The sequence below is a fragment of the Podarcis liolepis genome (genome assembly GCF_965112155.1).
Source record: "Podarcis liolepis genome assembly, chromosome: 1".
Lineage (NCBI taxonomy): Eukaryota > Metazoa > Chordata > Lepidosauria > Squamata > Lacertidae > Podarcis > Podarcis liolepis.
Window position 1 is genome coordinate 52859887 of NC_139554.1, and position 126869 is coordinate 52986755.

Consider the following 126869-nt stretch of genomic DNA (forward strand, 5'->3'; position numbering starts at 1 on the left):
ATTTCATCACTCATTCAATTCTTCTATGCCAGAGGTTGGACAGGCTTCATAGAGAGTTGTGGGCTGCAGGAAATTCCACTAAATCCACGAGAAACCCTTCTGGACCCACTAGTTTCTGGATACAGATTTTCCTCATACTATCTCTGCAGAGATTTGGAATGCCAACAAGCCTCCAGCCTATCTGTCCCAAACTCTCCCATCAAGATGTCATATCTTCCTGTCTACTACAAACGCCAAACTTTAAGCATATGAGATAGCCACATTAGTCTGTAAAGCAGCAAACAGCCTTGTAGGAGAGGCTCATTGGAGATTAACCTCTTAGCTTTTAAGGTGCCATTAAATTCTTCCTTGTTCCACATACCCATTGAATATGGTTTGCTATCATGCAGGAGAGTCCTTGAAATGGCTTCTTAATGCACCATTTCCAGAAAGTGTCACTGTTGCTTGGTACAAACTTCCCAGTGGCATTCCTATTACATGAATGAAAGAGCAAGGGAGGAGAGGGAGATAATTGTTCCAATTATGCCATAGATTCCTGCTAAGCTACTTGGTCTGTAGTCCGGTACTAACACGAGACAGTGGTCCATCGCTTTAATCTTATTCCTTCAAACCCCACCAGATTGATTTGCACGGCAACAGACAGAATCCTGAGCCAGCCAAGAGTCACCTGGAAGCAATCTCTCTTAAACCCAGCTCCTTAAAAGCTATAGTCATTCACTTTGATAGTCCCAAATTGCATCTCTTAAGATTTTTTTCCCAGAAGACCAGCAAATGGTAAATTGACCCCTGCTAGCCTAACAAAAGGAGACGCGGTGCCTCTCAGGCTATCAAAATGATATTATTCAGTCGCAGAACTTCAGCTTAGAGAAGTCAGCTCCGAAAGGTGATCTGGAGAAGTATAACGAACTTCACACAAAATAAACGTGATGGGTTTTGCTGCGCTTTGCTTTTGCTCTCTTTGATGCTCAAGAAACAGCAATTTTGTTCCCCCCCCCCCAAAAAAAAGATCCCAGGAAACTGTAATTTTGTTCAAAAAAAGTTCCCAAATTTATGACTGGAGTAAATTTGGCATATCACAGAAATGCATATTTACTGAATTTGTGTTTTTAACTAAACACAGAAGAGTGCTTATAGATGCAAATATTAGTGTAAGAGGCATCCCCTATGATGCCTTCAGTGCAGCAGAGAAACCCCTACATGGTTCATGGCAGATAGGAAAGGGCAGAAGTAGCTGTGGGGTGGCATGGGGTGGGGGTGGAGTCACTACACTAGTTTCCTAGCAGGTTGGTCTCTGCTGCTTCTTGGGAAGGACAGGAGAGGAGAGGAGCCAGGCAGCAGGGAGGTCAGTGTTGTGCAAATTGTGAGAGGTGACAATTGCAGCTGTTTTGAGCTCTATCCTAAAGATGAGCAGGCAACAGTAAGACTGACTGTAGTAGTCTCGGGTATGGTACATGTTTTGATTTAGGAGTAGTTGAATTCAAATCTCTGAAGTTTGCTCATGGTGCTATTAATAAGATTAAACTTATCAGAACTGATAGGCTTACTATGGTGTCAGTGGTCAGTATTGTTCAGCACTTGATGAGGCCCACAACCTGGCTAAGAGCCCAGAAAGACCAGAACTCCTGAAATTGCTTCTGGATAGTAGGGGCTCAGTCTGCTGTTTGACTACCTGCTTGAGTACCTCCCTTCACTACTATCACCTCTTTGGTCCTTTCCCTCAGTGGGACTCAACCACTCTTAGTGCTGATGGTTGCTGCTGCTGTTCCTGTTCCTCCTCATTGGTTCTAATGTGTATCATTCCTTTCTACCGTTGTTGAGATTTAGACCATTGAGTCAAAAATGTTAAACTGTCATTCAAAAATGTTGTTTCAGTTAATTGCACACTGAAATGAAGAATGCCTGTATGTATATTTTTGAAGGGTTTAACACTGGAAAATTCCATTGTGGTATACTAAAGCTAGAAGAGAGATTTCTTAGCTTCTAGCTGGGTTAACGATTAACTGTTGATGTTCTCTGCTCTTTCATGTGAGTGTTTAACCTTTGATCATATGAGTAAGGTATTCAGTTGCAAATCTCCATTTTGAAGGGTTTTTGTTCCTAAGCACAGTCAGAGAAGGATGTGCTAATGAAGTCTCTTCATGAATGCAGGCTGGAATGCCAGCTAATGGAGAGGCCTTTGAATCTAGGCATGTTTGGAGTTCTATAATATTCCTAAGAAAATGCTGAGCCTATGCTTTGACAAACACATGTCTTATGGAACTATTTGGATGCATCGTTGATTGTTTTTGTACCTGTTTTGAAGAAGTCCTGGTTAGTATAGCTTTGAATAATATTTATAGGTCTGGACAATTTTTATTCCAAAAGGAGTCAGTTTTTATGCATCCAATTGCTTCGAGCTGCACAATATTAATATCTGCAATAGTGTCAACTCTAAAGCAAATCTTGTGCATTAAAACCAAGTAAATAGATGGATCACACAGTTTCCAGTACAAATTGCCATCACCTCAGATCTGGTGGGAACCACAACAACAATGACAGTGAGTTGAGTTGAGTTGAGTTGAGTTGAGCTGAACTGCGAGCTTAAGCTCAGAGATCGAAAACAGTGATGAGAGATGAAATGTACATCTGAAGACTGGTAGTGAAAAGTGCTCACAAGCTCTCACTTGTGAAGCATGACACTTGTGGGTGTGTGGGTGTGTGGGTGTGTGGGTGTGTGTGTGTGAGAGAGAGAGAGAGAGAGAGCGCTTTGATGAAGCTCACTCTTTTGCTCACTTTTAACAAACTTCAGCACCCTGCCTACTCTCCACATTTGAAAATCTCAAGGCTAGCCAACTTCCTTTAGCCAATGAATTTTTAAGGAGAACATTTACCAAGGCATGTTAGTAAATATTCACACCAAAACTCAGGATAACATTATTTCTGACATTTACCCCTACATTTCAAGAATCACCAAATCTCTCCAACAAATAATCCAGCATTCATTTACATTCTGCTCTGTGTTTACTTGGAAACTGAAACACTAGTTCATCTTCTTAACGATTTGTGAGCTTCCTGTAATTTTAGAATACTGCTTGTCCCCAAAGAGTGGCACTTATACATTAAATTGGGCAAGATGTGCTGCTGATTCCCTGGCAGGGGGTGGGGTGGGGGTGAGAACATACCTCCCCACTGCTAAAATATTTTCTAGGAAATAACTTCAATGGAACTTTCTTCTAAGTATGCCTGTGGAGTATTGCAGCTGAAGTTATTGTACACTACTGTGATGTAAATCACAAACATTTTGACAAGCTCGATCACCCACTAAATGGATCAGGTAATTGTCCTGGGGCTAGATGGTGGAGGAATGGGCACCAGCATTTTTCTGTGTGCACCAGATTTAACAAAATGACCTGATAGAGCTGATTAAAGACTATCCAAGGGCATAAGAAAGAAAGCAGGGAGGGGGCAGATGTACTGGAGTAGCTGTGTTTCAGAGAAAAAACTAGGAGGGCACTGATCCAGGAATTAATGGTTACATCTCTCCCCAGATTTCAAATTTGCTGATTTCTTTGCAGTTCTTATGGCCCTTAGTCATTTCCTGTACAACACAGAATAAAGTAGCACAATATACACAAATTGGAGAAGGTCCCAAGCTGCATATTTCTGTTCCATATCCAAACGCCAAAGGGACGCGGGTGGCGCTGTGGGTAAAACCTCAGTGCCTAGGACTTGCCGATCGCATGGTCGGCGGTTCGAATCCCCACGGTGGGGTGAGCTCCCGTCTTTCGGTCCCAGCTCCTACCCACCTAGCAGTTCGAAAGCACCCTTAAAGTGCAAGTAGATAAATAGGTACCGCTGTATAGCGGGAAGGTAAACGGAGTTTCCGTGTGCTGCTCTGGCGCAGGCTCGCCAGAGCAGCGATGTCACACTGGCCACGTGACCCGGAAGTGTCTGCGGACGGCGCCGGCTCCTGGCCTCTAGAGTGAGATGAGCGCACAACCCTAGAGTCTGTCAAGACTGGCCCATACGGGCAGGGGTACCTTTACCTTTTTTATCCAAATGCCACATGATTCAGATTCATGTTTGGCTAAGGTCAGTTCCTCTTACAGAGACACTTGATTTCTTCAACTGGATTTGAGCAAAGGAAATGTGGCTTGTTATTTGTTACACCCCCAAGCCAAAACCCAGTCCCAGTGAATCTCCCCACTCTCTTTGTTCCTGGTTGTTGTAAATTTCACAAGCTCCATTTTGTCATTATGACCGCTAATTACATCACTCCAGTGCAAAGAGCACAAGTTCTGTGTTGCTGTTATATCTAATTGCTGCAATAAAATTTAGTACTGTTACTGTGTTTTTTTCATACGCATAACTTGTCCACAGGCACGTTTTGGTAATTAAATCAATATAAGCTCTAAAATACTAAAGCAGAATTTAATTCAAGGAACATGATCAACATCCTTTATCAAACAATTATTTCATTAGCATAGAGAACCAAAATGATATCCCCTTATCTAAGGGTTAGGATAGTACTTGATGGATAGCTGTAAAATAACTGAATTTTGGTGTCTTCTACCATGGCTGGATTGTATTTATGTGAGATAAGTCCTGTGATTAATGATCTGACCAGGAATTGTGGGGGAGTTGGGTTCATTTGTACTACAGCAGTGATCAGCAGATGGTATCCTTTCAAAGGGGAAGCACCATAACTTAGTGGTAAATAATCTGCTTTCCAGACAGAAGGTCTCAGGTTCAACCCCTTGCATCTCCAGGTACACCTAGGACAGACTCCTGTCTGAAGATCTGCCAAATACTGAGCTAGATGGACCAATGGTCAGATTCAGTAAGAGGAAATGTACTACACTGCTGATGAAAAAGCTACCATCAGAAAAAGCACCCCTCTGATGAGAAATCAAGATAACAAACTTTTTTTTAATAAAAGAATGGAAATGGTTTATTGAATATTTAACAGATAAACTGTAAACAGATAAGAACATTGGCAGGATTATCATAATAACCTGCAGTTTCATAAGAGTATATATTTAAGTAGATGAATAAATGAACAAATTAAGTTAATTTGGATATGCAGAAGATATTAAAAATAAATTAAAGGAACTGCAGAAAGAGGGGGAAGGAAGTTTTGAAATGTTAAAATGACTGTAAAATTATTGAAATGTATAAACCTGAACATCATAAATACAATTTTAAAACAAGAAAAAGAAAAGGCATCCCTCTGTCCTTTGCTGGTTGGATAGCTAGTACCATGGGAGATTTATGGCCATATTTCTTGCAGGTGTGAGATCTTTCCTAGATAGGTTTAATCCATTACCCCTAGCTTTTCTGAATGCTGATCACACAGGACTATCAAATGCCTCTCCATGAAACATGAGGCCTCTGCACTGTGCTGTAAATTGGGTTCTACCAGCAGGTCCTCGGCCTCTGGTAAGCAATGTGAGGTAGAGAAGCTGTGGGTGGGGGCCCGACTTTCAGAATAAACCACTGCAGTATAATCAGTAGCGTTTGGATCTGAAATCACAATATTTTTGCCTTGTGTGACTGGCCCTGGGCTAGTGGTCCAGGAAATAGTCCAGTTAACTCAAATCATGCCAATCATAGTGGAAGGGGTTCGCCCATCTTCAAAAGCGACAGGCCTCAGGAGAGAGTCTGGCACTCACTTGGCTACGTGTGAAGCAACAGAGGAGACTGAGCCCCAAGTGAGTACAGTGGTGCTTCAGGTTACAGACGCTTTAGGTTACAGACTCCGCTAACCCAGAAATATTACCTCGGGTTAAGAACTTTGCTTCAGGATGAGAACAGAAATCGTGCTCCGGCGGAGCGGCAGCAGCGGAAGGCCCCATTAGCTAAAGTGGTACCTCAGGTTAAGAACAGTTTCAGGTTAAGAATGAACCTCCGGAACAAATTAAGTTCTTAACCCGAGGTATCACTGTATCTGTGAGGTGTCTGTGTGTTTCTTCTATCGGCAAATGTGAGTCGCTTGCAACATTGTATCTTTTAACATTTCCTTAAAAAGCTAATTGAGTTGATTTCCTCTGTCTAGCTTGGGGGTGATTACTTAGTTAATCTACAATGTGTACTGCTCCAGAATCTTTAAAAAAGGAAACAAACAAAAAGTCCTAGCAATGATAAAGGCTGCTATACACACTGCCCTCTTTTTATACCAGATGGAATAAGTTCCAAGTACTGAAATCTGTATGTGCATTATTTCTTAGAAGCGGCTTGGTATCAGATAAATGAACAAAGAATTGCTATAAACTCAACAAATCAGTGACATCTGGTGCATTCCCAAAAGCTCCAGAAACCTATTCCTCCATTTGACTTTAAAAAAACACAAAAACAACTACTTGGTTTTTACTTTAATATATGTCAGTTCAAACCTCCACTCTTCCCCTAAGCTCCACATTCAGTTTGCCTTCCCAAATAGCTTTGTCTACCCAGGCCGTGCCTGTCCCACACTGTAGCTCCTTCTGCCTTTGGTATCTGTGAGGAAGATTTGTAAATAAGCATAAATTAAAACATGTAACAAGGAATGTGTATCACTCTGTTATTTGCATGTTTGATTCATGCTCAGAGAGTTGCCAAAAGTATCAGTGCGGAAAAAATGCTTAATTGGGTATGAATGAAACCTCAGAAAAAAGGAAATGCACCAGTCCATAGTTTGCTTACAAATCTTTAATCAGCACTTGATCCCTGCTCTAGATCAGGGAATAGCGTACAACCCCTAATAATGGACCAAGAGAGCTGAGGAAAGTCTCTGCAAGGGTTAACAACCAGCTACCTTCAGCATCCCATGGATAAGTCAGTTCTTCAGTCTATTGCCTATAAGTGTCCTTCTAATGTAGATCATGTTTGGCCTCAAAGCTGATCATGGCTATTGTTGTTTTCAGAAGTTACCCTCAGTCAGTACAGAGGGACTTCCTCCCCACTGTCTTAAACCCAACTGATTCCCAGCATTCGTATGATGAGAGTGAAACATGTGGTCTGTACTAGCAGTCACTTCTCAGGAAAGAGATATTGGGATTATGGTGGGTAGCTCAGTGAAAATGTTGGCCCAGAGTGGGGCAGCTGTGGGGAAAAGGTGAATTTCATGTTAGAGATCATGAGAAAAGGGACTAAAAATAAAATTGTCAATATCATAATGCTGCTGTGCGAATATATGATGGGCCCACACTTGGAATACTGTGCACAGTTCTGATCTCAACAAGGATACTGTGTCCAGTTCTCTCACATCTATCTATCTACTATCTATCTATCTAATATAAATCTATATAATATAATTTTTTTAATTAAATTTTATGTTTTACAATTTAGAATACTCATTTAAACATCCTTCAAATATCAATGACTTCCCTTCTTCTCTTTCCAATCTTCTCTAAACATATGTTCTTCTTGTTCTCTTATTCTATATGTTAAGTCTGCAAGCTGTGCATATTCCATCAGCTTAAGTTGCCATTCTTCTTTAGTTGGGACCTTGCTCGTTTTCCAGATACTGCGTCCAGTTTTGGGTACCACAACTTAAGAAGAATATTGACTTGACAAGCTGGAATGTGTGCAGAGGAGGGCAACCAAGATGATCAAGGGTCTGGAAAACAAGCCCTATGAGGAACAGTTGAGAGAATTGCATATGTTTAGCTTGGATAAGAGGAGCTATGAGAGCGATCTTCAATTATCTAAAGGGTTATCACATGGAAGATGGAGCAAGCTTGTTTTCTCCCACTCCAAAGGGTAGGACCTGAACCAAAGACTTCAAGTTACAAGAAAGGAGATTCTGACTAAACACCAGGAAAAACAGCAAGAACTGTTCAACGGTGGAACAGACTCACAGGAGAAGTGGTGGCTTCTCCTTCCTTGGGGTTTTTAAGCAGAGGTTGGATGGCCATCTGTCATGGATGATCTAGTTAAGATTCCTGCATTGCAAAGGCTTGGATTAGATGACCCTTTGGTCCCTTCTGTGATTCCGCGATTGCATAATAGTACAGAAAAGAGCAACCAAAATGATCAAGGGCTGGAGCAACTCCCCTATGATGAAAAATTACATTTGGGACTTTTTAGTTTAGGGGGGAATGGCAAGTAACGGGGCGGGGGAGACATCATAGAGGTGTATAAAATTAAGCATAGCACAGAATGGCTAGAGCAAAGTTCTTCCTTGTCCCTCATAATACTGGGAACGCGGCTATCCAATGAAACTGAATATTGGAAGATTCAGGACAGATAAAAGGAAGTCCTTATGTACACAGCACATAGCTGAACTATGGGAATTTGCTAATGCAGGATGTAATGATGGGCACCAACTTGGATGGCTTTAAAAGGAGAGATTGGACAAATTCATTAGGGATAAGGCTATGAATAGTACTCAGATCCCAAAACATCATTTTTTGGGCCCAGTGCAACCCAGTACACAGACCAACTCCCACACACACACTGTGAATCCTATTGAATACACATAGTTTCATGAGTCATGAAAGGAAAGTTTCTATTTTAATTCTGTACCTCTTCTACATTTCTGAACTTAGACCATTGCCTACACAGGGGCTTTGTACCGTACTCCGAAACACCTCCCTTTTCGCTATTTTTGCTTAACATAACATCCAGCCAGAATAAGAGGTTCACAAAGCTTGCTGGCAATTCTGTAACTTGTTTTGGTCCTAATTAAGGTATTATTCTGTTGATGTTTTATTCTAGTGTTCCAATGCAGCTGCAAACATTTTGTAAATAAACCGATTCACTTTGAAGCTTTCTTTTTCTCTCTCTCCCTTTTCATGGCAAAATCATAAATTATTTCCCAAAAGTAAATTTCTCATGCACAGTCACACTGGATGGACAAAGGTGGCTTAGCTGTTCTTAATACTATAGACTGCAGTTTTTGATGAGTGCTAATTTGCCGAATCTGCTTTCAGCTTCTAACAGAGTCACCAGTAGTATGCAAAAAAAATCCATGGGGTTATGCATACTTTCACTGAAAATTAGTTGCAGTTGGTAGGCTTTAAGTTGTTGTTTTTGTTGTTGCTTGTGTAAATCTCATTTTGTAAGGTCAGTGGGGATAGTTCACGTTCATTTCCAAAGGAGACTTAAAGGTTTTTTTTTACTGATCTGATACTTTCACAAGGAAACTTCTCTGTGAATTAGATATGTAGGAGTCTTGCCCAGTTTCTCAGGCTCTAGTATCATATTTTCATACTGAGCAGGATGTAAAATAAATGTGATTGGTTGCTTTGATCTACAATTCCACCTCATTTTTCCTCTCATAGTAAAGGGGTGGCAGCCAAGTGCCCTCCCCCTCCCCAATCTGCAGACCCAACTAATACATATCCCCATACACACCAAGCTTGCAGACAATTGGTTGGCCACTATGGTTAACAGGATGATGGTCCAATACATCTTATGAATGGGAAGCCCACATGGATAGGCCCTTCTTTTGAGAGGTCATGACTCACACTCAGTGTGTGAACAGGGTGGGGCCCAGGGATGCGTGACATCAAGGGTGCAGCCAGGAGGTGCAGTTCTGCACTTATGTATGAAGGGCACCTTGTGAAAAGAGCTCACATTATTCCTACAAGGGAGGGAAAAACTGAAGCTGAAACAAAGTGCCACCTAAGCAATCCATGGCAGATTGAGGCTGGGAACCAGACCTCTGGACTATGTTGCATTACCTGCCGTTCCATCCTTTCTTTTAACCCTCACCAAAGCAAAGAGCGAATTGAGACAAATCCAAGGGAGAGAATTCGATTGGACCCTGTGCTGCTTACTTCTGAGTAAGCATGCACAGGATGCTTCTGCCAGACTCACATGGATGCATGTTTTCCAATGGCAACAGGGCAAATGTAAGTCAGATGTGGGCCCCCAGCCTTTTCAAGGTGACACAAACGAGTTAATTTTCATTGTATCCTGGGGCTAATTGGAAACAGCCCGCATCCCTTGTAAAACATTAAGTCGGAGGGCAAGTGATAATTGTTCACCTGCTGCATGGAGCTGTAAGAGCCTGCACTAACTAGCAGAAGAGAGGAGGGGGTGTCATATCCCTGATCCTATCGCAGCTGGACTTTCTGTGCCTGCCGCTTTCTCAGAACGTTACACTGCCGAGCATCAACAACAATTCATCAAGGGGAAGTGATTGAACTTCACTTGAATTCTAGAACTAGTCTTCCCTCCCTAGGAAGAAGCAGGAAAGAACGATGAAGGTCGCTTTGTGTTTATTATAATCTTAAGTCTTTGTGGGATGTATAGAGAGCACCCATATTAAAAATAATGAAATGCCTCCTAAGGTGGGCCAGGTCTTCTGCTTTACAGAGGACATTCCTCTATTTGAATGGCTTTATTTGAAGGTGTCCTGCTAACAAAATGAATTTCAATAGGGACAAATGTAAGGTTCTGCACTTAGGCAGGAAGAACCAGATGCACAGATATAGGATGGGGGACACCTGACTTACTAGTGGTACATGTGAAAAGGATCTAGGGGTCTTGATGGACCACAAGCTTAACACGAGTCAACAGTGTGATGCAGCAGCAAAAAAAGCTAATGCTATTCTAGGCTGCATCAAGAGAAGTACAGTGTCCAGATGAAGGGAAGTAATAGTACCACTCTAGTCAGTCACTCTTAGTCAGGCCATACTTGGAATACTGTGTCCAGTTCTGGGCACCACAATTGAAGAATGATGTTGACAAGCTGGAACATGTGCAGAGGAGGGCAACCAAGATGATCAAGGGTCTGAAAACGAAGCCTGATGGGGAGCGCTTGAAGGAGCTGGGTATGTTTAGACATTTCCTGCTTTCTCTGCATTCCTTGATATCTCTGGAGGGTGGGGGCAACCCCAAGAGGTTGTGAATCCTGACATAAGGTAGGATGAAACATCAGTTGCAGCAACAAAATTGATAGCACATTTGCAAAGCTAAGCAGGGTCTGACATGGTTTCAAATTGGATGGGGGACCACGTGTTGAGTTTCCTGCATTGTAGAGGGTTGGACTAGATAACCCTTGGTGTCCCTTCCAACTCTACAATTCTATGATTCAGAGTAAGCTTCTTCCCTCTGATGAGACAAAACAGAACTACTGATTTCCTGTAGCATTAAGAAAATGGCAGCTGCTGTCAGGGCGGCCACATTAGAGTGGCTGAGCTGGTGAGGGATCACAAACGGAGCCTGACAGAAGAACTGAAGCAAAGCAGCCCTTGACACTGGAGAACTCATTGGGGAGATTCTGGTGCAATCAGGGAAGTTCATCCATTGCGGGCGGCACACTGTTAAATAGTCACATTCCATCCCTGAGGCAAGCGCATTCTGTCCACATCTTCCCCTCCTCCAAATTCTTCGTTAAACCTTCGTTGTTTCCAATCTACCTGATGCTGTAATCCTCAGCTATTGCTGGTATTCACTGGTATTCTGCCAAGGCCAAAAACGTTGCCAGCATTCAACAAGATGTCTGCCAGGGAGCTGCAGCTCATCTGAAGGGAAATCATATAGAAAAAATACATCTAGTGGGTTGTTTCTATAATTACAGCAGAGCACGGGTAGGGGGTAGACTTTTTCTTTTATTTTGTAATTACAGCGGAATGTCACTCAGCTGCAAATCCATGCAGGGGTACAAAGGGAGAATTCTTACCTCTGCCTCTCACCCCCCGTTTTATACAACATACGTATTAACAGCAGAAATCCCTTTGCTTAAAATACAATGAAGTAACATCAAAGGGGAGGGTTCCAGCTACCCCAGGAGTCTGTCCCTGAGAATCACATTCAGCCAAGGGATGGAAGAGGATTTTGTTTGATACACATTTTTAAAAATCTACTTCACACCGACTGGGCGAATGCATGGATTGGAACATAATTATATTTCAGATTCTGCACTTTTCCAAAAACAAATCTCACACTTGATGGGTATGTGGCTGCAGGAAAGAGGCTGTGAGAAAAATCATGGGAGAGGTGTTTCTAGGACTAAGGTGAAACTGTGAAGCTCCCTTCTTAGTTCTGCTATTGGATGCTGCATGCTGCTTAAGTAATCTTGCCCTATTTATAGTATTGAAATGTGTGGGGGTGTTGTTGTTGTTTGCATGTTATTATATTTTCTATTATTTTGCCATGTTCGCATGAAATTGTTTTTGCAGTGTTTGATTTTGAAATGCATTCCAGTTTCTTTGTTGAAAGCCAATTTGAGTGTGGTTTTTTTTGGGGGGGGGGTGGAAAACCAGCATACAAATAAAATGAATGAATGAAATAAAAACAGGAGGTAGTACCTGTTCGTTGTACTGAGAAGACTGCTAAAGTTTTTTGAGAAGAATTAAAAAGGAGAAACTAACTGCAACAACTGCTCTTAAAATCTGATGCTATTTTGCAACTTAACTGGATTTTTGCTTAATCATTGGACCTTACTTAAACCCACTGCCACTGTACAGACACAGCACTTCAGATTTCAGTTTTGCATGTGCTCATTCATAAGTCAATCCTGTTTTCATATCAATCTGAGATTTATAAAAAAAACTGTACAAAATACATATTTAAATCCATATTTTATCTCTATGTGTTTTTATCAAATATGTAATTTTTCACCTATTATGGTACTTTTTATTAGGAAAGAACTGCATTGTAACATTTGGGAAAGTGCAGAATCTGAAATATAATTATGTTCCAATCCATGCATTCGTCCAGTAGGTGTGAAGTAGATTTTTAAAAATGTGGATCAAACAAAATCCTCTCCCATCCCTTGGCTGAATGTGATTCTCAGGGACAGACGCATATGTTTTCCTGCTTCCTTTCATCACAATACCACCTTGGGTGTGTTGGCTGTGCTGGCGGAGGACAGTGCAAAGGTCAAGATGGGCAGATAGGGTGGCCTTACGGCTCAGGATGACCCCCGTTGGCTGAACGGATGAAGCAGCTGGAGATTCTTTTTTGTAACCTTTGTGCCCTGCAGCAAACTGGTCTGTGGGCACAAAGCTCTCTATTTCTGTCAGGAAGAGTGACCCTTACTCACTTGCCTTTTTGCTCTCATTTGTTGCAGTTCCTTTCTTTTATCAGATTAACTATAATGAGCAGAATCAAAATCACATGGAGAGGGAAGGAAACACTCCAAACTCTGGACACTGACTTTCAGTAAAGATGAGAGACGTTTATGAAACAAAATGGAACGATTTATTTATTCTTTTTTTCAGAGTTGGGCAAAGCACACACATGTGCAAGGGTCTGACTGGAGGCTAGGGAGGACATGTGGCTGCCAGCAATCCATCTCTCTTTCCACATGTCTCCCTGGTAACATCTAGTAAAATATCATGATACCATCACCATCAGCTCTGCAAAGCTGCAGCCCATGAATTGGACTGTGGGTGAGAATTCTGAATAGGATAATGTCACATCACACATTTTGTTTCCTAGATGCTGCTTGGGAGGTGTGCGGGGAGACTATAGGTCATCAGGAGCACTACATGCCCCTATAAGGTAAAGGTAAAGGTACCCCTGCCCGTACTGGCCAGTCTTGACAGACTCTAGGGTTGTGCGCTCATCTCACTCTATAGGCCGGGAGCCAGCGCTGTCCGCAGACACTTCCGGGTCACGTGGCCAGCGTGACGAAGCTGCTCTGGCGAGCCAGAGCAGCACACGGAAACGCCGTTTACCTTCCCGCTAGTAAGCGGACCCTATTTATCTACTTGCACCCGGGGGTGCTTTCGAACTGCTAGGTTGGCAGGCGCTGGGACCGAGCAATGGGAGCGCACCCTGCCGCGGGGATTTGAACCGCCGACCATGCGATCGGCAAGTGCTAGGCGCTGAGGTTTTACCCACAGCACCACCCGCGTCCCTACATGCCCCTATAAGTGAGTTGAAATATTGCATATGCGTCACAGGTGTCCTTTGTTTTCATTTCTGTTTGCTCGGTATTCCTATCTGCATTACAAAAAAAATTCTCACACTTGATGGGTATGTGTGGGCATGTGGTTCTGTGGATGGGGGGGGGTCCCACACAGATCCCAATTCTAGAGTGTAGCTGGATGGATCAATGTGCATGTGTTCACCCATATGCCCTTTCCATCTGTTTCTGGATTAATATGCCATTATTAAATATCCAAATTTAAATACTTGTTTTAGGATATAGTTTCCCTTAAAAACTGCATTTTAACTGATACATTTTTTATTTTGTTTGCTATATTGATTTAACCAAGAACTGTGTACAACATTCAAAGAAATGTGGAACACCATGGAGAGCTGCATTCCTATCCATCAGTTTGTCTGAGTGGTACAGATTCAAGACAGTTGACTGCCAACTCCGTGCTTCCCCTGCCCATCCTAGTCCTGGCAAGTGGCAATACTACTGCCACCAGAAGGGCAGCTCAGTGGCAGCAGTACCACCTCATTCACTGCAACAGACTTAGGGAGTAAAGACAATGACCTCTCTCTCTCTCTCTCCCTCCCTCCCTGCCTCTCTAGGGAGTGCTGGGCAGGATTTGACTAAGTTGTTGTTGTATGGAATGAAGTCTGCTCACACAACAGGACTCCCTCTCTTCCTAAATCAGCTTTGGTGAGTTGAAGGAAAGCCCAGAAAAGATTTGTGGGGGCTATGGGGAGTCACATGGGGAGACCTCATTCAATGTACATGTACCCCACTATACTGAATTCCACAATTGTCTCTCTGTGTGTGCATCTGAATGTGGTGCATGCACTGTGTGTTGTAAATGTCAGTTTTGTAATTATGTGAAATTTTGTTCTTAAAGAAATCAATACAGTGCTCCCCACGGACTACTAACCTGTCAGAACCAGTCATGAGGACTGAAGAATAAGTGAGAACTAAAGGATAAACCAGGACTACAGGACAACTAAGGATACAGAAACACACCAGAGCTCAGGAAGCCCTTGTTGCTCAAGACCCCTTGTACTACTTTCTGTCCAGCAGCTAGCCTTGGTAGACAGGGCAGTCCAAAGCCTGAGGGTACTTCAAGGAGAAGTTGCTACCTGCGGTTTCAGTGGATCACCACATGGGGCAGCTGTGGGCAGATACTGGCAGCTCCTGTGACCAAGTAGCTGGAGTGAATGAGAGCCCATCATGTGTGTTACTTCAGGGTAGAAAGGGAGCAACATAATTGTGGGATAATCCTTATTGGTGTGGGAAACCCAACAAGATCAGGAAGAATAATTAACCACAGCTCATCAGCTTCAACCACGGTGATACGTTGCTCTGTTTATATACCTCGTGCCTGTAGAATCAGGTCTATTGGCCAGGCTGGCTGGGTCCTGATATGATTTTCCATCCCATTGCTTATGGTAGTAAACACATGTGCAAATGTCTTTGCATTTAAGACATATTTGCAGATCTTCATGCGCAGCCCATAAAATGTGGCATGGTGCAGGGTGGGGAGATAAGCTTTCTGCAGTATTCTCAGAAACTTCTGTCTAATGTCTGGTTGCAGATATACTTGGCAATATGAGTGTAATGGGGAAGTGTATCAGAAAGGCCCTTACTCCCCTTTCCAACTATGGACACCCTGTCATATTAATTGCATCCATACCCTACGAGGCTGATCTCAGAGATGTTCACAGGTGCATCCTTTCTAAGAGCACACAGTGGAGGCACTCTAAAGAAATCAGGACCAGATGTGGAGTGGCAGGCGCTTCCTCCACAGGAAATGTGCCCTCAGGTACAGCCCAGGCAAGGGAAGCCCAGGACTGTTTAGAAAAGGATGAGCCAAGATGCCTGTGTCATGTATACCTTTCTTGGTTATCACTCTTCCCCATTGCTCTTCCGCACTCTGCTTCTGCATTCCTTCAGTTTAGCCTTCTCAAAGCCTTTGCTATTCAGATCACTTTCTTTCCTTGGTAAGATAATGCAATTCCCTCATTGGTGTGATCAACCTACTTCATATCTGCCCCATTTTTGTCCCTTATGTGTCAAGGTATCTTGGTGGTGGTAACAGTCACTAGCACAGTGGTGTAAAGGTAAAGGGACCCCTGACCACTCTGGGGTTGCGGCACTCATCTCGCTTTATTGGCCAAGGGAGCCAGCATACAGCTTCGAGGTCATGTGGCCAGCATGACTAAGCCGCTTCTGGCGAACCAGAGCAGCGCACGGAAACGCCATTTACCTTCCCGCTGGAGCGGTACCTATTTATCTACTTGCACTTTGATGTGCTTTCGAACTGCTAGGTTGGCAGGAGCTGGGACCGAGCAATGGGAGCTCACCCTGTCACGGGGATTTGAACTGCCGACCTTCTGATCGGCAAGTCCTAGGCTCTGTGGTTTAACCCACAGTGGCATCCACGTCCCGAGCACAGTGGTGTAGGTGAGACTAAATGCCTTTCCTGGCATCCCAGTGCCGTGTGGCTGCCAGTTACTGATGGAGGGGGCAGACAAGGCTCCACTGAGACACTCACACCATTCCAAGCTCCCTGCTGCCTTGCCCCCATCTCTCCTGGTAACTAGCAGTGACACACACAGCACTGAGAAGCCAGGGGAGCAATGCAGCCCCACCCACTCCACCATGCCAGCTACTGCTTTGTGACAGCTTTGGTAGGTGGAATAGGGCAGTGAAGATGTTTCTGCTGCTTAGATTTTGTATTTCTCCACTGCTTGATTTTGGACCCTGGGCAGAGGAGAAAGATCAAGCTTTAGAAAACTTTCTTCTTTTCTGGGCCCATGCAAGTTTTTCTTGAAGCTCAAGGGAGAGAGCTGTGTTCTTGTTTTGCATTTGTTCAACGGCTAAAGTTTATGCATTTTAGCTAAGGAGAAATGGGGATTTTGGTGCAGTTTAGAAACTGCCTGCACAGTCAGTTTTGGGGTTTGGGAAACCCATTCTTTCAAAATAAGTTCCCGGTATCCTAGCACGCTGCAGGGAAGCTAGAACGCTAGTGCTAGAATGGGGAACTGCATGTGCTTCAAGTGATGCCCTAAGGCAGGAGTAGCCAATACGGTGCCCTCATGGGCGTAGCCAGGATTTTTGTTTAGGAGGGCACTCAAGATGTGGCTGGACTCCAGTTCCCACCATCTCTTATGCCAACTGGGCCTGAAGGGAGTTGGAAGCCAACAACACATGAAGGGCGCCACATTTGTTACCCCTATATTAAAGGAGAGGCAGAAGCCCCAAGAGGGCAGCTAAACACATCTCTTGAGAAGGATATGGGAGAAGCAGAATGAGAAACTGGGCATGCGTAGAAGCGATGTGTCAGCATGAGCCAGACTTTCCTCAGAGAGGCGCATATAGCAAACAGGCTGCTAGAAGTGTAAGCATAGGCAGCACTGGGGAGCCACATACACAAAATTGTTCACCGCACATACGGAAAAGTTTGCAGACATTTTCCCCCCAAGTTCATCCAGATCCAAAGAAAATGAATGCACATCTTCAAAGGATCATCAGGTGAGGAGGAGAGCCTTTACACTGGCATGCAGAGACCAGAAGAAGTTACAATTTCCTTAGAAACAAAGGGAAGGGAAGACCAATTCGATGATGGCGTACAGGTAGATGTGGCCTGTGGTTCAAAAACTCAAGAGTAAGCCTAGCAGGAATGTAAGCAGAAGTTACAGAGTGATCAAACTGATGGTTAAACAGCAAAGTCTGCAGTGCCTTAGAAATATGGTATATTCACACATATTTACATCTTAATCCTTCAATGGAGGGAGTGCACAACATTATACCCAAAGAGTATCGTGCTCCTCTTATAGCTTCAGCAGGCTTGGGTCCAACACAACAGCCAGTTGTGGCCCCTGGTTTCTGAGTGCAGCAGCTCCCATCTACTTCCTCCTTTTTCCCAGCAGCCTTTGCAGAAAACAATTCCTCTATTTCCACTTCTAGCATCCCCCCTGTCACCCTGGCAACCTCCATTTCAAAAGCTTCCTCCTTTTTTCTGTGGTTACATCATGCCCTCTGTAATTAGTGCTTTTTTTTCTAAAAAAAATATATGTTTAGGGGTACTCTCATTTTGGCATGCTACCAGCATGAGTTTGACCAAACTGGGGGAGGCAGTGGAAGGTAGGAGTGCCTGGCATGCTCTGGTCCATGGGGTCACGAAGAGTTGGGCACGACTAAACAACAACATTTTGACTCAAGAAAATCACCATTTTATAGTTCAAATTGGGAAAAATAAATACAGTAAATGAACAAAAGTACAAAAATTCACAAAATGTTTAGGGGTATGCGTTCACACCCCCCCCCCCCGAAAAAGCACTGCCTGTAATACTGGTGGCCTCTCCCTTTCTTGTCTGATGCTGAATGTCTCACCTTTTGTCAGGGTAATGACTTTGCTATCACTTGCCTTGTTCTTGGATGGTATCTAAGTTCAGCTTGACTTCAAACCCCACATTTACTGATTTCAGAAATTATGGGCATAAGCCAGCACTCAGGAATTTTAGGGGATCCTTGCCCCCTAGATGCCCATAACAGTAATAATGGATTTTAAACTATCTTTCTCCATTAAGAAACAGCAAGGAAGTCAAGATGAAATTTTAAGAAGATCTAAAGAGGAGAGATTGAGTGACATTCATTCAATCTTCCTTTTCTCTCACTAGACATTGATTAACAAAAAGAAAGCCCTATGTGGTGCCCGGAAGGAACTGAATCAAAACTGAAGCACTGTTGCTCAGACAATCCTATCCCTGTTCATCTGTAGAGCGTGAAAATGTATAGCTAGAGCAAATCAATTCTGCTTCACATCCCTTTCCCGTATAAAACGTGGAAATCCGCTTCAGTGTTACATAAACAGCATCCTGCAATTGCATTCTTAAGGCAAATGTTATGCCTTGAGTGCTCTGCTAGGGGAAGGGTCTCCATATAAACTAATTACGAGGGGCAAGCCACTTCCTAGAGAGGAAGCAGAATAGTACATTTATCTAAGGGGGCAATTTTCTGTCTGTCTGTTGATTGTTGCACAGACATTGCATATAACAAATGCTGCCATCTATCACTTCCATGCCATGTAGAGCTGGGGTGATTTATAGTTGGGTGTGTATAAATTTTCTTGCTTTAAAAAAAACATTTCTTAACCAAGTTATGAGAAAGTAAATTGCATTTGGGAATTAGGAAATGAAATGAAATGAAATTTCGGAGAAATGATCATGGGTGGAGTGTGGACTTGTGTCGTGCTTATCATACTTTCAAAGCGGTTGAGAGCTTTTGAGATTGTGCTTTTGAAATAGAAGAGGTGATGGGGAACCATGAGAGGAATAATGGGTTTTCCTGCGACACTTTCTCTCTCATTCTACAAATCCTCTCCACGGGTCTGTCCTCAATTGCGGCACAGGAGGTGTGCAGCTAGGCTTGCTGTCACAGCCGACCAAGTGCTCCTGTCGCTCTTGCCGCTACCCTGATCCACCCCATCTGGGAATAGCAGCTCTGTGAACTCCTAGTAAGTCTCAGTAGCCTTAACAAACTATAGTTCCCAGGATTATTTAAGGGAAGCCATGGCTATTAATTGGCAAAAGCATGTTTTAAATATGCGCCATGGGTGAGACCCTTCCATGTTTCCGACATATTACCTCTGTCTGCACTTAACTTGCCTATGGGAATCCACTTTGAAAACTCACCTAGATGAAGCCACTGCATATGAAGGAAACAGACCAGGAGCTTCTATTCCAGAAGAAACCTCATACATGACCAATAATATCATAATGTATGCATTTCTTCAAAATTGTTTGGTGCAAATAAACCAAAATGAAAAGTTCTTCTTACTTTTCTGGCTTTTCGAAAGGCTATTATGGGCTGGGGAAAATTGTTTGGCACACCCTGCGGGAGGGAAAAACTAGGCCGTGAGCTTGTTCTTGGGCCTGGTTAGTGTCTCTGTGCTCAAAACAAAACAGGAAGCCATGATCGCTCCACACACCAGGCAATTCTCTGGCTGGCTAAGGAACATTGGGTCTGGTTTGATATGTGATCTTCAGGGATTTCCCCTTCCAGGCTCCAAACCAGAGTGGTTCATGTCAGGCCTAGGGAGATTATCAAATGCAGAGCAGCGGGAAATCCATCCTCCAAGACTGAGACATGTTAGATTTCGTTTGTATATTTCATTTTCATGTCTCTTCCTCTTTCCCTCATCAAAACAGACAATCTAATATGCAAAGATTAAAATCAGTTGAAATATCTGCAGTTCCCACATCGCTGTTCATATCATCACGGCACACTTCAGTAAAAGCCAATGTGCTGGAATGTGATGAGAGAAATTTTGTTCAGGCTGCTGGGAAGTCATCTGCATTCATTTGCCCTCTAACTAAAAAAGAAAATTATTAGACATTTGTATTTTATCTAGTTCATATGTAAGCCCAGGCTCTAGGACCTTTATCCATTTGTCTTATGCCTTTCAACTTACTAATAAAATCACATTTCTCTCCCTCGCACCACCACCAAAATGGTGGAGAACAAAGCAGTATGTGAGGCATTATGGGAAAATAAAATGGTGCCACCCAGGAGTGGCTTTCAAAATCACCACACGCACAAATGTACAAATAAGAAAAAAGACCAAAAAAACCTTTAAAAATATTTAAACAAATGAATAATTGAATGAATGTGATTTTTAAAAGTGAATTAAGACCACTGTGGTCTTTAATAATGACGATGAATTGAGTAACAGAACAAAATCTCACACACCCTTATGTTGCTTTCCTCCAAGTAAACTTGTGAACGCATTTCAGTTGTGCATTGTAATATCCTAGCACATCACACATTCTTTTACACATGACTGTCCCTGGCAGCGTGGCAGTTCGTTCTCCCTTTTCTAATTTTCTCTTGTTTGGATAGGTGATTTGGATCTGCCCAGCACCACAACTGTTCTGCACCTGCTCCTCATGTTCAGCGCCTTTCAGCTGCTGCCTCAAAATCCCATTGGCCAGGAGAATCAGCCTCTGAAAGACAATCTGGTTGACCCGATGTGAGAGGGATTTTGCTGGTGTTAAGACACTCCATGAGAAGGGAGGGTTGATTTGGGCTCCCCCTTCTCTCCCGCTCCTATCTTTCTGATAGAGAGCAAAGGTAGAAAAATGTTCCTTTTAGTGGCACTTCATTAGCTTGTTCCCTCTCAACAAAACCAATGACTTGAGGCTTAGTTCAATTATTTCTGTGTTTGTCCAAAAACCCTCTTTGTATCAACTTGGTGATGATACTTGGTAACAGCCAAAACGGCCCCCAAGCCATGCAAATACAAAATTCAAGCAAAATAACAACAATAAGGCAGCTTGCAACAGATGGGGCAGGGCAAATGAATAATTCCAGTGTTGGGGAGTGAAAGAACAATATTAGCAATAAGTTACATGAACCAGTAGGGGGAGATAGAAAAGCAACATGTCTGTCCTTTCTGCTGTAGGAAGTACTTGTTGGTAAAGTAGATTATTTCCTTTCAGGCTTTTACATCCTTCCTGCTTCTTCTCCAAATTCAGTTAGTCCAAGTGTGAATTAGTATGCGATAGTGTTAATTTATTGACTTCATCCTTGGCCATTTCACACCAGATGTCTAAACATCATCATCATACCAGGTGTCTAAACAGAGGAGATAGCAATAACAAAAAGTCTTTTTTTTCTATTTTTTAAAAAATTGCTTTAGTCATTTGAATTAGGCAAAAACAGCTCCTTGGAATGACATAGAATGGCAGAAAATGCCTTAATCCATGGAGATTACTCCAAATCTGGACGATGCTACTGGTTTCACCTATCTTTGGCCAAAGAGCGTAAACTAAGTGTAATGTCGGGTTGCCACTGCATTAGTAGTTTATGGTCCGAATCCGGGAAATACATGCAAATGTCTTAAAGTTTCCTTTTATTGCAAAGCAGTCTCCAGTGGTGTGTATGTCAGCACAAGATTTCATACCTTGGCCTACTGTACTTGCGCTTCTGCGAATGTTCGTTGAAAAGTGGGCAAGAATCAGAAGCTGAATTGTAACAAATATAAGTGAAGTCATGGGAATAGCATAAATCGGTAGAGGAGGAGGAAAGAGAAGGTTTTGAGAAATATTTATGTTGTGATCACACTCTCTTTTGCTTTCTAGCCCAGAAATCGGTCGTTTTTCAAATCCTGCTGCTAATCTCAGCTTTCATTTTAAAACTGTGTTCTACTGTGCTACCAAGTAGCAGGGAGATTTTCAGAATTGCCCTAGAGAAACAATTAGGGATATTTTTCTTCCATATATCACAGCTGCCGAAGTGTTACATACCATGTTTTCTTTTTCTTCTAGTGTCTTTCGAAATGTTGTCATTTGTTGGCTGGCTGGGTACATGGAGCAAGGCCAGTGTTGCGTGAGCACATAATCCTTGTAAGTCTGTTTTCCATTGGCACAACATGGCATTTGAAAAACAAAAACAAATATTTGCTTCTCTTCACTGGACAATATATGCAGCAGGATTGAAAACTGCCTACCAGTTATAGATATGGGAAATTCCTCCACACAAGTTGGATGAATCAACTGGATGATTCAGTCTAACCTATGTCTAACCTACACTGAAGTTTGTTAAGGGTGTTGGGAATTGTAGCTCTGTGAGTGGGGAACTACGGTTCCCAAGATACTTTGAGATACTTCTACTGTATAAATGTATGGTATGTACATAGCCTAGAATTGGGCCACCCACTCACATGCACATTGGAAGGTGTTGGTATTTTTCACACAGCCGAAGTTAGAAGCTTTGAGTTGACTCTGTAGGCCCAAAACATCCATGGCACAGCTATGGAGTGAGTATACTTTATATCACTGGCTGTTGAGGGGACTGCTGCTTGGGTTGTGCGTGAGTTTGCTTACTGCCCTGTTACGCTTTCCCAGCTCTGTGACATAGTTGGGCACTTTTCCAGTTTAATGTAGAAATATTTTGTATTTATTTTTGTTCAGGTTGCCCAAAGGCTTTACGGGGCATACATTTCCCATGAATGGAATGTTATTAGTGATAGTAATATTGAATAACACCTGAAAGAGCAATGAGCAGCAAGCAAACGCGAATTTTGTCTCCACAGGGAAAGGATTGCATAGTTACTTCCCATTCTCTAAAATGCCATCTGTTTTGCTAGTTACTAAGGAAAGAAAGGAGAAAAATATTCAAAAGACTTGAAGTTTTTCATTAGAGAACCTCTGTTTAGGAAAAGAAAAACACGAAAAAACACATAAACATTGAAACTTTGAATGGTTCGCCTGCATTATACTTGTTGAAAGTACCATTTTCAGTGAAGACAGACAGATAATCACAAATTGATGTTTGATCACCTTTGGACTTTATCATATTCTAAATGTCATTCTATATCCCACACGACTTTGTTTATCCCTGGAATCTTCCATAGGTCAATGTGCTATCAAAGCCAGATTTGCTGCAGAGAATTTCAAAAACTTGACATGGGAACATATCCACACATCCATGTGTGAAATATGTATGGTATGTGTTGCTTTCACGGCACTGTCCTGCCTACAGAAGGCAACTCTATTAAGCCACTAATCCAAAGCTAACAATGTTCCAAATGTCCATGATCTCATGAGCAAAGTCTGTCCACGCTTCAGTGTTTCCATTTTCACACAGTCTCCCTACCAACACCAACACCACGCTTTGCTGCTGTGTGGTTGGGTTCACTCATCCTGAGCTAATGGAAGAAATCTTGCACATTAGTACCACCAAGCTCTTTCAACAAGTTCTGATAAATTCCAAGAGTCAGTGACCATAATCTTTCATTAGCAATCTGGATAAGTGAGGCCCTGATGTTCTTCACAGGACTGGGCCCTGTAGGATTCCATATGTTCACCAATCTGGCTGTTCTTTGGCTCAGTGTAACATCAAATTTGCAAAATGCCCTTTTTCCTGTAAGCGAAATGCTATCCTAATAAACCTGCTCTTTCTCCTTGATTAGGTGAGATTTCTGCTCTCATCTTTGGGTAGCCTTTGCTGTTGCCTTCACTTTTACTTTCAGTGGCACATCTGGCTGAAGAGGATGGATGTGATGGGGGCTGAGGTGGTTCCTTTTAATTTCCTTTTCGTATCTTGTAACTTGCAGAAGGAAACAGACAAGAACAAACCAATACTCCTGCCACTGATCCTCTACAATGAAATCTCACAGGGAATATTTTTTGTTGTGAGTATTGTATTAGCTGGTGCCTTTTCCCTTAAGCTGGGAAGCATTCAAGTCACTTCAGAGTCTCAGCATTTAATAGAAGGAGAGGGGGGAGTCCAAGACACTAGCACTTTGCTATTAAAGCAAACCTGAAGATGTGTAAGAATACTGAAAAGTAAATGGAAAATATCCTTGAAAATGTATTGGTTTTCACTGTGGTTAATTCCAACCCCTACCTAGTTATTACCCATGATTTATAAATCTATTGCTGGATAGGAATGTGAATTGTAGAATGTACCAGTATATGTATTTTACAAACATAATAAGCTGCCTTATACTGTCCCAGGCTATTGGTCCATCTAGCTCAGTATTATCAACACTGATTGGCAATAACTCTTCCAAGTTTCAGGTAGAGGTGTTTCAGGTAGAACCAGTGCAGCGACAGAGAGGCCAAAAGGCCCAGTAGGCTGGGCAGTTAAACATCCCCTGGGCGCAGCACCAAGGGCTGCAATTGGTCAGTTGGTCCCGTGCCCAGGGGAACGCCCCTAACTCCTGCCACCATTGGTCCATTTGGCAGCAGGAAGATGACCCAGCCTGCAATAGGCTGGTTTCCCAGGGAGGCCCAAGGCCCGCCTGCAAAGCCACCCACCCAATAAGGGGGCAAAAGGACTTCCCAGCCCTACCTCGAGATGTTAGAGATGGAACGTGGGACCTCTTCCATGCCAACTCTACCGCTAAGCTGTGGAATCAGTGCCCTCAAATGGAAATGTTTGACTGGCCTTAAACATGACTCCTTGATTTTATACAGTGTGTCAAAGCACCTCCCTCTAATGTCAGAATGCTATTGTTATGATAGAGTGGTCAGTTCCTTTGTTGGGGATATAGATTGCTTGATGTCTCTGTAAGAAAGCATTGACAGCTGTCACCTTGGGATTTGGAACATTGGTATTCTGACGGCACACAGTTCTATTTCTCCATTCCATTTGAACCATGAGAAGCTATGAAGCAGTAGCAGTCGGCAAGGTTGTGGGGAGGGGAACTGTGCTGTTTACATGATTTCCCAATACCAGAGTCACTGCTGGCTACCAAGAGGGAGAGTGGAGGGAAGAGGTGGTGGTAGTAGTGCTTTAGTGACCTCCCGTCTGGACTACTGCAATGGCTGCCTTTTGAAGAAGGTATGGAAGCTGCAGCTAGCACAGAACCAGGTTGGTGAGTGAGGCAGCCTGAAAGTACTGCACTGGGTAGCAGTGAGCTACCTGGCCCAATTCAAGGTGTAAGTCATAACATACAAAGCCGCCCTAAACAGCCTGGGACCCAAGTACCTAAAAGATTGCCTTTCCCAGTAGTCACCAACGCAGGCCCCACTGGTGGTGTTGACTCATGACATGGCCTTCTTGGTAGTGACTGTTTTCCCACATAGGGAGTGCTCCCATCCCCAGTGAAGTGCGTCTTCCCTCCCTCATTATTCATATTTAAGCAGAATTTAAAGCACCCAACCAAGCCTTTGGGGGCTGAAGATTATTTCTAGCAAACTTGAAATATTTGTTTTGAGAACATTTGGCTGGTTTCAAAAAACAACAACAACACAACAACCTGTATTGTTTTGTTTTTTTGCCACCCTGGGTGGCAACAATGTAGCTTTAATGTATATTTTCCAATAATGGAAATGGACATCCGAGGCTGACTTGCTTGTTCAGCAAGTACACAACAAGTGAATGGATAATGGCCAAATTCTTAAGCTTATTCTGCAAAAATCTGGTGCAAGCCTCTCATCTTGTTCCCAAGTGGTTCCTGAATATTCACTGCTACCTCCAACTCACTCTCTCTCCCCCCGCCCCCGCACACTTCTCATAATGATCTGGAGCCACTATTCTGATGTGTGGGAAGTATCCTAAGTAAACACCTTTCAGTAAACATTGAGTTTCTGTCCAAAAGGGGAGAGGAAGTCTAATCAGTCATCAGTATTTGGGATTGCGGCATAGATTTATTGCAACCAGTATAGTTCCTTGGTTTGCATCCAGCAGTGGGAAGAATACTATGTTGGCTTGAACAAGCAGTCTGAGCCAGACATGGAAAGTTGCTTGGCAGCAGCCATGCACAAAATCAGATACTCCCCCTCCATCAAGACATTTCTCATCATTTTTGCCTTAGTCAGATTTCCACTTTGCTGCACCAACCACTCCACCTCCAAACCTTGTCTGTCTATGAGATTAGTTCCGCTAATTTTTGAAAGCTCCCAGTGTCGAAGCAGAATGGATCTGTCATGAACTCGGTGGCCAGACCCAAATATTCAAAACCTCCCATGAAAATTTTCCAGGAAATTCTAAAGCCAAACAGTATCGTGTTTTCTGACAGAATCACGGAGAGTTCTTGCATAATGCTGCATATGTGGCCTTGAGTCTAGCTTTTCTTTTCCATTTGCCAACTCAAGCATCTCAACGAAAACGTGTAATGTGGTCAAGGTTGCATGCCTTCCTTGTTCTTTATTCGCTTTCCCCTGCAGTTTCATATTCATCTTGGGTTTTCTCTTTATTTTTCTTCTGAGAGGTATGCTAAACCCAGCTGTGCTGCTTCGCTTACATCACATTTATTCAAAACAAAATTAAAATGTAAAAGAGCAATACCTTTTTTTAAAAAATCATCATATTCTTGAAATGAACAAGAGGCTGTTTTCAGATTTTTGTTGTTTTCTGTCAGATGTTTCATTTGCTGAGTTGAACAAAGCAGGAACAGGGTATCAGGAGGATTCATTTATTTTGAAAAGAAAAGTTAAATACACAGCTGTTCATGAGGGAATCTTCTTCGGATGTATTCTGAACTTCACACATACACATACATGTCCCATCTGAACTATTCCATGTTCCTGATGTTTACACACTCATTTCTATTTAGATATAATCAGTCTTGTTTTCTTGTTGATCTCTCTATCTTTACTGAATCCTATATGCTTCTCAAGCCTCCTGTACTTTATACAGTACAGGAGGTACAGAGACCCTTAAACTCTTCTCAGGTTCCTTTGCATGATATATTTAAAGCAGTATTATACCACTTTAAACAGTCACAGTTTCCCTCCAAAGAATCCCGGGAACTGTGGCTTGTTAACGGTGCTGAGAGTTGTTTGCAGCTTCAATTTCCAGAGTGATTTAATAATCAGCCCCTCTTTCCAGGAAATTCTGGAAGCCTGTGTGTCTGTCCTACTCTCCTTATAGGATTTGAGAAATTCATGGAGGATTAGGGTTGCCATATTTCAAAATGTGAAAATCTTTTTCTAGTTTTGACCAAACTAGTTTACTTTATAGAGCTTTTTTTGGCAAAATCACAAACAAAAAATTGACACTTTTGAGCTATTTTTATGGAAAATCAGCAAAAACAACACTGCTGACATGAGTTGCCATACATCCGGATTTTCCTGGATATTTTTGCCGATTTCCACCCAGACACTGCCTCCAACTGCAGTATTCTGGATATTTCTGGGAAATTCTGGACGTATGGCAACCCTATGGAAGAGAAGATTATCAGTGGCTACAAGCCAGGATGAATATGCTCAACTTCCACTGTTGGAAGCAATGTGCCTCTGAATACTAGTTGCTGGGGAGAAGATTATCACTGGCAGCTGGATGGCCAGTGTGAGAACAGGATGCTGGGCCATTGGCCTGATCCTGCAGGTTCTTCTTCCATTATTGTGTGTGTATAAGAGAGAAACAGTGAGAGAAAGGTGTCCTCACCTGCTTTTGGATGTGACCCCACCTGATACTGGCTTTGACCTACCACCACCAGTATGTGCCCCCACTTCCCAAACATTTTCACTTTAGGAAATGCAGTCCTTGATGGTGACATGTTTGCCTGCCCCTGATGTGCCGTCGTTTCCAATTTTAAAGTGGGGCTGATGGCAGACAAATGGATGTCTTGCATTTGAAACACATGCTTTTGAAACAGACAACAGGACTGACTGATGGGGCACACAGTCCTGCCTTCCTAAATGACACTATGAGGGGGGAAATTCAGAAGAGACAAAAGAAATCAATGCATAAAATATGTAAACAAAATAAGTTTTATAGTTTTTTATAGATTGAGTTCTAGAAATATAAACAATCTGTAAAAATTAGGAATGGGTTGGAACTGCCTCAGAGGAAGTGAGGTATCTAATGAGACCCTTGGCATAATGTGGGTGATATGCATATAATGAATGTACAACGAACTCTGATTCAAGTGGAGCAAAGATTTTATCCATGTGTTGAATTTAACTTTTTGTTTCTCAGTGTTTATTCTCTCTTTTTTTGTCTCTCTGGCCTACCTTAATTCTAAGAAATAACATTTCTCAATCCCCACCTTTCTTTTTTAGCTACTGACTTATTGCCCCAGCTAAGGGTCTGTTTTTTTCCACAGGCAGCAGCAAATGAAAATGAAGCTTTCCCATCACATCCATTTATCATTCTCATTGCCAGAATTAAGATTAATTAGGGTTGTCAGCACACAAGTGAACTCACAAATGTCAATTTCCCCTTTTCACTTTTTCCCTGTCAAAATAAATTGTATAACCATCACTTAATACTAAGCTCTTGTTTCCCTAATAATAGGCTGAGCGTTGAAGCCAAAGGGCTACTAAATGGAACTTCAGGAAAACATGTGGAACTTGAGAGGGGTAAACATGGCTTGGAGAACACTACCTCTACCAGGCTGTTTCTAGGATCAGAAAATTCACCCAGAGTGATTTATAAGTGGCTGCGTCTCAAAGCAATCGTGGAGAACTACTACCCAGGGAATTGACATTCATAGCACCTGTGAGATAGTTAACATGCAACATCTTCCCACCTTCCCCCTTTGTGCAATTTCCTGCACCCAACTTTCCACAGATTCCATTTACAGGGCAATATCTGATAGCTGGAAACGGATTCACAGCCCACTGTAAAAATGGTGCTGGAGAACAGCCAGTCTCCATCTTTTGTAATTCGCTTATTTCATCAATGAAAAACTCCAGGTGACTTTATGTGATCAGCTTTCAGGAACAATGTCACCATGTGGTATTTTACTGTTCCTCTCCTCTCCTCGTTACTCATTCCTTACAAAAGCACTCCAAGTAATCAAAAGCAAGATACAACCCTAGCAGGGGAAATTCTAACTTTTAAGAGCTGCGTTTCCTGTGTCAGCATTTCCTATGCCTGTATTGTGGCGTGATATGAAGGGTGGAATTTTATGAATGATTGTCTAAATAGTTATCATCACCTAAAGCAAAGGGGGGGGGTGTACAAAAGAATAGATTCCTGCACATGGATCACTGTTCTGTTGCCACATGCAGAACAATGTTGCTCCCCCATATAGGCTGCTGTCAAATCTCTCATAGTCTTTGGTCTTTGATGACTGTTTCAAACAGACATGTCAATATTTGATGTTGCCATCCCTGATTGATGAAAGTCAATGCTTCAATTTATGCCACAATGCACTAGGATCCCGAAGGACATTCCTGGATAAGCACTTGAAAAAGAAAGGGAGGCAGAACAATCCAATGATCCACTGTGCCAGTGACTTGTTAGCACTGGCCTTGTGTTGTGCCAGTTGGCATGTTCCTTTACCTTGACATAAATTGGAGCATAGAATTGCACTGTAATTACTGTTAGCTTGCATTTTGCAGAATATAAAGCATTCACATGTCCTATTTCAACATATATTTACTAACCCTGTATTTAACAGCCAAGGTATATGAAATGACGACAAGGATGTTTGCTGTCTAAACTCTTCTCATAAATATTTCACCTCTTATTCCTACTTAAGACCATTTTCACAATGTAGTCCTAATCTAGTGATCCCATAGATCATCATACACTCTTCTGTAGGAAAAGGAGGAAAGGGATGTAAAAATTTTCCCATACATCTCATCTCCTCCCATAATGAAGGGTGTGCTCATCTTACCCTATCCCTCTACAAAGTAGTTTTGGATAGAAAACTGCATTTCACAGCATATGTGTCAGAAGGTTTAGTTTTGACTGTCAGCTCTTTACTTTCCCACAGTCAATGTTCCAACCCAAACTCCGAGATGTACACACACCCTGTCTTATAATCCCCCCATCAACTCTGAAGTCTGTGGTGTAGCAGTGGCACCAGCAGTGGTAATACTGGCAAGCCAAGTCTTTCAGTTGGTTGAAAACAAGCAGAGCTTCTCTCTCGCCACAGTCTGAGGCATTAATAATAATATTACTACTTTGTATTCATATAGTGCTTTCAAATGTTCAAAGCACTTCACATGCACACTCCAATTGCAGTCTTTACAACAATCCTGCAAAATGGGTAGTACTAGTGAGATGGAATGGGTACAGCTGAAAAATACACAGAATGGCATGTTGTGTGAATGCCCAAGATGTACAAATATCATGCAAAAGGGCACTAAGGCTGTAATCTGCACTGTACATTTCCCAGTAGTCTATTCTGACCTTCAAAATCTCTGTTGTGTGTCAGTTTGCATTTCTTAGTGCAGAAAGTATTGGTCTGGTGTGTAGAGATCTTTCCTATTCTACTTAATTCAAGAGGGTTCTGGAAGCTTCTCTATGTGAAAGAAGTAAGCAGAAGGTTCGTGATGTTTGGGTTATTCCTTCAGAGAAGCTGAGTACAGCTGGTTTAAACTGGTTCTCTTATCTTTTTTTGTCAAGGTCATGCTGACTATAAAAGTAAGGCCAGAAGGAACCTGGGTTTCACTTTCCCTTTCTATCTCTTTTCCTTCTGGTATGGTGTTCTGTATATAGTATGCTTAGTGTTAAGTTTAGTCTTATTACAGACATACCTTGGAAGTTGAATGGAATCCGTTCCAGAAGTCCGTTCGACTTCCAAAACATTCAAAAACCAAAGCATGGCTTCTGATTGGCTGCAGGAAGCTCCTGTAGCCAATCAGAAGCCGTGGAAGCCCCGTCAGACATTTGGCTTCCAAAAGAATGTTCGAAAACCAGAACACTCACTTCCGGGTTTCAATCCTTCAGGAGCCGATGTGTTTGGGATGTGTTTCCCCAGCCTTTCTGGGTTGCTTCCAACAGGAGATTAAAAATATATTAAAATGTCAGTCATTAAAAAACTTCCCTAAACAGTTTTGCCTAACATATACAATTGTTCCAATTGTAATGCATTTTTTGCATCACACAGATTTTTAAATTTATAATATAAAGATCCAGAAAATATATAAACACATAAAATATACTTAATTCTTAGCACATACGAAATATGTAGAGAAAAGATTTAATAGAGCATTTTTTGGTACATTATTTTCACTAATACACGCATTTTTGTGCATGTGCCCCCTAATATATGCATTTTTGTACATGGTTTTTGGTTGGAGAACTGTGTAGAATAGATTTTGAAGGATAGTTGTGTTTAGTTGGCGTTTTGGGAAACCAGATCAGCTCAATTTCTTCCCACTTCCTAGTTGCTCTGAGAGTAAAAGTGGCAGGGAAGAAGCCTGAGTTCTTTGGAGGAAGGTTGGGATATGAATATATATTTTAAAAAATCAGACCATATCATTGATACTCAGAATGTTCTTTTTTAAAAAAAGGTGTATGTATGCATTTTCCTTTAAAAAATAAAATCTTGCAGATTAAATGTAAATCAAAGAGAAAAAAATCCACAAGTCAGAAACATAGGGCTCAAGTGCTAGTGTATTTCTGATATCCGATACCTATATGCTTAGGTAGCAGATGGTTTTACACTAATAGCATCTTTCGAAACTCTCTCTGGCAAGATGGAGAGACACCAGAGGGCCACTGCAGCCTGACGCTGACAAGTTTTTCCCTTGACGTAAATCAATCCCAGACCCCATTAATTTGAACAACTGCCCTTGAATCTTTTGCCTGGCCATCGAGAGCTATTATATAACAACTAATTGGTCAATGTGTCCTCTTTAATAAGTGGAGCCTGTGCAGACACAGGATTCAAAAAATGGCTAAGCAAAGTCCCAGCACAAAGGTGAATGGAATTACGTGAAGTTCTCACTTGTTGTGTTAACCTCTGCTGTCCATTTGGGGCAGAAACGTCAAGTGGGAAATGTCCCTGAAGTTTACTCATGGCTTAAGAGGTGAGGGAGTGGGGAAGCATGGAAGTGGGTGAAGAGTTCAGAAAGATTATCTGCTAAAAATAAGCCAAGACCCTGAAAATAAACCAAGCAGGAAGAATTCTCCTGAGTCGATGTAACTAAAATGATCAAAATCTAGCTTGACCACAATTCACTTTTTTAAATGGAAAAATGGAGGAACAAAGAAGCAATTGTCCAAGTAACATGTAGTACAGTCCCTTTGCAGATCTTGCCCAAAATTCATAAAACGATTGTTGTGCCTTTTAGTAATGAGCATGTGATACACACAATGAGGTTTTTTTAAGGGTTAATAACTTCATGTATGCCCTATGAAAATTTGATCCATTATTGGTTGGCTGGAATTTTGCATACTAGGAATTACAAGTGAGGAGTCAAGTTGCAGCTACAAGAAGGAAATTTGAGTCAGTGGCAGCTACTCACCAAAATCAGAACTTAATGAGGAGGTTTAATGCCCTTCAAGAAAGAGCCTCAGGCTCTGCAGTCTGTATCCTGGACCAAGGACATGTGCAAAACATCACTATAGGATTGGTAGGCTCAAGAACATCATCATGTTACAGCACTAGTGCTTCTAGCTGATTGGTTAGGGCTCAGAGTCAGATGTTGTCAGGTGGTAATGACAAGCCCTTTGCTTGTTCCACCAGAAATACCACCCTAGTTCCACCTTCCATGGCCGCTACCCCACCCTCCACATGGCAGCTTCAAACCTCACTGAGTCAGTGGAATTGCAGCCTCCACAAAAATCACTGCATTCACTTTCCCAGATCAGAGGCTCCTAACTGTAGATGCTGAGAGTAGCAACACACACGCTAGAGGTCAGCCGTCTGTAGAGGTCAGTGGGATGGAGAGGCAGGGCTTTCCTGATTTCCCATCACCAGTATTGCTGCAGCCTACCAGGAGGGAGATGGGAGAGAAGCAATGCAGGGGCAAGTTGGGCACAGGGTAAGTTCAGCAGCGGGGCTGATGGATTTGCTCTGCTGGTGTGTTTGCACCACACCAACCTCACTGCTGCCTTGCCCCTCCCTCCCAGTGAGCAGTGGTGATGCCATTAATGGGAGGTCATGCAGGCACCACTGTCCTGCCATGCAGACCACTACTGACCAGAACCAGGCACACATGCACAGCTGTCACACCTGTGTACACACCACAATCTGACCTACACACATGTTCACTCTCCTTTTCAACCAATTGGGCTTGAAAGAAGTGTTTTTGCTTCCACCCCAAACCTAATTCCAGGGAGCGGGGAGGTGATCTGCACCTGAGGAGGTCAGAATTAGTCTTCCCTCACCAAATCCCCCTCTTCTCCACACACCCCTCCACAGAAAAGAATTTGGCTTGGTGATGTCAAAGCAAGAGAATACTAAGAAAGGCTACAATCCTAACCCGCTTACTTGGGAGCAAGTCCCAATGTAGCCAATAGGACAATTTCTTCTTAGTAGACGTTGTTAGGATTGCACTGTCAGTAGGTTACAAGGTGTATCATTTAACCCTGATATTGGTTGGTATTCAGAGAGAACTTTGGTGGGGGTCTTGCCAGCTTTTCCTTCCTGAAATACTTCTGCAATTCTCAAGGAATGCTGCTCTTGGGACTCCACAACTTTCAGAGTATGGTGCTGGGGTCTGTGTTAGTAAATGATCTAAATAGCCCCCATGGCCTTTGGATCCTGATGCTGTCTAGAATTTATTGGACAAAAGCTGCTATCTCTGCAAGAAATTCCACTAAAGGTGGTTTTTATTTTATTTTAGCATCACTTTTCAACTTTGACATACAGTCTGCTGTGGTGCAGCTGTCTGAAGCCTGGAAGCATACCATCCCAGAATTCCTAGTCTTCTGAACATATAATAATATAATTCAGCTATGCTTACAAATTTGCCAGTGTAGCCCTATAGACGTAATCTATGATGTGCTAAAGTGTACATAAAGCTGAAAGGCATCATAAGCAGAACTGAAGGTCTGGATGTATCTAAGAGGCAATAGATATGTACAGAGCAACTAATGGAACCCAGCTTAGGAGCCTAAGCATATGAAGGTACTCTGTCGAGTGGGATGGTTGTTCTCCTCCCCAGGCCCTTTAAGATGGCAGAGTGAATCTCACTCCTTAGCTTTAAGACCAGAGATCCTCCTCCAAAAGCATGTGATAGCAGATGGCCATGGATCACTACAACATTATTGTAAAAAGGGAGCTATAGATATTCTTGAGGTAATCATCAAGTGCTTTTTATGTGCTTCTCAGTGAATACTCATAAGGAAGAGTGTTTACTTCATGTTGAAGAACAAAGATGTTAATTATTAGATATAGATTCAGCACATCCAGGCTGAAAGAAGCATTTGTGTTAAAATTAGAAAATGAAAGGTGGGAGTCAGGAAAGGTGGTAATTTGCGGGGAAAGGGGATAAGAAAAGGGGACAAAATAGGCAAGAAAAATAAAACTGGAATAAACTTAGGGAAGGAAAACTTGAGATAGTGACTGGGGGATAATAATGCTGGAAACAATAGTGTTTTGCTGGGGGGGGTGTTGAATGTAGTATCATAGAGGCATATCCATTCTTAATGTCCCACTGTTGTCTCTGGGCAAACATTTTTTGTTTATTTCTGCAGCACCACAAAGCCTGCAAAACCTGCATATAAACCACAATGGAGGGATGAGTTTTATGTGTATACTACAGGTCACCACCTCATGCCATCTTCAACACTCTGAAAAGGATCTAGCAATAATAATAATAATAATAATAAAATATATAGACATTCACAAAGGGTGCAAAGAAACGTTTTTATGACTGTGAGTTGTTGTTTTCATGCTGTAACCTACCCTGGGGGCTTATAGTGAAAGGCAGGTAATAAGCAAACAAGAAAACAATCAAACATCAGAATCCAGCCCAAGTGAATTGTGATTAAGTAGCATGAAAAACCCATGGAGCAAGTCAGTCACTAGTACTATTGCACTCCTTCGTCACCACTGTCTTAAGTTGGACTGGGCCCCTTTATAAATGCAGGAGGCAATGACGCAGTGAGGTCACTTCAGAATCTGGATTTAATGGTCTTATGTGGGAGGGAGGGCTCTTTAGATGGTGGGGGGCCCTTATCACCTTCAAAATGTGGTAAAGCAGCCCTGCTGCATTTAGGGCCCCATCTGCTATGCAGGGCCCCTCTTCGGGTGGTAATGTGCATTACTTTTCTTACTGGTGGGGTGTGTCTGGCTAAGAGGGGCCATGGACATCTGCCCCAAAGTCCTCCTCTGATGCCACTGCTGGCAGAAGGAAGTAGACCTGAGAGGAAGGGGGAGGTAAGGGGGGGACAGGGAGGAATGGAAAGAATGTTGTTGGTTTTTTCTCCACATGGGGGTTTAATTCTAAGAAACCAGGATGACCTTCCAGCAAGCCTGGGGGCAAGGGAGAGACAAGAGAAACCTGTCTCCTCCCGTTGGTGTTCCTTTAGCAACAGTTTGAACACAAAAATAAACTTTAGCTGCATGTACAACATACATACAAAGAACATTTAAACCACACACACACACACACACACACACACACACACACACACACACACCAAAAAGAATTCTGGGAACTGTAGTTTGCTACTCATGGTGGTGGGGCTTCACTTCCTAGCACCTTTAAGAAACTTCAGTTCCCAGGATTCGGGGGGCAAAGCGGTACAGTGGTACCTCAGGTTACATACGCTTCAGGTTACAGACGCTTCAGGTTACAGACTCTGCTTACCCAGAAATAGTACCTCGGATTAAGAACTTTGCTTCAGGATGAGAACCGAAATTGTGCTCCGGCAGCGCGACAGCAGCAGGAGGCCCCATTAGCTAAAGTGGTGCTTCAGGTTAAGAACAGTTTCAGGTTAAGAACGGACCTCCGGAACAAATTAAGTACTTAACCCGAGGTACCACTGTACTGTAAATGTATGGTGTGTGTGCACCCTTCATCCTCTTCTGAGTTGCTATCTAAATTATTTCACTCATATTTTTTAAAAAGGTTTTTTAAAAAATGAAATAATAAAATGGGGGGGGCAATCCCCCCTTGTTTTAATTGAATTATTCAGCTGCCCTCTGGGGTTGACATTGGGATACATGAGGCTTTTGTGTAATATCAGCAGGAATTCTGCAGACATTTTCTCCCCACCCAGTCCCAGGGAATGGAGGGAGGATTTCAAAGGAGAAGGGAAGGGGGGAAGGGGGGGGGAGGAGAAGCGTAAGCTAATAGGGATGGGAATTATTTTGCGATGGCTGGAGGGATAAGAGAATGAGGGCGGAGGGAGAAAGGGAAAGAAAGTCACTGCAGAAACTGAAAGCTGACTCCCTCTAGTAGCCCAAGGCAGTGCTCTGACCTGGGGTAGCTGCCCTTTTAGCCAAAGATACAGACAAAGTTCAGGGCACAGGGAAAGCTGGATAAATAAGAAACATTTATTTGGGGACTGATCCCTCAGCAGCAGGACACGGCTGTCTATTAAAAGTGGAATGGCCAGGCACTCTCTGGAGACCTACACTGCAAGATTGTTCCAGTAGTAGATAGGTAGCCGTGTTGGTCTGCCATAGTCAAAATAAAAAATTCCTTCCAGTAGCACCTTAAAGACCAACTAAGTTAGTTCTTGGTATGAGCTTTCGTGTGCATGCACACTTCTTCAGATACACTGAAATAGAAGTTGCCAGATCCTTCTATATAGTGAGAAGGTGGGGAGGCACCCCTCCCCACCTTCTCACTATATAGAAGGATCTGGCAACTTCTATTTCAGTGTATCTGAAGAAGTGTGCATGCACACGAAAGCTCATACCAAGAACTAACTTAGTTGGTCTTTAAGGTGCTACTGGAAGGAATTTTTTATTTTGCAAGATTGTTGACTCACACAAACTGTGATGGACACGCTGTGTCTTATACCCCTAAGGCAAAAAAGAAAAAAAGCAGCACCGGTTGGCCTTCCGCCCACCTTGTGAGGAAGGGAATCAGGGCCTCAAGTGTGCAGACCTTATAACAGGCACCTCTATATACTATTGTTCTTTGTTTCAGTCTCTTGGTCCTTAAACACACAGAACCACCACTCTGCTTTACATTTTGTGAGGGGGTCCTTAAAAGGAATTGTCTGTGCTCATCTGATGGGAGGTGGTGCTCAGAAAAGGCAATATTTTGAGGGGGGGTGAAGATTTTGTGATGATACTTTCACATTCCCAGGTAACTATGAAACCCCTAAGCAGCCCTTAAATGTTTGGCATTTTGTTTAAATCTATGGGAAGGTAAACGGAATTTTCGTGCGCTGCTCTGGTTTGCCAGAAGCAGCTTAGTCATGCTGGCCACATGACCCGGAAGCTGTACTCCGGCTCCCTCGGCCAATAAAGCGAGATGAGCGCCACAACCCCAGAGTCAGTCACGACTGGACCTAATGATCAGGGGTCCCTTTACCTTTACCTTTATGGGAAAGGAATGAATAGGGCATGCTCTGAGAAAGAACAGTGTTTGTGTGTGTGTGTTTTCTAGTTTCTATTCTGAGACCTCCCTAGACATTGGTTGCCCAGACTTCATTGCTAGTTGCAAAGGGGCCCCCATGATAAATCAAGTTTTAGGGCCCCAAAAATGTAGGTGCGCCGCTGCATCCAGTGAAGAAGGAAGTAGGTTTATTTTTTAATGAAGAACTTTGCTCCCTCATCTTGCCTTTAGCTGATGTGGCTACACTGGTCCACACCTGAAATTTGCTGAGGGGATTGTTTCCCCTTTCCCACCCCAAAACCTCCAAAATTCAAGTCTAAAGGTTCTGTATTATTACGGAAAAGGATGCTTCTCAACCACACATTTGACAGCAAACAATAAACTTTGATTTTTCTCACAGACGTGCACATACTGCTTAGCCCTGGGACAAGAAAGATATACTATGCTTTTTATAGTATATAAATCATAAACACACTGAAGGAATAAAAAGAGATATATTTGCAAACCAGCCCACCAACTCCTATAGTCACTTGAGACAGAATATTCTTGGGAACAAATTGTGTTTTGGTGGAAGGCCTACGCAGAGCTTCCTACATAATATGGGCCCATCTGGATGCCAGTTCCACTGAGGTCTGTGCGGGAAAGAGAGACAGCTTCAGCCATAAATCCATTCCTCTGAACATGACAAGTGTGAGCTTTATATTTCAAGGACAGGAGGAAAGGCAGTGTGTGGGAACATTTCTGCCTCTGCTGAATAAATAGAGAAAGATTTAGCAATGCTGTACACAGACTGGAGGCCCAAAAGCACTGCAGGTCTACAGGGTGCTGATCATAGAAACTGGCGTATGTGTAAATTTAAGGAACACAAAAGCAAAGAGCTTTTAATGTTCTGTTGCACCAGTGCAATTCATTGCAATCTTTGTTGTATTGTTATATTGAGTTATATATATTGCAGCCTCGGTTTACAGTCCATGCAAGCTCAGTTCACATGTAACACCTAACCATGGTTTAATGTTGACAGCATGAACAGCAGCCTCCTACTCTCTCCTCCTCTGACACAGCAGAAAGCTGCCAGCACATAAACATCCACGATTAAACTATCCAAACTTTCTTCTTACAGCCGAACTCAGAGAACAGTGAATAGTTAAACTATGATTTCTTAACAAGCCAGGATCATAACTACAGCTTGATACTGACTTGTTTGAACAAACCATAGCTCAAACTAACCAGCGTTCAGACAAGGATTTTTCCAATCCTTGGAGGGAGTGCTGAGGCAGACTCCCTGCTGCTTGTGCACATAGCTCTACTAAATCATAGAGGGTTTTTTTGTCCAAGAAGAGCCACAGGCCTACTTGGGCCATAATGTGAGTTGTGCTGTCCATGGTAGGGTTTGTGCCATTTCATACAACACTGTAGAAACCAACTACAGAAAACAATGAGCTATGTGGACCAATGGCCTAAGACAGAGGTGGGCTGTCTCAGGCCTGGGGGCTGAAAGTGGTCCTCCAGAGTGAGAGCTAGCAGGCCTCTGGAACTTCCTGTTTCCTCAAACCATACTCCTCTCCCCAGGTGCACCAACTCCCAGGGGTGGGGTGGGGGTCCTCGGACCCCTCAATATTTGCTGGCAGGGGGCCGCCTCCCCCCGCAATGTTGAGGGGCAGAGGAGGCTGAGCATGGCATCGTTTGATGGCTGACTCCTCCTGAGGGTGAGAGAGAAAGTCATGCTGTGCCATGATGTACTCAGCCTCCTCCCAATGATGTGACATTGTGTGCACCAGGAGTCACACACATGCAATGTGCACATGATGTCATGTGCATGTGAACCCCCCCCCCCCAACCTTGGGTGCCTCTCCCCAGTGCATGCTCCTCATTGGCCATGCTCCATGCCCTCAAGAACTTTCAGGTGGCTGGAATCTGTCTCTGAGCTACAATGATGCCTCTTTCTTGCCTGCATGAAAGATGGAGAGAGGGTGTGTGTGCATGAGGAAAAGCCTGTGGCTTTTGTGTGGTTTGAAAACATACCCTGGTTTGCCTAAATCTGGGACACCATCTTCCAGGTCTGAAATCCCGTGCGAGTCACATGACCTGCGCAAGACCCGGTAAAAGCACTTTTTCGTGCACAGCGCCCCAAAACACTGGGGGGGGGGCAAGATCTCAGCCCGAAATCACACAAGAACATGGCACCCAAAATGGCTGCCATGTTTTTGCAGGTAAAAAACAGGATGTCCTGTTTTTTCCCAGGCAGTTGACAGTAGGTGGAACATAGTACTGCTCTGTTCACTTTTGTCTTTGGCTCCACCCACAGCTGACGTGCAGGATCTGGAAGGTTCCTCGAGAGGGATAGTAGCCCTCAGGCTGAGAAAAGGTTCCCTTTTCCAGCCTAAAGCAACCTGCTAACTGGGTATGGAAGCTTTAGGTAGGGAACAGAAGTAGGATATTACCATTTACTAAAGCTATATAACACAGCACAGGAAAACAAGAATGATGACTGCCATCCGTGTCAAGGTCCACCTCTCATTTTAGGACTCCTTGGTGGCTTCTCCATTGATGTTGTTGCCAGCATGCATACTTCTTGGAGACTGCCTTTTTGGCAGATCATGTATTGGGCCTTTAATGCAACTTCATATAGAAATTAAATGGAATACTATTTATATATGCTATAAAAATTTACTGCCAAGTTGCTATTTTAAAACCCACATAATCATTTCAAGTCACACTGGTTAAAGATTTACAAGATTTTTTAAAAAACTAAAAAAAAAGTTTGACAATTTAGCCATCACCACAGAGTCTCCACGTAATAGCTAGCTTATTAACATGCAAGTCTGGAAGCAGGGGTGTCTTCAGTTTATTTCTATTTCCATTTGCTCCACACTTTTGTGTTTATTTTTAGTTTTAAAAATTGCATTCTTGACAAACTCTGTATATCTGGAAGAATTTCCATGTTTTCTTATGCTTATTTGCACTAATAAAAACATACTCATTTTCTCAAAAGTGTAACATTTAGTTTAATAATCTTTCTTTCTCTTCTCCTGTCCTTCTGCTTAAGGTTTATTTTCTCTGTGTTTGTCTTTCTCTTTCTCTCTTTAGACTGAAAGGGTCCGGCATGGGCTACAAGTAAAACACCAACCCATGTATGCATTCCATGCACAACTTTTTAAATGTTCTGGTAGTCTGGAAATACATGCTGTTGGACATGCAGTGCTAGGTACTGGGATGAAGAGCCTATGCCCCTCCAAATGATGATGATGCCCCTCCAACTCCCATCAGCACCAGCCAATGTGGCCAATGCTCAGGGATGCTGTATGCAAATGGATCACTGCATGTAGCTTGTGCATTTAAAAATGCTCCGAATCTTGGAAAAATGCACTGAACTTTTCTGTTTAGAAATGTGATTTGCTGAGATCCACATCCCACATGTTGAACTCAGGAATATCTCGTTTCTGTATTTTGATTGGATCAAGCAAGCGTTCAAACCGGTCCTGAAAGGCCTACATTGGCTCCCAGTACATTTCCAAGCACAAAGTTGGTACTGACCTTTTTAAACCCTAAATAGCCTTGGCCCAGTATACCTGAAGGAGCATCTCCACCCACATCGTTCAGCCAGGACACTGAGGTCCTCCTCTGAGGGCCTTCTGGCGGTACCCTCACTGTGTCTGCCCTGTGAAACGCCCTCCCATCAGATGTCAAGGAAATAAGCAACTATCTGACTTTTAGAAGACATCTGAAGGCAGCCCTGTTTAGGGAGGTTTCTAATGTTTGATGTTTTATTGTGCTTTTCATTCTGTTGGGAACCGCCCAGAGTTATGGGCGGGGTATAAATAATAAATTATTGTTATTATTATCATTGATGCTGAAATATTCACTCAAGTAAATTCACTTGGCTTTCCCCCTTACTGAGCAGAGTAAACACTTCTGTCTTCCTTGTAACAATTTTTAGATTTTATTTCCTCAGTCACTATGGTTCTCCCCCCCCCCCGCTCCTTTGTGAGTTGTGGGAGGTTTCGGTCAGCGTCCTGTAGAAAAGACAGTCCTGAAGTCCTTTGTGAAAATATGTTTATTTACACATGTAGAAGATGAGAGACAGATAGGATGGGAAAGGAAAGTTAGCAAAGGCAATGCTAGCCCGAGGCAGAATTAGCTGAGGCTTCACTGTAGAATGGGCTGTAGTTTAGCAGTTGATCTCATTCTTTGCATGCCTAAGATCCCAGGTTCAGTTCCCAGCAACTCCAATCTAAGAACTTGAATGAGGTAGCAAAGATGGGGGGTGGGGACTCTGGAGAAATGTATGTAGTCAGTGGTGGCCTTGTCAGACCTAGGGATGGGGGAGAGATTTGATTAAGTTTGCATGTAAAAGTGAACCTATCTAATTTGCAATATGCAGACTGAGGCACAGTCAGCCTTTGGAACCCACACATCTCCTAATCTTGCAGTGCGTTTCTGCAGCCAAGTAATGTGAGCAAAAATGCAAATATAGTGCCAAGGTAAAGTGTGAATATAAATGCATATATTCGAGAAAATAACATACAAGAATGCATTGTATATGGGGAAATTGCATTAGGAAAATGTGTACGCTAGGCAAAACTGCAAACATCACTTCCACCGGTGGCAGTGGATTCCATAGCTTTACTGAGCACTGGGTGTAAAAGTACTTTCTTTTATCTTTTATGTGTGCACATGAACTAAGTTTTCACAATACAATACTGAATCCTGATTATGAAAATCCTATGGATAAATGTTCTTCCTAATGTCCATTCTTTATGAGGAGCTCAGACTCTTATAAACCCTGAATAGTTCTGTACAGCATTCAGGCACCCTGGTGGATGGCGAATACCCTCATCCTAAACATGTTGCTGTACAGCCTTCATTCATTCCAGTCAAACATCAGAAGGCCTGCTGCAGAAACCCAAGTAAATGAATGGATGTTACACAGCGGTAATGTTTGGAAAATTGCAGGCAGTGTTTCAGCGGCATTCCCTCTTAGTAGAATGACGCCACAGAAAGATCCTAGTTGAGTAGTCTAGCATCTGTGTCCATGTGTGTGTCTATCAGAAAATAGCTGCTGCCTCAAGGCCTGCGTTCTTCTTAGGGTTTGTTTGCTTTAATTAAATACTGTTTTCAAAAGTATATTTTAAGTCAATATTCAGTAAATATCCTTCTCAGTTTTTCTTTCTTCCTTTCTGCAGCTTGACACTTCTATTCGGAAGGGTGCATTGATTCGTGGATTTGACTTGGTTACCTTGGCAAGTAACTTTGACAAGAGTGCCAAAGTAACTAGGCTAATGGGCCAAGAGCACAAATATTAAGGGGGAAAGAAAGAAAAATGGTTTGACTGACAAAAGCAATTGAAAAAGAGAGAAGGGACGCCTGGTTTATAGAAAAGTGCTTGCTATACTATTTTAATGTTAAAATTGCTGGTTTTCGTTTACCACCCACTGTTCTGCCCAGATGGGATCGCCTAGAGCAGGTATCTAATATTTGTAGGTATTGGAAAGCTCTGGAATTAATACAGTTTGGTGCAAATATCTGTCTAGCCTGATCTGAGTCACCCTGACAGACTACCTTTAACCCACAGGATCTCTGGGAAATATTGGGTCATGTCACAAGTAAAACACAAGGTAATCATTGAAAGAGGCACACACTTCCATCATCCAAAGGAGAATCTAGATTGACCTCCAACCCGGAGGAAGTCTGTCCTTTGTTAGGTTCTTCCTGCTACAAGACTAGGAACTGGGAAGGACCAGAACTCTATGATCATTCCACAAAGCTGCTACAAGAAAGAAGATTCAAACTAAGCATTAAGAAGAACTTTTTGATGCTAAGAGCTATTTGACATTGGAACAGACTTCCTTGGAAGGTGGTGGACCCTTCTCCATTGGAGGTTTTTAAGCAGAGGCTGGGTGGTCATCAATCATGGATCCTTTGGTTGAGATTCCTGCAGGGGTTGGCCTAGAATCTAGATGACCCTTGGAGTCTTTCCAACTCTACAATAACAGCCACGTCACAATACATAAAATGCCACAGTACATTAAAAAGCCATATAAAAAGGTCAAATGGAGCAACAACAATCACGCTGGGCTGGCCAGGACTGATGGGAGTTGTAGTCAAAGACATTCAGAGGAACAGCAGGTTGGCAAAGGTTGACCAAGGTACCACCTGGTGATAGGAATGAGTGCGGCAAGCAGGTTCCCTCTCTCACCATCCCCAAGACAAAAGGGCCCGTAGGAATTTTTTGTTTTAAGTGCATTATATTATTGTTCTTGTTCTCCACATGGGATTGAATTCATTGAAGGGGTGATCAAAATTTAAAATAAAAATGAATTCTTTAATGTCTCTAGGGAAACCCCAGTGGTGCATGTGTGGAATAGCACAACATACTAGAATTCGTAACTTGTAGAAATTTTACACTTAATTAAGAGGATCAAATTCTTTAGGCTGCAATCCTAAGCACGCTCACTTGGGAGAAAGTTCTGTTGACTCACTTCTGAGCAGACGTGGTGAGGATTGCACTTTCAACTTGATTTTGTGCAAAACAGACAGAAAATCCTTATACATAAGCTACTGGTGATACGTTAGCTTGCAGTTACAATTTCCACCTCTGGCTTGCAAGTGATCTTTAATGCCGTTTATTAGGGGGGAAATTGGGAGGAGGTATGTTTCCAGAAAACACAATTGATTTTTGTTTTGGACAGAGGTCAGGTTAACAATCCACATTCCTCTCTTATTGGGACATAAGGGCAACAAATCGAGCCAAAACATTTCAGAAAAGCTTTACTGCTTGTAAGGTCTACCTGCTCTGTGTATTTGTGAAAGTTGGCCAGAGGGGATGAAAGGGGGAGAGGGAAAGAGAAGCAAACACACACACACACACACACACACACACACACACACAGGAATGGGCTCCAGGTTGGAAAAAGAAACAACATTGCAAAGGTCAATGTTCAGATGATGGTATCACATCCTCCTTTCATCCCAGCAGTTCATGCGAAGGCCGGGATCCTTGCTTGGCTTTACTTTAGGGGAAACTCTTGCTTTATTTGTTCACGTTGAACTGCTATCAGAGCTCAATGTCTCAGTGTTGTGTTTTAATAACATCAGTTTCCCCAGACCAGATACATATGAAGTCAGTTAGACGAATCTATAAACAATGGATAGTCACGCAACAGAGGATTTTTGATTCCAAGATAACCTCTCTGAGGGCACATCTAGTGAAGCTAAGGCCGGGTCCTTCAGGCAGCCTCAAAGGAAAACTCTTAATTTCAATGGGATGAAGCTGAAATATTTCTCATTTAGGGTGTTGCTTCCCCCACCCCATTCCTTAGGTTTGTGAAGGTTGTTCAGATCTCCAGAAAAGCATTTCCATTCTTAAAAGTGTATAAAAGAAGATAGCATTTCAGTACTCATAGAGCAGATACTAGATTTCATTCCTGACAGACTCAAACCCATGAGACCTTCATTGTGGGTGGAATGCAATTCCATTAATTTGTCCTAGGTTTTATGTTTGTCAGTTACTTGTTCTTCTTAGGTGAGCTGTTGAAGTGACTAATGGTTGTGATTCTTATATCCCAGTGTCTCAATGTTTCGATTCTTATATCCCAATAAACCTAACCAAGTTTATTTGGAAGACATCCTGCTTATTGAACATTCAAATGAATATTGATTCATTTGCGCCAAGTTTGTGGGGAAGTTAAACAAATTCAGCAGTTTATTGAGCATTCATTCTGATTTGTTTGCAGTGAAGTTATATGATGTTGAGTTGAGCCACTGTTATCCCACACTTTCCAGTGCATTTGACCATCACTTACCTTACGCAGAAAGTCCTATTCTGAGGAGGAGTGGGTTCATTATGCCAGAGCACTGCTCAGCTTTAACTGTGCAATCTGAATTTCCTGATATGTGATTAGATCCCACCTGAAAATAATAAGAGTCTGGAAGCACCTCCGCTGAAGGGCTGAAGTCTTACTTTTAACATAAAACAAACTCAATCATTTTTGCTTGAAAACATATTTTAATTTAGCTTTAATAAGCATGCTGTAATAAGGGAATATAATAGGTAAATAAATTTTATGGTAAAAATGACAGAGCCCTCAGGCACTCAAAAGACTTGCATATTTATTGTAACCTAGGATTTCAAAGGGTAGAGACCACTTTGTCAGCTTACGTTTTTAACATGCCTCTGTGTTGCTTTTCAAGCAACCTGAAATTCTACATTTAATACCAGGCTGCAATACTGAAAATATATCTGAGTACTGTAAAGGTAAACCTCATGTGGTTTAATCATCCTTTGGTAAAGGTGGTTAGCAGATTTTTTTTTCAGCAGCTGGCCTTAACAATGGCTAAAGGAATAGCCAAAAATTCTTCTGGAGGGAGAGAACCAATTTGGAGTAAGGGGTGTGTCTTTATTCCCCCCTCTTTGGACTGGGAATTGATATTATCATGGGGTGGGTGTGTAGACATAGTCACTGGGCGGGGGGACAGAGGGAGAACAGAACCAAGCTTGGGTACAAGCTGCTCACTTAGCAGATCTGATATTGGAGCAATGGACTTTAGAGTGTTAAGCTATAGGCCCCCATCTAGACTCAGTATCTCTATCTACTATATATTTTGGGAAGTGGCTTATCCATTTTTTTCTCCATAGTTTTGGATGCCTCTCAAGATGTCATCACCAAACTTGGCATGAAGTTTCACAAAGTGGGATCCATGTCAGGTTCCAGTAGTGTTAACAGTATTCTACCTAGAGTCATGCCCTCCTTCTAACCCTGTGTGCATTTTTGCTCACATCAAGGCATGCTCTGTTTATTGTTCATATGTTTTGTTTTGCTGTAACTGGTTGCATTACTTTCTCCTGGGCTATAATACTGTGTTCCAAGTACAAATATTTCATTATGAGAGGAAATCTAGCATGTTGACCTGAGCTATTATGAGTTGAGCGAATAACTTTATTTTAACTGGGAAAAGAATTATTTTTCTCATTTTCTCAACTGGAGCATTTTCTGCAAGAGAACTACTGTCTCTTGTGTCTTCATTGCTTCTCTCCTTCCTTCCTCTTCCCTAAAAATAACTATGTTGTACTGTAAGTTTTCAGCATTATTGCTGAAAAACTAACATCCCGGATTTCCATTTTCTAATTATAATTGCCTAATCTTAACTGCTACAATAATAGCTGTTTTTAATGTTACCCATCACCTTCCCATTATTCATAGATGGTCCTTTGTTTTCAAAAGATACGGACCAGAATATTTATTTTTTTAATGGCCTTTGGGCTTCTGCTTCTTAAACAGTTTCAAATGCACCCTTGCAGATGGGGTGGCTACTTACATATCATAAAAAGAATTGGAAATGCCACCAACAAAATGTGTGCATGCTCATTTGTATGTATAGATGCACACAGAGAAATTATTGCTGGAATTTAAATAGAAATATAGCATGTCTTACTACACTGGGGAAGGCTGTGACCAGGTCACCAGTGTGCCTCCTCAATCTGCTGTCCATATGCTGACTGTTGATGGGCAGCTTCAAAACTGCTGCTCTCCCTTCTTATGGTTCTTTATCATTAAACTGCAATTGGACCAGGCAGCCCTTCAAAAGGAGGACACCTTCAAATGGAGGAATGTGAAGCCTGACACATGGCCATCCTTCGTTTCTAGGGGTATTTGTTATTCAAAGAAAGGGGATGCGCAATTCAAGGCATGCAGGGACTTTCCCTTATGTCTCTCCCTTGGAAAGCTTGTCCTTCAGGACTAGAACCACAACAGGACAGGTAAGGGGTTGAGAAAGAATGACCTTTTGGGTGCTCCTAGGACCTAGGTAAAGGATGGGAGAAATTTCACTTGACATGAACAGCCTAGCACAGTGCTGCTCCAACCATGGGCTGGGGCCTCTGTCCAATTTCAGTGAGGCTTTAGTGCCATATCTCACTCAGGGCCACCTCACTCAGCTATGACATAGCCTTTTCGTTGGACCAGTAGCAGCCCAGCAGCCCCTACATGCTGAAAATGAGAGACTAGAGTTTGCTGTAGAGGAGAAAGCAAGGAAAGAGAATCTTCCCTCCTCTGGAGAAGGTGCTGAAGGAAATTAGAGAGAGGGTTTTTTTAAAATAAAAAAAAGATATATACAACAAATTGGGAATGCACAGGAAGTTTTTAGAGTTGCACTACCCTTTTGTGGCTGTTGGGCCTCAATAATTTTCAGCTTTCCCAACTGTGCCTTGGAGGTAGAAGGGTTAAGAACCCACAGCCTAACATACAGTGGTACCTCGGGTTAAGAACTTAATTCGTTCTGGAGGTCCGTTCTTAACCTGAAACTGTTCTTAACCTGAAGCACCACTTTAGCTAATGGGGCCTCCTGCTGTCGCTGCACCGCCGCTGGGTGATTTCTATTCTCATCCTGAAGCAAAGTACTTAACCCAAGGTACTATTTCTGGGTTAGTGGAGTCTGTAACCTGAAGCGTCTGCAACCTGAAGCATCTGTAACCCCAGGTACCACTGTATATTTGTCACAACAGGAGCAGCTTAAGAGAGCAGGATATGATTTGATAATAATGGACCTCTCTGAGAGCCATAGGAGCCAACTCCAGGGCGCTGTGGGTGTTTGGGCATGCACAATATAATTGTGGGAGCCAAGCACCCACAAAGTCAATGAAAAAAGCCAGCAGGCAGCAGCTGTGCTGCCTCTGAGAGAGAAGTAGTTCAGCTCTGCCATCCGCAACCAGCCAGTGAGTGAGGGGCTCGGTGAGGGGCTCAGACATGGAGGCATTCTCTCTGAGCCCTTCCCCATGGAAAAGAATGCCTCACTGGCTGCAGAGTGGAGAAGGAAGAGGAGTCACTGCTGCTGTCCACCGCAACACGGACATGCGACGTCACATGCACACACCCGCACATTGTGCATGTGACCTCACATACACTATGTGCAGGTGTGTGTGGTGTCACACGTCCACATTGCGGAAGGGCACCCACAATCCTGAGGACCAGATGGTGCCCCTTCTGGGAGCTTCTATACGCCCTGCTCTCCAGACACAACAGGGCTGTAACCTAGGAGTGTTGGGGGAAATTGCAGTGCTGTGGATGAGAGCTCTCCTGCAGGTAGCTTGACTCTGCCTCCCCTCAGTGAGTTCTACAGTGTATCTGTTCACAGGATGAGATGTGTAGCCAACGTTTCTCACAAGCTGTTAAACCAAAGCGAACCCTTTGCCAAGTGTTTCAAATGTGCGTATATATCTGTGCTAAGTGGCAGGAGGCATCAAGTAGCTCTTTATAGTCTTTCACTACGAAGTGCTGATGAACAGAAATACCAAATGAATGGCTTCCAGAAACAATGGGGAAAGCCATCACTCTTGTTTCTCTTTGGCATCAGTTTCTCTTTAAAAGAGAGGGGAGGCTGGGGGGGGGGGAGGGAGAGAACCAAGGAAGAATTAATTTCAAAGGAAGAAAGCATGTTCAACATATTTTTAAATAACTCACTTGATTTACAAAATAGAGTAATGGGGGCCATGCTCATAAATATACATATATGTATATTGCCCAGAATGCAAAACAATTCCATCTGGAGAATTGGGTATTGTTTTGAACAAAGGGCTTCCACTCCGAGTCATTAATAGTGTATTTTATTAAAGGAAAATTGGCTTCAAAAGCGGTTGGGATTTGTGGGAATAAAAATAAAACTGGGATGAAAGTAATTATCCTCTACCTCGTTCCTTCCCTCATGCTCATTTGTCTCTCCTAGGCACAGACAGCAGCAGCAACTCGGCTGTCTTCTGTTCTTTCCATGTTTGATCTTTTCCTGCTTTTTCTTCTGCTGGATGTTGGCGCCAAAGGGAAGGCGGTACATCATGTCCGCACTGTATGTGAGATCTGGTCTTGCAACTTGCAACAGGAGAGGGGGAAATGAGATCTCCCAGGAATCCATGCAAATAAATTATTTATTTATTTAAAAAAATAAATAACAACACAGTGACCAATATTAGATCTATACATTTGGAGATGGACCTTTGGCTCTCTATGACTTCTAGTTGGAAGAAAGGGGAGGTTTCTGACCATCAACCCAAATATGTCAATGTCCAAATTGTGAAATTAATTTTGAAAAACCAGAAAGCGGTGGAATCATAGGAACACAGGAAGCTGCCTTATACCATTGGTGCATCTAGCTCACTACTGTCTACACTGACTGTCAATGACTTTGCAGGATTGCAAAGAAAGTGCTCTTCCAGCCCTACCTGGAGAGGCTAGGGATTAAATCTGGGGCCTTCTGCGTGCAAAGCAAATGCTATGACCCTTTCCCACATTTAATATACTACTTATGTTGCCTCCCACCGCCCCGCTTGCAAACATGTTTTGTTTTAAAGGGGGTTAAGGAAGGACACCCCCCCAAAAAAAAAAACCCAGGCCAAAAAGAACTCAGCCACAGAGTACTTATTATTTGCTGAGGCAGGGAATGGAAAGCTGTTTAAGAGAAAGAACAGAATGGAGTGTCCTGGAAAGGGTCTGGCTGGCTGGCATGCACCCCGAACAGGAGCATTTGGTTCACACTACAGTATTTTGCTGCATGTTCCATTTATCACAGGAGTGCTGTTCTTCGTTGTGCCTGTGTAAAATGCCATCTTGTTCTCAGCGCCTGGCACATACTACATTTTGAAAACAAAATAGAAAATCCTTGAGCTGAATAGAATAGAGAACTGTTTCCTGTACTTCTTGGCCATGTGGTGGGGGCAGAGATTCTTTTCATTTGAATGCGAGAAGAAAGGCTGTCCAAATGCTGCTTGTCAAAAGCAATCTTCTGTTGCTCAGATGAGATCTCTTTTATGTTTAAGGAATATGCAAAATCCCTCTATCCTGACTGCTCATCATCTCTTTGGGCCATGTCGTCTGCTGTTTATGTATTTCAGAGGGCAGGTAATTATAATTCTGTGGCCAGGTAACAGTCAATTATTTTCCTGTGATGGAGACTTACATAGAAAGGTCACCCTCAATCCACTTTTCCATGGTCTGCCTCATCTCTCCTTTTGCTTCCAAGACACCGCAAGATAATTTCGCCAGAATGCTGCCGGCTTACAACTAAACCCTTTCAGACCAAGAGCAAAGTTGCAAGAGGTGGTTTCTGTGGTGGGGCACCGTGCCGGGACTATAACCACACTTAGCTTTAAATGCCATTACAAGGCTACAGAAAATATGAAAAAACACCATAAATAGACATTTTCAGAAAATCCGTTCTCAGCCGGTAAGATTAAGTAAGACTGGTGTGCATCCTGCTTATAAAATAAGCTGGAAACAAGGTGAAGGACAGCAACACCTATGGCTCAGATTCGCTGTCAAGTTCATACCTAAACCAAATTGAAAGGCTAGAAGCAGCAACATTAGAACCCTGTCAAATAGTCTTGGGTAAAAGACATTGCAAGCTACTATTTCATATAAGACAAAATACACAGTCTCTGTGTCATTGCCATATTTAATCTCTACTGTTATGTACGGATCTGAAATAGATGGAATAGAAATATATAATACCTTAAGGGCTGAGAGGGGGAAAGCTTTCTTTAACACGACATCCTTGGCTCATAAAATTCACCATCTCTGTGCCATGTGATTGCTTTTTAGTCAATTGAAGGGGGAGGATACCCATGAACAGCTCTTAACCATGATACCTCAAAGGATCGTCCATGAATTAAAACCATGAACCTCTGAATGCCAAAGGGACCTTCATTTTCATTTACTGGCTCACCAACGTTGGTCAAAATGCTGGATTACACAAGTCTCTGGTCTGATCCAGCAAAGTAATTCTTACAACTTTTGTGATATTCTACTGACATTGAGGAGGTGGAGTACAAAACTACAGTTTTCAGAGTTCCCTTCAGCGATGGTATGCCCAAGCATACTCAGTAGCTTGTAAAGAGTCGGGAATTTAAAGAAAGCCCTTTTGATAATCCTCTCTGTTGTCATTGTACCTCTTCCCTGCCTCCTCCTGGTAGAGAGCCAGTGTGGTGTAGTGGTTAAGTAATCTGGGAAACCGGGTTCGTGTCTCCGCTCCTCCACATGCAGCTGCTGGGTGACCTTGGGCCAGTCACACTTCTGTGAAGTCTCTCAGCCCCACTCACCTCACAGAGTGTTTGTTGTGGGGGAGGAAGGGAAAGGAGAATGTTAGCCGCTTTGAGACTCCTGAAGGGGAGTGAAAGGCAGGATATCAAATCCAAACTCTTCTTCTTCTTCTTCTTCCTCCCTAGCAGCAGATGAAAGGTGTAGGAAATGGGAAGGAAACTGGAAATGGTGGAGGGGATTTCCAGGCCTAGATAGTTCCCAGCTTTGGGGAGTTCTCAGGGAAAAAAATAGCATTTCCAAATAAACTCAGAGACAGACCCAGTTCATTTCCAGATGAAATGGGTGGATTTCACCCATCATTCCAGAAATATAATAGTAACCAGCATTTGTCATGCAGTAACAATATTTGATAAATAGTTTGTAATAGCGTTCTGAGTTGTGAATCGGAAGTCCTGGTTCAAATATTGGTTCTTTTGTGAGTTCGCTAAATGGCCTTGGGCAACTCACAACCTGTCTTAGCATCAGCTTCCTATCTGCAATATTGATGTTGTAAGAATTACAAGACAATGTGTGTGAAGCACATCATACATTCAAAAGCAAAATAGGAGTTTTATGTATTATTCATTTCTTCGTGTAATCAATAAAAAAGGGAAGAAGGTGGATGCACAAAAACAGTGACAAGTCAGAAAATCAAAACCAACTTGAAGTATTTCATTTTCTAGCCAGCTATAGTCAATATGAAAGTGGGCTGTCTGGGCGTTGAGTCCTGCAGAAGCCTTGATTGGATAATACCACTACTTTTCATCCTCTTTACATTCTCAAGTCTATTGTCAATGTGCCAATCTGAATGTTCTTGCTTCAGGGCCTAACTGGCTCTGATGTTTGTGAATCTCACATAAACCTTGTGACTGGAGACTCTTATCATTAGCAACACTCTAGTGAGTAAATTGTTTTCATGAAATAAATGTTAACAGCAGCAAGTAGCCCTCAAAGATTTTTTTAAAAAAAATCAACAACAACAACAACAAAATACTATGAAGGACATTGATCTGCTGTGAGCACTGACCTCAGCACAGGCAAGACTACCCTGGACAGCTCCATGCAGGGCTCAGGCTGGAGACTTCATGAGACCAGAGTTAGAGGTTGCTACAGCAGCAGTCATCTTCAGGCTGAGCCTTAAATAAGAGCTTAAATAAGAGCCTTCGTTGAGTTGGCAAGGTTCTTCTGAGGCTGGCCATGAGAGCAATTCTCTCTCCCACTGTGAATCCCTGGCTTCAACCTTGGAGGAGAGTCTGACCCAACAGTCACAGCAGGCAAAATCTTGATTATCCTTCCTATTTAGATATGTTTTGAAAACAGAGGAATTGAGGCATGTCCACAGCTGAGGGATCAAGAGTATTTGGAATCAAATATCAAAGAAGTTGGTTCATTTTAGGTAGGTTTGATTTTGTGAATTGGATTTAGTAATAGCCCTGGTGTGCAGGGTCACACGCATCCTGCACATGCACACGTTTCCTTCACTTTCTCCTCCCCCTCCTTCATTAGGAGACACTGAATTCATAACAAATACATTTCACATTGCAAAGCAAACACTGTCATTAGCTGTGCTTTTTTTGGCCTGAATGTGTGTGGTAAAAAGTCTAGTAACAGTTGGCAAGGCTTTTGCAGGGAAGCAAGGTTCCCATGGTTAGATCTAAAGCCCAAATACTTGGAACAAATTAACACCAGCCAAGAAAGTGAGGCTAATTACTGGAACATTTGGAAGATGAGGTCTCCCTAGCTTGACACAAAAAAATGAGCAATTTGCTCTCCAGTTCCTCTCTCTTTCTTCCTGTTGTGTCTCTGCTATAAATGTAGGAGATATCGGGGCTATGAAAAACACAACTTCCTGGTCTAGAAACCTCCCAGTCTATCAGGTCAATGTGACCAAAGACTCCGGGTGGTATTTCAGAATTGAGGAATGGGGCCTTAGGAAGCTGGCTGTCCTTTTGTCTATGTTTTCTCATTAGTGGTTTTGCATCGTTGAAAGGCATCTTCATTGGAGGCTCAACATGCTGCTTTAATCTGGGGTGGGCACTGAGGCTTTTGAAAAAGCAGAGTGCAAACAATTCAGCAGAAGAACAGTCATATTTGCTAATATGTTCTTTGGAGAGTGACTCTATAAATCCTGTGGGCCCTGCTGGAACATCTGCCTTTGGTAACATTTTAATGGGGCAAAATTACTCAGAAACCACATTGATGTTGACCTTTGATGCATGTGTGTGTGTGTGTGTGTGTATACGTACCCCCCCCACACACACACACATACATACATACATACATACACACACACCACATCACATATATATGGAACATATATCACATGAGGCTTAACAGATAATGCCTGATAAATTATAAGGGCAGAAAAGTACAGCATCATACAAGTCATGACTTTGGGGAGGCTCAATGGTCATTCAGGAAAACCAGTTTGTATTTTATATGGCTCAAATTGATACCACAACATGGGAAAGATTTGCATTGTGTGTGTTGCCAAATATGCAACAAGCTCTGTTTGGAACTCTCTGGATGAGATTTGAGTTTGGTTTCCATGAGTCAAACTTCCTTCCACGTGACTTCTGTATGTTTGGCAAACGCACTTGCCATATCATTGGTACTCAGCTGCACTTGTGCTGGACTGGCCCCAGGGCTTAAATAAATGACCTATATGCATTACTGTTCTGCCCCTGCTAGTTCTCTCTTTCTCTCTCTCTTTCAGACACACATCTTTCTGGCAACCTCCACAACCCTATTTATTGGTGGCAATAATTAAAAATATATATTTATATCCTGGTTATCACAGTAATGCAGAAACATAAAAAGTCAGTAGTTAAAGCAGCTACAACTTTGAGTCGTGAGTCAAGATATTAACAACACAGTGTGGGGAGGGGGCTGCCTGGTTGGCATTGACCCATGACAGGGCCTTTTCAGTGGTGGTTTCCCATTTCTGGAATCCTCCACCTGGTGAGATGCATCTCCCTCCCTCATTATTGACTTTCAGGAGGATTTAAAAACATTCCTGTTTACCTAGTCATTTGATGGCTAAAAGATACTGTTTCTGGCAACTTTGAAATTACTGTTTAAGAGAATTTCTTTAACTGCTTTTAAAATGTATTTTTAAAAAATTAATGTGCTTGCCTTCCTGGGCTCCTTTGGGAAATAATAGTAGTAGTACAGTGCTACTACTCATAATAACACTCAGAAGTATGCCCCAGTGTGTTCACTTAAGATTACCCCCATGTAAGTGCACACAGAATTGCATCCAAAGACACCAACTTTTCAACTAATGGAATTGGAGCTAAGAACATCTTACTCTGAACATCAGATTTCTCCTCCAAATTGTTTCTGCTGTGCAAAGTCCAGCTACTCTAGAGGAGGCAATATTTCATGTGGAGAGGCACAAGTGTTATTGGGCTAAGTAAAAGAAAACAGCAACAGCAACAGCACCATACATATGCCTATGAATCCATACAATTTGACTGCTAGATCTAAATCTGAAAGAAATGGATACAGCGTTCTAGTGCTTCGCACATAGTCCATGAGTAGGGGCAAAGGGAGCCTTTCTTGCTGAGGCCTTGGGGATCAAGGAAAGGAAAGGACCTATTCAAAAATACCCCTGGGAGTACTGTCCAAATCATACCAAGACTAGCCAATACATCACTGGAAATACTGTTAAAATGGTACTAAAACAGGCTCAAACGAGTGCCATTTACACTGCTGCTCTCCAGGCACAAATCATGCAACCCACAATCTACAAGCAAGCAACTTTTTGATATGGGTTATTTATCACTTTCTACTTTCTGTGCTTTCCACACCTTTAGTAATGAGCTGCCAGTGAAAATACTGATGACGTGCAATGTACTAAAATCCGGCCCTGCTTATTTTATCAGCTACTTTTTATTAGTTTCGTTTGAACCAGGAAAGAAGATGGCGACATGTATGGGTTTGGCCGGCAGCCGTTAGAAGTGTATGCTAGTCAGAGATTTGGCTCTTACTGCACAAATTTGAATCATAGGATCAGGGTCAGTTTATACATGCAGCAGAATCTGTTGATAATGCCTTCCTTGATAGGGCTGGAAGAAGGTGTTTTGCTGCCTGGGGCAAAGGACAAAATGGCACCCTCTGCACCCCAGCCAAATCAAGTATCTGGAGGCGGTTGGAGGATGGATGGCGGCTAACAGATTGAGGTTGAATCCTGATAAGACAGAAGTACTGTTTTGGGGGGACAGGAGGCGGGCAGGTGTGGAGGACTCCCTGGTCCTGAATGGGGTAACTGTGCCCCTGTAGGACCAGGTGCACAGCCTGGGAGTCATTTTGGACTCACAGCTGTCCATGGAGGCACAGGTCAAATCTGTGTCCAGGGCAGCTGTTTACCAGCTCCATCTGGTACGCAGGCTGAGACCCTATCTGCCTACAGACTGCCTTGCCAGAGTGGTGCATGCTCTGGTTATCTCCCGCTTGGATTACTGCAATGCGCCCTACGTAGGGCTACCTTTGAAGGTGACCCAGAAACTACAACTAATCCAGAATGCAGCATCTGGACTGGTGACTGGGAGCGGCCACCGAGACCACATAACACCGGTCTTGAAAGACCTACATTGGCTCCCAGTACGTTTCCGAGCACAATTCAAAGTGTTGGTGCTGACCTTTAAAGCCCTAAATGGCCTCAGTCCAGTATATCTGAAGGAGCGTCTCCACCCTCATCATTCTACCCAGACACTGAGGTCCAGCGCCGAGGGCCTTCTGTGGTTCCCTCACTTCAAGAAGTGGGGTTACAGGGAACCAGGCAGAGGGCCTTCTCGGTTGTGGCGTCCACCCTGTGAAACGCCCTCCCACCAGATGTCAAAGAGAACAACAACTACCAGACTTTTAGAAGACATCTGAAGGCAGCCCTGTTTAGGGAAGCTTTTAATGTTTGATGTATTACAATATTTTAATATATATTTTTGGAAGCCGCCCAGAGTGGCTGGGGAAGCCCAGCCAGATGGGCGGGGTATAAATAATAAATTATTATTATTATCATAAACCACAGAAGCCAACCAGGCTGATGTTTGAATCTTGCTTTAACTGTGACTGCTTCTGCCACATCTGAGGATAAGAGACTAGCTTAGGGAGCACAAGGCCAGATTTCCACCACTTCCTACTCCCCCAACATTTGCCACCTGAGGCAATGGTGAGGGCACCTCGTTTCCCTGGACAGTCCCATTTCAGTTGAGGGGGGGGGAATGTCATGTTTGAATGCTCTCTCATTAAAATAAGCAAAGCAACTATCTCCATACCCATAGGGAAAAATCATGTTACAGGGAAGGCTGGGTTGAGCCTGCCATTTTGACATGAAAGAAGTTTTTTAGATGCAGTTGACTGCTGCTCTTACCTGTGTTCTTTCCTACACACATAATTCTCAAAACTGTAGCTTGTCCCATTTCTGACATGACCTTTTGCATCCCATTTCCTGAAGCAAGATATACAAAACCCCTGCAACTTACATCAAATTTGGATTTTACTAGAATCTCATGTCTCAGATTCAAATGGTTAAAAAAGTCCATGGCCACACTTTGGGGCCAATGAGAGGAAGAATATGAAAAGCTCACCCTGCTTTTTTTTTTTAAAAAAAAAAACCTATCCTGGGAGCAAAAACAGAAAAGATGGGGTGTAGGTGTTGTGTAAGATTATTTTCCTGCTTCATACTTTTTCTGTGGCCTTCAAGGCACAGAGATTGAAGCTTCCAAAAGTGCCTTCAACCAACTTCAATGAACTCAATTGAAGGATGTCCACCTTTCATTTCTGGGGTGTGTGGTTCAATCTGTTCACTGTAGGTTGGGGAGCAATTTGTGTTCTCAGCCCATGTAGCACATGAATTAGCTCATTATGTGCCACCAAGCAGAGTGACACCCAAAGGCCTCTATGAGGTGGCCATAAAATGTGAAATATCCCTTGGAATTCTTTGTGTTTAATTTTCATTGTACCTCTCTGCCTCACTCACTTCTGAGCATTTTCAGTCTGTGCCACGGAGATCCCTCTTCCAAGCACAGCTATCCAAATGATATTAATAACAGGATGTTTTCTGCTCTGCTGCTTCTAGAGGATTTCCAGGAGCTTTTTTTGCTGTGCAGTTAGTTACAGTCATTGAAGCTACAGTGAACTGGTGATAGCACCAGCCTCCTTGTAGATTTTGGGAAATACAGAGAATTCGGCTATTTATTGGTAGCATTTGATTTCCCATAGGTGTGGGTATCAGCAAATATACAGGTTTGAGCTATACATATGGCACTGTGCAAACTCAAGTGGCCACATAGATGCATTGTGCCTGCGTAGCCAACAAAAGCATTCGATAGTAGGAAATATAAATCGGCCACCTGGTATGCATCAACCTCTCTCAATTTTTCACACATCTCCGCTTGAATCCTAAAGGTCCAATCACTGCATTTTGATTGTTGGGGGAAGGAGCTGTTAACCATCAGGAAATGATCTGAGTCCCCAGGACAGTCACTTAGACCCTCTTACAGCCCCTGTTCTAAGTCCTCTTATTATTGGACATAGTTTACAAGTGGTTCACTATAATCCCTTTAAAATTAGTTTTGCAAATGGGGGGCTGGTTTCTAAAGTTAGCCAGATTGTTGCACAAACAAAATCTTGTTTGTGTGGAGAGAAAGGTATGGTGCCCTGGAAACAGCAAAAATAGACTAGAATGGAAGCAGGTAAGGCCCGTTGCTCAACGAGCTATTAAGCAAAATATCAAACGAGATAGCAAATGATACTCCTCTGCATCAGATGAAATGGGCTTTAGCCTATGAAAGCTTGTGCCACAATAATGAGACAAGCTTATGCTTGGCTACTCAGATGTAAGCTGTGAGGGACGCTTATAACATTTGGGCCTTTTTTATTTAGAGGAAAGACAAGTAAGAAATGGCTTCATAGAGGTATATAAAATTATGCATGGCATGAAAGTGGGGGGGGGTTCCCCTCCCGTCCCTCTCTTATAAAACTAGAACTCAGGCACACTCAGTGAAACTGAACATTGGAATATTCAGGACTAGACAAAAGAAAGTACTTATTCATACTTAACTTATTCCATAGTTAATTAAACTATGGAATTAACTCCCACCAGAGTCAGTGATGGCCAATATCTTGGATGGCTTTAAAAGAGGATTAAACAAATTCATGGAGGACAAGGCTATGAATTGCTGCTAATCCTGATGGCTATGTTTCCTTATTACAAGAGCAGAATCTGTTCTGGAGCAGAATGCAATGCCTATCTCCACCCCCCACCACAAACCACAGATAACAGTCGCACAACGAACCCTTCCTTTCTCAGGATGTCCTATATGTTTGTTTTGTTTGTATTTATTCATTTGTTCATTCATTTTTCCTGAGAAAATGTAATCAGAAGTTTGCTGGCTTCTCTAATTACCTTCATGTGAATTCAATTTCCAGTCGAATAACAGTTTTCCTTATGAGATGGGACTGAAGGGAGAAAGAAGAGGATCATTTAATTCACTTCCTTTCACGGTTTCCAAAACCATCCAACTAAATCTCCCCCCACCCAACCACCCCCAGGGTGGTTTGGTAAGTTTTAGGGTTTTATGTAGCTGTGTTGTTGTTCCCTTTGACATTTCAATTAATGGTGCTCTGGATATTGATATCTGCTGACAGGATGTCCTGGGGCCACTGTTGGCACTGTGGGGCCAAGGGGTAGGACTCATAGCTGTCAACTTTTACCTTTTCTTGTGAGGAATCCTATTCGGAATAAGGGAATTTCCCTTAAAAAAGGGGAAACATTGACAGCTATGGTGGGACTATAGACAGAAAGTTGGACAGGGGTGAGTTCTGTGGTGCATTTCCCATTTGCATGGAGCACAAGGAGACCAGGCCAGAATTCATTTCTGGAGCACATTCTGTGAGGCACAGACGGCCAATGCAGGGCCCTCCAGATGCTGTAAACTATAACTCCCATCATTCCAGTTTATTGGCCATGCTGAAGGAAGATGACAGAAATTGTAACCCACAATATCTGCAGGGCATCGTGTTGGCTTCCCCCTCTGTGTGGTGTACTCTCTGTTTGCACAAGGAGCTAGCCAGACTGTCACTATTTTGTGGGTGGGATTCTGCTGCAATTTCAAACTCTGCAATTGGATTTGGTGCTCTTGCACAACGAACCAGCTTTTTTTTAAAAGGCGTGTTTGTGGTAAGGAAAGTGATGGGGAATTTGCACTGGAACAGTTGTTTGACACAGTGTTGTATAACCTCCTGGCAAACAGTTCCGAACGAATACTCGTTAAACGGCTGGCAACTTCCCTGAAGACTTTGTGCAAACAGATCAGGAATAATGTTCAGTAAACAGGTAGTCTGCAAGTGCCCCAGTTCTTGGTAAAGATCATTCGAGATATTTTAGTGCCTGAGGTAGAAAATCCAAAAGGATGCCCTCATTTTTTGTCAACCAAAAGCTGTCAGTTGACACTAAGAAGGCCTTAGTGTGAAGACAGAAGTCCTCCCAGATTTACTTATCTGGAGATATCCATTTTCACAGCAGAAAGCACCTCAGGAAGCTCAGGCAGTAGAGTTGGCAGATCATCAACAGAATCCCAGTCCTGCCACTCAGAACCTGGAAAATGTAAACTATGCCTGGACATGGCACCTGATCAGGGAAAGGGACTCGTAATAGACCAACATGACCCTGCTTCATTTCCTTTTAAGTCTTCGCTCTGAAACCTGGAGGACAAAGCTGGGATGAGATAACACACACAGCCAACTCATCCAGGCAGATTTCTGATTTTAATAATAATAATAATAATAATAATAATAATAATAATAATAATAATAATAATTTATTATTTATACCCCGCCCATCTGGCTGGGCTTCCCCAGCCACTCTGGGCGGCTTGCAAAAGAATATTATAATACTATAATACATCAAACATTAAAAGCTTCCCGAAACAGGGCTGCCTTCAGATGTCTTCTGAAAGCCTGGTAGTTGTTGTTCTCTTTGACATCTGGTGGGAGGGTGTTCCACAGGGAAGGCACCACTACCGAGAAGGCCCTCTGCCTGGTTCCCTGTAACTTGGCTTCTCGCAGTGAGGGAACCGCCAGAAGGCCCTCGGTGCTGGACCTCAGTGTCCGGGTAGAACGATGGGGGTGGAGACGCTCCTTCAGATATACTGGACCAAGGCCGTTTAGGGCTTTAAAGGTCAGCACCAACACTTAGAATTGTGCTCGGAAATGTACTGGGAGCCAATGTAGGTCTTTCAAGACCGGTGTTATGTGGTCTCTGCAGCCGCTCCCAGTCACCAGTCTAGCTGCCGCGTTCTGGATTAGTTGCAGTTTCCGGGTCACCTTCAAAGGTAGCCCCACGTAAAGCGCATTGCAGTAATCCAAGCGGGAGATAACCAGAGCATGCACCACTCTGGCGAGGCAGTCTGCAGGCAGATAGGGTCTCAGCCTGTGTACCAGATGGAGCTGGTAAACAGCTGCCCTGGACACAGATTTGACCTGTGCCTCCATGGACAGCTGTGAGTCCAAAATGACTCCCAGGCTGCGCACCTGGTCCTTCAGGGGCACAGTTACCCCATTCAGGACCAGGCTCCACACCTGCCCGCCTCCTGTCCCCCAAAAACAGTACTTCTGTCTTGTCAGGATTCAACTTTCAATCTGTTAGCCGCCATCCAACCTCCAACCGCCTCCAGGCACTCACACAGGACCTTCACTGCCTTCACTGGTTCTGATTTGAAAGAGAGGTAGAGCTGGGTATCATCCACATACTGATGAACACCCAGCCCAAATCCCCTGATGATCTCTCCCAGCGGCTTCATGTAGATGTTGAAAAGCATGGGGGAGAGGACAGAACCCTGAGGCACCCCACAAGTGAGAGCCCAGGGGTCTGAACACTCATCCCCCACCACCACTTTCTGAACACGGCCCAGGAGGAAGGAGCGGAACCACTGTATAACAGTACCCCCAGCTCCCAGCCCCTCAAGATGGTCCAGAAGGATGCTATGGTCGATGGTATCAAACGCCACTGAGAGATCCAGCAGAACTAGGAAACAGCTCTCACCTTTGTCCCTAGCCCGCCGGAGATCATCAACCAGTGCGACCAAGGCAGTTTCAGTCCCATGATGAGGCCTGAATCCTGACTGGAAGGGATCCAAATGGTCCGCTTCTTCCAGGCGTGCCTGGAGTTGTTCAGCAACCACTCGCTCAAGCACCTTGCCCAAGAATGGAAGATTTGAGACTGGGCGATAGTTGGCTATCGTGGCCGCATCTAAAGATGGTTTTTTAAGAAGCGGTTTAATAACCGCCTCTTTCAGCGGGTCTGGGAAGGCTCCCTCACGGAGGGAAGCATTCACCACCCCACGAAGCCCATTGCCCAGTCCTTCCCAGCTAGCTTTTATAAGCCAGGATGGGCAATTCAGCTCCAGGGGGTTGCAAACATGACAACGAGGAGAAATAGCCCCAGATGCTTAGCCTTTGTCCTTTAATGTCACATCAGACCTCTGCCCCCAAATACCCCTTTGCCCATTTGTGCCTGAATGGCGGCAACCAACCCAGCCCCACAGCTCCCTGTCCTTTGAAAACCTCTCCCAGAACTCAGACAGCCAATACAAAGCAGATAAGATTACAATATAAAAGCTCCCACAACACTAAACAAAACTCAGTCCAGGATTAGAGTCAACTGCAATGATAGCACCGGAGTAACCAAAAACTCCCACAAAACACAGACCTGCCAGTTTCCCACTCAGTCCGCTCCCTGCACTCTTACTAAAGTTCAGGTAAACAAAGAGTAAGATATAAACATGAAAGTAACATGAAAGTAGCAAACATTTAAATAACATAAAAATAATGTCAGATTGTGATCAACTGCTTAATCAACTGAAGGCCTTGGCAAACAGAAAGCTAACTGAACCATGGAAAAGAAAACCCAAGAAGCCCGATAGATTTCTCCAAAGAGACTATTGCAAAATGTAGGATTTGTTGCAAGGCCCTAGTCTGTGCCCTGGCAGATTCTGCTTCAGAAAGGGTGGGGCATGGAGCAAAATATTCCCAGATCATCTGACAGGTTAATGTGAGAGAAATTGTTACTCCTACATGCACATGTCCAGAGCAAAACCCAGCCACAGTTAATCTTGACAAGTTAATCCCACTGAAATCAATGGGTGTGGTTAGTTCTGACTAGGCCCCATTTCCACTGCTTTCCATTGGATAAACTTTTGCCTGGTCACTCCTGCCCACTTTCCCTACTGACTTTGACAAATATGCTCAAAGAATTGCCTGTAGTAGGTGTGCATTTGGGTGTTGTAGTGCATGCAACTCCAGCTGTGTGGGAAGGCAAATCAGTTGAATGAATACCAGATATGTGGCACAAAGCCTCCATTAGAAATGGAGCTGGCAATTTTAGACTGAGGCTTGTTTTGTCTGAGACTTGTGAGGTTTGCTTTTCCCCCTTGGCTTTAATGTATCTATGTGAGTTGTTTTTGCTTGCTTGCTTGTAAATCCGTTCCACTTCCCAGTGGGGAGGAGTTGCGGTGGACCCCATGACCACCTACTCCCCACCGGGGGTGGGGGACTTTGTCCCCTGTTGCCTGGGGGATCCCGGCCATGTCAGAGCCTGGCCAGCCAATCCGCTGGCTGGGGGGGGGGGCAAGTTAGGCAGGTTAGTTTTGCAGGTTAGGCAATGACCTTGCTATGGACTTCGGCTGGTCGCCTTGGTTGTCCGAGGGGCCTGGTAGGAATTTTTCCACTTGGCAAATTGGCACTGGCCACTTGGTTTTCGCCTACCTCACAGCAATCGTCACAACTTTGTTAGGGTTGCGGTTAGGCATTGTTTGACCTTGGGGGGGGGAGGGGAGGGGAGGTGTGGCCATCACCTGCCCCTCCATGCTTAAGGGTATTCTGTTAAAGGAATCCAGGGGTGTTGATCTAGTCCGAAGCCCGGCTGGGGGGCTAGGGCCTTGACATGACCCCGACAGGAACACCAGGGGGAGCTTGATTTGGTTCGCATCGACAGGGCTCCCCCAACCGGTGGCTTACCCTTACCGGACTTCCTGCACAATGGACAGGAGTCAGATCTAGTCAGGTCCAATCAATGCCTAAGCCAATACCGCTCACATTCTGTAATTCAATAAAGTTGTGGCCAAAATTTGCCCAATAACATAAACCTAATATCTGTGGCCTTGTGTGAGTTATTTCCAACGAGGGGGTGGCTGCAGGGTCTCAACATGCAAGTTGCTTTGGGTTGCCCTAGGCAGGATAAAGTGACTAACAAATTTAATTAAGAAATAAGAAATAAGAAAGCTGCCTTAGGCTGAATCGGACAACTGGTCCATCTAGCTCAGCATTGTCTACAACTCGGATGGCTAATATGTGGCCCTCCAGATGCTGTTGAACTACAAATACCATTCCTGACCATTGACCATCCTTGCTGGGGCAGATGTTGCTGAGGTCCAGCAACATCTGGAAGCCTACAAGTTATCCAGCTTCCCAGGATTTCAGGCAGGGGTCTCTACCCATCCTGGAGATGATGGAGATTGAACCTGCATGAAAAGCAGCTGTTCAACCCCTGAGCTGTACACTGATATTCACACTCCTGAAATGTTGGGCACCATATTACAGTGTCAGCATGCATGTTCAGAGTTTCTTGTTTCAAGCATAACTTTCTCATTTTGCTGGTCCTGTTTTGATTCTGAGCATAATGCACAGAGGTTAAGGGAGATCAGAACAGGGTGGCACCATATTTTATCAGGCTCTAAACCGTAATACTTTCCTTTGCGTATTCTGTTTCATATTCGCACGCCTATAAAAACTGCCACATCCGGGTGAAAGCATTTCTCCAGTGAACCAGATTGCGTTTATGAACTGGAAAAGGCATTCTTTCTCCCTCTCTGTAGGGGGAATAATGTTAACAAGTTGCTTGCGGTTTTCTCCTTCCAGGTTGGCTGATCAAGTCCCTCTCAACACTGCAGGGGTTCTGCAGCAATTTACGAACATTTCATACCTCAGGAAAAAAATCACAATCAGTAAACGTCAGGGGTTCAGCTCCCCCTTCACCTCAGCTCCATACCCCCATGTACTCTGTAGCTATGAATGTCTTGTTAGCGGTCTTCTGATACTTTTCCTTTGCCAGTGAAGCCAAATGAATCTCTTGTAATGTTGCCTCTCAACTTGGCTCTCTTGAAATTTACGCATTTTAAAATGCTTCGGAAACAAAGAAAGGAGAAAGCAAACCAATAAACAGAACATAAAAGCTGTCTAATGTTGTACATAATAGCGCAAGATGGAAACAGACTTTCATTGATTTTTTCTTGACATTTCACTTATTAAATTAGAAACTTCTTAAAGAAGAGTCCGTTTTTTTTCTTCTTCATCCAATTAAAGGACTCTAATGAGCATAACAAAGTAACTCTTGTCTATAGCTGGCTGAGTTTGCATGGCAGAAAAATACCATGAAAAGAATGAGTCCTGTGTGGACATTCCAAGAAAAATCATCTGAGGAAGGTTGGAATGGTGTCTTTTCAAACCCTCTTTGGAGGATTGTTTGAGCTAAGGCAAGACATAAAGATGTTTCTAGAAAAATATGACATGGGCAGTGCTGATGGTACCAGGATATACTTGTTGTCTGATGACCCACAAGTGCATGCTTACCTTGTCATATTATCTTGCCGTACAACCATAGGGTTAATGTGATGTTTGAACATTGATATTCTTTCCCACCAGTCTGTCTACAAAGTATTGAACTGTTTCTGTTTCTTTTTTTATTTCTTCCAAGTGTATGGCCACTTTGTTTCATGCCTTATTTCCAGACTTCCAAGCTGCTGCAGACAATAGATAAGTCATCCAAAACATGCCCATCTGTGCCCAAATCAGGGTGTAGTCTGGTATTATGTTGCTCTCGCCACATCTCCCCACATGATGGGACCTTTATGACTTCATGACTTTCCCTACTCCCACCAATGGAAGCAGAGGGTGTGAAGCAGGGGTGAGATAACTTGTAGTCTGATCATGCCTCACTTGGCATTACAGGGAAGAGGAGGAAGAGGAGGACTGCCATCTATGACTGCAGCTCAGTGTCTTCCAAGGCTTTGCCCTCAAATTTAGGTCATTGAGGCTTCCAAGGTAGCATTTTCAGAACTGATATATCTTCCACTTGTGCAGTTCAACTCAACAGGAAATGTTACAGAGTCTAGATTAGCAAAGCAGTGTTTGGGTAACTGGTACAGCTGTAGTAATTATTGAAAGCATGGGGGGACAAAAGGAACATGTGGGTTGCACTCGAATTATTGTGGAACCCAACTGCTATTTGTAAAATAAAGATGTCTGTACAGGACATTTTTAACTAACGTATTGGAGAAGGCCAAGCAGCACTGAGGAAGATAGATCTACCAATTTATTATAAAGAGAAGTAGCAGAGTTGCACCCCTCTGATTAACACATTCTGAGCCAGCTACAGAGGGGTGACAATCACCATTACCCAATAACTCCTAGTGACATCTCACTGGCCCTGCCCACTGTTGGACATTGGCCTATCTAGTATGATAGTTCCAGTGCTCTTAAATCCTGCATTTCTGTCACTAAAAAGAAGATGAAGAATATTTTCAAGGCTTATATTTGGCAATTCAAGTGCTATTAAAAATATCAGCAGCAAATGTCCATTGGCAAATTGCTATTGTTGAAGTAGAACCATCTGGTATGCTTATTTTCTTACCTAAACAATACCAGGGTCCATGAACAAATCACAGCTTGCATCAAGAATGCTGCAAAGATTCATTATGGTTCATAAATAACTAATTTCATTAATTTGTTTCTTTTTCCTTTAAAAATGTCATCTTTATTTTAAGCATTTCTATGCTACCTTTCTACACCAAAGCATAAAACATGATCAAATAATCTCTATTGTCATAGAAAAGTGAAATATAAAATTGAAAATTAGCAACACTGCAAGTAAAGTCTCTCTCTTGTTCATTACTTTTTATTCATAAAAGCAGGAAAAAAGGGAGAGCAAATAAAGAATATTTTTTATAACCAAGGTTTAACATTTCATAAATAGACATTGGCTTCAACAACTGAGCTAACAGACTGATCCAAAGGAAACAATTAGAATGACATGTGAACAGAGCTTTAGAAACATTGTATTAAATTGTATGTCCAGAATCCTACAATTTCTGCATCACCCTGTTGTTCTACAGTGCACCAATGAAAAAATGGAAGAAAAGGCATCTCTGCAATTACACTAAGTCCTACACCTGTTGTAGCCTCTTAAAGAGTATGCAGATCTGCTTGCCCTAACCAGGAGGTTAAAGTGAACTGCTAAATATGTGGCTACCTGTAAGTCCTTGGTAATTAGGGACATTGAGTATGTGGTTGACTGCAGGTAGCACACCAGTTTAAAGTTAAAGCAGGACAGGAAGAAATGACATAATGTGGCTGATTCATAAGGATACAATGAGGTGAAAAGAAGTGTCTTTCCTTGACCTAAGATTGAACCATGAACCACTAAATTGGGTGAGTTGGCCCAGGGCAAAAGGTGAAGCTAAGCCACTTGGGGCCCATATTGTTTGGGAAATTAACTAATTAGGAACTTACAGGCATGACGTCAAAGTAGTTTCTAGTTCCACAGCTGGTTTTGCAGTAGCTAAGTTAGTGGAGGATCAGAGGGCCAGAAAGGTCAACTATTCCATGACAGCTATTCTGGTCTCTTCTCCCTCTTTCTCCCTTCCATGATCCTCAGGATGCCCACAGAATTTAAGAAGACCACAGAACTATTTTATTTATTTTCTTTCTTGTTCACTGTAATTCACAACAAAAAAGGACACTTCCACTGTGTAATTATCAATTATGTGAGAGGAAGTTCAATAATAATCAAAACCACTGACATCTCCTTAACTCTACAAACCATGGCATTATTCCCATACTGAATTAATGGAGTCATTAATTGGCTTCATGTGACCACCAAAGGAAGCTGAGATAAACTCAGATTTTGCTTTTGGCTCCACAGGAATACTTCAGAAAGCAATCAACTGCATTGTATCAGAGATTCAGTTTTTGTGAATGATTGTAGGAGTGAGCCTAAAGAGCAAGAGGTAACAGAAGTTCTCTGTGGATCATTACTACATACTGCTAGGACTTTTGGATGTGTGAATTCCAGAACTTCTTGTCACCCATCCCTATCAGTTTACATCAACCCTACTGCAAACTATTGACTTAGGTTTGTCCAGCCAACCATTAGTGTCTTCATAGCATCGTTCCCCAACCTAGTGCCATCCAGATGTTGTTGAACTATCACTTCCATCACCCTTGCTTTGCTGGCGGGGGTTGCTGCTGCTGTTGCTGATGATTTATTTAGTTATTTCAGCATACTGATAACACTGTGCTCCAAATCTCCATCTGACTCCTTCCAGCAGCTTCATACAGGCATTAAATAATTTAGAGCATGATGGTATTTGCAGCACAAAAATGTGTGTCATGTCAAAGCATCCATCAGATCCTCAGTGTGCTTTGTAAGGTGAAGCATGGTTGCTTTGTATGGTTCCTCTTCATCCTGGAGAAGAGTGACTAGTGGGGTGCCACAGGGTTCTGTCTTGGGCCCGATCTTATTCAACATCTTTATCAACGACTTGGATGATGGACTCAAGGGCATCCTGATCAAATTTGCAGATGACACCAAACTGGGAGGGGTGGTTAACACCCCAGAGGACAGGATCACACTTCAAAACGACCTTGACAGATTAGAGAACTGGGCCAAAACAAACAAGATGAACTTTAACAGGGAGAAATGTAAAGTATTGCACTTAGGCAAAAAAAATTGAGAGGCACAAATACAAGATGGGTGACACCTGGCTTGAGAGCAGTACATGTGAAAAGGATCTAGGAGTCTTGGTTGACCACAAACTTGACATGAGCCAACAGTGTGACGCGGCAGCTAAAAAAAACCAATGCAATTCTGGGCTGCATCGATAGGAGTATAGCATCTAGATCAAGGGAAGTAATAGTGCCACTGTATTCTGCTCTGGTCAGACCTCACCTGGAGTACTGTGTCCAGTTCTGGGCACCACAGTTCAAGAAGGACACTGACAAACTGGAACGTGTCCAGAGGAGGGCAACCAAAATGGTCAAAGACCTGGAAACGATGCCTTATGAGGAATGGCTAAGGGAGCTGGGCATGTTTAGCCTGGAGAAGAGGAGGTTAAGGGGTGATATGATAGCCATGTTCAAATATATAAAAGGATGTCATATAGAGGAGGGAGAAAGGTTGTTTTCTGCTGCTCCAGAGAAGCGGACACGGAGCAATGGATCCAAACTACAAGAAAGAAGATTCCACCTAAACATTAGGAAGAACTTCCTGACAGTAAGAGCTGTTCGACAGTGGAATTTGCTGCCAAGGAGTTTGGTGGAGTCTCCTTCTTTGGAGGTCTTTAAGCAGAGGCTTGACAACCATATGTCAGGAGTGCTCTGATTGTGTTTCCTGCTTGGCAGGGGGTTGGACTCGATGGCCCTTGTGGTCTCTTCCAACTCTATGATTCTATGATTCTATGATTCTATGATTCTAAGCAAAAAGATAGGGAGGGGAAAGTAGGAGAGGAAAACACCAAGATTTCTCTCCGTTCACACACACACTTCCTTGTTGTTTGGGTGGATGACGGTCCAACATCTGAAAGGCCCATCTGTTTGTTGCCTTTCATATGTGTTTGCAGCTCAGTCTCAGATTAGTGTCACATTCCATCAGTTCTTAAGCCATTGCTGGGGGAGATATGTACACTAGCAGAGGGATCACACACATCATATCAGGTCATGCATTCACTGAAGACAAGGGAAACTGCCTTCTTGCACCAAATCTGACTATTTGTTCATCCAGTAGCAGTTAATACTCTGATCACACAAATATATTTCCCATCACAACAACCCCCCCATTCTCCTCCCACCTCCCACCATGTGCTGTTCCAGGGATTTTCCTGACCTCCCCCCCCCCCCAAAAAAAACCCAATTTTGGGAGCACAAGAGAAGGAGATGGGGACAGCCCCATTGCACAAGCAGGAGTCCTTGTGCAGGGCTGCTACTGATGGGACTCTCATTCATTGAATTCTGCCCTCTCTTTGTGAAGCATGTGCTTTGCTAGATGTATATGATGATAGCCCTGTCCTGTCTTTCCTTGCCCCCAATCCCTCTCCCACCTCCAAAAAAGCTCTAATCCAAATAGATGACTTGTTGAAGGCAGTAGCTAAGGCCTTCTGGAAGAACATCATTTTGTTACCATCAAAGCTCAACTATTACATTTCTCTTACAGTTGAGTAACAACAAGCAAAGTCTGCAGAGCCCCCAGTGGATTTGCTGGGGGAGAATTTTGATTCAGCTCGCATTAAAAAGTGAACTGACTTAATTCACACTTTCTGAAACAATATTCAAACCAAAACACAACCATCCTTTGAAATTCGCACTTCTCTGAATTTTGCAATGCCATTCTCTAGCCATGCAATGCATTTACTAGGGTAAAGAATGCATGAAGATGCAAACATTAGTATCTTGCAAAAAGATGCACGAGAGGCAGAATTGTGCATATTGGAAGAAATTCAAATTATTTTCACGAGAACATTTTTTTAAATATCACCATCTGATGCAGAAATGTGGAAGAACTGAACTTACAATCAGGAAAATGAGAAATCAGAATTGACAGATTTGCCCATCCCTTCTCTCTCCATCAAAAAAAAAAAAAAGTCAGACAAGAGGGTTTGCAGATTTTTCAGTCCTAAGGCCTGATCGTGCTTGAGCTCCTCCTCCCGAGAAGACACTGAGGCTGCAGAGAAGCGATGTGACTTGCCTCTCCCCTTGTATCTCTCTTCCCTCCAAGCCATTGCACTGCAAAAGGTAACATGGTACAGGGGACATCTCCAGGCAAAGCCTTTTACTGTATATCAATTTCTGTTTTTCTGCTGGGCATTCTTCAGACAGATTTCAAAAGGCTGCGTTGCTAATGAAAAACACACCGGCTCTTGAAATTAAGTTAACTCCTTTTATAAAACTTTAAAAAGAGAGAGAGAGAAGCAGAAGATGAAGAAAAAGAAAGGGAAAATATCCCCCTTTGATTTCATTGGGGCAGATATTAGAACCACATTGTTCATCAAGATCCATTCTGCCTTACGAGCAAATGTACAGTAGTTATTGCAGGCAAGGAGGGTTTTTGTTTTTTTTAATATCCTGCACCTCATTATTGGCCAGCTAGAGTAAAAATCACTGAGAGCGCTGTGTGGAGGACAGATAGCAGCTCAAATAATATTTTTATTTTTAACCACAAAAGTATAGATACAGAGTGACTGGCACAGTTGGGTTAGGAATGGGGAAATGATGGGCCGGTGTACTCCTCCACCCTCATGACGTAGGACTCTCAGACCTTTCAGAATGACAGAGGTTCACCAGTCTTGGTTGACAGCATAAGGCTAAACAGGCGCCACCACACTTACGCAAACCAAAACGTATTGTATTTTCATCAATGTTGGCATTCCCATGAAGCAGCCTGAAGCAGTCAGTAGTGTCCCATGCCCTAGGATGGGATTAAATAAAAACTTTTAAAAACAAACAAACTGATCGTCTGTTAAAGACAGAATGCCAGTTCCAAGGTCACAACTGATTTGATCATAATTAATATCAGGGCTTTGTTTCATCTGGAACTCAGTTCTGGCACCTCTCAGATGGGCGCCATTTTAAGACTCTGGGTTCTGGGAGTATGATGGACAGAGAATGTATCTCTGCAAGCCTTTGCCATGCCTTGCTATATGGAAGGCAACTCTATAAACATTATTAGTAGGGTATGGAGCGATAATGATGATCCAAGATCCCTCTAGTCCAGAGCTGGCCAGCCAGAGGTGATAGCTATGCCCAGCTCCTGGTAGTCAAAAGCATGAGTACACTGTTGAAGTTAATACTTCTGACTACCAGGAGCTGGGTATAGCTATCACCATCACTGGTTAAAATGTTGGGGTTTGTAGTGCGTGATGTGTAAGCACTCTGTACATGGTCATGGTTCCTACTGTTTCTGTAAAAATGAGAGGGAGTGTTGGGTATTCTCTCTGTTTGTGAGAAAATCAACAGAAAACAGAGAAGAAGATTCAAGAAGCAGCAGAAGGCTGAGGTTGTTTTGTCTATGCAAGGACATTTTCGGTGGGAACTGTTCTTTGGACATGTGCAGTGTGACAGGAAGTGCTGCTAACAATGGCTCTGTGTAACTTGTTGTAACTTATTGTGAGTCTCTTACTTGCATCTTGCAGTGAGAGAAGCAGAGAGAGAGTATTCATCTCTTCTTGGACTCTAAGCATGCTTTGACCACGGCAGTGGTGAATCTCTGTATATATTTACTACAAATACGCTTTTATACCTGTTAAGTAAACCTCTACACCTGACTGAATCTTTATGGTGTCCATGAGTGTTTATTGCCTACTGTGTGTACCTTCAACCCCAAAGATGCTTCCAAGGAAGGAGCTGCATTAAGATGTAACTCTGCTGAGTATTGATACACACACACACACACACACACACACACACACACACACAGAGCAAATGTGATGCCGGACCCAATCCTTCTAGTTGATGGATTGATCCAAAATACACTGCCTATGGACATGAAAGTTCTCCCCACCCCCCACCCCCAGTCATTCAGAGTTTTCAAAGGCAACCTAGAACACACCTTCTTGGGAATTTCATGAAGGCACTCAACCTCAGTAATATACAAGGCACAAATGCAAGCTATTTACTTCTCACAAAAGAGTTCCTCCTCCATATGAATCTTGTCATAAGTGATTCATCTTGTCAAGTGATGAATCTTGTAAAACCTGATCCTAGGGATGAATTGCTTTCAGTAGATGTACTCAGAGAAACTCATGTATCTTATTATACAATTTGTGCAAGTCCTAAACACAGTTTTTGGAAGTGTAGCCAAATGATTTTAGCAGAACATAATCTCAAGTAGATGTGCTTAAGACAGCAGCCTTTTCACTCACCCTTGTTTCGAATCAGCTCACATGCCTTGTGTAACTCATGCCACTGATTACATTACATTCTAATTAGGCCCAGCAACATTTTAGGAACATTTCAACTCCGTACTTTCAAAGATTTGAAGAGGGTCATTGAACAATACAACACAACATCTATAACTCAGGAGGCGTCAATGTGGCAGCTAAACCGTGCTGATGGTGTTGGGGGAAATGAGATGCCGTTGTGGCATGAGAGTCATTATGTAGCCACTTATTTGTTTTACAGGCTCCACCACCAGTCCATGAGCCAAGAGACACAGGAAAACAAATGTCATGTATATATATTTTAAAAAGGTTGTGGGGGCGCAAGGCTGAGCATTGGAGGCATTCTGTTCACAAGCCACTTCATACCTTGGAGCTGACCCAGAGTGCTGAATTAGTCAGTGTTTGGGAAAAACTTGTTTTCCACAACCAAAACCAAATAAAGGAGAGAGAGGAAAAACTCCTCACCTTAAGGACAGAAAGTTTATAATGGTGGCTTTTATTCCCCCTCTTTGCTGATATCCGCAGGCGGCTTGGAAGGAGCAATGGAGCGATCTCAATGGTAAACAACATCAGACATGTTTCTTCCCTACTTTGGGTAATGAGTTGTTTTCATCAAAGCTTGGCTTGTTTGATGAGACTAATGGTGAGTCCAAGCCCAGGAGGCTTTCTTCCTTTACAATGTGTTTCAAGAGTTTCCAGGAGTGTAACAATATAAGGAAAGTGCCCAGCACATGCTCTGCTTGCTGTCATATATATTACATGCTGTTTCTCTCTGCCCTGCTCAGCTACTGGAAGGTGACTTTGGGAACTTTGTCACTGAGCTGATGTTCTGTAGACATGTTAAGACCTTGTGAACTCACTAGCTGGCTTTTATTAAAGAAGAAGAAGAAGAAGAAGAAGAAGAAGAAGAAGAAGAAGAAGAAGAAGAAGAAGGCGGCAGAGGGGAACTGAGGACACTTACATACAGTTCACCCTGAGTTCCTCGCTGTTCAAAGCAATTGTCTTTCATGGATAAGGTTTTACACTGTTTACAGTGGATGTGTCTTGTAGTACAAAGCTGCAGGAAGGGCCATAGCACAGTGGCAGAGTGTTTGCCTTGCAAAGCAGAAGGTCCCAGGTTCAATCCCCAGCATCTCCAGGTGGAGTTGGGAGAGACTAACATCCTGGAGAACTACTCAGTATAGACAGAGCTAGATAGCCCAGTGGTCTGACTCAGTATAAGGCGGGTTCCTACATTCCTATGTTCTGACTTCAATTTGCTTCTGTGCTCCCTCCCTTGGATTGGAGTGGTGGAAATGCCAAGTTCTAGATTCCTTGTGATAATGCCCATCAAGTCCAGGAGAAAGACTTGTAGCAGTCCAGGGCCTGAATTAAACTAATCTCAGACATATGTTCCTAGAGATCTAGCTTAATACTGTCTACTCCCTAGACTTCATGGTTTCGGGAAGAAGACTAGCCATGTTAGCTGTGTTCTACCTCTACCAACACACTTCTGAATGCTTCCTACACTTTGGTTGCTCTTCTTTGAAGTTTGGAAATTTAAACCTAGGCTTTATGTGGGGGTAGTGGAGATTAGTCACCTTCACCTGTGCTTACCTCTCAGGTAAAATAGATACCTTCTGCTATGGTTCTCCCATGAAAGGAAGCACTGCACCTGATGAGGAGAAACGGACAAGGGGGCCTTGGATATTAAAAAAACAGATTTATTTATTTATTTGAATTCTTATATTGTGGGGCACTACAGAGTTGGCCTCTACAATCTTCTCTCTATCTCTCTTGCAAAAGTTTGCTCACCCTGTTGTGAAGGACATCCTCCTGGTGTAGCTTTCTCAATTTACAGATCTTGAGTTCTGCAACAGTATAATTCCTTGTGTCCTACTCCTCGTAATTATGAATCCCCCCCCCCGCCAGCATTTATTGAGGGGGGGGTGCGTTTCCAGCAAGCCTTCTTTCACTCTCTAGAAAAAGAAAGAAAGTAGGCTTAGCCTACTTTCAAAGTGAATTTATCATTCCATTCCCCCCTTCTATCACTTCCACACCCACTATCCCCTGCAGGATAAATCTGCAGAGTCAAAACAGTGAACATGTTGTATTTGTTACTGGCAAAATTTGGCATTGTTTAACCATGCTGTAAGCTCTTTTTTCTCTTTTGCTCCCTCTTTACCTCTTGCCTTCCCTCACTCTCCCCCACCCCTTTGGAAAACAAAGCTTTTGGGCCACAAGGAACGCTGGAGGGGATAGGGCATGACCTGTGTGAGGACTCTTTATGAAGCCAATGCTAAGGATGTGGGGCTGCCTTTACCCCATGATTGAAGTCTTTTTTATAAAGTTCGGAAGGTTAGAAAGAGCCCAGCAGAGAAAGCGACTGAATGAAAGACGGGCAGAAAGGAAGGAAGGGCGGAAGCTGAAGAGGAAGGGACACAGGAAAGACTCGCCGTGCCTAATTCTCTTTTAGATAGAGATATATATATACATAAAGACATCAATTGGGACATAGAGGAGCAGTGTCCTTAAGAAAACTCTTTCCTCTGAAATTAATTGGTATCATTCAGCTCTGTTTATCTCATGTCATGATGTCAGGCCTCTCCCTCAAGGGACTCTGCATTCTCCTTGTGCATTCACTATATTTAGCTCTGAGGGCTGCCTTTGACACCATGGGTAGGAAAGCTCTTTTGGATAAGCTGGTTTAAATGAAAACTCCAGCCAGTACTCACCTTAAGATCCACATTGATGCAGGTGGATTCCCCCCCCCATAGTTTCTAGACACCTTAATCTGTTGTAACAAAACCAACAAAAAGCCTTATGATACCTTAAAAACTAAAGCTGCATCCACACTATAAATTTAAAGCACTATTATAACACATTAACAGCTGTTGCTTCCCTGAAAGCATCCTGAACTGCAGTTAGTTAAGGGTGCTGAGAGTTGCTGCAAGAATCCCTATTCCCATCCTCTGCCCAGGGAACTCTGGGAATTGTAGCACTTTGAAGGTAATAGGGGGTCTCTTAACAACTGCCAGTGGCTTTAACAAGCTACAGTTCCCATGACTATTTCTGTGGGAATCCATGACTGTGAATAGTGCTCTTGCCTTGCTGGAAGTGTGATCATGCCTCATGCTTACACGGACAGAGATGTGTGGAAAGATGTGTGCGCATGGGATTGTGTGTACAGACCCTTTGTTTCTGTGTGGCTGGAATATAGCCTGTTGCCCATTCCATTGTCCTGCTCACTTTTGCCTCTGGCCCCACCCACCACTGACATGTGGCCCCTGAGGGGAATTGTGTCCCTCAGGCTGGAAAACCTTTCCTGCTTCTAGAGATATATGGATCTATACATTCAAGACTAACACCCTCATAGACTTTATCTGGAAGGCAATGCTTAATTTCTATCTAGTTTGTGAATTTTCTTTTTAAAATCTCTCTGGCCCATGCCACATTCCTTAGGACACTTCCCCCTCTCCTATGCTGCTTGGTGGATTCCTAATCCATGATGTGTGTGGATTCTCTGTAGCACGTTTTGCACCTTCTCAGATTTTGCCTTTCCTTACTTCATCCGTCCCAGCATGATGTACTGGCACTGAAGCAGTTGCCAGGATGAAGCCCTGGTTACCTCTGGCACAAATTAAACCTGCCCTTGTTGTGCAGGAAGACAGTTATCTTCCAAGAGGGTACCATAACTCCTCCACGTACAGGATCCTTGCTACTGAAATAAGTCTGATTTGTGAGTGACTTGTGCCACAGGACACTGTGTTAACTAAGGAAAGATTGAATTTGGATCTCCATATGCACACACACCCCTACATAACACTGGTGTGAGGATGATTGAGAGGAATTGAATTTTTTTTTAGGAAACAGAGTCCATCTTGTCCAGCATCCTGTTCTCAGAGTAGCTGACCAGATGCCTATCGGAAGCCCATAAGGAGGACCTGGGCACAACAGCACTCTCTTCTCATGCAGTTTCCAGCAGCCAGTATTCAGAAGCAATACTACCTCCAACAGTGGTGGCAGAATATAGTCACCATGGCTAGTAACCATTGGAAGCCTTATCCTCCATGAATGTGCCTTACCCTCTTTTGAAGCCATTCAATTTGGTGGCCATGAGGAACTGAATTCCATAGTTTAAACTACCTACGTGCTTTGTAAAGAAATACTTTATTTTGTCTGTGCTGAATCTTCTAACCTTCATTTTTTTTTGACAATTGACATTGTCAGTCTTCAAGTACAGTGGTACCTCGGGTTACATACGCTTCAGGTTACAGGCGCTTCAGGTTACAGACTCCGCTAACCCAGAAATAGTACCTCGAGTTAAGAACTTTGCTTCAGGATGAGAACAGAAATCGTGCGGCGGTGGCGCCGTGGCAGCGGGAGGCCCCATTAGCTAAAGTGGTACCTCAGGTTAAGAACAGTTTCAGGTTAAGAACAGACCTCCAGAACAAATTAAGTTCTTAACCTGAAGTATCACTGTACTGTGAAAGCAAGTGATGAGAAATCAAATAACGGACATGTGTGTGTGCTGAGAACCAGCCTTCAAAAATCACAGAATCTCTCAGTGGGGGGAACCAATCTGGTCTATGTCTTCATTATGACAGACCTGTGCAGGAATTGTAACCCAAGTAGGGGTTGTCCATTTGTCTAGAGAATTTGGTTAGGGTTAAGATGTCTGCCACAGATAAACAGCATGTTCCTCATTTGGGGCATGGCTGGCATGAGCCAGTGTGGTGTAATGGTTAGAGTGTTGGACTAGGACCTGGGAGTGCAAGGCTCAAATCCCCACTCAGCCATGAATCTCGCTGGGTGACCTAGGGCCAGTCACCATCACTTAGCTTAACCTACCTCACAGGAGGTAGGTTGTGAGGATGTTGTGAGAATGAAATGGGGAGGAGGAGAACCATGTACGCCCCCTAGAGATCCTTGGAAGGTAAAGGTGGTATATAAAGGTAATAAATAATAACAATAATGAACGGCCACGCATGTGAATTGTAGGTATCAGAACGACCCATACAATACCCCAAAAAGCAATGGACAGACCACTCTCCAGCCAAGTCCTGTGAAAGAAGACTTCTATGAATGTGATAGCTGGAAGACACCTCTGTTCTGCCTATTGCACCTCTGTCAAAAAGGCACAGAACCACAGCAAAATCAAATATAGCAAGGTAGGGATTTCCTGTGATTCTGCAGTTGGCTGGGGTTTTTAAAGAACCATTCAGTTAACAAGACAATGCGTGAGAACAATGCCTAATTAAAATATTATTAGAGTATTAATAGCCTTCAAAGCCATGATGAACTTATTCAGCAGTACTCCACGGGTTAGTCAATTCATGCAGAAAAGCAGAGGTGCACAGAGTTGAATCTTGCGGATCAACCAACCAGAGATACACACTTTCCATTAAAAAATCGTTAGCCCAGGAATTTGTTTTGAGTATACAAAAACTGAACCTAGCTCACTGTCCTTCCACACACATATCTGTTCCAGATACCACACAGAGAGATCCTTCTTTATTTCAGAAGTATAATTTAATGGAAATTTATTTTGTTGTTGCCATTCTTAAAAAACTGAGTCTCAGAAATCTTTGCTGATCTACATCAAATCACTGAGAGCTGCCTCCTGGCCACTCTAAACTATTTAAATAATAATTTCCCATTCTTTCTTTTTTTTAAAGAAAGAACTGAATTTTCAATATTGGTTTCCGAGAAATGACTCAAGTGACTCAAGCCTGTCTATCCTCCTGAACACCTTCAGTAAGTTTCTGGAAATAAATTTAAACGAGGATTTAAGTCCAGGAAAGGCTTTTTCCATGAGTCTTTCCTCCCCTTCCATGCATACCCAGTGTATAATGATGCATTTAATTAATGTTAAATGTGCATAGAATTCTCCGGGCAACCAACCATATGATAACCACATTAACACCAGATGAGGTCAACATGTTTATTGTCACTGTAATGAATACCAAAGCAAATAAAAATTGCTGAGTTGTCACAAGAAAGTGATTGCATACTATAGTGCAGCATCATAACTAAAACAAGGGCGAAAAATCTGCTCACTTACTTCCTAACTGCGGGTATGATCCTGCCAACATGCAGCAGTCTTAAGCCCCATTTATTTCAACCTGCTTAAATCCCTCCCCGCTGAAATTAATGGGACTTAAAAGTGCCTGACTTTGGATGGATTGTGCACAGTCCCTTTTTAAAAAACAAAACAAAACACAAAATCCTTCGGATGAAAAGGGAAAGCGCACCAGTTAACAACATCCACATTATCCATTATTTTGACCCAAGGAAACACCTAAGCAAATAACTGGGAAGTGTCCCCTGGCAATCCATCAATTTTGTACAGTCAAAGACTCTTAGAAAAAAGCTGTATTAAACCAAACGTATTAATAAAACTAAAAAGGCATTTCAAATAGTGCTGAAAGACAGAGTCACATTAAGTCAGAAGGGAGCCAAGAACAGAAGTCCTATGCCCAACATTCCTTGCATCGCCTGAAGCAAACTTTTCCAAGAGTCAAATGCTTGCATTTTCCTTGTTAAGGAATGCCCCTGAACTAAGCTTTTCCTGGGGAGAGAGAGAGAGAGGGAGAGAGAACGAGAGCGCAAGAGCCCTTATTGAAAAGATTATCTTTGCCATTAATAATCCCCATGTAACCGTTCCTTATTAGTAAACCTCATGGCAAAACCTGACATATTTACTGCTTGTAGTAAACTTTATGTATCTGCAACAATATTCATAATCAAGAGCCGGTGACCACAGCAAATCGTTCGAGCCTTGCAAATGATCAAGTGAAAGCTAAATTGTACTGAAAAGACCAGCGTCCTGACAAGTCTGAAACCTTTTCCACACACCAGAAAAAGAGACCTTTTTCCTAAGATGAAAAAAGTATGTTGGAAGGACTGGAAACATAAGAATACATATATATATATTTTACCCCCCCCCCAAAAAAAAGAAAAAACCCACCCTGATATCACAGGCTGAGCTGAGACAGAAACCTGATCTTTGTACATGAATGGGCAACATTTGGGTCTGTTTTATGTGAATTGCTCCAAGCTGTTTTGGTTAGAAATGTATAGATTTTAAGGTAAGGCAAACCATATTGGCAGTCTAAGTCATATACACTTTTGGAACACAGTCCCCCCGTTCCTTTTCATCTACCAAAGGTAGGGTCTGATACTTTGCTTTCTTTCCTGGGTAAGTTCATTGTCTTTTAAGATGGAGCTGCAAGGGGGACGAGGCATACTGTTCATTTTGGTCATCTTTTCCGCACTGTAGGTTGTATGTAATTTTCTCTCTGATTTCTTTCATTTGTTAAAAAGATCAAGTGACAGTGATTCTGTTTTTATGGTTTCCTCTCCCCCCGCCTTTTAAAGCTAACTTAATAATTTGATGGCTTTTTCTCTGACTAGTGAATAATCATGTGGGGGAAGATCACTATTCAAAATAATATTTGCAGGGAAGACAAGGGAGTCTAATACACCATCTGTTTCGCTTGCCTTTTGATCTGAACCGATCAAGACATCGGTGCAATTGAAATAATAATTAAATGCAATTCAAGGCATTTTTAATTTTTAATTTAGGGATAGAGTACAATTCTTTAAAAGCTGACTAAAATTTGGGTATTTTCAGGGCCATTTATCTTTAAATGAGATTGTGGAATTAAAAATACAATGTATGAAAAAATATGTAAATAGAACGGTTTACAAGGCACAGAGTGGCTGCCCATTCTCATTGCTAATAGGAGCAAGGGTTCAAGATTCAAATAGTTAGTGTTTAACCACCAAGACAAATATTTGGCTTTCTTTCGTGTGGCCCATTTTGCTGATTAAAAATTGGCAACAGTGAAGAATACGTGTTACTTGTCATCTAATTAACCCTCTGCTCATGCACACAAAAAACCTCACACTTGATATAAGTAAAAATAATAACATTCTAAGTATATACACTAAGATATTATCCATCAACATAAATTTATGCTGGTGCTTATGTATTATCACTTATTAATCATGCATTCTTGTTTGCCAGTTTTGTGTGGGAGCATCTGAATAGTTGCATATTTTACTTATGGTTTGGATATAAATACGTGCATGCATATCTATTGCTTTGCATAAATAATTGTGAAAATTCACATACTGTTTTGCATTTTATTGTTCATCTTTTTCCTCTTTTGATTTTTATGTAGGTCAGAGTAATTTACACCTTATATTAAAACCAATGTTATCATTCCTCTCACTTTATTTGGTATTCCTATTTTTGTTTCTTGCTGTCTATTTTTTATGTTTTGTCCATTTTTAACAATGAAAGAGCCTTTATCGATGTCTTTTCTCTATGTATGCAAAGCATTCATGTCTTGGTGCCCAAAATCTTGTAGCTAGTATGATCAAAATTAGTCTCTGAGCAGTGCGAATTCCACATGTTAAAAAAAAAGTAATTATTTGCTCCTACTAAGGTGAATAACTTTTGCCACTTTCCTGCTTTAAAAATATAATTTAATGATTTTGAGTTTGAAATAGTGGATTTCTTTGGAAGTTGTAATATATGTTTTGAAGATGCAAATGTAAGCTTGATTCAGGCATCATTAGTACATAGAACACAAAGAAGTTTAATTCGTCATAATATTTTTAGGAGTATAAATTTGTTGTCATTGCACAAGCTTGTTTGTACGTGTAGTTAACACAGCCTTAAGACAGGTTATTAAACTGCTAGTGTTGGCTTCTAGGAAGGAAAAGAAAGCTTTTATATCCAAGCCTAAGGACAAAGGGGGTTCTTAATAATAAGCAAAGGGAAAATTGTAAAATGTTTTCTTTAAATTAAAAATCAAATTGAATTGTTTTAATGAATATCCAAAGTCAGGAGAGTAACTTCAGCTTTGGCTTCACTACGACTCTAAGAAAATTTACTTTGTGGTTTCCCTTGTGAGATCAAAAGAATCTAATTAACTTTTCTAGAAGGTAAACAAACTTGTAACTTGAAATATCCTCCTGAATTATCAGGGCAGTAGAGTCAGGGCCTCTGTGTGTTGTGTCTTTTGCTTTTTTATTTCGTAGACATTTTCCATATTGTGCAGGAAAAAAGAAAGAAACCCTTTTTTTCTTGCTTGCTTGCTTTTTTCTTTGCTTTTTTCTGTGGCGGGGGGACATGAGAGGTGAGCTCTATTCTAGGTTGTGGCTGCTTAATCCCAATGGAATATTTAGATGCAATAGCTGCAAAACTGCTAAGCTGAAAGCATTTGGAATATTAATAGAGTATTGTTCTCTTAAGATGGATTTGTTCTCCTAAATCAACTTTAAGTCGAGTCTCTTTAGGATAGAAATGTGCAACAGGGAGTGTGGGAAAGTTGGATCTTCAGATGCAGATGATGGGGAGGGCAGATGAGATAAGGGACTTCTCTATGAACCCCAGGTGCTGAACAACTTGGTGGTTTGCTTTGGGTTTTTTTGATGAAGAAGGGGGAGTCAAGCAGCAGTTCTCTGTATTCTTTCTAGCCAACTAAAAGTCATCCAAAGAAGGAAAGCTGGAGGATGGACTGGAATTGAACACAGTAAGCCTGAAACTTGCACACATTTAACTTGTGTGCATTCAGCCTTAGGTGCACGGCAAAAATTGTAAATAAATAAATGGGGGCAGAAAGAGGGGGTCTGGGGAAAATGACTTCGGCAATCCCGCCTGCCGTTGAACCCAATGGGTTTTGACTATACACGGTTTTGGCTTTAGGCGAGATTCCTGGAATGTAACTTCTGCATAAATTGTGGGCTTACTATATAATTCCCCCCAATACCATTCCACATTTTCAGTAGTTTCACATCAGCTACGCATATGTTTCCTGGTTCCATGGATGATTCAGTGTGCAGATTGTGTGGGCCGTCCTAGGATTCGAAGCCCTTATTCTTCCAAAGACTTTCAAACATTCACAAACATGAGAGGCAGTCATGGGTTTAGCCATGAAACAACAGCTGATGGGAACTGTGTGAATCACCTCCATTTTCTCTGTATCTTTCTGAAGACAGAAGTACATGCTCTATGCATATGCATGTGGCAAAAGCCAATGGCTACTTGCAGCTTCAGAGGGAGATTTGGAATGGTAACACTGTGTCGGGGGGGAGGGGGAGACTTAGCCCTTCCCCGCTTGCTGTTTCTCCAGTCCAAGTTGACCCTTCACACCCAGCCATTTCCTCCCCAGTAGAGTTTCATATGAGTCTTTTGAGAGTCAAGTGCACATTTCGTGCTCTGACTGGGATATGGTGAGTGGCTGGAATGGCTTTGACAGGTTACCCAGAGTGATGAAGCAACAGGCAAGGAAACAGGTTAAGCATTCCCTTCCCCTTACTCTCCCACCGCTTCAAATCCTGACGTTGCTTACCCTAGAGAAAATCAGCCCTTCGGGATTTTATTACACATAATCTGTGCACGGTATGTAGTTATGGTTCTGACGTTAAACAAAACAAAACAAAAACCACTCCCATTTTCCTATCTCATAGTTCAGTGGTAGAGTTCAGATGTTGCGCGCATAAGATTCCAGGTGGAGCCTGTGACATTTCCAAATAGGTCTTGGGTGGGGTGCCTTTCTGAAACCCTGAAGAGCTGCTGCAAGTCAGTGAATTGAGCTTGATAGACCACCGGCCTGGCTCAATGTATAGCAACTTCCTAGGTCCCTGATAAAATCCTGAATAAAATTAATGCTGGGATCAGGCAGGGCCAATCCTACCATTAAGCAAAATGAGGCAACCACATCAGGCTGCAGATTTGGGCTTTCAGCAGCAAATTATTAATTACTTAAGTTGTAATCCTAACCCAATTTACCTGGAAGTTAGTCCAATTTAATTCAATAGGACTTTTGTCTGGGCAGACATGGTTAGGCTTGTGCTTTTAGTCTGCTATTATGGTATTTTTGCTGCCAGGGAGGGGGAACGTGCCTGTAGGATTGCCCATTTTGTGTGCCAAAAAAAAGTTGACTGGCCTTGGCTATTATGCACCTTGACTTGGCAACGCAGGGAGGGCTATTTTCTGCTCTACCTCAGGCAGCGAAATGTCTAAGAGCAGGATTCAAATAACTGTCGAATTCTCTGCACCTCTATGGGGACTTTAGGCTTGAATTTTTAAAAGCAGTAGTCACCATGCCACATGGCAAACTGCATTTGAAATGGAAAAGACTCCTCAAAACAACTTTGTGACCTGGGATGGGGATCTACTGTTTTGAAAACAACCACTGAGCAGCCTGGTGCACCTGAAAGTAAATCTTTTGATCTCAGTCTAAATTTCCTGGCTCAAAAACATAGAAATTTGAGGGGGGAGAATGTCCAGCTCCCAGTGGGTTTCAATGATTTCAATACCAAAGCATTAAAGGTAAAGGGACCCCTGGCCGTTAGGTCCAGTCGCGAACAACTTTGGGGTTGCGGCAAAAAAAGTCTGGTAGTTGTTGTTCTCTTTGACATCTGGTGGGAGGGCATTCCACCACCGAGAAGGCCCTCTGCCTGGTTCCCTGTAACTTGACTTCTCGCAGTGAGAGAACCGCCAGAAGGCCCTCGGAGCTGGACCTCAGTGTCCAAGTAGAATGATGGGGGTGGAGATGCTCCTTCAGGTACATTGGAAGAACTGAAAATTGAAATTATAACTTCATGACTTAATTTCAAGATCACTATTGAATAGAAGTTAACATTTAATCTAGGACACCAGGAATTACAAGTGAATCTGGATTTATAGCTTTATGGAAAAGCCAGTGAAGCTGAAGCAGAACTGAGATGCAAGTTGTGAACCCTCAAAAAAAAATTGGGGGGGATGATGATTCACTGGCTTTCCCCAATTAGAGTTTCGGATTTTCTAATGTCCCAAACTTTAGTTTGCAAGATCCTCCTGCCTTAACTATAAAATTGGATAATAGCAGCTTATGCTATCTTTCAGTCTAGTCCTAAAATGAACTGCTGGAATTTAGAATTAAATAAGTTTAAAAGTAAAGTGTTTTATTAAAATGATGGTTCTGGACTCTACATAGTTTGTTCCTTAAATCTGCCTGTCAAATATCTTTTAAAATCATCTTCTCCTTTCTGATAGATGGGGTACCCTTTTCAACTAGGGACACAAGTCTTGTTCAGTCACTAGAGGACAGCTGTAGAGGCCTGTTTAATTGGGGTGGGGCATGATTTTCCTGCAGACTGCTAAAATAGCCTGGGTGTGGGCAGCTTGCATTTCTTTAATTAAAATATCTGGAGATCCAGAAAGTGTTTTCTCAGTTATGAAAATGCTGATTCTCAGCATCATAGTATTTCAGTCCTCACCCAGAAGCCATATTTGGGCTTCCCATATATCGGGAGACATTGTTGCTTCCTAAGCATGGCTCCCCATTTCAGAGAATTGCATTTCTGAAGAAGACCATGATGCTCTGCAAAGCTTCACAGAATATTCACATTTACTTCACATTGCCACCTGTGTTGTAATGTTTGACCTCATATTGTTTGACCTAAAGCAGATCAACTTCAAGAAAGCTTCACATACACGTACAGACCTTTGTGGTATATTTTGAGCATTTCAATTGCCAAATAATACCACTGACAAATTAGAGGTCAAAACTGCATTGAGAGTTCTCCAGTTATATTATATTTAATCTCCATGATTGTGCTGCTCTCAGCATTACCCTGTGCTGGTCCTCCTGAGGTCTTCTCTTTGACAGGAGCGCTACCAAAATAGAGTTTTCCCCCATCATATTCTTTGCTTTGAAGACATTAGGCAAGATTCCACTTTTCCTCTCTCTCCTCCCTCTGGATGCCCCCCATACCACCTAAATCTTCTGGGGGGGTGTTAGTGAATACCCAGAACAGGTTCATACCCTCCAAGTGTCCCTATTTTCCAGGGATGCCCCTGATTTAGAGAAGCCGTCCTGGTTTCTGATTTGATCCTGGAATGTCCCACTTTTCCTTAGCATGTCCCTATTTTCATTGGAGAAATGTCAGAGGGTATGCAGTTATCTGACACACACACCCCAAGCTGCCTGAAGGCAATCCTGTAGAGGGAAGTTTTTTAAATGTTTAATGTTTAATTATGTTTTTATTTATGTAGGAAGCTGCCCAGAGTGGCTGGGACAACCCAGTAAGATGTGTGGGGTATAAATAGTAAAATTATCATTATGGAATGGGACGTCCCTATTTCCATCGGAGAAATGTTGGAGGGTATGCATGTTTAGGGGGTGAGCAGGGGGGGGCACACAGGGGAAGGTGAGAGGGGGAAAGTCTAGTTGCTCAAGCAGACCCCATTCTATGCACACATAACTCATGCATAGGTGCACACATACCCTACGCTGGATTCCACCCATTCTTTATTGTGCTTCCATTCTCAACAAAGCCAAAACAGGAGTGTAGCGGATACCAGGTAAATTCAATTTCAGTCATGTCCTATGTGTGCGATCCTAAGCACTCTTCAATCAAAGTAAATGCCATTGAAATAAGTGGCATTTGGTTTCAAATAAATGTGGTTAGGAGTGCAGTGCTTGCTGGTAGTGCATTTGACAACTGTGCACTAAACCACAAGCACAAACATCTAGGAAAGTAGATACTTGGACAATGTATGTACTTCCCCTCTCTCTTTGTTACAATGGCACTACATGCGTGTTGACTAGGTGGGCGCCACTGTATGCTCACCATGCCTCACAGGGCAGATGGGATAGGCCAGGGACTACTATGGTCAAAGGCACAAAAGTGTACAAACTGTGAGAGATGGGTGTGCTCCAAATATACATCTGCCCCTATTCAAAACCTCCCTCTGGATGCACCCAAAGGTTCCATGATAGCTGCATGGTGGAAATGACATTGCTTCACCGCTATGGTGATAGAACATGGCTGAATGGGTCAACACAGACTGGTTTACTCCATGCAATTTCCAAACATGTGGTTTGATTCTCCAGCAGCAAACACAACACCAAATAGAGCTTACAAGCTCAGTTGTTCCCCCAGCTGACTTCTAAATGGCGATATGGATTTCACAAGGGTGACATTCCCCACATCCTCAGGGGGGAACCTGTTTTTTATTCACACGACGAGGATGAATATGAATACAGGCTTGATTCTTACAAAAATCATGCTGTTCATGAATATCATTGTTCATAAACTGGCCTCGAAGCTTCAGCAGCAAAATAAGAAAACTTGGTGGTAATGGTGAAGATAATGTAATAACAACGATGATGATGGAGAAATGTCATAAATATGTTCAGTCTTCATTACACATCCTAAATCCCAAATTAAATGCCTCAAGAACAAAAGTATTACTTAAATCCCAATTTCCTTTATAAATCTCATGAACCTCTCCCTTTTTTCTGGATATCTGCTTTCAAATGCTGCTTCAGTGCCCTTTGCCATCGCATGCATGAAACAGCTGCACTGTGGTCTTAATCAGAAGAACAAAGATCCCATGCAAGCCTCTTACTGGGAATACCCTAGCGGAGCTTTACTAAGTATCAAATCTACTGAGTCAGGAACAGCCATTTGCTTGCATTGAGGAATCATGGGAAGCAAAGCTGTGGGCCTTCTCCTAAAGAGCACAGAGCATTTATTCACACTGGCCAGGCCTAATTTGGTGTTTCGGCTGCTTCCACTTGAAAAATAGTCACTGCCGCTTGACTCAACTGGTGAAGAAACAAGATCTGAGGGGCTGAACAGTGATATAAGCCAAATAAGTCTTTTCGTATTTGCAAATACTATGTTGATTAATTTTAGCTTAGGTAGAACACATAGCTACTGTTTTACTTATTGTCACTCATTAGCTACTCCTTATTCATGTAAGTAGCAGGAAATCAAGGATGCTAGCACTCACTGCGTCATCTTATGTGTGGCAATTCCCCTCCTGTAGAGAGGTAAATGTGCAAAGCTCCTTGTGTGTGTGCACGCAGAAAGTGTGGTTCTTAATAAAGAAAGGCATAGCAGCTCCTTTCACCATGGAGAGTCAAAAGAAACCTAGATGTGATTATGCAAAACTGATCGCAAGAATTCTAATTTGCTAATGAAAGTTAACTTTCCCCATCATTTTGCTGGCTTTTGATAACCAGAGATACAGTGGTATTAAAGGCTAGGGTTTTAATATTTGTCAGGGTTATTACTTTATTTTATTGGTTTTAACACATTTAACAAATCCTTGGCATAAAGCTGGTTATACACCCTGTAGATAAAAGCACAAAGCTAGATTATGGAGCAGAGTAGTTTTAAAGGGAAATGAACATGCACCCAATGTAATCAAATCTCTGCCATTCACAGACATCCACAGACACACACCTCATGCTAGTCCACTCCTTCTGGGACCATCCTAGATCATGCAATGGGTATTAGAATGAACCTGCAAAAAAGGTACCTTTTTAAAAAAAGTATACAGTTTCATTCATTTCTTGCATTTGGGGTTTAGCATCATATACAGATGGGGAGAAAGTTGATTTGGTTCTCACTTAAAGGTGAATCTACTTAATTTGGGCTTTCCAAAACAAAACACAGACCAAAACACAACCATCCTTCACACTTCTCTGAATTTTGCAGTGCTGTTTTCCATCAAAGTTATGAAAACAAGAATGTGTATACTAGGATCAGGTGTGCATTAAAATGCTTTTATTGGAGAAAACAACCTTTAAAATGCATTCTATCTGGGTGAGTTGCTTTGCAGAAATGTGTGTGCAAGGCAAAATCATGTCCAAGCCTTTGCTTGGACATGATTAGAGGAAAGTCACAGATAAATTTTCATTAGGATATTAAAAAAAAAAATTGCAAACTGATATGGGACAGTACAGAACTGAAGTTAAGATTGTCATAATGAGAAACATTGGGAGAAACTTAAATAGGCAGATTCAGCCAGGAAAAGCAAGCATCAGTATAGGAGCTTCCAGAGTACAAGCATGAAGTCTGTGACAGCAGAAAGAATCTCAGTTGCTTGTAACAGAAAAAATTACATAGATCGCCAGTTGCACCAAGTGTATAACTGACTTAAGAATTTTCATCAGTCATCCATTAAGTAGCTATTGTTACTGATATAACTGTAGTGCTCAGATAAGAAATATAAAAATGTATGTCTGCTGCATCCCAAATCTACAGAACTAGGTGCATCACAACTGGATCGAACACTACACAATAGGTTAACCTGGAACAAATACAAAATAAAAAAATTCCTTCCAGTAGCACCTTAGAGACTAAGTTTGTTATTGGTATGAGCTTTCGTGTGCATGCACACTTCTTCAGAATACACACGAAAGCTCATACCAATAACAAACTTAGTTGGTCTCTAAGGTGCTACTGGAAGGAATTTTTTTATTTTGTTTCGACTACGACAGACCAACATGGCTACCTACCTGTAACTGGAACAAATACGACACCCTGGTTCTTGTTTCAGGATCAATGATAAAAATAAAAATTTTCATTCCCCAATTTTGTCTCCATGGTACCCAGAATTAAAATGGCCGGCCTACACATTTAAGATGTGTTTGTTATTTAACTGCTCCAAAACAAAAGGAGCTTTCATGTCTTGTAAGGAAGAACATAGGAAAACAGGGGAAGGTTCAAGCAGGGAGACTCATCAGCAGATGCACTGCACAAGGATTTCTGCTTACAAAATGGGGCTTTCTGAGCTCTACTCTCCCACCCCACCCCCACACACCCGGAATTGAGTTGGAAAGTTGGGACAACCCCCAGAACAGTGTGGGGAAGAAACCAAAATGCTTGCGCTTGCGATCACCGTAGAGTGGCACTGAATTCCTCCCATAGGAAACTGCTTTATACAAAATCAGACCTTTGGTCCACCTAACTATTGTTGACACTGAATGGCTACATCACTTTGGGGTTTCAGACAGGGGACATTCCCAGGCCTACCTGTAGATGTCAGAAACTGCTCCTGGGACCTTCTGCATACAAATGAAATGCTCTGCCAGTGAGCTACAACCCTTCCCAGATGACATATTTTAAGTGAATGTGATCGTGCGAACATTAGCGCCAACAAAGAAATAATCATTGCCTTAAGATTCTTAAATTTAGATTTATTTATTTTTTGCTGGAGTTGTAGACAAATGAATCTTCTCATTGCTCCCTTTTTTAATTTGTACCGTTCAGTCATGTTTGCATTCCATATTAAGTCAGATGACAATGACCATTTTGGAATCAAATTTAATTAGTCCCAGCCAAATCAGTTCCATCTACTACAATATATGAAATGATTCTGGTGAGGTTGCTGAACCAAACTCATGAAGTGCCAAATGCTAGATTCCAATGGCTTCAGTGGGAGCTAAAAGTATTCAACAGCACCTCAGAGAATCAGTTCCAGATTTATGAGTTGCTACTCACACCGGCCTCAAGAACTCTGTTCATAGTTGCTATTAAACTACTTCTTATAGTTAGCATTTGCCCCAGAAAATCTCTCCGTGCCCTTTGCCAACTATACCTGCCATTCAAATGAATGGTGAAGCTGCACTCTGTAAACATTGCTTACTTCATGCAACCTTGGGGGACCAGAGAAACTTCGGGTTCTGTCAAAAGTTGAACAACATGCCTATGGTCCCATATTCTGTAAAGCCCTGTAAATTGCTTCACACTTGTCTCATTGCTCTGGTAACAATATAGTGCTGCAGGTATATGGTGGTGGGCTGATGTTGCCAAGTGCCAGTGCTACTTCGGTGGAATTAAATTCTTATGTCATAGTTTTGCTGAACAAATGTGGACCAGGCTTTGGTTTCTCATTGGGAACTTTTGAGAGCACTATTTAAATGTGCTGTGGAAGTTATTCTTTCGCGTTCCACAAGCATTTATGAGCCCACTCAACTTTAGCCATGGGCAATCTCACAGTTTCCAGTAGAACTGCTGACATCAGTGAAATCGCGCCCACGCCTCCGGGACCCATTTTCACAACCCTTGACTCTATGACAACTGCTGCTGTCTCCTTGAAACCACTGTGTACATTCTGGCTTCCAGATGCAACAACAACAAAAAAGCTATGGCATATTAAACTTTTAAAATAAGAGACAAAGTGTATAATTTATTGTAATGCTCTAAAAAGCAGGATCAAGAATAAGAGTATGGCTGAAATCCAATGCTGCTGTTCCACATGTGGAATGGCTTTTGATCTACAGCAGCCTACGTCAGCCTGGGGCCCTCCAGATGTTTTGGACTACAACTCCCATCAGCCTCAGCCTCACAGCCATGTTGTGTGACTGGGACTGATGGGAGTCAAAGTCTAAAATATCTGGAGGGTTTCGGATCAGGAAAGGAGGCACTGACATAAGAGGCACACACACACACACACACACACACACACACACACACACCCCTCCCAATCTTCCACTGTAGCCTCTTCTCTTCTATTAGGAGATGCCTCCACTGGATCAAAAGCTATAACACAGGCATCCCCAAACTCGGCCCTCCAGCTGTTTTGGGACTATAATTCCCATCACCCCTGACCACTGGTCCTGTTAGCTAGGGATGTTGGGAGTTGTAGTCCCAAAACATCTGGAGGGCCAAGTTTGGGGGTGCCTGCTATAACGCAAGAAAATTGGCAGCAGAGGATTCCATTCCTTTTTTTTTTTTTTTAATAATATTTTTTATTAGTTTTACAAAAATTTTTATAACAAACAAACACAAAAACGAAAACAAACAAACAAACAAGTATAGTTTCATAATGTCTTTTCATAAACTCCTTTCCTCGGACTTCCCCATACCTCCCCTTTCTGCATCCTCGTGTCCAAATTTTATAGCAACTTATAAATATTTTTTTCAACTCTAATTCGTCATAGTCCTTTCTTATTCTAATCTTGTATTACTGCAACCCTTTCTCTCTGTAGAATCTCGACATTCTAAACCTCCTCAAGTTTATAGTAGTCCTTAAGATAGATCTTAAATTTCTTCCAATCTTCTTCCGCAGTCTCCTTTCCCTGGTCCCGAATTCTGCTCGTCATTTCCGCCAATGACATATAGTCAATCACTTTCATCTGCCATTCTTCCACGGTGGGTAGATCTTGTGTCTTCCAATACTTTGCGATCAGTATTCTTGCTGCTGTTGTTGCATACATAAAGAAAGTTCTATCCTTTTTTAGCACCAATTGGCCGACAATGCCCAAGAGAAAGGCCTCTGGTTTCTTAAGAAAGGTATATTTAAATACCTTTTTCATTTCATTATATATCATCTCCCAGAAAACCTTAATCTTCGGGCATGTCCACCAAAGATGATAAAAAGTACCTTCAATTTCCTTACATTTCCAACATTTATTGTCAGGCAAGTGGTAAATTTTTGCTAGCTTGACTGGGGTCATGTACCACCTATATACCATTTTCATCACATTTTCCTTTAAGGCACTACATGCCGTAAATTTAATTCCGGTGTTCCACAACCTTTCCCAGTCAGCAGACATAATGTTATGGCCGATGTCCTGTGCCCACTTAATCATAGCTGATTTAACTATTTCATCTTGTGTATTCCATTTCAACAGCAAGTTATACATTCTTGACAAATTCTTAGTATTGGGTTCTAGCAATTCTGTCTCAAGTTTTGATTTTTCCACCTGGAAGCCAATTTTCCTGTCTTGTTTAAAAACCTCCGTTATTTGATAATAGTGGAGCCAATCTTGTACTTTGGGTTTTAATTTTTCATGGCTCTTTAATTTCAGTTTCTCTCCATCCTGTTCTAAAATCTCACAATACTTTGGCCATCCGACCTCCATATTGACTTTCTTATGGGCCTTCGCCTCTAATGGTGACAACCATCTAGGGGTTTTGTTTTCCAACAGGTCTTTGTATCTCATCCATACATTGAACAACGCTTTCCTTACAATGTGATTTTTAAAGGCACTATGCACTTTGATTTTGTCATACCATAAATATGCATGCCAACCAAATGCGTTATTGAAACCTTCTAAGTCCAAGATATCTGTATTCTCGAGGAGCATCCACTCTTTCAGCCAGCAGAATGCTGCTGCCTCATAATACAATTTTAAGTCCGGCAGGGCAAATCCCCCTCTTTCTTTTGCATCTGTTAGTATTTTATATTTTATTCTGGGCTTTTTGCCCTGCCAGACAAATTTCGCAATATCTTTCTGCCACCTCTTGAAACAGTCCATCTTGTCAATAATCTGCAAAGTTTGAAACAAAAATAACATTCTAGGCAATACATTCATCTTAATTACTGCAATTCGGCCTAACATTGATAATCTCAAATTTGACCATATTTCTAGATCTTTTTTAATTTCTGACCAACATTTTTCATAATTGTCCTTATACAAATTCAAGTTTTTAGATGTTAAATTAACCCCTAGGTATTTCACCTTCTTAACCACCATCAAACCTGTCTCTTCTTGAAACTTATTCTTCTCCATATCTGTCAGGTTTTTCCCTAAGACTTTAGTTTTTTGTTTATTCAATTTAAATCCAGCTACCTGGCCAAATTGTTGAATTATCTCCAACACCTTTTTCGTGCTAGTGTATGGCTCTTGTAAAGTTAAAACCAAGTCATCTGCGAAAGCCCTTAACTTGTAATGTTTTGTTCCGACCTGTACACCTTTAACCTGCTGGTCATTTCTAATCATATTCAGCAACACCTCCAGAACAGAAATAAAGAGCAATGGGGACATTGGGCACCCCTGTCGTGTTCCTTTTTCTATCTTGAGTTCCTCAGTTATTACATTATTTACAATCAGCCGAGCTCTTTGTTCAGAATATATCGCACCCATACTGTTCTCAAATCCTTGGCCTACCCCCATCCCATGAAGGTTCTTTTTCATAAAACTCCAAGAGATGTTGTCAAAGGCTTTCTCCGCGTCCACAAATATCAGAACTGCTTTAGTATTTATGTTCACCTCTAACTTTTCCAAAATGTCTATTATATTCCTAACATTATCTGAGAGGTGTCTCTTTGGGAGAAAGCCTGCTTGGTCTCTATGAATCTTTTCCATCAGTACTCTTTTGAATCTTTTTGCTAAAATGTCTGCAAAAATTTTGTAATCCACATTGAGTAACGAGATTGGGCGGTAGTTCTTCAATTGAGTCTTTTCAGTCTCTGTCTTTGGTATGAGTGAAATATATGCTTCTTTCCACGATTCAGGTGCCTTTTTTCCCTCTAAGATCTCATTACAGACATCCTTTAACGGTTGTATCAACCATTCCTTTAACGATTTGTAATATCTGGAAGTCAGTCCATCTGGCCCTGGAGATTTGCCCAATTGCATGTCCTGAATGGCACCCTCTATCTCTTGTTCTGTTATTCTCTGGTTTAAATCCACCTTACTTTGAGCAGAGATTTTTTGTAATCCATATTTATTAAGGAATTTATCTATGTCTTCTTCATTTTGTAATCCTTGGGAATAAAGTTTTTTGAAGTAACTCACAAAACAGTTTCTTATCTCATTTGGTTTAGATATGGTCCTTCCATCCACTTCTAAACTTGAAACTGTATTTAATTTCTGTCTTTTCTTGAGTTGCCATGCCAAGAGTTTGCCACATTTGTCTGCCGACTCAAATGTCTTTTGTCTCATTTGCTTTATTTTCCACTCTATCTCCTGGTTCATCAATTCCATATATTGTGTTTGATACAATTTAATCTCCCTCAAAATCTCCTGGGACTTTGGTTTTGACCTTAATTTTTTCTCTCCTTCTTTTATCTTTTCCAAAATTTTTTCTCTTTTCTCCTTTTGCTTTCTCTTCTTTATTGAATTTTGTTGAATCAAAAACCCTCGCATCACAGCTTTACTTGCGTCCCAGATCACTCTTCTTTCCACATCGCCCCTTAGATTAATTTCAAAATAGTCCTTTAAGGTTTTTTGGGCCTTCAAGTGGAACTCTCTATCTCGAAACAGGGTGTCATTCATTCTCCATCTAAACTGACCAGTTGTTGTAAGTTTCATTTCCATCTTCACGGCGTTATGGTCGGAGCAGGTTTTTGGGCAGATTTCTACCTTCTTAATCTTCGGAGCCATTCCACTAGTAATCCAGATTTGATCAATTCTGGTCCAGGTCATCTTTGCTTGGGAGAAAAAGGTTCCCTCTCTTTCAAGAGGGTTCCTTGTTCTCCAAATGTCTATTAAGTCCATGTTTTCAGTCATTTCAAAAAAAGTCTTCGGGAGTCTCCCTTCTTTAGTAAGTATCAGTCTTTGTGTCTTGTCCATGTTTGTAGAAACTACACCATTCATATCTCCCATGATTATCATATTATATTCCAAGTAGTCCGTCAGGGTTTCATGAAGTTTTTTGAAGAATTCTGCTTTACCTTCATTTGGTGCGTAAATCCCAATTATCAAAAATTTTTCTCCTTGTGCTTGAATCTCCACCGCTAAATATCTTCCTTCTTCATCTTTAAAAATCATTTTTGGGGCCCACTTCTCTTTTACATAAATCACAACTCCTCTTTTTTTCACTTTGTCCGACGAGATAAATTCTTGTCCCAATTTTTTATTCATAAGCAGTCTCCTGTGGGCTCTAGTTATGTGAGTTTCCTGTAAACAAATCACGTCCAATTGTTCTCTGTACAAAATATGGAATACTTGTCGTCTCTTCAAAGGCATGTTCATCCCGTTACAATTCCAGCTAAGGAATTGCAGGGCCATCTTGTTATTTTTCTGGTATTCCTCCAACTGCTCCCAATTGTTGTTCCTCCTCTGTTGGTGGTGGAAGGTTCTGTCCAAATGAAAGGTTCAAAATTCCATTCCTGATTTGCAGATTGCATTTGCATTGGTCACTGAGTTGAGCACTGCCTTTTTTGTGTTGCATTGGCTCCCTGCCCATAACAAGTTGCTCGTATCTGGGCACCACCATGTGCATGATTTGTGTTTCCTGCACTGAGTGGTGAGATGTTACATTCCACTACAAACCACTACAGAGGTCTAGTATGAATTTGCTTTTGCACATGATGAAAGTATGAGACACAAGCAGGATCTGCTATGAAGGCCTGGCCAGCCCTTTCAGCAGCAAGCAGGGCTTCTTGTCCATTTCAATCCATTTGAAAATAGATTGAGATTGTTTCAGCGCTAAGACCTCTCATCGTTTGCTTTGCTAGATAAAACTGTAGGAGGTTTTGGTTAACAAGTGCCAGCTACCCTGAGGGAAACTTCAAAGGAAACCATCTATTGAATGATTTGATTAGTCTTCCATGCCATACTCATGTTGGATGACCAATTTGCACACCAGGACTACTATGAATGAAGACTGTTGGGTTATTGATGCCTTGAATATTCCCTTTGCTAAATATCTGTCACTATTTTTGCCCTGCCTCATTTTCACCATCCTCACATAAACAAGCATCACATTAGGTATCTGTGACTCCACTTTTGTATATAGGATTTAGATTCCTAAGCAGCTTGGTTTTAATTTTAAAAATACTATAAAGTTCTGGTGTGATTCTCCACGAAGTCCAGCACTTCCTATTGTCTGTGGAGTCTGAATCAGCCCCAGGTCAAAGTAAGAAGCTGGGCAGAGGAGAGAATGAGTACCTCTTAGTAGGTAAAACGGATTGGTCTTGCTCTCTTTGTCTGGGATAGAATGTTACACTAGGAATGAGGAAGAAATTCAGTTCACATTTAAGGCCAGATTTCTCAAATTCACACTTTCTGAAACAACATGAGAACTGAAAAACAGCCATCCTGAAATGTGCACTTATCCAAAGTTTGTGATGCAGCTCTCCAACCAATGTTTCCAATAATGCATATATTAAGGGGAAACATGAATAAAAATAAATAAGTGAAAACTGCATGCAAAGATGCATTATATTAGGAGAAAATGCTTGCAAAAATGTGTGCATTAGGAGAAATACACATGAAAATAATGGATTTTCCTGATGGTTGGGGGGGGCACAATATAAATTGCTATAGAAATGCGGAGAATTGAATTTAAGATTGGAAAAGTGAGAAACTGAAAGAACCGAAAGTGACAGATCCTTCCATCCCTAGCTGTCCTTGTAAAGATGCAAACTACAAAGCTAGCACTGACAATGTGTTGTGTTGCTTCTTAGCATCCAGATTCCACTAATTACTGAGAAATGGGATGTGCTCCCAATATTTTTCAAACCTATTTTTGTTGTTGTGCAAGTCCATCTTTGAAGCAGTCCCTCAAAAGTGTTCAAATGTTCTGCTGTTAAATTTATATCAGCATCTGCAAGAGGCTTGTGGCTGCCATTCAGATGAACACCAACATCAAAAGTTCTAATCTGGTTCTGATGACTTTCTTCAAATGCCAAGTTAAACAGGAGTGGGGAGTGTGAATCACCTTGCATTGACCCCCAAATCTATTTAAATATTCCCTTGGCAATCCCCAGGGTAGAGAACAGGACAACACAACAGTGTCTCTAAGCACTTAAGGACAAATTACTAGAGTTGCTTAGTAAGTGAGAAGGAATTGGCCATTCAAATGACTCTTAGGACCTGAATATACTATCCATCCCTCATGCCCTTTTGACATGGGCATAACTTCCTTCACCAGTGGAATTAGTGCTGTGTAAGAGAGATCAGAGTACCGTTCATAGTTTCATACCATCTGGCTAAACAAAAGGAAAGATCATCAGAGACATTATATCTCTCAGATAGCTAGTTGCTGGGAAGCAAAAACAGGAAGGGTTGCTGCCTTCAGCGTGCTGCTTGTAGGCTTCCTGGTGGAATCTGACTGGCTGCTATGAAGAACAAGATTCTGGATTCATTGGACCTTTGGTCTTATCAAGCAGGACTTTTCTGATGTTCATATAATGGTTCCCATTAAACAAACCAATTTTTAAAGAGAGCAAGAGATGCTTGTCAGAGTGTTGCTGGAATAAGGTTCTGATTGTACATGTATAAGTGGGTATATTATTTTAAATCCTCAGATGGATTTAACTCCTGGCTCCCTTTTCCCTCCAGGAAAGAACTAATTGAATTAGGTTTTCCTTTGTATGTTAGCATTAACTGAACTCCTTTCCCCACTTCTAGTTACAGGTAGGTAGCCGTGTTGGTCTGCCGTAGTCGAAACAAAATAAAAAAATTCCTTCCAGTAGCATCTTAGAGACCAACTAGGTTCGTTATTGGTATGAGCTTTCGTGTGCATGCACACTTCTTCAGGTATCCCCACTCACAAACATACAGCTTTCCTGTCAGATCCCTTTGGAGAGTGACTGATCATTTGGTTCATGGTCACATATCCCAATCAGTAAATTTCTCCTGAATGATTTTTATTTTTTTGAGTCGCCAAGAAAAAGAGTGCCAATAAAGGGTGCATACTTCACAGAGCAGAAGCTGATAAATTTATTGCAGAACGATTCACAGCTGCAAAGCATAGCACAGTCATGCAAATCAATGTGAAAGGTTAATATGAAAGGTTAAGGAACTTGAATCTGGCTGATTTATGGCCTCTTGGCTCACTTTTATCCTAACCACGGCTTTGCAACTGCAGTCAGGAGCAGTGGAAAAGAAAAAAATAGTATTAAAGGCATTATCCCCCTAATTATAAAACAAAAACTCCCAAATGGCCAGTTAGCTTCAGGAGCATGGCACCTATATAGAAAGGCAAAGTCTTTTCTTCTTAGGACCAAGCTAGTTCTCATTGTTTCTCCAAGTTCTTTTTTCAAAAATCCAGACAGCATTTCACACATTTGGTAATTTCTTATGAGGTTATTAATTATCTAGTTTGGAGTATGCCCTGAGATACTGTTGTTGTTGTTATTTGTCAGTTATCACTTTTTATTATGATTATGTTTATTGTACAGTGGTGTCTTTTATTAGTAGTATTTTTACTGGCCAACACAGTGGTAAATTTTGAGAGTGTGCCATGAGGCATAACCTCCTTTATTAGTACTTAAATGTTGCAGCCAGTGTGGGATAGTGGTTAGCGTACTGAAGTAGGACCAGAGTTTAAATCTCCACTCAGCCACAAACCTCACCCACAAACCCTGGGTCAGCCACGATCTCTCAGCTTAACCTACCTCACAGGGTTGTGGTGAGGATAAAAAGTGGGGTGCCTTGAGTTCCTTGGTATATAAATGCAATAAATAACAGACATTGGATTGGTGTTAATTATGCCACTGATCAGAATAATGCTTAGTTTCTACCTCAAAGACCTAGGTTTGTAATGTTCACGATAGCAATCAGTGGAGAGGCAGCCAGTTGATAGGGAGTCACAACTTATACCAGATAGAACAAAGGATTCCTTGAGGAACCAAGCCCCACAAAAATCACTCAAGTCTTGACAACACTGAACTGACAACAGCAAATCAGCCACTTCTGCTATCCTGTGCAGATTCAGTAGTCCAGGTCCCTGTTGTTTTCTGTTTAAAGCTGAATATGTAATGCCCACCATTCACACACTAGTATACAGAGCCGTCTTTCCTATTGGGCTTACTGGCGCATTGTGCCAGGGCGCTGGCCTCTCAGGAGCACCCCAGTGAGTGGGGGAGCTGCGCGGCTTTGCCAGTGGCCTCCCCTTTCCCTGCACACCCACCAGCTGTGCTCTGTCAACCATATGGCTGGTGGGCGTGCAGCTTCCCTCCCAAGCCTCCGCAGGAGGAGAGTGATCCCTGCAGAGGCTTGGGAAAAGGTCAACAACTCTGGGAAACGGGGGGGGGGGGGGGCGGAGGGATCTTTGCACCACAGCACCGGATATGCTTAAGACGGCCCTGCTAGTATAGCTTGGTAATGGTTCCTAACATTTATGAGCAGATTAGAGCTACATCTTCACAGGTTCATGACTTCATCTGCATGAGACAAAACCCATGGGTTGACGTTGCTTGAGTTTCAGGTGTGCCCAGATGTCCATCTGGCCTTGGTGAAGCTCCCTATGCCATGCATCCATCTGTGGTCAGGAGAGGGCAATCAAAATGTTGGTCACATTTCTATCAGAGGAGGGTTGCCAGGTTGTTCCTATACAGTCTGTCCCACAGCTTTTTCTACCAGTTCATCCCACAGCAGATGAAGGACATGTCTGTGCAGTCACTTCTCCCGCTGCTTATGCTCCAGCGACAAATTTGAATGAGTTTCATCCCCATCTGCCATGCAACAGGAAAGGTGCCGGGTGCTTCTAGATGGGTGTTTATTTTAAGATGGGTGCTACTCATGCATACAAGTTTTTCGCAGGCTCCATATGGCATCAAGAGCATTAAAATGCCAGCCCATGTTTTCCCCCCAATGAATCCAGATTTACCATTTCCAGAGGAAAGCCAAGAAAGTTGTTTTCTTGTTAAGGCTGTTGCCAGTAATCCATTTGTGATACCTGAATGACCCGTTTACAGTATTAAGCTCCCATCTGTATTAAGCTCCCACTTAAGGAAAAGAGAGGTCTTGTGCCATAATATATAATGCTACAATATTACCGTATTTTTCTGTGTATAAGACTAGGTTTTCTTCCTAAAAAATAATGTCCAAAATTTGGGGGCGTCTTATACACGGGGGCCATATCCCCCCATTTTCTTAAATCAGAGTCCTCAAAAATAGAGGGTGTCTTATAAATGGGGTCGTCTTATAGACAGAAAAATACGGTAATCTTTTGGAAATGGTTTGCTTAAAAAAAAGCTTTTCTGGTCACCATTGTTAAAAATGTTGCTAAAAATAGTAACTGGAAAAAATGTATTTTTGTCCGTTTTTAAATATAGAACATTATAGCATTGTTGTATTATAGGGCTATATCTCTTTAATTAAAAAAAAAGGCCAGGAAAATGTTTTAGTGCTAATTAAAAGATGGATTTTTTAAAAAGGACATACCACAAGTTATGGTAAATGTTTGCTAAGCTTCAACTAGCCCCACCCACAGCAATGATGACTGTATATGTCAGAGTTTTCCAAACTGTGTGTCGTGACACATTAGTCTGTCGGGCTGCAGTGTGGAGGTGTGTTGTGTGAAAGCTCCCCCTGCTCTTGGAAAGGGGTTAGTTTAACTTCTGGTTTGCTAGTAAAACTGAATTACTGTGTCACAAAATGATGAGTGTCTAAAAAGTGTGTCACCAACATGAAATGCTTGGAAAGCTCTGCTATATGCACTATACAGTTAAGGTAGTAATATAGCACTTTAAGCAGTCATGGCTTCCCCTCAGAGAATCCTGGGAGCTGTAGGTTGTTAAAGATGTGGAGAGGGTTTAGGAGTCTGTTCCCATAATGGTTTAGTTCCCAGGGGACTTTGGGAATTTCAGTATGGTTGTCTCCTAACAACCCTCAGCACCCGTAACGACCTAAAACTCAAAGTTCAAAATTGTGCATTCCTGGCAACTGGCACACTTCATATACAGTAGAATAATCATAGAACTGTAGAGCAGCTCTGCTGCCATATGCCTTAAGCCTGAACGCAAAGACTGAAGAACAAATGTGGGGAAATGAAGCTGCCTTATAGTGAGTCAGATTATTGGTTCATCTAGCCCTGTATTGTTTACCCTGGCTGGCAATAGCTCTCTAAAAACTGAGACAGAGGCATTTTCCAGGTTTGCTAGCAAATATTATTCTAAAAATGCCTGAACCTGGGACTTTCTGCATATAATCTGTAGACTCCCAGACAGAGCTATGGGCATACAGATGCCAGCAACAGTTAGCACAGCTACTCCCTCTATTATAGGTAGCCATTGTAGTGTCTGCTGGTGTTCTTGGGCCATAGCCATATTGTCTGGGGCTGATGGGAGCTGGCGTACCAACAAGAAGGGCACTGTGTTGGGTTTCTCCTTCCCTACACATTTCTACAAAGTGGTATTTTTTTAGTCTTTCCCCATAACGATAATGTTATATCATTACACAAAGAATAGTGCCTGTTTAGTTAATTGTAATTGATGTACTGTATTACATTATTACCATGAACGGTGCATGCACATGGTCCTGTGGAAATTTTTATCTTCAAAATGCATCTCAGTCCTGGTCTCTGCCCAAATGCAATGCTGATGACACCCTTCACATGACATCCATTAGAAAACATGTTCCCTGACCAGTTAATTCCAGAACCATTTAGCATCTGCCAACCAATATAACAGAGGAGACCATATAACTGTCTGTTTACAGATATCTTCCCTTTGTGCGCCACAAATACCCTGTCAAAAATAGCCCCTTGAGTTTACATGGATTGATTAAACAAATCATAAAGCTTTTAACCTCATTTGAAACTTGAATCTCATGGAGATATCTTATCGCATTGTAGAATGGTACTGATGAACCAGGAAGCGTTTTGTTTGTTTCTCTGCCTTGTGAATAGGCTTTGCATTTTTTAAATTTATTTTTAGCCAGTTACAGAAGAATTAGTCCAGAGGAATTTAAATATATGCATATATGCATGTTGCTCACTCCTGCTGCTGCTGCTGCTGCTGCCTTTGGTCTGGAGACTCTTGCATTCTGCTTCACTCAAAGTGATTCAGCTGGAGGCAGTACAACATAGCAGAACACCACAGTCTGCTCTGACACTAACTTGGTCTTTTTTCATAACTCTGCCAGCTACTAGTAGCCAGAGGTAACTGTCTCAAGATCTGTGGATGAAGGGTGGTATTCAAATTTAATCAACAGCAGCAACAACAACATAAAATGTCCTTCTTAAGGGGATACTTCTCTTTCCCAACATCTCCTTTTTTGATATGGTATATCACTGGGGAAAACTATTACTGAAATATAGATTCATCTTTTTGTAGTCTGAATGGTCTCTATAAATTAGCCCTATAAATCAGGACATAAACCCCCCTAGATCTTAATGGAGCTAAGTTCTGAGTTGAAATGCATAGAATTTACACACTTAGACTCAGCACTGGTTAATCTTGTAGCAGCTCATGTTATAGTCTGTTTTCCTGGCTGATCTATAGGCTAAGCACCAAATGACACAAAATGATAAAATAAAAATAAAAAAGCTTGTCACATAAAACTGGTGGAAATTATGCTTCAAGTCCAGACCAAAGCCCCACACCAGTTTGCCGCCGAACCCTCAACCCCTGCTTTGGTGTTATTTCTCCCTGCTTTGGGGGGGATAAATTGAAGATTTTCAGCACAAAACAGGCACAGGAATCTGAGATGGATCAGGAACATATTCTGGACTGAGCTGACCACTTGAAGTATTCAAAAAAGCTTGTTCATCATCACCATCATCATGATCATGTTGCTTTGAACTCCACTCCCACTATTATCTAGACTCACTGAAATAACCAATGTGGTGCTCTCCATCAGCTCCTGCCAGCATGGCCAATGGTCAGGATTGGTAGTCCAACAGTGTCTGGAGGGCAGTCCTGACCTAGACTCTTAAGTCTTCCATTTCTTTCTCTTCTGGAATAATTTGAAGGTGACTTTTGCTGCAGTTGAATATTTGACAGCTTCATATGGCTGGCTGCATCCATCCATTCATATCATCCATCACGGCATGTATCTTTGTGCCTAAATATTTTATCTTTAGATTTCATGAATGGCAATCCTTGTGGCTCATTTTCCTACTACTGTTATTGCATTTATTTATTTTACCCGACTTTCAGATGCCTCCAAATCCCTTTTCTTCTTTCTGAGCCATATGTACTAAATTTGGCAGCCAAATTTCCTGTGAAACAATATTTCAGGTAATTTCAGCCTAGCCAGATATGGATCTCTGCTTAAATCTGTGGTTTTCAGCTTTGCCCATTCTCTACTAAGCAGTTTGATTATAGGCCATGTCCCTGGCCATGCCAAGCAAACTGAGTGCCATTGTCAGAACTTAATACATGCAGTGTTCTCTTCCTTGAAGACCTTGATTCCAAGAACATGCTGACATGTTGAGCTTCCAAAAAAATTAACGTGAGATTTGAGGATAATGAGAATAATAACCTAAGAGTCAAACTAAAAAAATCTGTGAAATGCATTCATTGGTTGCATTTCACATAGCTGCTTGAAAATTTTTTTAAAGCCGCTGTTGAAGAGAGTCTGATCAGGACCATGGAGCAGAGCAGGTTAAAACTTTCTGATAATGCCATAGTTCCAATAGAATTGGCCTCTGAACCTGCTATTTGCTGCAGTGAGGAAACTGTCATTGGTGCTATGTTCTGCTTCATTTTACCGTTGATGGTAGATTTTTCCTGCTCTCTTGCCTTGCTAGTTGCAACAACATATGTACTTCAATACTCCACCAGGATAGTTAACAATGCCAAGCTCTTATAAGGTAGATTAATTTAGAACCAAATATACTATGGAACATGATACAAGCTACAAGTGAACTTGCCCCCATTTATCCTTTAATACTGCGCAACTGGCTGGTGGTATATCATCTCTCCTACAGCAATGCCTCGGGTACCACATACCAACACGTTGATCCATATTGTCCATGAGAAGGCTGATCTGACATATTCTACATCAGTGGCGTTTCTTTAGCCACGGAAACACACAGAGATGATTTGATACGGAACTGGAACACTGTTTGTTTAAGCCAGTTTTTTCCAGTTGTGGTGTAACTACCACTACCCTGACACAGAGCAGCAAAAAGACTGGGATAAGGGAGGGTATATGAGAGAGAGAGAGAGAGAGAGAGAGAGAGATCGCATCAGTCTGGCTTTCCTATAACATCACAAATTTAACTGACAGTCTAAGGGTGTGTCAAACGGTGACAAGACATGCACTTATGAAAGATGACCAAAAGAGATTGTACACGGCTAGGAAGAGTGCACTGCATGGGACACAGAAGTGACAGCAGGAAGGCTGATCTATAAACTTTTCCTGTGCTTATTTAATGGCTCAGAATGTGTGAGCATATACGTATAAAGTTTTCATCCACAGTTAAAATCCCCTTTATCTTATCCAGTTGGAGGATGTGGACAAAACTAGAGTTAGCTCTTATTCCAGCTACTGTACTGTTGGTCTCCCTGCATCTGCTCCACCACTTTCAATGAGCACCAGTCACCACTGACGCCAGTACCTCACTTGTGAGGAATCAATTGTCAAATGAATCATCAATGATGTAAGAAAATATAGCACAGTTTGTTTTTAATTGTTTTATTCCCCTATATCAATACTGTACATTCACTACCACTGGTGATGAAAGTTTATGATCAGAGTTGACTTTAGCATAGGAAGAACTCCACAAGTTATTGGAGTGAAATGTGCAGTGTATTTTCAGTGGCTATTTGCCCCGGTCTACTGGTTGAATTTGCATGATAATTCAAACAGATGAATGGATGACTTAATTTAAGACAAACAAACCTATCCCAAGTCTCATATCCTCTTAATCAGGAATGACAAACCTGTGGCCCTCCCTATGTGCTTGGACTCAAAATTCCAACAGCCTCAGCCAGCATGACCAATGGTCAGAGATGATGGGAGTTATAAGCGAACCCTGAGGGACCACCAATTCCTTATTCTTGCTCAAAGTGATGAACAAGATATCCAACTACTTCTTGAACACATAATACTTCTAATGAGACTTCTTGTCAGCACTGATGAGATCACCACTTAGACCAGTCTTGCACCCTAGATCAGCACAAGTGTTAATAGTTCAGTCTGCTGACTTCTAGTCCCTGAGTTAGCACAAAGTGGTCAACACAAGACAGGCTCAGAACTGTGTTAGGGAAAGGTCAGCTGTCCACTATTTAAAGTCTAGGGAAACTGTTCAGGGACAACTCTTTAAGGATTGCAGGATTTACAATAGATGACCAGTGCTGCATCCTTTGCATGGCTAGATTGCCTAAACCTGTTGTTCCAGACTATCACTCAAGAGTTTTTATGCATTACTATAGGTCATATTTGTATTAAAGATTCCTGAGTGCTATTGTGTCTGTAGATTATCCAGTATGCAGACATAAGTACTGCTTCTGTCAGTGTCCATGATCTGATTATGTGGGCTAGGCAGCCCAATCCACTGAGAGGTGACTTCAACAATAATTTTACTAAGCCAGTCTCCATGTGATTGTTATTTGCTCAGGTGCCCATTGGTAGACATTTTAGATTTCCTCCTTCTTTCCTCAAGTGTTTGTTCCCCAGTTTGTGCTTGTCTTTATTGAAAACATCAGGCTAATAGCAATCTGGGGGTGGGTGGGGAGGCACCCTTCCCTTCCCTTCCCTTTCCTTCCTGGAATGCAGCCATCAAAATAAACATTAATCCAAAATACTGAATTTGAGTTATTACTTGCAAGGGTGCTGGGAAAGAAATTTATAGCAACATTACTGTGTCTTGCTAGAAATCTCTTAATGCACCAAAGTGGGAAAGTGTGTGTGTTTTTTATTAAAATGTGGCACTCTATAAATCTGAGTGGCAGAGAGGACACAGGTGGCTTTGCAGCTCCACTCTCTGGACTGTCATTTCAAACTTCAGAGCAGCCTCTGGATCTTTCACTGCATTCCACCACCAAATAAATTTAACCCATCACTTGTCACAGACCCCAAACTTCTCCCACTGAGATCTCTCTGCTGGTAGGTTGTTTGTTAAGATTTCTCCCTGCCATCATTTGAAGTCACCAGGGATAGGTGGCTCAAAACCTACCTTCTGATACTATGTGTAGGTCCTTTCTTCCTTCTTCACAGGAGCATTTGTTTGTAGATCTCAAATCATTTATCCCAGAGGAAATCCACTGAAATCCCAGGGTTACTAATTAAGAAGCGATTTCAGGATTGTAGCTTTAGGGCACAAGCCTGGGAAAGTTAGATGTACCTAAATCCCATTGTAATTAAAGGGATTTAAACACACTGTTAAATCTTAAGTCCCATTGACCCCATTTCTCAATATTGTTCTCATACACTCTAGACATTACAGCCATTCTTTCCATAGTAGTCTGATAAGTAAGAGCTGTCTCAGCTGTGACAAAATTCCTGCACAGAAACAAGGTTGGCCCAACTGGAAGAGCAAGACAGCAGTCACTTGGACAGTAATGATATTATGGATAACAATGAAACCGCATGATCTGAGAGGTGCATAATCCATTGCAGAGGTGGCTGGAGCACAATTTGTAGATGATATGCTACCAGCAGGAAGAGTCAAATGCTGCCCAGGAATTTGAAGAAACCATAAAATACTGTGATTTTTATATGAATGGTGTAATTTGTGAGTTTTAGTGCTGTGCACACACACACACACACAAACATGCACATTCCAACCTGACCCAGGGAACACCTGACTAGGCCATGACTAGGTGTGGGGGGCGCTAATCTTTAATTAGGGTTCATTTGGTCCACCATCTTGATTCCACATGGTGCCTGGCATCCAACCATAGATGAAGACATCACCTCCACCTCAGGAATACTTGTACCAACTTGAGCAATGATACCAACTTGAGCAAGTTGTACCAACTTGAGCAGAGGTGTCCAAATCAGTACAGTTCGGACCCATCACACCAAAGTCACATTCAGGTTTGCCATCTTGATTCAAAATGGCAGCCAACATCCCAACTTTGACAAACCCCACCTCAGGAATCCTCATGCTGAGTTTAGTGTCAATGTCTCAAGAGGTGTCCAAACTTATAGAGAACAGATGACAGATGGTCAAACCACTTTGCACAACATACAACAGATACAAGTGTTTGCACTTCAGCAACTTCTACAACTTTGTAAAGGATCCTAGCATATTCTTCTCAGATCTTGTAGCTGCCTGAGGTAGCAAAATGTTTCAAGTTAACACTCTATGAAATCACTTTAGGAAGCAGCTTGCAACCCGTGTAGGCTGTGGACTGGAACCACTGAATGAAGTCATCTGGAGATTTGGCCTTGACACTTATCAATATACAGATGGAACCCAGTTCTCTCTCTTGTTGACATCGGCTAATCTCCAGAAATCCTGAACTGGTGATTGGCATTGGGGTTGTGTGGGAGTTGGAGTAAACAAACTGAAAGTTACTAATGGTTGGGAGTACAGCATGTATTGGATGGGGATTGCACTTTCATTTAAGAAGCAAGCACACAACTTGAGGGACCTTCTCAATCATGCCCTGCTCTTGGATGGCCACTCATAGCAATAGCCAGAGGGATCTTTATCAGCTTTGGATGGTATGCCAGCTGCAATCCTCCCTAGAGAAACTGGACCTAGCCTTGTTCACTTATCAGAGCTGGATTGAATTACAGTAATGATCTCAACATGGGGCTATGTTTGAAGATGGCTTGGAAACCCAACTGATTCAAAATCCAACCTCTTATATGGGCCAACCTGGTCAGATTATATTACTCCTTGGATTAAGCCATTTTCATTCCAACTAGTTTGTTTTGGAGCTCATTTCAAAGTGTTGGCACCAGCACTTAAAGCCCTGTATGTTCTGGGACAAGGTTACCTTACAAACTGCCTCCTCTAATATAAACTTGCCCAAGTATAAAGGTTAGCTTCAGCTTCATGACTGAGCAACAATTTCTGCTTAGATTTTCCACATCTCTGTATCCAATGCCAAAGCTCAAATATCAGGAGAGCAATTGCAGTCCATCCTCCTTACCTTTTGAGATGGCTCCCTCAGCTGCTGCTCTTAGAGGGCTACAGAGAGCCATGGTTTAACTAATAAATCAAAAGTGGGACGTGGATTTCATTAAGAGCTCAATAGAAAGCACTATCACTTAGGATGTAGGGATCAACCAGTACTTGAGAGGTAAGGGATTCATTTCCATGCCCGCTTTTAAAATCTGGCACATGCCTTTGATTTGTGTTTCTTTTGCTTTAGTGATTGCTAAATAATAATACAAATCAGCAAATAAACAAGTACGGCTGCAATCCTCTATCTTATTTATGAGTATAGATGTATAGGTTGACTTTCCTAATGAATTAAATAAAAGTAGTAAGTCAGTAAAATGGGGAAGGGCAATAGAAGGAATTTGCAGTGAGAGGTGGGGAAGCATATATCTCCACCTAAGAGATGTGATGCTAAAGCCAAGAAAAGTTTTGGGAGTTGATGGATTCAACCTGCTGAAATAACGTCGCTGGTGCTTTAAGCAAATATTTCCATCGGCGGGGGAGATTTACCGCTACGGGACGCCTTAAGGTTCATTTTCTTGCGCAACGCTGCGGTGGTGAGCCTCACATGTAAGGCGTTTCAAACGTCCCGAGTCTTTCCCGAGACAGATGCGAGGGCGGCCTTGATTGCATCGGAGCAACAACAATTTGTGACCAACGGGCAGAGCTTTGCTTTATCTTTTGCAACGGCAACGCGTTCCAAACATATCAGTTCAAAATCTACCGCGTAACCAAAGGCTGCTTGACCAAAGCTCGCGAGACTTGGTAAGGTGGGCCCACGAAGCTTTATGAGGAAGTTTTAAGACTTTTTTTAACCCCTTCGGCGGATTTCTTTCTCAGGCCGAGCTAAAGCTGCAGCCAGTTTTATGTTTTGCTCCTTCCTTTCAGCCCTGGCTACGTTTGTCCTCCTGCTTCGCTAAACCGGGGGAGAAAATTTCCTCGCTGGTTGTGTGTGTGTGTGTGGTTCGCAACCTGACAGCGACCTTCTTGGCGCTGGGAGGGGAGAGGTGCCTTCGGTGCGTCCCCTCGGGTAAGGGAGGATTTATGCCAGGCCCATTAGGTTGTTCCTCCCAACGCCATGGAAATCGGGCATATGCTCTGGATTATCTCCCTCCGCTTACTAGTTGAGATGTCTTTGGCGTGCACGTTTATTGCTTACCTGGTTATAATTATGCACGCGATTTCCCCTAACCCGAACGGGAAACGGGCTTGATCTTGCCGCTGGGTGAGAGCCTCATAATCCCGAAGAGAGCTCGGGGAATCGAAAATAGCCCGAGCATTAATATTGACAAGGCAACTGTAAATAATATTGCATTCTCTATTTCTGGCTTTACTATTCAGAGAGAGGGTTAATTAAGTGGTCCGCGCTGTCAGTCAGTCAATGAAAGATGATGAGGACAGAAGGAATAGTAGGGATAGTAACGTCCTCGTGGTATAAATAGAGTGGATGCCGTTAAATTAACCTTATAACAATAATATGACCTTGTAGCAATTGTATCCTTGGTGATGAACCTCTCAGGACGATGTGGCCCGTTGCAGAATGTCATTATTCGTTACAATAACATCCCATCGTACATTTATCATGCAGTTACACTGCTGAAATTCCCACTAGAGTCAATAAATTGGTGCTGGATTCCAGACCAGCCCCTTCCAACGCCAGAGAACGAAAATCAGTGATACTATTACTGCATTTATCCTGTCACCTAATGGGCAAAAATTAATGAGAGGTGTTTCGTCTCACAACATAGTAATACAATTAGTGCATGTCTAGCTAACATATTAACAGAATGCTGTAGGTTTTAGAAAGAGAGAACGAGAGCTGTGCTCAACAGACTACAGTTCGTTCGGGTTTTTATTATTTATTTTCCTTTCCTTCCCTTTTCCACATCCCCGTCAAATGTGTTCTTCGAAAACCTCGAAAACGGTAACTGTTACCTGCTTGGATCCTGAACGCATTATTCGCCAGGAGGCATTTCCGATGCTACGATGCCACTTAAAAGAGCCGCTCTCCTCAAGAGCGCACGATTTTTTAAAAAAATGATTTGTAGATAGAAATGGGAAAGGTGCCTTCCTTTCTACAGTACATCGATTTCAGAGTGGGAAAAGAAAGCCACCTCTTGCAAGCCGCGGGAGAAGGTTGCGTGTACAAGGGGCGTCTTCGGTTGGAGGAAAGTCGAGGGCGCAACCTCAGCTTCTCGCATCTTAGCAAGAGTGGCCCATTCTGACAGCGTGTAAACAAACCCTCTCCCACCTTAAAGCAACGTGGACTTGGCTGGATTTTAATTGCGACTCAGCCTGCAACCCTGTGCACCATTACGTGGGAATAAGTCCCGCTCTGAGCAAGATCGACGCGGCTTACTTCTGAGTAATGCATGCGTCTGAGATCGCACCAGAACTCCCAAGAAGCGGGCAGCTTTCCATTTGGAAGCACAGAAAGCGGGGCGAAGAAGGGGAGGTGGGAAGTTTGACGGTGCGTGCGGATACAAGGAAGCATTATCACCGCGAGGACGGGGCCCTTTCTATCCCAGCCCTCGCCCCTTCCACCCTGGATCTTGTTCTCAGGCTTTGGGTTTCAACGATCGTAGAGGGTGGGGCGATCCTCCGGCCTCCGACAGGTGTACCCGACGGCCGGCCGAGGCCTTTGGCGCTGAGCTCCCTCTCTCTTGCGGAGGCCACGCGCTCCCTCCTTCCCTCCCATGCCCCCTCTGCACTGTGTTCCCAGGCCAGGGTCAAAGAGGAAATTCCCAGGGCTTTAGGACACCCCCCCCCGCCTCCTCCAGGGTGGCAGATGCCACAGAGCGCGGAGGCAGCTGGTGCCAAGAGCCTGGGCGCTTGCAGCGACCTTCGAGAAGGTCACGATCCAGGCCGGGCTTTGGCAACGGTCTCCTGCGCCCCTCACGTTGAGCCTTCCTGCTAGCCAATCGCCGCGACGGGGCTCCGCGCCGACCCCGCCCCTCGCCTCCTCGGCTAGCCAATGAGGAGGCAGCAGCGCAGCATCCCCTTATACTGCTCGTCCTCCTCCTCCCGGGCAGGCCTTGCGTCCACGTGTTGGGTTTAGGTCCAGTTCAGTGGCGGCAAGCTGCGTTGTTCGGCCTTGATCCAGCATCTCCCAGATTTTATTCTGCTGGTTTTCGAAAGGGCATGGGATTCAAAGCTTTTAAGGCAAGACCTATGGCAGATGTAGGAGCACATGTGTGGAAGCCCTGCTGAGCAGTTGTCTTCTACCTAGCGGTTTAAGGGTCTGAATTGTTACAGTACGTTGAAGGCAGAAATCCTCCCAAGAGTAACAGCTCAAATCCAGTTCCTGATGCTGAAGATTGGAAATCAGTGGCGTAAACAGAACTTGCTGGCCTTATCATACAGTGGTTCTGGAGCAGGATGCCAACTTGAATAAAATATTGGGGGGCCCAGGTAAGCCCCACCCCATAACCAATCACATTATGTTGCACAAGCACACTATTTGAATGGCAATGTCCATCAATTTGGGGGGAAGCCCCCTCAAATATTTTAATTGGGGGGCCAAAGGGACCTTGACCCCTAGGAGTTGGCTCCTATGTTCTGGAGGGGTGGCTTTCCCAGGCCAGCTTGTGAACAGTAACCCCAAGCTTTTTTAGATTGTTGACTTTCCTACAACTGTTGCCCTAGTTGCAAACAAGAAGAGTATCACCTGAGTGGTGTAGTGGTTAGACTGTTGGACTATGAGCTGGGAGACTAGGGTTTGAATTCCTGCTCAGCTATGAAGCTCACTGGGTGATCCTGGGCCAGTCATTGTCACAAAGCCTAATTTACCTCACAAGTTTGTTGTAAAAATAAAAGGGAAAAGGGAAGAACCGTGTGTGCCATTTTGCGCTCCTAGGAGGAAATGTGAGATATAAATGTAATAATAAAGCTCAAGCCCTGGGTATGTCTCCTGAGAAGTCCTATTGAATTTAATGGGCTTACTCCCAGGTAAGTTGGGTTAGCATTAAATCCTAAGTCCATGTTCACTTTATCATTTGGATCCACATACATAGTACTGTAACTTTCTCTCCCCCTGACAGAACTGGGCTGCTTGGCCTTGAACATCTTAGATAATTTAAATGGCAAAGCTTTCCTTAGAATAGAGGGGAACTGGTGGGGGAAACATACCCATTTAAATTACCTATTGTGTTTTAAAACAAAAAGAGAGCGTTGTGCTTTTTTCTTATTCAGAAGTTGTGGATATTTTTTTCTGAAAAAAAGAACATTCAAAACCATCAACCATTTAGCAGGAGTGAGCAGTGGGGGGGAGTATTGAAATGAAAACCATCAAAAGAAAAACAAAAATAAAGATGGCATCAACCTTTGCTGCTCCTATAATCCAGACAACATGCCATTTCCAATTAAGATGGAATGCCACATTTTAAGCAGGTTGACATTTGCTATGCTCAACATCCTTACTTGGAAGCAAGTAAGACTGTGGTTTGTCAGTCACTGAGCAAAAGTCATATTGAGATAAACCCTCTCCAACGTGGCATAAACAGGGGGGTTAGAGAACAGCCAAGAAGGCAGGCCAGACAGCAGGGCCTTCATGGTCATGGTCCCAAAGTTGTGGAGCTGGTTGCCCAAATGAGAAAGCCAGTGTGGTGTTAGACCTGGGGTGCTGGGGTTCAGATTCCCACCCAGCCGTGAAGTTCACTGAGTGACCTTGGGCCAGTCACAATCTGTCAGCCCAACCTACCTCACAGGGTGCCTTTGATGATACAATGGTGAGGAGGAGAACCATGTCTGCCACCTTGACCTCTTTAGAAAAAGGTAAGATAGGAATGTTGGGACGCGGGTGGTGCTGCGGGTAAAACCTCAGTGCCTAGGACTTGCTGATCGTAAGGTCAGCGGTTTGAATCCCCACGACGGGGTGAGCTGCTGTCGTTCGGTCCCAGCTCCTGCCAACCTAGCAGTTTGAAAGCACCCCCAAGTGCAAGTAGATAAATAGGGACCGCTTTATAGCGGGAAGGTAAACGGCGTTTCTGTGTGCGGCGCTAGTGCTGGCTCGCCAGATGCAGCTTCGTCACGCTGGCCACGTGACCCGGAAGTGTCTTCGGACAGCGCCGGCTCCCGGCCTCATGAGCGAGATGAGCGTAAAACCCTAGAGTCGGTCACGACTGGCCCTGACGGGCAGGGGTACCTTTACCTTTACCTTTAAGATAGGAATGTAATAATGAATAATGACATTGGCCTTCATCTAGAAAATTTAAGATGCAGTCATTTTTGCGTGTCAGTGATGTTGATTGTAGTCACATTAAGATCATTATACAGTAAGGTCTGCATTATATTGTTTGTAAGCTGCCTTCAGCCGAGAGAGCAGGGAGTAAGATGCGGAAAATATGTACACAGTTCTGGGGAAACTGGCCTGAACAAGCCCCACTGTAATGAAGGAAAGCTGCACAACACAACTCCTTAGCACCACTGTGATCCTGCAGAGCTCCCTTTCATTTCAGCAGGTAGCACATCTTTTCAGAGGGTTGTACCTGCTAACATTCTGAATCATAAACACATTGCGTGAAACGTGGTAGTTCATTTGATTCCAGTTGGAGTTGGAATGAAGATACAATATTTAACCTGAACAGTTGTCCTATTGTGGTCCGGGTCCACCTAGACCCACATGTTGGTTTTGCTGCCAATAGCTCCTGAATAAGGATGCACAACCCTCTCTTCATTGGGTCCCCCCATCAACAGTACCTGCATTACCTAGCCAGAAAGGTCTGTCTTGTTGCAGCAGGTGTATGTCTTGAGCTTTGAGCCTGAAAAATCCTGATGCTTACTTCTTTAGAAGCACACTAACCTTTTTTAAAAAAAAATACAAAATTAATATACCACTTAATTGTAATAAAACCTCTAAGCAGTTTATGGCGAAAACAATAAAAAACAGGTATTTAAAAACACACAAACATAATTAAAAGACAAAAGATATGTCTGGATAGGCTTGCCTAAACGAAATGGTTTTAGGCAGTACAGTGAAGGCACCTGCCTGATAGCAATAGGCAAGGAGTTCCAAAGTGTAGGTGCTGCCATCAAGCCAAAGACTGATTTCCTACAATGCACAGTAAGTATTATGCAACACCCATAAACAGCACCAGTTCTGCAAATCATAGATGAATCATTGAATCAAAGAGTTGAAAGGGGCCACAAGAGTCACCTAGACCAACCCCCTGCAGTCAAAGTGGGCGTATATGAAGTAAGGTAATCTCACAAGTAAACTGGCCCCAAGCTGTTGCAGTTTCCTAACAGTAACGCCTTGAATTTGGTCCAGTAGCTTATGATGCTTTTTAGTAAACTATGCCCTAGCACAGTGGCTGAAGACCTGAGCTGTGATAAGAGAAATACTAAATTCAAACCTGGTCTCAGCTACTAAGGTATTAGGTTGAGTCAAGTCACTGTTGGGCACAGGTTCTATGTACCATATGGAGGCTAATAATGGTGTAAGAATGACTGAGCTGTAGAATTGCTAATTTTTGTGAAGGCATAACTGCCCAGTATTCTTTTCTTTCTTTCTTTTCAATGGGATGCTGATGTACCATTACCTAAGCAGGTCTTTTAAAATTGGGTCACCTCTTGCATTTCCCATGGTGGAACCCTTTCCATGGCTTTCAGTTCCTAGTAAAAATAAGCCTAGTAGGCGAAGCGAGGTTTAGGTTGGGGCTGCTTCCAAGTGTTCAATTGCCCAGGAACCGTGTTGCTTCTGGTCCTATCCAATACAATGCAAACCACAGGATTTTGGGGTGCTTCCTTGCGCTTTCTCCCTCCAAATCGATCCCAGCAACGTTTCATTCGAATTCATTTCGATTTGAGAGCGCTTAGAATTCCGTCCAATTAAGTGGGAAAGAAATCTGGCAGTCAATACGTCCATCGCGCACTCCGACTTCCGCCTTAGCTCTGCCATTTATTAAGTGGGAATCTGGGCAGGCTCTTAGGAACCAGTACGGTGTGGAAAGGGGAGTCTCCGGGATGATGTTAATGTAAAAAGGGCAGGGTTCGGTGATGCGGGAGAGAAGATGGAATTAAAGGAGCTTCGTGATTCACACGATTTGCGGATGGTTAAAATCCAGCAAAGGCTTATTACCTGTCACACCTGTGCGTAAAACCAATCCGAAGAGCACAAGCTGCGTGCTCCAGCCACCCATTTGGCCTGCCATGAACTATTCATTTTTTGGCTGGGATGAATATTTTCCAATACCAGAAGAAAACCTTTAGAAAGATTCCCAATATAGCCGGGGATGGCAGAGAAAATGATCCTACGCCCCCTCTTTAATTCTAGAGTAGCTATATTGTCTTGCCTGTGATTTTTTTCTTGAGTAGGTGACTTGAGGATGACACTTGCTAGGACTTGCGTTGCAGAGGAACCCCCTAAGAGGAGGGTTCTTTTAAACTAATCCCCAAATTGGTCAGACAAACCGGATTCAAAGCAGCTGCTTCACCCCTGTTCCCTCTAAGACTGAGAGGCACCCCTGTCAGAACGGCCTGCTGGATCCGACCCTCCAGGCCAGCCTTCTGCGTTCTCCTAAGGCGTTTGTGTGACTGTCTATCCACCAACCATGAAGCCCCAGTGGAAAGGGCCTTCACCCACGTCCTGGCTGGTCCCCAACATCGGGTGCTCTCTGAAGATGGAGGTTCCGTTTCTCCGGGGTGGCTGCTTTATAAATCTCCAAGAATGGAACTGCATTGACTTTCAGGGTGACTGAACAACGCCTGATCATGCTTTGCATCTTGAAAGGTCCCCCACCTTCAACCCCAGCATCTCCAGGTAAGGCTGGGAAGACTCGCGTCTGAGACCCTGCCTGGAGAATGGCTGCTGGTCGGTGTAGAAACTGATCTCTGATCAGCTTCCTCTGGCCACTCAGGGCATCCTTCCGTCTATCTTCGCTGCTGCTTGGGAACGGCTCTCTCTGCTTATTTTACCCAGGCGCACCCAAGCCTATCGCTTGCCATTTCCAGTCTCTCTTCCTTTTATCCCGACGTCTTGCCTTCTCGTCAGTTCATTCGGTAGCAATTGCATAAGGCAGCGTCTCCTCTTGGCTCCCCCTGTTTCCTCGGAGGTTTCCCTTTTAACGCCATTTACATTTGGCAGCGATAGGTAGGAAAGCTGCCGGGATCCCCCCCCCCCCTTATCAAATATTTTGAAAAGTTATTTCGAGTTACAAGCCAGATCGTCTTGGAATCGATCCCCCCCGAACCTCGGCAATGCGGGTAGTCTTTTGACTCTTGATATCAGGAAGAAAGGAAGGAAGAAAGGAAGGAAGGAAGGAAGGAAGGAAGGAAGGAAGGAAGGAAGGAAGGAAGGAAGGAAGGAAGGCTGTGGGTCCTCCAGATGGTGGTGTTGAACTCTAACTAGCATGGCTGATGGGAACTGGAGTCCAGCAATTCTGAAGACCCATCCCTGCCATATAATAATAAGCCACACCATTAACCACAATGGTTAATACTGAATAATTATATTGATAAGAATAAATAATGGGTGATGGTGGTACAATCGTCTATATCTGTGTCGTGGAGTTCACTCTTTACACTCCATCCTATCAGTTTGCACCGATATAAGGCGACTGAAATTGGTGTGACTGGTTCCCAGCTGTTGTTGGACTACAACTCCCATTATCCCTAGCTAGCAGGACCAGGGGTCAGGGGTGATGGGAGTTGTAGTCCAACAACAGCTGGAGACCCAAGTTTGCGAAACACTAGGTTAGATTTAGGAAAATTCATGTTTCTCAGCTGAACAGGCTCCATAACTGCTTCTGCCCCCAGACGTTTGGCCCAACGGAGCTGCGGGGGCGGGATTGGAGGAGGGGGCTTGACAAAGTCCAATAAAAATCAATTGTGACTTTAAAACCCCTTAGGGTAGACAGGAACTTGGCCGTCATTGTAGCACCCTTTTGAAATAAGGAGAGTGGCACTGCTTTCTAAAAAGACAGGAAACGGAGCTCAGCTTAGCCTGGGTGCTGCAACAACACGTGATACGGAATGTCTAACCCTTAATCTTAAATGCTTGGGAACTACTTCAAGGAGAGGAACTCTGTACATGCTTGTGGGAGCTCGCGTGCCTGGCTCAGATTGAGTCATATTCGCAAACCAGTTAAGAGGAAACAGACCCTGTCAGAGCAGCGGATTTAAAAAAAAAAATGTCCAGTAGCACCTTAGAGACCAACTAAGTTTGTTCTTGGTATGAGCTTTTGTGTGCATGCACACTTCACATGAAAGCTCATACCAAGAATAAACTTAGTTGGTCTCTAAGGTGCTACTGGACATTTTTTAAATTATATATATATATTTCTACTGCGTCAGACCCACACGGCTACCTACCTGAATCTAGAGCAGCGGAGGTAAAATTAGTTCGCATTAGACTCCGGACTTAATGGTCTTAAATTGACTATCCCGTGTCCCCAACACCTGATAACCAGAGCCTCTGTTCTTTGAGATTCTACCTCTTAGAGCTGTCATTGAACGCTGTGGGGCTTGCTTACGAGTAAACATACAAAGGCTCGCACCTTTGAGAGACTTTTAATTTGGAGAAGCCTTATTAAGAAATCCCTTTCCGTTCAAATGACAGTCGGAAGCGGGCAGGCATTGAAATCAATGGGTAAACGTTCACCTTAATATTGAGAGAGGCTTCCAATGAGGGCAGACTCCGAAAGGGGCTTGAAGTTAAACTAGTTTCCCCCTTCCCCCTTTCGTTCTGTTTGTAGAAACAGATTATATGAAGCTCTCTGAAGACTGCGTATAATCTGGGAGACTTGCGCGCATCCGACACCCTGCTCTCTGAGAAAGAGAGATCCTCCTCCCAGACCAGGATATTGACCGGAAAGTCCCCTGGACTGAAAAGGAACTTGCTTCCACATAAACTGGGCATTTTGGTTTGGAAGCAAATCCTCCCAATGAGGAGTCCTTCCTTCTTGGAGAGAGTTTTTAGGACCGAGGTGGAAGAAACAAATTTCCAAAGTTAAACTTCAGAAGTATGGGTGCGTTGGGCCTGTGGGTGCTGCAGTCAATTTTGTATAACAGGATAGGTGCGGTGTAACTGGAGATTCCTAAGCAATCCGCTACCTCGTGTGTGTGTGTGTGTGTGTGTGTGTGTGTGTGTGAGAGAGAGAGAGAGAGAGAGAGAGAGAGAGAGAGAGAGAGAGAGAGAGATGTGTGTGGATAAATTAACACCCCGATCGTATCTTACAGGGAAATAAATCCCTTTGAAACGAATGGATAGGGTTTCCACCACCACTGTGTTCCTTCCTCTTCCCCTTCCTCTCCATTCCTCCCGACCTTAAAGCTTTCTTTGCCCAAAACAGGGTCGAAGAGCATCATTTGGCTCTCCAGAAAGGACTCGCGTTGCTAAGCGAGCCTCGGCACAAACAGAGATGCACGAGGAACGCCTCGCCTGGGGCAGCTTAGCGCCGAATGTCGTTCCCTGATTTTATGCTCTGCAGCAGCCGCGTGATAAAAATAGGAGGCCTCGGAGCTCGTGTATCAGGTAGAAGGTACCGAAAAGGAGGAGGGCGAGAGCCCTGGGTGAGGCTGTGTGGGGCGCTCAAGACCCCTGCCCAAGCGCCATGGAGGCCGATGAAGGAGGTGTGATGATGGGGAAAGGACGTTCTTTGCTTGAAAAGAAAATGCTTATTAAAAAAAATAAAAATAAAAAACCAACATGGAAAATCATTGTCCTCCAAGCAAAAGAAAATTGAAGAGAGATGAGTGGTAAAGGTGGGTGTTTCAGCAGCTCCTGCTGAACTCCATTGACTGGAATGGCTCCAGAAGTACACAGAACCAGCAAAAGGACTAAGCTGGACTCTGATGGAGAGGCTCTGCAAAGATGGGTTGGGTGGTGAACAGAAAATCAGAACCGTCGACTCTTAAATGGGTTGCTTTTTCCCATCCTGATTTTTACACGTGGACTTGGAGGTCAAGCTCCGTCTATTTCAGCGGAACTTTACTTGCACACTTGTCATAAGGAGTCACACCTGTGATCTGTTCATCACCTCGTTTACTTCGAGGACAATAATTCCTCCTCTGTATTCATGCCATTGCAAAGTCACACCTGATCTGGCCCCTATTTAGTTCGAAGCAAACTTCGCATCCCGACCTTATCTTTACTCCGAAGCAAAGTCACATCCACATGTGGCTTATAGACACTTCGGTGTAAATTTACACCCATTGGGAAAGAAGAGTTGAACTTCCTTGTAAGTGGTTTAAAGGTAAAGGTGCCCCTGCCCGTACGGGCCAGACACTTCCGGGTCACGTGGCCAGCGTGACAATCTGCATCTGGCGAGCCAGCGCAGCACACGAACGCCGTTTACCTTCCCGCTGGTAAGCGATCCCTATTTATCTACTTGCACCCGGGGGTGCTTTCGAACTGCTAGGTTGGCAGGCGCTGGGACCGACGACGGGAGCGCACCCCGCCGCGGGGATTCGAACCGCCGACCATGCGATCGGCAAGTCCTAGGCGCTGCGGTTTTACTCACAGCGCCACCCGCGTCCCACTATGTAAGTGGTTTACACTTGGATTATTTTCCCTGAGTTTACTTTGAAGTAAATGCAATCCCTGGGAGTTAGGCAATTCCTGTTGGAAATGCTTTGATTCATTCTCTAACATGATTTTCTAGTTTTTAAACGTTGTCCAGCTTTTGCAGGACTGATACCTGTATCTGAGTTCTTTCTCCTTCTTTCTCTTCCCCGGCCCCACCCCCGCAAATCAAACCTAGGCCTTCCCAGATACTCTGCTCTTCAGGTAACTGCTTAGAGCAGCCCTTAAGTGCATCAGAAGTCACACAGTCTACAGGGATCATGAGAGAAGCCAGTCCACATTATTCTGCCTCCGCTCCGCCGTGCATGAGCACAGATGCCCCAGCACTCATTATTAGGAGGGAAGTACAACTTGTTTGAGAACACGCTTTCGTGGAAAGTTCTACTGTGACGTCACTGTGGATTCTGTCGCCTGGTCTATGGAGTATTTTGACTGAAATGCCACAGACGTTATGGGATGTTAGGAACATATTGAGTGGGTTTGGGAGGCGGCGGCTTTTAAATAAAATTGTGTAAAGCAGTGTTTTCCAGACTTAGGCCTCCAGCTGTTGTTGGACTACAATTCCCATCATCCCTGACCACTGCTTCTGCTAGCTAGGGATCATGGGAGTTGTAGTCCAACAACAGCTGAAGTCCAAGATTTGGAAAATGCTGGTGTAAAGGTGCTCTAGCCTCTAACAGATAGATCCTATGCATGTTTACTGGGAAGGGAACTAAATAAGGGAGCTAAATAAGGCTTAGATGGCAAGTGTGTACAGGCTGGCAGCCGGATCTATCTATTTCCTCGGAGGATACAAAGGAAAGGCTATGATTGGGCGGTAGTAGAGCTTGTGCTTTGTATGCAGGATCAGACCGTAGTTCGGGAGTGAGGAGCCTGTGACCCTCCGGATATGGTTGGATTCCACCTCCCATCATCCCTGATCATGGGCCATGCTGGGATTCTGACAACATCGAGCGGCCCACCTGGTTTCACCCACGTTCCCCTCCCTACTAACAGGATCCTTCTGGATAGCAGAATCCAATCCTGTGCTCTTAGTTCCCATTCAGTTCAAGGAGATTCCCTTTTTGGTGGGCACATGATTGGATTCTTCATCTCTCACACCCAGATCGCGTGTTGCACACGCTTACTTGGGAGTAAACGGCACGGAATTCGCTGGCGTTTATCTCTGAGTAAAGCACGTGCATAGAATCGGACTGAGCGCGACCTTAAAAATAGCAGAGGGGAGCGAGACCCACTGCACAGAAGACATCTTACGACGGTCGTGCTGCCCCAAGGGAACATATCGAACCGTTTCCAGCCCCCTCCCCCCCCCCATCCATATTCGGCGCCTTGAGCTGCGCAGTGGATTTCGGAGTCGACGCGCGCTGCTTGAGGAGCCGCGGTTGGGTTTTTGGTTCTGTCACTCCAGATGCATCAAGAGCCTCTCCTGATATAGTCCAACCGCCTTGTAACCCCGTCCGCCTAAACCTGTATGTAAAAAAAAGCCCTTCCCTCATCTCATATGCGGTCCTTGGGGACAGCGACCTGTCTGGATTCGTTTGGCTGATGAACGTCGATGAAACGCCACGTCGAGCACTGCTGCGGATGCACAAGAAAACCGCCCTGTGCTTATTTGCTCTCCAAGCCGCATTGCGTTAGCGCTGGAGTTAAGCCCCACAACAGATCCCAAATGATCTTTGCATTATTATAATTATTTACTTCTCTAAGCAAGTGCGCTTTGGTCCCCAGCCTTAAACTGGCCGATGGAGCACATTGTATATGATGGAAATCGACGAGCGCAGCATCCATTTATTTCCTCGGGGCTGGGTTTCTGGATTGGCGCGTTGGGACAGTCGGTCAACGGGCGATCCTTTGGTCCTTAGATTTGGACTCGCAAAGGCAGCGACACCTAATTTGTCCACGATTTCTAACTAGGCATTCTTACCATTGCGGCGCTATAGGCGTCTTCCGGGGAAATAAAATAATTCCGAGTGGAAATTTCGGGTGGCCTTGCCAGCTTCCTTGCTCCCATCGACCATTGCCTCCAGTGAAAATATCACTCTACTTTTTTTGCAGGTCGCTAGAAACAATAGCTGGGAGAAGCCTGAAGCGACTGAGCAAGGACTTCCTTAGACGGGGGGGGGGGGAGTTAAATTAAGATGAGATAGTCTTAAGGCCTAAGGATGCGATCCTGTACCCAGTAATCTGGGAGGGATTCCCATTTAGCTCAAGGAGATTGGTGCCTGAGGAGACCGTATTGAAAGGCACTGTATGATTACAGGGCATAACTACCAGAGCTTACATAAAAGTAAGTCCACTGATCACAATGAATTTTACTTCAAAGGAAACGGGTTAAGCAAGCACAACCACAACCCCTGGTTGCACGATCAGGTTGATGGTTTCTAGTCAATTTTGAAACTCTTATCACTGCTGCTATTCGTGATAGTAGCGATAGCATCTGTTACTCTTGCTGCTCCTATTGCGGTGTAGCTAGTGATGCCGGAGAGGGGTGGAATTCTGCCCAGGAGCCTAGATTACTTGGTTAAGGCTGAGATCCTGTGCAAATGTACTGGGGGAGGATGGCGCATCCTATTGAAATATGAGGAATTTGCTTTTAGGTATACGTGGATTGGCTAGAGATTCCCGAGATAGTTGCTTTGTACACACAATACTATTGTAAAGGGCATTTAAAGCACACGGGGGGAGATGTGGGCACTGTACTTTATCCCTCACAGATCTGCAATTCCCAGCACCCTTAACAGACTACAGTTCCCAGGATTCGTTTCAATCGGGTACTTTAAATGTGCTCTAAATGTATGGTGTGTGCGCAGCAAGAGTCCACAGGGAAAGAGTACTGCTGAACTGAAGACCCATTGGAATGGATGGGGGCTGAGTAAGAATTCTCCAGACCGTGTAGCTTTCATCCATTTCAATGGAACTTGTGTAAGTAGAACTCAGGTCTTGCAGTGGACACTCTACGAGGGGTGAATTGTGCATCTCAACTTGCATTTAACTTACACACACACACACACACACACACACACATTCATAGTGATTGCCCGTGGGGTAATCTTGAGCCTCTGTCCCTCCTAGCTGTGTCATGGCAAAAATTCAGACTTTTCCCAAGTTTATTTGAAGGATTGTGTTGTTATTTTTCAGAAAGACGGTAGAAAATTTCTAAATTTGACTGTAAAAACAGATTGTTTTATCAGTCTGGTTTTAAACGTCATCATGATCATCGTGATCTCCGATTCCTTCTCATCCTTTTCAGGATAAGTGCTACTCGGGTCCGTTTGTAAGGAATGCTTTTCCCTGGATCTACAGAACTTCATGCAAATTAGACCCAGTTTAAACACACTCACGCCCACACGACCGTCTCACAACAAGTACGGGAAACTTGTTCAGTTTGATTCCCCAATTTTCTCTACTAGAAGGGAGCGATAATAATTTGGAGACCGATAGCACCTTTACAGACCTGGTTTAAAAAATACTACTTTTGAAACTATTTTTTAAAAACTGTTTCTTAACTTCTGTCCCAAAACTGGTTTCGCTGGGCGAAGCTTCCTGCAGAGAACGCCGCACTTCCAAATAAGTCATAATGCGATCTTCATTCCAAGTGTCTTGGCGCTCAGACTTCCTATTTCGCTTTTCTCTGTCCAAACCCCTGGAATTGCTCCTCGAGGTAATACATTTTACTTGAAACAAACCCCACTGAATTTAGTAGGACGCACTTCTGCTGAGAGGTGCATAGGATTGCCTCGTCGTGTGGCACTTTAGAGACTAATAGCTTTCCTTCGATTTTTTTAAAAGTATACACTGAGATGCTCCCGGGAAAAAACAACACAAATCTTCTGGGAGAAAGAGAGGGAAGTGGAGGTTCTGTTTCATGGCCGCATCCGATTTACAAGACTCTAGATTTTGCCTTGTAGCCCGTTCTGCTTAAAAATAATGCCGAACTCATTTTCTGCTTCTATAAACCAATTCTGCTGTGATTTCACTAATACTTACTTCGAAGTATAGTCGTTTAGGAGCAAGCGAGGTTAGGCGCTTTGCACTTTCAATCCTAAATCTCTGGATTTGCGTTAAGAAACCCCATTGATTTCAGAGGAGGGGCGCCGTCCCACCCCCCAAAAATGAGGTTCTTACAGAGACTTGCAGCCCAATCCGTTTTACTTGCAAATTCTCTTACTTTCAGCGGAATTCTGTTCGGAGGCAGCTGAGCTTTGGAGCGACACTGAAAATCGCTTTCAAAATCCAAGTCGTTCTGTTCAACTCTGCAAAGCTATTTAAGGAATCGAGTTTCCGACATCCCCAGATCCCGACTGTATTTCCCAGCGCACTAAAAGCAACTGATTTCACTGGGGCTTTCAGACTGATTTCAGCAGAATTTACTACCAAATTAATGCATGGGGGATTAGGCTTTCTATTTAAGATCTCGATTTCTCCATTTAAAAATAAATGTCGGATCTAATGAAAGGAAATCCTGACACCATACTGTTGCTTCTCCTATCTCTTCTCCTCTTCTGTTGTCGTACGCGTTTTGATTTCATGTGTACTTCTTTGGAAAGAATCAGATTTCGCTTTCAATATTATCTGACTCGTTAGTTGATGGCGATGATGATGATTAATAGTAGCAGCAATAATATTTTGCCTTGTATCTATTCTACAGATCCTTTTCTCTTTCTCTCCAGCTAAAGATGGCTTTGGCGAACGTCTCACCGCAAACCATAGGAGGCAGTTAGTCGGGGCTCTCTTAAGTCCCATTGCTTTCAATGGAGCTCAGCCGCGACTCACTTCAGCTGGGTTTGAGCCAAGAGCGCGTTCCCATGCGCGGCTGCGTCAAAAGCGCAGCCCAAAGCGAACGGGTTTTATTGGGACAGTCCAAAGCCCTCTGCTGCTACAAATCTGCGCGGCTGCGGCAATCGCGCTGCTTCCTTTCCCCCCCACCCCAGCCCACCGCCACATAGACCCCAAGTTCCCCCGACTTGCCTTTTCTCTCTGACGATTCCCCACTGCCCGTCCAAGAAGCGGTTTTTTAAGGAAGACTCGCACGCATTGTGCTGATTTGCTTTTTATTAAGTCATAAGAGGGTGAGCGAGAGGGGAATCAAAGGAGGAGGGAGAGGGGGGGCGGAGAGGCCCCGAAAAAAATGAGGAAAGAATTAAGCAGGTAATAAAGAGAATAAGGAAGGGAAAGCCGCCGAAAGCTTTCTTGGATCGGAAACCTGCCCAAAGTCTCTGCCCAGGGAGGACTTGAGGGGTTGTTTTGAAATCGAGGCAGCACAACGGTTTGGAGCTTCTTCTGGAGCGATGGAGCTCGGTGTGTTTCTCTAACATAGAAGAAGGAGTCCAGGTCTCTTCTCAGGAGCGTGTGTGTGTGTGTGTGTGTGTGTGTGTGTGTGTGTGTGTGTGTGTGTGTGAAGGATCCTTGCTAATATATTATTAAATCCGGTTATAGATTATATACGGATTTCCCCCTGAATAATAAGCGCTGCCCATACACCAGCACATTAACACAGAAGGGTTTAGGAATGACCTCTGGCTGGATCAGGCCAAACCGTCCGTCTCCAAAGCGGTCGTCCTGCTACGCTTTCAAGGTTGGTTTCACATGAGTCCACTCCGCCAAACAGGTGCCTATTCCTGGGCCCACGAAGCCAGTTGGATCAGCTGAGCTATGTCGCCCTGGCTAGGTTGTGGATCAGGCTGCAAATCGGTTTAGGCACCAGCAGTCCGCATTCGGAACGGACGTTTGAACCCTCTCTAAGTACTGTAGCTATTTGGAGAGGTAGGTTAGGTCTGATACATGACGCCGCCACATTCCGGCTACACCGAAGTCCCTGAGCTGAAATAGTGTGTTCTTATTTTCAGGCGTGTGGTTAGGGTTTTTTGGTTGCGTTTGCGTTTCGTTTGATTTTATATCTCCGCGTCTCCTTTTGCCCTTAAATTGCTTTCTTACTGTATTTATTGTAAGCCGCCCAGAGAGCTTTTTATGTTGCGGGGCGGCGTAACGGCAAACAAAAGTAATTAATTAATCGTCCCCCTAGAGGACAGTGGGACAAACTAATAAACAGAAATACAATGTCAATTCGCTTTGCCTTTGTCTTGCGCAGATCGAGTTGCCCATCTTTCTCAAGGAGCAGCATTTCCCCATCGCAGCACAATGCCATGGGAATTTATAAATGGCAAATCTTACTTCTAGGAAAACGTCTGTTTGGACGCCCACATTCACCTCTTTCATAGGGGTGTCGTTTTCTTGACGTTGTTGTTGTTGTTGTTGTTGTTGTTGTTGTTGTTCCCTAGTGGGGTTCCACCTTTGCAGCCAAGATGGTCCCCGCAAGGAAAGGGTTAAGGATCCTTCTGACTGAGGAGACGCGGATGCCCTTTGCCTAATATCTTTATTACTGAAAACTTCAAGGTAAAGGGAGAGAGCGCCAGCAATGGAAACCAGATGTGGCGATGGAAAAATGAGGGATTACAAAGGGAGACGGAGAAAATGGAGCGTAAAGGGGCAGCAGGAGTTAAAATGGGGAAGGAGGAGCGTCGTGAAGTCGAGCTGACTTTTGCAGGATCCGTTTCAAAGGCCTGGAACGGCGGATGCCAAGCCGTGTAAACATCTTTGGAAGCGCAATCGACCAATTCGGATCCGCGGCTGGCAAATGGAGAGCTCTCGCCCTGGTGGTGCCGAGGAGGAGAATGGCGAGGCGTGAACTGAAAGAAAACCACGAGCAGCGATTTCAGTTGTGGTGTGGTTGGTGATGATGGGAGAAAGAGCATCAGCATTACCACCATATCTAGGAAATCGAACTTGCCTCCTCCTCTTTATGCTCTTTTAGCAGCTATTCATTTTGTTGCAAAAACAAAGTCTTGCTCGTTCCACAGGTGAAATGCAACAGGGGGCAGAAATTAAACCAGTCGAGCGTTTCCTACCAGGCCCCGGGAATGGTGCCAAGAGCTGAGCCGGTTGAATTTCTACCTGTCGCGAGTGGTTTCCCAGCCACAAAAGCCCTGCCAGGACACACAGAGACACACCTGGGAACCTTCATAAAGGGAAGCCTGACAACAAGCGGGGAGACCTTTCTCTGCGGCCCAGCAAAACGACAGGCTCCTCCAGTATCCCAATTGTACGAAAGAGAAAAGCACCGGGGAGAAGGGGGTGGGCCAAGCAGAGGGTGGGGAGACTCCCCAGTGCAGTTTTTAATAAAGGAGGGCAGATCAGAAACGACTCCACAGGCCTGCAGCTGCCAGGCTAAGGCCGCGGGGAAGATGGACCAGGGCGAATCGACTGTGTCAGATCGGCATTAAATTTCCGCTCTCTCGCTCTCTGCGCGCACAGACCCTCGCATTCATCCCGCTAATCGCATTACTGTCATGTGGCTGGTGTGTTTTATTGTTTTTGCGGTTGTGATTTTTAATATATATCTCTATCTATAAATCCTAAAATAAAGCTTTTTCCTCCCCACGCCTTCTCCCGTTCAGTGCAGAAAATAAAAACCCTGATCTGCGTCCTACTTTTTTTTTCTTCCCTTCCCCTTCCCCTCCGCACTTCTTCCTGTCCCTGCACATATTGATCAGGGCTGGGAAGGGGAGTTTATTTGGCTTGGTGTGGCTAGAGGCGAGGAGGGGAAAG

General features: G+C 43.1%; 1 long non-coding RNA gene across 1 annotated transcript; it reads right to left on the reverse strand.

Annotated features, from left to right (window-relative positions):
* Positions 1-41656: 41656 nt before the first annotated feature.
* On the reverse strand, positions 41657-89006 carry LOC310689220. The gene is made up of 3 exons (XR_014517407.1): positions 88789-89006; positions 45249-45354; positions 41657-41758 (listed from the first exon to the last, which is right to left on the reverse strand). It is a non-coding gene; the product is annotated as an uncharacterized lncRNA (long non-coding RNA).
* Positions 89007-126869: the final 37863 nt, after the last annotated feature.